Here is a 144,179-nt window from a genome sequence, read left to right as displayed (position 1 = left end):
CAGACAACAGAGTATGCATACATATTTCCTTTTGAATGTGCCTTTTATACATTAAAGGTGATTATATTTTATATTGCCTGCTCTTATGGTTTATTTCAAAGTAATTTAAGGTGAGACTTATAATGAGCATAGATTCTGGTAAGAGGATACTGAGGAGTGTTTTGGTCTTTTTTGTTACGTGCAAAATTATTTGAGAAGCACCTTTGTTATCTTAGAGACATGCCATTGTAGAAATGATCATTGTACAAGTCATACAGGATATTTTATAATGTGGCAGAAATTATAAACACTATAAACTATATATGAGAAAAATATAAGCACTATGCATTTTTTAAAAATGTTTAAAAATTTTACTGTTTTTAAATAAAAATTGAATACATTTAATGAAAATGTATTACTCAATTATCTTGCTGAAAATGTCCTTTTTTATGTGCTGTGAGTCTTTAAAGATTTTGACATTTCATTAAACTCTATCCATTTAACCTAGAAAAACTGCAAATACTAACCCTGAATCACAGCAAATAGGAAGAGAATTTGATTTATTCTACTTATAAGAAGATAGAAGTAATGTTTCATTCTTATTGTTTTCATGGTCATTGTATGTATAATAAGCAGTTATACTCTGGTATAAGGATATATATGGACATATATAGAATTTGTACTTAAAATACCAAGTAACCCAATTAAGTGCAAATTATAAAAAGTACAAGAGTAGATCTGTTGATGAGTTTTATAAATATTTGTTTTCTATAATGTGAAATGCGTTACTAAGGCAGAAAAGAAATTTTTTCCCACCCTATTCCTAAAGATAAAAAAGATGGAGGTGAGTCATTACTTTCTGCTGTACTTTATAATCATCATAATATACATGAAAACTATCAGTGACTCACACGCAATTCTTTTCCGGCAGCACTGTGTGTGCTTGTTCACATGAACTGACCCTCATAACTGACAACTAACAGTAAAACATATGTCATCATGCTTTAAACAAATATGCTTTGAGGAGATAGCCTTCTCTATTCCACCCCCCACCCCGCCCCGAGTAACAAAGTGAGTGTGCATTTAGAGCAATGCACTAGTGAATTAAAATGTGGGCCACATAAATAAATCTGAATTGTTTAGTAGCTGCACTAAAATATGTAAAAAACAGGTGAAGTTAATTTTAACAATTTTATTCAGCCCACTATGTGTTATATAATTTCAACATGTAATGAATATAAAAAATTATTGATATTTTATATTTTTTAATAGAAATCAGGTATTTTTTTATGCTTACCGTATATCTCAGTTTGGGTTACCCACATTGCATGTGCTCAATAGCCACAAATTGCTAGTGGCTAACATACCCCACAGTGCAGGTATAGAGTTTATACAAGAAAGAAAGGGAGGAAGGAAGAAAGAAAAGGAGGAGGGAAGAAATTAGGCTTGATTCTTTCAAGACAGTAGCAATATTTTTTTAAGTGAAAAGTATACATTAATTGTAGAATTAAGGGCTGAAGGTAAACAAGAAACTGTGTAGCTTTGGTTTCCTACGAATGTGCTGAGTGTCTTCCATGGAATATGGAGTACTTAAGGGCAGGGACTCTTCTTATTCATCTCATTACTGTCAGAGCCTAGCACATTGTCTGGCATATATTAAACACACATATTTGTTGAGCATGTGAATAAGTGAATCAATGGCACTATGATACCCTAAATATGCTTATTTTAAAGATTAAGGATACCCAGCTAGTTATTTCCATATTAGCAAGGAATTTAGGCAGAGTATGGAGGATGTCAATTTCAGAGATAGGAAGAGAAGTTATGGTTGATACTTTCATCATCAATATTTGTGAAATTCACTGAGACAAACCAACAAGTATAAAAGTGAGACCATCATAATACAGCCTGCTTTTAGAAAGCAATCTTTTAAAAAGATGGCTCTTAGGTAGAATTTCATCATTTTACCTAATTCTAAAAGATTTTAGCCAAGTCTCATAACTAGATAACTAGATTAAATCTGTCATAATAAAATTTTATATTAAAAGACTTTAAGAAATATGCTGCTGTGTCTCTAGTTCATATATTACTTATTTCTTTCTCATTCTCTTTTTCCTTTAACCTAATGTATTTTGTAAGGTGTGTGCTTAAATTCTGAAAGGATTGAGTTCCTCAAGGAGAAATCAAATTCCTGTTAAACTTCGTGTCTAAAAGAAAAAAAATTGCTTGGGTTTAAAGAACAAGTGAAGTATGTATTTCACATTTAAAGGAAGACTTGCAATGCCCTCATTTGCTTTCTGTCAAACTAACCAGATATCACTTTATTATCAAAACAATTTTGCTGAGTGTGACCTAAGACATCTTTAAAAATAGCACTTGTATTTTTCTTTCTGATGTAAAAAACAACTCTTCTGCATGGTAAAACATTTGCAGAAGATTCTAAAGAAAGAAATAATAATTACCCACAATCTCATCATTCAGAGATATTTTAATATTTTAGTATATTTTCCCAAAATCATTTTAAAGAATATAAATTATTAATTTTATAAAATTTGGCATATTACATCAGCTTATATCTTGTCATATAAGAATTTTCAAAATATTCTTTGAAACTAAGAATTTATTGACTGCATAAGATACCTATGAAATTTGATACATGTAATGAAGTAAAAACATGATACTCACATATTATACTTTGGAAGAAAGCATTGACAATTACTGGTAAAAAGCTGCTTCTAAAACTATCCTCTTCTTCCTTCAACTTGTCAATACTTCACTTAACCTTTCTATTCACACTTAAGCTTCAAAATTCAGAGGCATAAATGTTAATGGTATAAAGGTTTCAGTGGTGTTGATAAGTTGTTCTGAGTAAGATAAGAAAGTGTGTTTTGTTGTTTTGCTCCTGAAAGGGAGGAGAAGATAGGAAGGTAAGAGGAAGCCAGTCAAATGGCAAAATGCAGTGTGGTGTGGATTTCTATCTTTTCATCTCTTCTTCTGTCAGCTCTGATGATTACTAGATTTCTACTAAACTCAGAAATGTTTTAGTGAGTGTGATTTTTATGAAAACTGGTGATAATGCTTGATGCCAAGTGTTCCTGTTTAGGTTGACATGGAGTGAAATAAACACTGTAAAGTAGATGCCTGGACAACGGATAAAAGGTTTTGAAAGGATAAGCCCTCAGGAACTACAAAATATGATGGGAGGGCTTTGGGCCACTACCAGCCATGTTGTAGTTACATTCCTTGTCTTGAGTCCCATGGATTTCTCTTTGAAATGGACAGATTTATGTTTAATTTTCCTCTATTTTCCTACAGTAAGCTATCTCTTTCTCTTTCACACTCCTCACATTCCCATCTCTGAGATCTATCACCTTTGATCTTTCTATCTCAGTAATTTTTGAGTCCTTTTCTTCTTGCACCAGCATTTTCTCTGCTTGGAAAAGCCTTCCTGTTGGTGGTTCCTGTCTCTACCTATCTGGCAAAGGCTCCTGGCTTTTCCGGGTTCTGATTGTAACTGGATCATGATCACATTTCTTACTGTGTTCCTTCCTGGGTTCACAACATACAATTCATCCACTTAAACAAATGGAGAGAAAACAGCAATGCTTTCCAGACCTTGTGTTTGTATTTTAGTCTTAATTCAAATTTATCATTTGTCTCTACCACACCCCCTTAACTTATTTTGTTCAAGTTGAAAATTACGGTTTATCACATTTTGGGGGGAGAAGGGAAGAAAAAGAATTTACAAAGTGTCACTAGATGAATTAGTCCTACAGTTTAGTTTGAATTCCCGGTCTCAATTTTATATTTTGTCTAGAAAACGAAGCATTTAAGAGTTCATTTTTTAAGTGTTTATGGTGAAGAGTTAAAGAGTTTTATAAAGTGTGTATGCTACAAATACTATCAGAAGAAGAACTTATACAAAAATGGTTGCATGTTTATTCTTCCTTGGAGAATTGTTCTTCACCAAAAACCCTGTTGCAAGAAGCAGTTAGGTACAGTTAAGAGCTTGTTGTGCAGAACTCAGGTTACTTCATATCCCTTTCAAGAAGCTGTGGTCTGCCTCATCAAAATGCTTTCTAACGACTGTGAACAGTAGATTTCTCCACACAACATCTTAAGAAAACTTATACTTACTTGGAAATTTGCTGTAAGAGGATTGCTGGTGTGGATTTGCTGAACAGAAACCATTTCTGCCTTCTAGAAAAGAAAAGAAAATAATGAAGAAAATTTGCCTTAACCACGCTCAAGCCTAGCTATTTTCTCTGAATGTTTCTATTCACTTTACCAGAATATGTTAAACAAATATTTATTGAGTGGCTACCATTTTCAGACACTGTGCTAGAAGCTGAAAGAAAATAAGACAAATAGATTCTTTAGGGCAAGATCATGGGATTTGTATTTATGTATATTTGCTTAGTATCTTGGTGCTATCAGCTAAGCCTCTAATTTTTTTTTTATAGTGCATTTTCATTGCTCTACATGCTGGCTTTCACTAATAAAATAACTTGTGACTTGGCAGATTACTTGTAAATTTTCTTAGCCAGTCTGCAAAGATAATAAAAAAGAAAAATTCCATCTTAGGAAACTCATTTACCTTGTACTTCTAGGATAAACTGGTCTTCCATGCTTAGACAAAAACCAAACAAACAAAAATAACAAAATGAAAAAAATAAACAGTGTAAGACTTTTTACTTTTTCTTTCTGTGAAAATTAGTTACAGTAGGTAGTACTAAGAAAATAAGCACCACATAAGAAATAATGATTATGTAGAACAAAAGAAAATATATGGTGATTTTCTAATAATGGATTTTAGGATTACTTTATAAAAGAAAACGTTACATTAAATGTAAGGCTTAGGTGGTTATGGTATGCTACAGGAACGAAGTTCTGTATTCTTGGGTAAGAACTTTATTCTCTTGTGAATTAGTTGATTGGCTTGAAAGACTGAGCTGTATGAACTAAGCTCTATGCACAAAAAATAGAAAATAGAGTTCACTTCCTCCTATTTGCCTTTAGCTGAAATTTTATAGTTAGGCTCTCAACATTCATGATGTTAGTCCTTCAGTCAGCCAATCAGTTAGTCTTTTGGTTACATTAGATCTTATACCTAAATCGTTTTTTAAAAAATGATAAACTTATTCAAAGAATAGTTTAAATTTCGATTTGTAGTTTGAACATTTATGCCAATTAATCAAACATACAATCTAGCACCTATTGGGTTAGGTTGATTTATAGTTATAATCCAGATGTCAGATAGGAGAAGAAACTTTCCTGCTTTTAAAAAGAAAAATGTAAGATTCAGAGACTTTCCCATTGCAAAGGTCTTTTGTAGTATTTAAAGAAAATAGGTAACTCTAAGCACAAAGCAATCTTGTGTTCTTTTTCACAGGCTTTGTGTTTTTATTTTAGTAAGTTCTTGAAATATAACATCCTATCTTTATATTGCATATCACATTTTTTTCAAACTTTTACATATCATCTATTATGCTCCTCATGAGAACCCTATCAGGGAGACAAGCCAATGTTCCCCCAAATTTGCCTGGCAAGTAGTACAGTAAGTAGTAGAGCTCATGGACCTGGGCTTTAAGTTTAGGGTTCCTTAAATAGTGTTATACAGATTGATCCTCTACATTGTTTTAATGCTGGAAATTTCTTCTAGTGGGACACAAGAAATAAAGAATTGATAAGCTTTGTGAGATGTACCACCAAAACACAGACCTACAGAAGATTTTCTTTTCTTACAAGCCAAACTCTTTAAGTGCCTTAAAATAGCTCAAGACATCTGAGTCAAGGTCTTAAAATAGCTGAAGAGAGGTTCCACTGGATTACAGGAATCTCCTGCCTCTAAAAACTATGTATAAGCCTCACCCAGGAATACCTGAAGTGACATCCAGAAAGTTCTGAAGAATGCAAAAATAATTACTCGATCAGTCCCTTCTTAGCCTGTTTCTTTGGAAATGACTCCAGAATATTTATGCACTCTTCCTTACTGGTGCCCTTCTGGGAACAGGATGTTCTTGCACTGGTATATGCTCATGTGGAGATCTGAGGATGATGCTAGTGGAACCCAAGAGAGAGAGTTACACTTGTGACTCATCACAGTTTGATATCACATGAGTGTTCCCAGTTTTTGCCCTCTTCCTGACCTACTCTCTGTCTCTGTCTCTCTCCTTGCGTTTATCTAGAGAGTGTTCTTTTACCTTTTGTGATGGGAGAGGAGAAGAGTGAGAAGGACTCAGAGGGTTCAGTAGTTTTGGAAAGCCTTAGGAATAGTGCTTGGGTTTGGTGAACATGGATGGATGGAGAAAAGGAGATTGCAGATGAGTTCGAAAGGATGCTTGGTCATCCCATCTTACTCCTCCTTAGTCCCAGTAGAGAGCCTATACACCTGGGCTGAGCTGCAGCTGAGGATGGGGCAGGTGGGCAGGTGGCTGGGTGTCAGGGGTTCTAGGCTCTGCAGTTGGCTGGACAGGAAATGCCAAGTAATCTCCTCTTTGCACTGGACCACAGCTTGGAAGCTAGCACTGGAGAGTGCTGGGGTAAGGAATTAAATGCAGAGGATATTAAGAAGATTCTAATGCAGTCTGTATATCCTCAGGCAGAAGATCAGTATCAGCCCAAGTTGAGTTAGCCTGCTCTTTCTGGCACTGCAGGAGCTGAAAAGGGCCTTAATGGTTTGCCTGATGCCTCTCTACTCCTGATACCATGAGGGCAGACAGAGAACAGGAAGCAGAGAGGCTTTTGTCTGCTCTCTGAGAGCAAAAGATGAAGACATCAGCTGGGGTTAGGAGTGGCAAAGCCATGGTGAAAGAGAAAGGCCTTTATCATTCCCCTCCTCTTCCCTTTCCTGTGCCATTTATTCCCTTCTACCTTCCCAATGCATTCCTAGACCTGACCTGTGCTGAGAGAAGCAGAGAAGAGAGCTGGGAGCAGTCTCTGAGTGTGGGTGCCTCAAATGCATTATTACATTAAGTCCATCTCCAACCTTGGTGGTAGGTTTGTTTGTTCCAGACTTATATGTGTGGAAATAGATTCAGGGACGCAAGGAAACCTGCAATCACCACAAAGTAGAGATACCGGATCTCCAGTACATTGATTTTGCTGTGCTTGTGGATTGAGGTTGCTGGGGGAGAATGAGAAGAGATTCCGGTCCAAGCCAGTGGAGAAGGAAGGAGAGAGACGGGAAATTCCAAATATTGTACTGGGAGAGAGAGGAAAGTTTATTCTTATCTTTAGCCATAGACAAATTGTTTTTTGCATGTTTTGTATGTATGTATTTGGGAGTTTACCTGTGTTTATTATCTCCCTCCATTAGCCTATCAGCATCTTGAGGAACTGTATTCCTTTTACCCTCTAGCATTACACCCTCTGTAGTGATAGAAGAATGAATATTGAACTTGAAAACTGTCCATAAATTTATTATCCCAGTGCTATCAGTACATATGGAATGAGCCACAAAGAAAGTAGCAGGCATTAGGATTCCCAAATTGCTGCACCAGGCAGTTTGTAGTTGCTGATTTTTGGAATACAATGAGCAGGAAATACTTCTTAATGGAGGGGTTGGGAGGACAGCAGTGACAGTACTTGTTACCTCATTTAAAAATTAGCCCTACTTGAAATTTATTAATTTGGGTTATACTGACACATAATGAACTGTCTCAGAGATGAATTAAGTAGAGATGATGTCCTAAGGTGGCAAGGCATTTATCTTTTAACATAAAATTGTAATGAATTCAAAACTAATATTAGAAAAATGTTACTCCTGCTCCATTAAGTATGTCCATTCAGTAGAGGAGAAAGGAATGAAATTACACCTGGCTCACAGTGACTTGAGTCTAACCCTTGAGTCCAACTATTTAAGAGTAAGTGTTAAGGTCAGTGCCATTGATGGAGAAAATACTGAGAACTACAGTTTCTTGTCTTGTATTTGGTCCTTACAACATTGTGCATTGTATTTTTCATCATGTTTTACATGCACCTGATAGCTTTCCTGTTACACGGTAAGCAACCTGGGGTAATTCTTGCGCTGTTTTTCTGTACCCCACAGTCTTTTTATATGGCATGTGCCCAATATAACTACAATACAACCATCAAAATAAGGATGTTAACGATGACACATTATTGCCCTCTAATCTTCAACCCTCATTTAAATTTTGCTAATTTCTCAATAATGTCCTTTATATTAAAAATGCATGACACTTAAGGACATGCCTGATGTGACACCTGTTTACCTGATTTAACAGCTTCTTTCTCAATTTCTATTCTATGTGAAAACTAAACACTCCACACAAAATAAATTGCAGCTTCTAGCCAGGTGTTAGTCTTAATACAGAGGCCATATACAAGATGTTTAACCAGGCACACCCTTAAAATTCAACCCTGTTTGTGTTTGCAATGAACACACAGGGTTGAGTCATCATGCATTAAAAAAATTTAGTAATACAGTTCAAACAATCTTCAGGATGTTCTCTTCCCAGGAAGCTTCAATTTTGAGGCTACGTGTCTACTCATGACAGTATCACTGTGCTGACTGGAGAAAATTCATCAGGCTGAAGAATAGATGGCTCCAGCTGGCTGTCAGACAACTGCACACTGATTGTCCAGGGCAGCCACTGCCTGGAGAGAAAATAAGAGTGAGTGAGGGCAGGCAGCCCTGGGGTCTGTTTTTTACCTTGCCCCTTCCCTCTGCTACATGGTATAAGGGGGATCGTGTCCTTGTCCCTAGAAAACACTGAATTGTGTTAAGATGCCTGCTTGTGTATAAAATGAGAGGTTGAACACTGGCTGCCCCAGAGTGACAAAATTGACGGAACCATTATGGAGTGCCGCTATGGGCTAAGAAGGGCCAGGCACGGTAGCAGGGTGAAATCTGGATGGAATATGGGGCAGGGTGACAGTTTATGTAACACTCTCTGTTTTAGAACCCTGGAGATGACAGAATAGAGTACAACTTACCTTTCCATTGTAGTTCTGAAATGCTAATAGCATCTAGTCAGACTGATTCAAGTCCAATTTTTAAATTATTCAGCCAGATATCTTTTTAAACTATCTTGCTAAAAAAGAAAAACTTTTGATGGAAATGTATGTTTTTTCTTCATTGGGTAATATGTACAACTGCCCTCATTTCTTTTTCTTTTTTTTTAAGCACCTCGGTTATGTCAGGACCATGTTCCATGCTAGGCACCCAAGGGTGAAAACAGTCCTTGTGCTCAGGAGTTCAAAGAACTTGTCATGTGTCATGGAGAGAAGGAAGTAATTCATGCAGCAGTAGAGGAATGTACATGTGTCCAGGGTGGCCTTGAGGTGGGATTTATAATTTACCAACAGTGGCAATTTTAGTTTTACATTTCAGAATAATTTTTCTTTTTTCTGCTTGCTTGTTTAGCTTATTGATCTTAAGGAGGACTTTTACCTTTATTTCTACTCTTAGAACCTAGTGTTTTCTAAATTTGGTTGGTGGCATACCTATAAATACTTGGAAGGGACCCTTCTCTTTGTAATGTGTGTGTGTTCTTACCTGTATAGTGAGAAAGCAGGATCACAGCACAGGCATTAGCCAGAGCATGGTGAGGGGGATGCCTGGCTGGTCTGGGAATCGGATCAACAACAGGCTTTGTACCTCTCTGGCAAGCTGCAATTAAGCCTTTGCCCACAGGCCTCTGAATGCGTGGACATGAGGTTATTGGAGCTGGGGTGATATGAGGTGTGAAAACAGGAAAGGGAAGGTGAGAACGGGTGGAGGGGGTAGTAGTTTTAATAGAGGAAAATCAGGTGCTTTTACACTGTTTTTGGGAGAAGGAGGAAATGGAAAGTGAACTCCAGAGTTAGATACCCTTGGTTCAAATCCCACTTTCTCCTTGGGCTGACCTTCTTGGACAAATTACTTGATCCCTCTGAACCTCAATTTACTTATATGTAAAATGTGGTAGTTAGAATGTCAAATAAAATATTCATGTAAGCTCCTTAGTGGTTGTTTGCTAAATGAGGAGAAGGATGGGACGGATGATGATGAAAAAGATGGTAACAAAAATGTGGGATTCTCATGGTGGATGAGGTGGATATGGTCTCTGCTCTCCCAAGATGTATAGACAAGCAGAAAGGTAATTACAGTGCAATAAGATAAATGCTGTTGTAGGGGAAATAAATAATGTTCTTGGAGCTCATAGGAGGGGTCTCAGGTCAACACTTGGGAGATCAGGGAAAACTTCCCTGAGGAAGAGATATCCAAACAAAAAATTCAATTCCAGATAAGTAAGTGTAATCCAAACAAAGGAGAAGAGGGCAGGTTAGGGAAGAACAAAAGAGCATATGAGAAGACACAGAGGAGTGGAGAACAAAGTGATCTCAGGTGTCAACAAACTAGAGGACAGCTAGAAGGCTGGAGTAGGCAAGTGCAAGATGGGGAGTGACAAGGAATGAGCCTGAAGCATGTGTAGCAAAGTACAGACTTGGTACTATATTCTTGCAGGCTTGGGGAGCCCTTGTGAAGTTTTAAGCAAATAATAAATGACCAAATTTAGATTTTTGAAAGCTTCCTTTGATGGCAATGTGGAGAACATCCAGAGGAAATGAACCTGAGAGTAGAAATCAATTTGGATTGTTGCAGTAATCCAAGGGAGGGATGATAGTGGCTTGAACTAGAAACTGATATTCACTATAGAAAAGGCAGACAAATAAGGAATATATTTAGAAGGTAGAATGAATGACACTTCACAATAGACTTGTGTGGGGCAAAGAAGAGAGAGCTTAGGGTGAAACAAGGTTAAGATGAAATTCTGGTTTTGACAATGGGGTCCACTAAAATGCTTTTGGCTGCAAGTAGTAAGGACATTGTAGGTCAATTATTTACACCAGTGGTTCTCAAAGTGTGTCCCATAGTTAAGCAGCACAGCATCACCTGGGAGTAAGTTTTTTTAGAGTAAGCTCTAATCTAGAGCTACTGAATGAAAACCTTTAGGGGTAGAACTGAGAAAGTTCTAAGAGGCCTTTTAAAGTGAGTGAGTCTGATGCATGCTAAGTTCGAGAGCCACTGATTTGGGACATCATTCGAAAGAAGAGTGGCCTGAGGAACAGGACTTGAGTTCTGCTTCTCCACCATTGTTTGGATTCCAGTTTACGTCATATCGTGTGTTTTTTTATTAGGCAAACTCCTGCTGAAAACACAAGAAGCCTGCAGCAGTTTCAGGTATCAATCCAAGCCCAACAACATTGAAGGAGAACCAAGGAGCAAATTCTTCCTGTATCTTTTATTTAGAGCAAGACCTTTCACCAGAGCCCTCCATCAGGCTTCTGCACACGTCTCATTCACCAGAATTGTATCACATGCACATGAAAACCCACTTACTGGCAAGGGAAATGACTCTGACATTATTGGTTTAAAGTACTTTCAACCAAGCAAGACACATCAGGGCAAAAGTTTGTAGATCTTATACAGGAGGGTAGAAATCTATACCAAACTGAGTTTTCTTCTGGGTGTGGTGGGAGAAGGAAAAAAGATCAAGGATGGGTTTTGGATAGGTATCCAACTACATTTGCTAGTGCTGTGGCACCAGTTCCTGGGATATAGAAGCAGAAGTTATGGGAATAATGACTTCAATTTTAGATGTATTGCATTTTGGACTCTATCAGACATACAAGTGAAGATGTTCAGAAAGCAGTTGATTATAGAGATGTGAAGCTCTGGAGGAAATTCTTTGCTGAAAACTACTTGAGAATCATAAATTTAGAGATAGGATTTGCAGCCAAGGGAGCAAATGAATTTACCTATGGAAAGTGTATATACAGTAAAAAGTGGAGAGTCACCAGGACATCTAGTGAGGAAAATCAGCATTTGAGGGGAGGAATATGAGGTGAGTTTGATGAGGGGGCTCAAAACATGGTCCAGAGAAGCAGGGAAAAAACTGAGTGAACAGTATTAAGGAAACCAAAGAAAGAGTATTTTATAAGGCAAGAGCGGCCAACTATTTCAAATGCTACAAAAATTTCCAGTAAGATAAGGACTGAAAAGTTTGAATTGATTCAGTGGAATAGGTGGATAGAATTCATATTTCGGTGACTAGATAATGACAAATGGAGACACCAAGACAGTCCTTTACTGACATACAACCCAATGGACAATGAGTTTTTACGGATGAGAAATGAGATAGGAAGAAGTCTCAAAATTATATTTAGACAGTTCAAAACCAGTGTAAAGTTAAAAAACTTTCAGTTAGGAAGGTTTTATGGTTGCAACATCATTTAGATGAATAGGGAGAAGAGTTGAGGCATTTGTTCCCTGGGAGAGAGCTAGAATGAAATGGAATGAGGCCAAGCATACTCCATGAATAAACGGAAATGAGTGAAGAGAAGAGGAGAGGGTGATACTGAAATTTAAGAACTCTAGGAGCATATTATTAAAACATGCAATACTAATAGAAGACAATAAGATGTTTATTTGTGTAGAAATTATTGTAATTGCAATTGGAAGTTGGTGAGATTAATGATTAATCCACTGTCTTAATAGACAACTTTTGAAAACCATGTGGTACGGTTTAGAGGACAATGGTAGTCCTCTCAGTATAATCTAGGGATGACTAGATTTTACTATGACAACTTTGTAGGAAGGGCTTGGCTCTGCATATACTTCTAAATTGCCCTCTATAATGATGCACAATCATTAACTAGATGTCCTTGTTGTCTGTGCCTCCGTTACCAAATGAAAGTAGCCTTTAAGTACTGAATGATCCAACTGAAGGAACACTTAGTCCATGTCATTTTATGACATACTGTATCATTTAATGTAGAATTATGTTTTTTTCCCAGAATAGTTCTATTTAAGTAATCTAACTCATCAATTGCTGTGAAGACAAATATGAAAAATAAGAGTTTTTTAAACCTCATTTCAGCCACAGAAGACTGAAATTAAAAATAAAACTACTTGATAGATGAAAAAATGCAAAGATCACAATACAATAATTAGCAAATGAACTTGCTTTTCACCCTAGCATTTTCTGAGTTTGTTTTTCTCTCGGTGTAGTATACTCTGAAATTTAGATGCTTCTGTGTTTTTCCATTATGAATTCATTCTCTGTAGAGTAGAGAATTATTTTTTTGTAGTGTCAGCAAGTAAAAGTACAGTCACAAAATGTTTCTTCTATCATCAATCATCCTGGATGAGAATTTAAGTCCAAAGTGAATACTCTTTGTATTTAAGTACAAAGTACATTTTTGTACTTAAAATTTACAAAGTACGCTCTTTGTATTTAAGTACAAAGTGAATACTCTTATGCAGCCTGTTTTTAATAAAGACCCTTGGCTTGCATTTCGATATATCAATTTTACAAGTAAAATTTAATATTAATTTATTAGCTGTATCTTACAATTTGTTGTCCTAATTTTAAAAATTTTGATTTTTTTTAATTTAGATCTTGGAGCTACCATTTAATAGTGTTTCTCTCGAGTAGTCACCCAAGTACATGTATGCTCATATTCAATTGTTCTTCATATTTGCAGAAGATTTTCCTGTAACATTACCTGCAGTCATGTTTCATAGTTGAAATGCTGAAACGCCCAATTTCCTTTAGTAGTTTTTTCCTCAGTTAGCACGCAAAATTGAGTTTTCATAAAATTAGTGTCAATATTGGTGAACTGACTGTACTTTGTGAGTTCAATTTTGGTAAGATTAATTTGGTACTAGTAGCGATGTGTATTAAAAATAGCATCCAAAAATATATCCCTCCATAAAAACAACAACAACAACAAAACCTGGCAAATAGAATAAACTTTTTCAGATCTTTGGAAATTAGCCAAAGGCTTGTAGCAAACCAGGAAGCATTTATTTAAGAAAAGCTGATGAATGTTGGTAAGAACAGCAAGGTTTGTGGTGTTTAAACTTACCTTAGTCTCATTTACCACTTATTAACTTAGAAACAGCTTTAGAAAAAAAAAAAAATCCGTATTCTCAGTACCAAAAGGAGCAGACTAGAGCTGGAGCTCTTTCAAAACTTCATTTCCAAAGAATTAACGTTATTTGATCTTTCGATCTGTCTGCTCATTCCCTAGAAGACCCAACTGGAAAGGCATGTCCTTAATTGACCCGATTCGAGCTTGCTTAGTGCTAAAATCTTCTCCCCAGAGAGACCATTTGATGAAAACATTTATAGGCAAGTGTTTTGACATCATGATGCCAGAGGTGATGGCTAATACTTGGGGCAAACAATAGACTACTCAAAAGGCTTGAAAGACAAAATCGAGGAATGGGGTATCCATAGGGGCTTTGAAAATCTCTGATGTATTCTTGGGAATCTAAAAAGTCATACACATGTTTAAGGCTGAGTGCATACCCAGGAAGGATCTGAGAAAGCCCTCAGCAATGAACTCTGGCTCACCTTGAAGCTCTGCACAAGCAGGAAGTGGAAGTTAAGGCAGACTTGTAAACTAAATGTAGGAGACATGCCCCAAAATGCATACAAAGCTCCTCTCTATAAAGACTGGGGGATTTACTGATTCCAGGTACTTAAGAAATTACTGTTTACTCATTAGCTGATCACTAAGCTAACTGAGTAGAGATTGCAGTGGCTACATGTGACAAAGAATAAAGACTACTGAATTAGTCCAGAAATATCACTAAACAAACAACAGTAATAACTGGTGAATTCTACCAAATATTTAAAGAATTGGTAACACATATCCTTCATAAACATCTCCACTTCTCGAGAAAAGAGGAGAAAACACTTCTGAACTCATTATGAGACTGTTCTTACTCGGACACCAAAACCAGACAGAAAAGCAAACTATAGACCAATATCTTTTATAATGTTGATGCTAATATCCTTAACAATATACTAGAAAACTGAATCTAAGACATATAAAAAGAAATATACACCTCAACCAAGTGAGATTTTTATTCCAGAAATAAAAATGCAAGGGAGTTTCAACATATGAAAATCAATCAATGTAATACACTATATTAAGATAGCAAAAAACCATGATTATCTCAATAGACAAAAACCAAACCAAAGCAAAATAAACATTTGACAGCATCCATTTCAGGATAAAATACTCAACAATCTAGGAACTGAAGGGAACTTTCTCAATTAAGGGCATCTACCAAAAACCTACATCTAATATCATAGTCAAGGTAAAAGACTACACGAATTCCCTCTAAGACCAAGAACAAGACAAGAATGCACTGTAATGGTTAACTTTATGTATCAACTTGACTGGATGTCAGGCTGCCCAGATATTTGGTTAAACATTATTCTAGATGTGTCTGCGAGGGTGGTTCCAGATGAGATTAACATTTGAATAGGTAGACTGAGTAAAGCAGATTGCCATCCCTGTTGTGGATGGGCCTCACCCAATCAGTTGGAACCCTGAATAGAACAAAAGATGGGGTATGGGAGAATTTAATGTCTCTACCTGTTTTTGGCTGGGACATTGGTCTTCTCCTGCATCTGGACAGGAACGTATACCATTTGCTCTTTTGGTTCTCACACCCTTGTACTAGGATTGGAACAATACCACTGGCTGTCCTGGGTCTCCAGCTTGAAAGACAGCAGATCATGGGACTTCTCAGCCTCTATAATCACATGAAGCTCTTCCTTTAATAAATCAGTATCTCTTTCTCTCTCCCTCTGCCTGTCTTAGAGATGAATAGAAGGTATAGATTCTTTTTCTCTGGAGAACCCTGACTAATACAAGGCGCTTTCCCTCCTCTGCTTGCATCACATTTTCTCTTATCCCACTGACCAAAGCAAGGTACACAGTAGGACCGGAGTCATCACAGGTAGGGACTCTTGAGTGCAGAGAGGAATATTAAGGCATTCATTTTGCAAAAATTTACCAAACTGGGCAAACTTCTCCTTATGTATTCTACGTGGTAAATCCCATAGTTTCTGAGCAACCGTCCATGGATGGTAGTAGTCTCTCACCGTTGGGTGTTTCCCTGAAAACTAGGAGCAAAACTTGAGTCGATCTTCTATATTCCTTAAATCATTTTAAAGCATGGGTGCTCCAAACATGTTAGATACCAGACTTATAAACCTTTTTCTCTGGGGAATTAGAAATGGATGAAGATGTGTTTAATTATGAAATGTGTCTGACAATGATCTGAGTTACTAAGATGGCAAACCTGGATGTTTCTAGCATCTAAGTTGCTTATGGGTTTCAGATTTAGGTTCTGAGCTACATTAGGTACCACAACTACGCAAGCTGTACCATAACAACAATAACAATATTAGCAGTAGCAGCAGCAGCAACAGCAGCTATCACCAATTGAATTATTGCTGTGTTTCAGGTACTATTCTAGGTGTTTGAATTGATCAGTTCAGTCTACACACAACTTTATTAGATTGGTCTTATTTTCATTTTTGAGCTGAGGAAATGGAGGCAAAGAGAAGTTATGCCAGAAGTGTGAAGTGGAAAGGACTTAATAGCATTTTTCTTCAAGACATGGTGAAATAACATTTTTTGCTTAGTACTTTAGTCTGTCCTAAAATCATCCCAGTTTTAATAAAAGTTCTATTAAGACTTTAATAAAAAAAGTAGATAATTGCATACTATTATTGTAGAGAAAATAATTGAAATACATCAATTAGATTGCAGTTAAAAGCATAAAATGGAAAAAGTTCATTTCTGTTTCACATAACTTCTGAAACACTGCTTCTGAAAAGATCAAAGTCAAGATTCACCTATAAATAGAGCTCATGCTTCTTCCAAATATAAAATATAGCATTGTGTTATGAAGTTCACATGAATTCAGGAGAATTAAAATGATTAAAACATTTTAAATATTTATATATTATTTACTTGGTATAACACTGCATACCTGAATTTCTTTTTCCCTGGTAAGAGAACTCAAAGGCCAGAGTAAGTGAAGAGAGATATAACTACTTTATAATATCAAATATACAACTATGTTTGTTAAATTCCACAAGTGATAAAAAAGTTTTGCTTCAGTTTGCTTTAAGGTAGGTCAAGAAAGAGGGAAAGTGACAGAGACTCAGGTGGTATAGGTGCCAGGGCAGCACTTTTTCTAAGAAGTCAGAGAAAACATTGCAGAGAGGAAGCACTAGGCCTGAGAGGAAGAGGTAGAAAGTGAGGAAAATGGAAAATATGAAACAAAAAAGGAACAAGAAGAGAGACCCATAAACAGAGAGGTGGAAAGGGAAGAAGATTAGATGGAAAGACAGAGGAGAAAAAAGAGAAATGATATTTGGATAGATGTATGGCAGTAAGGCCCAGATCCAGAAATGAACATGGCAACTTTGCCCTGTGGGAAAGCTGATCTCAAATTACTTTTCGTGAATGGTCAAATATGTATATGATTTTATGAGTGGTCAAATACAACCTAACAAAAGAAACTGAGGCGAATTAATAGAGAGGATTTATTTGGGCCAAGGTTGGGGACCGCAGCCTGGGAAACACCAGCAAGTGCGCTATTCAGCCTTTGTCACAAAAAGGTTTTTAAAGGCAAAAGGGGACAAGAAGTGTATGATATAAAGGTGTTAGAAATTCTCATTGCTTTACAGAAGTAACATTGATTAGTGATTGTCTACATTGTTGAACCATAAGGTATGCATTATGGTGTCCAGTGTAGGGCATTTTATGGCTAATTGGCATCAGCCTAGAGCTCACATAGCAAATGAAGAGGAAATTATTTTGCTTAAGGGTGGAGAGATGTTAACTGCTATCACATTTTAATGCCTCTCTGGACCTGACAGTTGAAATGGGCTCATATTCCTCAGATAAAAAGTTTCTTTCTCAATTTTAATGTCTCAAGTCAAATATCTCCTCAGAGACCGTTCCATACCACCCAATTAAACCTACCCTGCCAGTCACGCTTACTTATCTTCTTCATGGCACTCATTATTTCCTGAAGTGATCTCATTTACCCATCCACATGTTTATCCCATATCTCTTTTCTCCATAACATAAGGGCTTATATTGAGGTCAGGGCCATTCCTTGTTTTCCAGTACATTTCCAATGCCTAGAAAATCAAATGTTTGTTGAGCACCTATGCTATGCTGAGAAAAGTTCCTGCCATATAGTAGGTGCTCAGTAAACATTTGATGACTGTTGAGTAGGAGAAATATATATATATATATATATATATATATTTACTTTTTTTCATGAGCTCAAGACCATATACCTTAAAAACAATTATATGTACAATATCTGGAAAAATGATTCTACCTTTTACTATTCTAGAGAAGTTTCACTTGTCTAAAATTTTATAAAAACACAAAGGATTGGGAAGATGATTAATTCCCTAAAGAGCCAGGATATTTATAATAAGTAAAAATGCAGTAACTAGGATTTATTTAGGGGAATATGGAGTGAGTAGGAAAAGTTGCAAGGTGTCATTTTAGGGAAAGAATTAATAGAGCATTATTCACTATGAATTCTTTTCTTTTTTTAGAGATAGGGTCTTGGCTCTGTCACCTAGGCTGGAGTGCAGTGGCACAATCATAGCTCACTGTAACCTCAAATTACAGGGCTCCAATGTTCCTTCCACCTCAGCCTCCCAAGTAGCTGGGCACCGCTACACCTGGCTAATATTTTATGTTTTGTAGAAATGAGCTCTCACCATGTTGCCCAGGCTGGCTTTGAAATCCTGGCCTCCTTCCTCAGCCTCCCAAAGTCACTACTAAATCTTAAAAGGGGTTCCTTATTCCTACTGTTTCCCCAAGCCAGACACCCCTTGCCTATCGTCCATCATGCTACCTTCCAGCCAATGAATGAACTCACAGCAATCCTGGACTTGACAGTCTACAGATTTCTTCTCATAACAAAACAGGGACTCTCAGGCTGTATAAAAACAACAGCTGTTTTTCTCTAAACTTATTACGTGTTAGATAATTTTTAAAAAACAGAAACTTCAGTTTGCTTAGCATTCCTCCACAGTGGAATGAGTATTTTTCTGTATACATCTGCATGAGATTGGGGCTTAAAGAAAATCTCCTACTCCTCAATATCACCTTTACTTTTACCCTTTTTGGAGAGGCTTGCTCCTTTCTATCATCACTTTTTCATTCCTAACACCACTTTGCTGAACAATAACATGACATAAAAACAATGTGTCAGGAAGATAAAAATTTTAAATGTTTAAAGGGTTTAAACAGAAAGACATGGGTAATTTTGTGAATCCTCGAGAGTCAAGTAGCTTACTTGTATTAGTAACTGTGTTAGAATCAAATCTGTGACATGGAGAGGAAATAAGTAGAGGATTGCCTCACCTACCAAAAATACAGCCAACTGAAGAGCAAAACCTAGAGGCTATATAGAGTTTTTTGGTTGTAGTATTTAAAAATGAAAATAAAGGAGTTCAATTAGAACTATGAAGGGATACTTTGGTGAACTGAATTCAGTTACATAGAGAACCAAACAAATTACCACAAGTAATAGTGTTTATTTTTATTTTTTATTTTGAGATAGAGTCTTACTCCGTCACTCAGGCTGGAGTGCAGTGGTGTGATCTCAGCTCACTGCAACCTCCGCCTCCCGGGTTCAATTGATTCTCCTGCCTCAGCCTCCTGAGTAGCTGGGATTACAGGTGCCCATCACCATGCCTGGCTAAGTTTTGTATTTTTAGTAGAGATGGGGTTTCGCCATATTGGCCAGGCTGGTCTTGAACTCCTGACCTAAGTGATCTGCCTGCCTCAGCCTTCCAAAATGCTGGGATTACAGGCATGAGCTTCCATGCCTGGCCAATAGCGTTATTTTAATCTAAAGTTGCAAAAAAATTTTTGGAAAATGTTGCTGAGCCTCTATTTTGAATCTTGCACTCAGTAGGCCCGTCAAGAACCATCATGGAGTTGAATATGGACCAAGGATTGGGAAGGTAGAGGAAAGAAGGATTCCAGAGTAGTCCAGTCCTTGAATTTTCTACAAACTTCCCTAGTAAAAGTCTTTTAAAGGATCTGTATTCAGACAGCAGAATTTGATCACTTTGTATGTAAGGGTTCCTGTTAGGATAGGTCTGGTACGGTTGTGAAAATTAAGGCATTAAATGGATTGCTTGGTTTATCCCAGGGCAGACACATTCCTGAGGTTAGAATGTAAAACAATCTGGCCTATCCCTTGGGCACTCAGAATGAAGGTAACCAAGGTCAAGTCAGATTTAGAGGGCTTCTAAGGGATAGAACAAAATGCCTAAGGCCAGACCCAATCTAGAGTCTCTGGATTGGCTATAGAATCAAGCCAGCTGCCAGAACTGGAGGTGAGGCAATGTATAAGCAAGTATTATGAAACTATAAACTATGTTGTCTTCTATACCATGTTGTCACCTCATTCCGTGGTGACCTAGCATCTCAAATATATATAATATTGTTTTTACATTTATTATTTATTACATTTATGGACTCAAAAAGACCCAGCAGCTTAACAGTATATAACCTCAGTTTATCAAGTCCATATGTCATTTGGTAAAACCTGCAATAGCAATTGACACAAATGCTATGGTTCAAAGAGTTTGAGTGCCACAAAAATATTTATCCTCCTTCTGCAAGTAACTTTTAGAACCTATAAGGAGGCAACTCAACCCAATCCAAAACAAACCAACCATAGATCTCAAACTTTCAGGTACATAAAGGTTTTGTAAAATGTGTGAACTATCAAATAGATTAAATAACTATAAGGGACATAAATTGGGTCCACTTGCTTCTTCCATTGCTCTCAGAATACACATTCTAGGAATTTTGGCAGGGTGGAATTTTGGTTGGAAGGAATTTTCAAATCAGAGTTTCAGTCTGGACACAAGGCTAGTGCTTTTTACCAGTCACCAAAGGAAGTCTTTTCCTACCAGTGAACAGGGCAGGAGCACTGAGCCAATCACCAAGTTACGACACTATATACTTTACTAAGAAGGGAAAAGGGGATACTCACACTGAATACAATAATAGCACATAACCTCCAAACGTAGGTTAAAGCTGGCTCAGGATGGTATGTATGCAGAGGCATTTGGTATTGGGGGAAGGCCCACTGGGCTTTGGGATAGATGAGTTGGCTTTGAACCTTAGTTCTGCAACTTAATGGCTTTGAGCTCTTGAGAAGTGGTAACATTTCTGTCTCTCTCCTTTCATCTGTATTTCCATCTGCCCCATTTAAGTCAAGGATTATGTCACTATGTGTTTTAGGGCACTGTGAAGAAGCATAAAATTTCTAAGTTATATTATATGCATATCAGATTCTAGATATGCAAGGCCTGAGAAGACTGAGAGGGAGATTTATGGTGTGTGACTCAGAGCGTGCAGAGGAAAGATGGATGAGACACTCATGTGCAAACAGCTCCCTCAAGTACAATGTTACAGAGGGAGCTCAGCCACCTGGCTCTATTGTTTCTTCTCATCTCCTTGCTTCATCTTCACCTTCTTGCCCCTAAAGCATAGCCTTCACAAAAGCCTTCAACTCAGCAAGGTGCATTTATCTTACAGGGTTTAGTGAAGGGTAACTTTGTGGAAGCATATAAAAAACTATTATATAACTCTTAAAACCTGCATTTATTTACGTGTGTCTTTCAGTTTTCCCTGTTCTAGCTTAGATTTATACCTTCACACTTTTAAAAGAAAATAGTAACATATAAAATCTATGTATGATGAACTTTACTAGCAGATTTACTTGAAAAAAAAATAAAATATGTAAATTTTAACTTCAGAAGGGAAAGAACTAACGACAGGAGGCATTAGGTAATGTAATATCTTATTTTCATTGAAAAATCATATATGGATTTCTGTTATTAGGAAGTCAGTGTAATTTGTGACTGACCTCTTACTTTTGGTAGCTTTTCATGGGTTAAAAGGGAAAGTAGTGGAGTATTTAGGGTGTTAGGAACTGCTCTTTGAATATAAAAGCACTGACATCCACAAGATTTCTTTGTAGACAAAATGAAGTGGGCAGTGAAGATCAAGTTCTAGGAGGGTCTAACTTTATTCATGTTGAATATCATTATGGACTCATAGATTTATTTTTTACCTTGGATTATAAGCCAATACTACTTTATTTTGTTGTTCAAATATTCCAGCTTTGACCATTGGTAGGTCTTTTAGTTGGCTACTCTGTTCCTTCCATAACCCAGAGTTGTTGTTTCTTTCTTTCCTTTTTTTGAGCACTTCCTTACTTTCTAGCACTATAAGATGCTGTAGGCCCATATTAAATATTTTCTGCACCAATCCTAGGATCAGCCTATTCTCCAAAGAGCCCTGATTCTTTTGATTGGAAAATGGTATTAGAAAACAAGATCTGGGTGTCAGGTGTGTGCTGTTGGTAATGGGATGTTGTTGCTTCTAGGACCTCTCCACTGACAGAGGAAGGAAATACATTTGTGGATACTAACCCATGTATATATACATATCTATAATTGCTCCCATGTATAACCATCTGTATCTGCATTAAGCTAAATATGAGTTCATATTGATGTCTTCAACTCTAATCCATGACCACATAGATCATTTGGTTCTTTCCCTTTCTTATCTGAAGATCTCACGCCAGCAGTGAGAAACCTGACTGTATCATCCAGTTCTTATTTACTTAATTGTTCAATTTTAGTGTGTGTGTGTATATATATATAGTGTGTGTATATATATAGTGTGTGTGTGTATATATATATAGTGTGTATATATATAGTGTGTGTATATATATAGTGTGTATATATATATAGTGTGTGTATATATACAGTGTGTATATATATCTAGTGTGTGTGTATATATATGTGTGTGTGTATATATATATATCAGTATCAGAATTGCCTATATTCCTATGAGGAACAATATTATTCACTAGATTACACTGCTCATGTACAATTTATTTTTCCTTTAGCCTTACACATTTCTCTCATTTCCAAAGTTACTTAGATCACCTTTCCTTCCCACCCCATTCAGTGAGTTTGTTTCATACATTTTTGTTTGTTTGGTTTTTTTTTAGATGGAGTCTCATTCTGTTCCCTAGTCTGGAGTGCAGTGGTACGATCTCAGCTCACTACAGCCTCCATCTCCCAGGTTCAAGCGATTCTCATGCCTCAGCCTCCCAAGCAGCTGGGATTACAGGGCGTGCACCACTACTCCTGGTTAGTTTTTGTATTTTTAGTAGAGACGGGGTTTCATCATGTTGGCCAGGCTGGTCTTGAACTCCTGACCTCAGGCAATCCACCTACCTTGGCCTCCCAAAGTGCTGGGACTACAGGTGCGAGCTACCACACCTGGCCGTGTTTCATACATTTTTAATACCATTAGATTTATTTTATACATTGGTAATACAGTCAGCCTTGTCACATTCTGTGTTCCATCCTGAGGTATTCGAATCTCCAAAATGGTTTTGATTTTTAAAATTTGCATACAGTAAGTTTCACTCTTTATGCTGAAAAGTTCTATGAGTTTTGACAAAAGCATAGTGTCATGTATTTATCATTGCAATATCATACAGGATGGTTTCACCACTCGAATAAATCCCTGTGCTTCATGAATTCAACCGTCACCTAATACCTCCCAAACACCTAGAAACCACTGATGATTTGCCCATTGCTATAGCTTTGACTTTTCTAAAATGTCAGATAATTGGTGTCTTCTTCTTTATCAGCATAGTTACTAGCCTACATTTATTAAGTATTCACCATGTGGCTTTTTCTATGCTACGTGTTCTTCAGGTACTATCTTATTTTAATTCTCAGACCAACTGTTTACAGGAGGTACAATTATCATCCTTAATTTACAGAAGAGGAAACATAGAATGGCTATGTATCACTCCTAAAGTTGCATACAGCTTAGAAAAGGACTTGTCAGTTTAAAACAAGGGCCATTTGGCTTTGAAATTTGTGTCCAACCTAGTATATTATACTGCAAAATTCATATTCAGAATAGAGAAATAGTGCCTGCTTCAGAATGCTCCTTCACTGTGTTATATTTTGATAGTTCTGTACATAAAACTAGGGGACTTTTTACAACTCCAAAGATGTATTACTTTCATAGGAAAATATGTTAATACTACAAAGGAAGGAAGGAAGGAGTAAGGAAGGAGAAAGCATGTCAGGTGCAGGAACAGGTTCTGTCGCTCTGTTAGGTTCTGCTTAAGGTCATGCATTATCTTGAGAGGGTGCACTGCAGCGAACATTCTGCTGAATCAGAGCAGCCCTTGAGTTCCACCAGCCCTGGAAAAGGTAAGTCCAGAGGGGCACATTTCATAACTTTTGCCCTAAAGAGGGTGTGATATTCAGCATATTATATTTTATTCACATTGCCAATTGACTCGAGAGCATAGTAAATTTTGAAAGTTCTAGTTCTTTATCTTCTTTGGTAATGTGGCTATTAATACAGATTGCAACTATGATTCATGCCATGTTTTTAATCTTTTCACAAAACCTCAAAGAAGGCTTTTCCACCATGCTTCCCATAAAACCCTTAAAAGTTAGCCAGTAGATGAATTATTGATTGTTGTTAAAACACTTTCTTGATATTTGAGAATGTTTTAATGTGAATTTAACCTATGAACCAATGGGTAAACAATTCGTTCTGAGTATATAGATGTGTTTTGGAAGCCCAGAATAAAAAATTTAAATGATCACTTATGAATCTGGTATCAGATTTCTGATAGAAAAGCATTCTCTCCAGAAAAAAAAATTAGCCTTCTTTTAGCAAATGATGGCAACATATTAGGAAACACAAAAGGTAATATTTATGTAAAATCATTTGCAAGTGTTCCCTGTGAGGCCATAAAATCACATCTGGAATTTCAATCATCTAGATATTCTGTTGTGAACTGGCATGACCATGGCTTTACACACATGGCATCCTGAAAGAGGGAATTACCTTGTTCATTAGCAAGAGGCTTAGATTGGTCATAACGTTTCTCAAAGGTACTTGCATTGGTTGGCTGGGGCCGCTGCAACAAAGTACCATAAACTGGGTGGCATAAACAACAGGAATTTGTTATCTCACAGTTCCAGAGGGTAGAAGGTTGACATTAAGGTGTGGGTATGGTTGCTTCCTTCTGAGGGCTGGGAGGGAGAATCTGTTCCAGGCGTCTCACCTAGCTTCTGGTGCTTTGATGGCAGTCTTTGGTGTTTTTGCCTTGAAGATACATCACCCTGATTTCTGCCTTCATATTTACATGGCCTTCTCTTTGTGTCTCCTTCATGATTTTCCCTCTGTGCATGTTTGTGTCTACATTAAAATTTTCCCTTTTTATAAGGACATCAGTCATACTGGATTAGGATCCATCCTTGTGACCTTGTTTTAACTTGATTATCTCTATAATGACCCTCTTTCTAAGTAAGGTCATATTCTGGGGTATTAGAGCCTAGGACTTCAATATGTCTTATTTGGGGGACACAAATTAACCCATAACTCTACCACTGAGGTTTATTCTGCTAACACAGAGCCAATAGCCTGTACCATGCCCTACTTAAGGTCCTTTTCCTCGTTCTTTCCATTTACTCTCTGTTCAAACAGCAAATTTCCTGGATGAATTTGGCCTGCAGAATGAATTGGGGGAGAATGAGGATGGAATTTACATTAGGCAAGAGGCTGAGATGGTGTGAGTGAACTAAAAACTCAAAAAACACGTGATTCTGGGCAACTTATACTGAAGCTGTTCTTTGACTCTCATGAAAAGATGGAACCTCTGAAAGTTTTCACTAGAGCATATTGATAAAGAGGTCACACTCCGAATTTGGGCCAGCTTGGTAATAACCCAAATCCACCATTTCCTTTGGCAGATTATTTAACATTTCTGCGTCTCAGTGCCCTAATTTTAAAATGGAAATATTAATATTAATATCCATTTCATAAGATTGTTTTGAGTATTAAATGGGATAATCTGTTGAAAGAGCTTAGTACAATGCCTATCACATAATTAGCACTCAATAAATGTTATTCAGTGTTATTACTGTTATTTTATTTTTCTAGTCTTGTTTTTGTTGCCCAAAAGTAGACATGAGTTCTGCTCTTAAGGAGTTTGTATTTTATGAACTACAACTTGAATATGGATGTAAGAGTCTAAGTTCTCTTTCCTATTCTCAGTCTTCATTTCTCTCTTCTCTTTATTTTCTCTACCTTGAAAATTTCAGTTTCATCTATTTCTACCACTTACATTTTCACCTCTTGATATGTTATTCCTAAATCCTTATCTTTGATTCCAAGCACTTTTGTGACATATTTCATATCCTATTTTGGATTGGAATTCTCTATCTTTATGTATTTCTAATTATTAGGAGTCAAATGAAATAATCTTTGTATCACTCACAGTGCCTAACAGAGTGCCTGACACTTAGTAGGTGCCAAACAAATATTTGGGGATAAATGTATGAGCTAATATTTCAGAATTTAAAGTGAATCTAGATGATTCAGGACCCAAAGAGTTTTCCAGACTTAAAGGGAGAAATGATTATTTTTTTCTCATTTCTTCTATTTTGTTTTGAAAAAACAACTGGTCCTTTTCTCACTTTCATGTGGATCTAGAGGCACAGTCAATTAAGGTGTCCGGTTATCACTCTGGCCATAGGCATGGGTCCACGCCCAGGCTGAGTTATTCACAGATGCCCTTATTTCTGGCACAGTGACTTTTTCTCAGATAGGTGTATGATCTGTTTAGGATTCAATCGTCTTCCCTGAGATTTTTCCATGGATAGGAAGGGAGAGAGACAATGAAAGAGAGATTTTTATTTAATTGGTGTTGCCAATCTGGTATAATATGAAGTTGAAATTATCACCAGCTTTGTCTTTATCATACACAAATGGCTTGTCTGTAGCTATAAAGAATAAGGTAAACTCTCAAAAAAAAAAAAAAGGGAGAGTGAGACTTCCATTGAATCCAGCTGTGATTGAAACCAGATCTACCCACGGACTTCCCAATTACATGAGCCAATGAATTGCCTTTCATTTTTGCCTAAGCTAATTGTAAGTTAGATTGCTCTCGTTTGCAACAGAGTCTCAACTAATACAAATAATTAGTTTCATTTCTTACTGTCTTTGCTTGAAAGTTCTCATTGAAAGTCATACAAACATAAAGTTAATTATTTTCTCTATGTAGACAGGTAGCAAAATCTTATTCTATGTTTTCTTGTTCCATGGATTTTTAGTGAAACAGAAGGATCTGAATCTGTAATTTCAAAGGAAGCCATAATTACACAATCAGCGATGCAAATATTTGTCTTATAAGCTACCTGATTAAGCTTTCATTGTCCTGGGATAGGACATCAGTAGGTATTACTAAATACCACGTATGTATATTGTACTGCAGCAGATTCAGAAGACAGTCTCTTCCCTTAAGGAGCTCACAATCTAGCAGAGGAGATAAAGCATACGCACACAAACAAAAAAAAATAGAACAGTACAACTATCCAATCACTAATTCATGTTGGACTTAGAGGCGTGTTTAGAATTCTAAAAGGGAAGGGAAGGAGAGGTGTGGAAAAGGGATGAGGAATTTCAGTGGTGACATGGAGTAAATAAAAGCAGAGATGGAAAAGTGAAATGCTCACTTACAGGCCAGTGATTCATCCATTTGGCTTGGGAAGGGATACCTGCAGAGGAGTGATGGATCCTAAGACTGAACAGTTAGACTGTGGTTGGATTTTTAAAAGCTTGGAATGCCAGTCTAAGGAGTTAGATTTCAGGTTTAAAGGAAGGAGAGTGGCTACAGGTATTTGGGTGGAGTGAGCTGCAATGTGATCAAGCTCTCTTGTCTTAGGTGTTTCAGGATATAGGGCTATAGTGATCTGCCCTAGGAACTCTTAAGGCAGAAGCTAAAGCAGGGAGTCATGCCAGGAGCTATTGAGACACCTAAGGCATGACACGATGAGAGCTCAAATGTGGTTAGGGCCAAAGAGGAGGGCAGGGTAAAGACACATGAGAGAGGAAGCACATCTGGAAGAATGGACAGAAGCCAAGTCTAGACTGGAGGAGGAAGATGAGGCAATGGATTTTGAGCTGGGATGAAAGGTTGAATTTTGTGGGGCAGAATTAGGAAATTTAGGAATTTTACTGTTTGAACACTGCAGTAATTTTATATTTATTTATGTTATCATTTGAATAATGTTCTTCTCTCATTATAGACTATACGCTCCTTTAATTTGTGGACCATTTCACTATTTGCTATAGTTTCACATCCAACATTTAGCGTGGTACCTGAAACCTAATAGTTGCTCAATAAATATTTGCTGAATGAATGAATATTTAGTATGGTATGTAAACTGCCATTCAGTATACACATTAAATTATTAATATATTTATTTGAGCTGAAATTGATATAATGTTTGAATCATTTTAGAATGTTAAAGCAACTCTGTAAGAAAAGTTGTAGAACCAATATTTTCCCCAGTTTTATTGAGGTATGATTGACAAAAATTGCATTTATTAGGGTATATATTGTGATGTTTTGGTATATGCATACACTAAAAAATGATCACCACAATCAACCCATGTAACATATCCATCACTGCACATTGTTAACATTTTCTTTCTGTGGCAAGAACTTTTGAGTCTACTCTCTTAGCAAATTTCAAGTTTACACTACGTTATTAACTATACTAATTGTGTTGTACAGTAGATCCCTGGTACTTATTCATCTTATAGTTAAAAGTTGGCATCCTTTGACCAATATCTCCTCTTTTCCCCACCCCCAAACTCTCTGGTAACCATCATTCTACTTTTTGTTACTGTGGTTTGACTTTTCAGATTCCACATGTAAATGAGAACATGCAGTATTTGTCTTTCTGTGTCTAGCTTATCTCACCTAGCATAACACCCTCAAGGTTCATCCCCATTGTTGCAAATGACATTCTATAAAATTACACTTTTTTAGGCTAAATAATCTTCCATTGTATATATGTACCACATTTTCTTTATTCAAATGTTGACAGACACTAAGGTTGTTTTCATTATTCACTGTTGCAAATAATGCTGCAATGGATATGGGGGGGTGCAGATATCTCTAAGATACCGATTTCATTTCCTTTGGATATATACTCAGAAGTAGGATTGCTGGTTCATAGGGTAGTTCTGTTTTTAATTTTTAAGGGAAACTCCCATACTGTTTTCCATAATGGTGGTTTTCCATAACATTCATACCAATTTACCATCTCCACAGACATCACACAAGTGTTCCCATTTCTCTACATCCTTGACAACACACTTTTTCTTTTGACTTTTTGATAACAGCCACCCTAACAAGTGTGAGATAATATCTCATTGTGGTTTTGATTTGCATTTCTCCGATGATGAGTGATGTCAAGCTTCTTTCCATATACATGTCGGTCATTTGTATGTCTTTGGAGAAATGTCAATTCAGTTACTTTGCCCATTTTTTAATTGGGTTATTTGACTTTTGGCTATTAAATTATATGAGTTTCTTACATGTTTGGATATGAGTCGTATGAGCTGTACGGTTTGCAGATTATTTTCTCCTATTCTGTAGGTTACCATTTTATTCTGTTAACTGTTTGCTATGCAGAAACTTGTTTATTTTTGCTTTTATAGCCTGTGCTTTTGGTGTCAAATCCAAATAATCATTGCTGAGACCAAAGTCAAGGAAAATTTCCCCTATGTTTGTCTTCTAGGAATTTTACTGTTTCACATCTTATGTTTAGGTCTTTAAATCATTTGGTGTTGATTTTTGTGTATGGTGTAAGAATAATGGGTCTAATTTCGTTATTTTGTTTGTGGATATCCAGTGAGGTAAACATCATTTATTGAAGAGTCTATCATCTTCCTATTGTACATTGTCATTTGTAACCAATAAAGAAGGAAATGTTTTCAGGTAAATATTTTCTGAATTGCTAAATGTTACACTAACAGCAAAGTTAGTCATCAAAAGTGTTCATGGAGTCAGCCACAGGATTATCTGCTTTCTGCTTCAATGAATTCTACATAAAGGAATTCTTGCTCAGTAGAATGATGATGCAATTTTCAATTTTGGTCACAATGAGCAACAGGGAATTATCTTTAATTTCTGTTTAAACATCATAAACATTTGGAGTTAGCCCTGACTTAAAATGCCAGCTGTGTTCTGAACTAGCCATGTGACTTCAGGCAAGTCACTTTATCCCTCTGAGCTTCAGTTTTCTTACCTGCAAAATGGGAATCATAGTACCCACTTTCCTGCTTGTATTGTTGTGAGGATTACATCATCTAGATAATTTATGTGAAGTCTTTAGCATGGTGTCTGGCTCATGGCAGATACTCAGTAAATATTTTTAAATTGTTGTTTGCACTTTTATTGCTGTAATTATTAACTCGACCTGTGAGTTTTTCATAGAAGGGATTATGTCTTAGGCATCTTGTACCTAATGTCCAACATGTTGTTGTAACCCCAACACCTAGCTCAAGCATGTTTACAGAATTGAGCTAAGATCCTCTTGAGAATGCTAAATGAGAAGAACAAAGGGGCTGTGTAATAAAGAAGTTCAGCCTTTGTAATTATTCAGCCATGTGCTTCTAATTCAGGTTAAAAAAATTTGAAGGCCAAAGAATCTTTTTAAACATATCTTACAAAGGAAGGTAGATTTAACTATTTAAATGGAGTCACTGGCAAACATGTTCTAGGAAAATAATAATGAACTTGTGCGATCAAAAGGTGATCTTTACTATTGCTTTGTTAAAAATAGTCTTCTCATCTAAAACCATTTTTATATATGCAACTTTGTGAGATCTTTTTATAATTCTTGTAATGGAAAAGCTACAATGATATGTTATTAGGAATTTATCATAATATATAATATATAACATTACCTGACTTAAGGAATGACTAAATATGTGGAATAATTAGCTATGTTATAGTGAGATTCTCTTCTTTGTGGATTACATGAATGCTTTAGAAGGTCAGTAGCATTACTATTTCTACTGGAGAACTTTCATTTTTAAATATATTATAAAAATGACTCAATAATGACATAAAATATAAAACTTTTTTTATTACAGGAATTATAAAACATTTTTGCACCAACTATGATTGTAATTTAGGCTGAAATAATGCCAGTTATTTTGCTACTTTGCTGAAGTCCCCTTTTTTGAGCCTACACTGAACCTGTAATACTTATGGAAAGAGTTACCATAGCAACCTATATTGATGTCACAAGCTCAGGCTTCTGACTTCATTGCATAATGCAGTAGCCACTGGATTTGCAGCAGAAACACTCTGCTACAGAACAAGTGTCTTGGTTCACAGCAAAGAGGACAAAGAAAACAGCAAATTTTAGGGGGTTGAATCCTGGATTGTGAGTCAGATTGCCTGAGTTCTTATTTTAACCCTCCCTCTCACTTGTTGCCTTGTTTTGAGTAATTGTGTTTACATGTGTGCACTGAGGTTTGAAGCAAGAAAGCTTCCATCTCTAGGATGGACAGAGCAGAGAAAAATTCAGGATATCTAATGTTTTGCATTTGGTAGAGAGCTCAGTAAAGCTAGAACACCCTAAAAATAACTTGGCAGGAAAGGAATTACTAATGCTTTGTAGTAGGTATCTAGCTAGCTCACAAAGATATTAAGGACACTTTGAAATTAAAAAGCATCTGGCTGGGTTTTTTATTTTTACTTTTTGAAATAGTAATGGGTAAAGGACAAGATTAATGTCCTAATCTTAATTTTAGTAAGAATATGGAGAACTTGTACATAAATATGTCACTATATCTACATAACTATATTAACATAATGGTCTATTTAATGGGTATGATGCTTCTTATGTTTATACTGTATACATTCAAAAATAAATGTGTTCTAATTGTGTCATATAAATGTTGATTCTCATTAGAAAACAACTGAATAAGTGAAATGGGCTTGCTAATTTAAGATGACATTTTAAACAAATCCTGATGATACAGTTGTTAAAAAGATCTAACCTTTTCATTGGAGCCTGTTCATTATTTCCATTGGTCTGGCTTCTTGTTAAAGACTAGATTTTAGAAATGAGATATGAATATTTTGGGATTTGAAAAGGCACTTAAACAAATCAATTTCCACACCAGAAACTACGGTGAAAACATGATATGTCTTTTTATTTTTATTTTCTCTAAGGTAATAAGGCTAGACATTTTGATAAGGAGAACTATGACCCTTTATAACCTTTCTATTCATAAGCTTCAATCATTCCAAGTTATCAGCCAAAATATCACAAGCTGTAAACCTCATTATCTCAATTCAATGTTGAATAGCCCCAGTGAAGACACAGTTTGTTATGTCTTAGAAAATTTTTAAGTTACTGTTGAAAAATGTAGAGTGAGGTAGAAGTTGGGGGCATATTTTTGAATAAGCACTTAAATACAATTAAGCTCCATATTATAATGCAACACAAGCATTTGTATGAGGTGCAAAACCATCTTTTCAGAGCCAGAATTTAGTGTACAGTGTTTTATAGAATATCTAAGAATGCAAATTGATTCTTTCATCGTAGGCATCATGCCTATCAAATTAGCTAATGTAACCTTTGTTTTTCCTAGCAAAAACATGTGTGTTTGTGTGAATTTAATTCAACAGATTTTTATTCACTTTATTGACATGAAAAGGTCCTAAATGTATATAGTAACGTTTTGTAAAAGAACAGGTTGGCCCCCATTTTTTTTTTCATCTTAAGCAAGAGAGCAATATTGGTAACTTTCTGGACTCTATGTAGTCCATCTGCTAAATTCTACCATTTCCTAAATACAACTTCTATGAATAGCAGAGACTCAGCACCCACTGCAAAATCATGAATATCAAGGAATCATACGTATAGAAGGAGCTTTACTTTATTGACCAAACTGAGATCTGATAGATTTAAGTAACTTTCCCAAAGTTAATTGGTAGAAGAATCCATACCTCAGCCAAGTACTTGTTCTATCGCATTGGACTGTATGGATCCTGCTGGACAGCTTCTATCCAGAATCACCTCCTTGACTAATCTTGAAAATTCTGTACTGTCCATTTCTTGAGATCTGTTCTTTTAGCTAAGTTTGTGACTATAAGCTAAATTTGGCTATTGATAGTTATTCAGTTAAATTTATTCAACATTTTGAAATGTCTATGTGTGCAGAGTTTTATAGTATATAAAAACAGCATAAGAGTATTTATAAAACTCTGGAGGGGTGATATTACTTTGAAGAGTAAATCAACCAGAAAACAAAATCAGATGCACAGTAATGCTGTCAAAATCATATGCATAAGAGTTAAGGAAATTCCGGGAAAGGGAATAATCAGAGGCAATGAAACCATGGACTTAGCCAAAGAACGTTTCTTAGTGGTGTAGTATTTCTTACCCTTTAAACCTTCTTCTGTCCTGTCTCTCTATTGCTCCCCCCTCACCCTCACTGTTTTTTTTTTCATCATAGAAGTAATCCATGTTTATTGTTAAAACATTAGGTAGGAGAGTTGAGCAAAAATGAAAGGATAATTCTATGATCAAAAGATTATCTACAGCATCTTCTGCATGTCTTTTCTCAAAACATTTTAATCTCACCTGTAGGCTCAAACTTTTTTTTTAAATGGGAGCATATTCTGCATATTACTTTGTAACTTTTTCTTCTTACATAACAATATCGTGTAACAATCTTTCTGTGATTATAATTAGAGATTTATCTGAATTTCAGTTACATAAAATTCTATATATGGCTGTACCATAATTCATTTAATCATTTTGCTATTTTTAGATTGTAGTCAATTCCCAGTTTCTTGCTGACATAATTTATATATAAATTAAAACCTATATGTGGCCAGGCACACTGGCTGTAATCCCAGCACTTTGGGAGGCCAAGGCGGATCACTTGAGGCCAGGAGTTCGAGACCAGCCTGGCCAACCAATCTCTACTAAAAAAAACAAAAAATTAGCTGGGTGGGGTGACATGCACTTGTAGTCTCAGCTAGTCCGGAGGCTGAGGCAGGAGAATCGTTTGAACTTGGGAGGCAGAGGTTGCAGTGAGCCGAGATCATACCACTGCACTCCAGCCTGGGTGACAGAGCAAGACTCCATCTCAAGAAAAACAAACAAACAAAAAACCCCACGTTTATATGACCTTGAACACTTATTCAGTTTTTTATTTAATTGAAAATAATTTTGTTCAAAATTTTTGAGATATAATTGACATACACTCATATGTTTTCTGATTGTAAAACCCTAGAAGGGGAATAGCTGAGTCAAAGGGTATAAGTTATTTTAAGCATTTTGATACATTTTGAAAAACTGATTCCTAGAAATACATCAATTGATAATGTCGTAAGAATGAGATGTATTTCCCTGCTCCTATGCTACTACTGGATATTAGCATAATTTTTAATCATAACAAACTGCTAGAGAAAAAAATAGTACTTTAATAAAATTTGTGTTGTTTTTGTGAGATCTTCTGATGTTGAACAGCTTTTCATATTTGAATTTAATTCAATTAGAATTCAAATTTCTTCTTTTAATTGACTATGTATATCCTCTAGTTAGTTACCTGTTGGGTGCTGGTCTTTTTTTTTATTAATTTAGATGGGTTACTTTTATAGTAAGGTATAATTGATTGCCACATACCATGCTAATTAGTGTTCTAGTTGGCCATTTATCTTTTAACTATGGCTTTCATTTATTTGTTTCATGTTATTTCATATTTTTTACATATACAATGTATTAGTGTTCTCTTTTATGGTTTATTCTTTTGGCATCAGCCTCCAAAAGATCATATAAATATTTGCCTATTTTTTTCACAGCATTGATTTTCTTTTCATTTATTTCTTCTACAATTTATTTTGACTTAAGAAGTGAGATATATTCAAATATTTATTTGAATATTTTTCCAAGTGTTTTTCCCCACCCTTCTGAAATCCAAAGTTTATATGTAATTTAAAAAATTCTGTTGCGTGATCTAATGTCAGTATCACAGTTTTATTTAATTAATTATTGTTTAATAATTAAATAATTGCTTATTTGCTTAAATAAAACAATTGTTTTATTGTTTAAAGCTTTTGGTATCATACTTATAATAATGTTGTGAAAAGAATTATAAAACCTGTGCTTTCTCCAATGGGTATACCAAAAGGGAATATTGCACTAGACTGTTCATTTGCTCTTTTAATCCAAGACTCACAATTTTATGTTTGTTGTATCTAGTTGAAATTAATTAATTTTAACTGCTATATTATATTTTTATTGACTATATAATAATGTGTTACCTTATCTTTTCAGGAGGCGTTTGATTAGTTTATTTGTATTCAGTGCTTTACACGAATCTAGTAAGATGATTTTATGGTTTTTATTCTTAAGCTGTTAGTGAAGTGAATCACACTGGTAGATTTTTCTAATGATAAACGACTTGCAGTTTTGGCATCAACTCAACATAGTCATGATAGTATCATTTTATAGACTATAGGGGTTCAACTTAGTGATATTTTTATTTAGGATTTTCACATATATGGTCTCCAAGGAGATTTTCCTTTCTCATACTATCCCTAGTTTTGATATGAGGATCATACTTGCCTTAAAGGATGGGATTGGAGCATTCCTTCTTTTTCTTTTTTCCTGGAAAGGAAATTTTGTCTGTTCCTCTATTTATGGTAGAATTTTTTGTAAAACTGTTGGATTTTGCAGTTGTTCTTGTTGTTTTTATTGTTTGTTTTGGAGAAGTGTGACTCCTTGAATTATGGTGGAATTGCCTGTAAAGCTATGTGAACTTTTGTTGTTCTTATTCTTGTTTGTTTGGGGGAGGGATGGAAGACTATATCTTCTGCAGGCAAGGATAATTTGACTTCTTCCTTTCCAATTTGGATGTCCTTTATTTCTTTCTCTTGTCTTAGACTCTCTAGATTTTCAGTACTGTGTTGAATAACTGTGGTGAGAATGGACATATATTTAAATCATTTTCTGTCTTATTTTATGTATGTCCCTTAAATAGAGCATATAGTTGAATTTGTTTGGTTAGCTTTAATTTTTTTTTGTTTTTTAAGTGACAAGCTTGGTCTATACATATAAATATTGTGATTAGTGACATGTTTTTCTTTATTTCTGAAATCTTTCTCTTTGTCCTCTGCTTGTTAATTTTTGTTTCACTTACCCTTTTCCTTTCCATAAGTCTCTCAGATTTTATGTGAAAATACTAGAAATATCTTTAATTTACTCTGAATCTTGAAGAAATTTTTATATATAAAATAGTAGATTAAGAATCATTTAAAAAATAATTTCCTGAAGAAATTATTCCACTTCTAGCTTCCATGATTTCTACTGAGAAGTCTGCTTTTATTTTAATTGTCATTCCTTTATAGATGGTCTCTTCTGTCTCATTAGGTTTAAGACTTTCCTTTAAGTTGTGGGATTCTGCATTTTTCTACAGTATGTGTAGGCATAGATATCCTTCATGTATCTCTCCAGAAACTTTCATCAATTCTAGAAAAATTTCCAGTATAATGTCTTTGAATATTCTTCTCACTCATCCTTTATAGTATTCCTGTCTGAGCTCTTCTCATTCAAGTATTCATGTACACTTATCTTTCTTCCACATGTTTCATTTTCTTTTTTCTGTCTTTAAATTCTTCAGAGAATTTCTTCAGAATTAATTTCTTCAGAGAAATCTGCCAAATTCCTAATTCTCTCTTGAGTTATACCTAAACTGCTAGTTACTTCATCTAGAACATTTTATTACATTTATTTTCATTATGTTTTTCATTAGGTCCTTTAACCTTTTTTAGGTCATTTTAATATTTTTTAGGAATACAGATTTGTTGAAGACATGGAATCAAATACTGCTTTTTAGATTGGAAGTCCATAAATTGTGTTCTGAAAAGGAAGAATTCAGGGTGAATTTCTATTTAAAAAGAATTAAATGTATTTAATATTATTAGCTTGATGGGGAGGGAAAACATTTAATGTTACATTTATCCAAAAAGTTAAAATTATCACTTTTTTCATAGAAAAGTAAATGATTTGATGAAAACTATTAGAGAAGAATGGCAATTATGAATAATATGAATGCAGTTAGGAAGAGACTAAGATTAGAGAAACCAGGTTAGAAGCTCTTTCTCAATTAACTAGGTATGACAAAAGGGCTGAATTGATCTGGAAAGGAAAGCTACTCTCTAAGGGACTTAAGTGTTGGTAGCATTTAAGGAGTTAAAGGTGAGAGAAGGAATCAACATGCCAGTAATAATAATGCTGATGATGTCATTAGTACTACTGGAATATTTTATTTAATATTCTTTTTATGCACTGAGAATAAATATGAAGTTGCTAAGCTTTACAGCCTAAACAAGCTATGTCTATCATTGCATTCTGTATCCAACACCTCTTATATCCCAATTCACAATCTTTCAGCTTCATGTCTCTTTTGTTTCAACTGCTGCTGCAGTAACCAGCTGTGCGTGGGTTTAGAATGATTTCACTTGGAACTTGACAGTGCCTTACTTTAAGGCCATACCATGTGCTTCTTACCTCTCAATCCAGGACTCCCCTGTTGAAAATGAAGTTTGAGTAATCTTACTTAGTACCCACAAATGCACGGTCTGGAATTTCAAGGGAATTAAGTCCTAGGGAACAAACTTTGGACTAATGGCTAATAAGATAAATGATAAATACTTTCCCTTTCTTCTCAGCTATCTATGGCCTTGAGGTACAGTTGATGTGGCTTTCCATAGGAAAGTTCTATGACATGAAGAAGGCTAAATTAGTGCTAACTAGTTTAGCAACACACTCTCCAATCAGCTTCTCTTTCTTCCCTACCTTGTTTTCTTTTACACTCACTCTTTAATAAAAAATAGTAGCACATAAATCTTTATGCTGTGCTTACTGAGGTGCTGAGGCTAAAACACCTGCCCATATCTCAGCCTGTACTGAGGGGCATGGCTATTTCGTTCACATTTTTCAGAAGAGGGTTGAATAGGGATGGACATCTAACACAAAGGCAGACATACATTTCAGCATCTAAGCTAATTATTTTACTCGATGTATACAAGGAGATGGGAGTCTGCTTCTTTAGTTGGGCTCAGTTCCACTTAACTCATGGATTATGAGCATCTAGCTAAATGGAATGTGAATCTATTATATATAATAGATTATATACATAGAGATTTTATATATAATATAATATGATTTTTTGAGACAATACAGATCTTAAACTCAAGCCAGCTGGTTCACCTAGGACTCAACCAAAGAATCAGCAATCTGTTCCAATAATGGATGGGAAATGGCCTATGGTGGCGTTACTGAGAGACTGTTCCAGTGTTATACCTTTCAAAGGGGTTTTTAAGGGTAAATTTGTTATGGGAATTTCACTTTTAATTATGACTTTAGAACCAAGATGTTACCTCTATAGAGTACAGAATTTTGGGATGTGAGGAGATCTCTGCCAAAAAGAATAAATGTTAGAATGGCTTAAGAAGAAAGAGATGTGGTATTGAAGCCAATGTTATCATGGATTGCCTTAGTCCTGCTTTTCTAACATTAGGGAAGATAAATAGAGCTACTAAGATGGAAGACACAAAGTTGCTTGAGGACCCCACATTTTTAAGTAGAGAAGTTTCTTTCCCTCCCACTTAGCTCCTCATTTCTGTAGCCCACATCTTGTTCAGGCTTCTTCACCTTGTGGTCCAGGTAAAGGCATTTGAATGCCAACCATGTTCCAGGCCCCTGACTAAATACTTTATGTAGTTTTCCTTATTAAAAATCTATAACACTGTCAAGAAGTAGTATTATCCCCAATTTACAAATGAAACTGAGGCCACTCAGCTAATAAGTGAAGGAGTTAGAGTTGAAATGTAGGCAAGTCTAACAATAAAGCTTGTCCTCTTTCTAGCACACAAGACCCTATCCTTTATGTTGCAGACTCTCTGGTCTTATCAGAGTTTCTTGGGGTTGACTTGGAATGCCCTTTGTAGGAAGTAGGAGTGGTCATTTCTTTCCACCCTTACATGATAAAATTTTCCTAGGAGTCCTTAAATTATATCACTGCCATCTTTTCTTTATGGCATTGCCAAAAGTGGAATGAGGTAGTGGGACCAGAAAGGAGGCTAGAGGCCATGCCCTGCAACAGTGGCTCAGTTACACTTCCCTTGATACCTGTTTTGACTTCATAATCCTTTGTCTTACAATTTTGGTAGCATTTATGTAAAGCCTAAATGTGAAAGTGGATGGTTTAGTTTTCCTGATGGAAAATTTAATTTAGCTCTTCAGTATGTTGCTTGTAGCCTGTTTGTAGATATAATTGTTTACTTAATGAGGATGCATCCTTTCAAAGCACTGCCTTTAAAATGAATTTCCATAGATTTACATAAATTCCCTGGGGATCACTATAATGTGAGCAAAGAAAGAATTGCCCAGCTGTGCACTGATTTAATGGAATTATGACGCTTTAGGGCATGGGCTCTGAAAAATATATCTGGGGGAAATAGTCACTCAAACTGTTGGAGAAATAATCCCTTAAGTGAATTTTCTCTCATTCCAAAACAAGATTTTAGAAGCCAGCATCAACCCAAGGCTTAAAACAAAAATTTGTCTTAAGAAAAGCTTGTGAAAATGCTGTTCATTTAAGAAATAATTGGTTTTATTTGAGAATGGATGTTAATAATTTATTATAGCAATTTTTGGGTAGAGGCATTGATTTAAAAATAGTTTGGTTTAAAATGAAGAGAATTAGCTAATGCCCAATATTTCATGCTGTCAAAACTTGAAACTAGCAGCATCCTCAATACATTTACCCTTAAATGTAATGAGGGTTCCACACCTCATCAGGGCCAGAGTTTATTAGTGATGCTTTCTATGTTCTTCACACCTTAATCCTTGTTGGTGATGTTTAAAAATCCAAGAGGTTATCTGTTTAATGGGCTCAAGGGTTTTATCTATTCAACTTACTTTGCATCTTTCTTTAGATGGTGGTGTCTCAATTATGTGGTTTTATACTCTGTGGCTGGTTCTATAGGTCAGTTACAATAATAATAAGGGTAAGATCTTATGATTCCCTTGGCATTGGAACCTAGTACTGTGAATTACATCCTTTTCAAGATAATATCTCATCCTTAGCCAGCTGTCTATAAATGCATATCTTTGGTTTAAGGGGACTTATTCAAGAATATGAATTGATCAATATTAATTTATATTATGTGTTGGAAAAACAACCACTGATATTGAGTCAATAGGTTCGCCTTTGTGTATGAATACATAAATCCGTCAATAAATATTTAGCAATATGTAGAAAATTCTCTCTGGGAGAAGCAGAAAAGGAACAGATATTGTTTTCATGGCATCAAGGAGTGTTTAGCATCCATACAAAAAACAACAACAATAATAATTCACACATATTGTACATTCATTATGAACAAGGATTTTTCTTTCATTATTTCATATAAACTTCAAAGCAACCTTATGATACAGGCACACTGATTATCCCATTTTACAGAAGAAAACAGAGGCACAAAGAGGTTAAATTACTTGCTTCACAATTAGTGTGTAGGGTAGCTGGGCTACCAACCTTGAAACTTTGACTCCATACCTTATGTTCTTTTTAAAATTCAATTCTTACTTTTTTATAATAAAATATGCATATCATACCGTTTTAACTATTTTTAGTGTGGATTTCAATGGCATTAAGTACATTCACACTGTTTTGTAAGCATCATCACCATTATCTCCAGAACTTTGCTCATCTTTCCAAATTGAAATACTGTGTCTATTATGCAATAACTCCTAATTTCCCTCTTCCCTCCAGCCCCTGGCAAACACCATTCTACTTTCTGTCTCTACGAATTTGACTACTCGAAGTACCTCATGTAAGTGGAATCATATACTATTTGTCCTTTTGCATCTGTCTGATTTCACTTAGCATGTCTCCGGAGTTCATCCATGTTATAGCATTTATCAGAGCTTCATTCCTTTTTAAGGCATAGATAGGTGGCTTCCACCTTTTGGCTGTTATGAATAATATGCCTCTATGAACATGAGTGTTTCAATGTCTGTTTGAGTCCCTACTTTCAATTCTCTTAGATGTGTCTGTTCTCTGTTGCTGTAAAAGAATACTATAGACTGGGTAATTTATAAAGAAAAGAAACTTATTTATTACAGTTATGGAGGCTGGGAAGTCCAAGGGCATGGCACAAGCATCTGCTTGGCTTCTGGTGAGGGCCTTTTTACTCAGTCATAACATGGTAGAGGCAAAAGGACTAGAGAGGATGCAAGAAAGGCAAAAGCCGAGAAAGCTGAGGAAGCCGAGCTTGCTTTTGTAACAATCCACTCTGTGACAATTAATTCACTTCCTCAAAAACTAAACAAGTCTTTCAAGAAAGACATCAATCTACGTTAAAGACCTGATCACCTCTTAAAGGCTCCATCCCCCATCACTGTTACACTGGCAATTAAATTGCAACGTGAGTTTTGGCAGAAATGAACCACATCCAAAACACAGCAGGATATATACCCCGAAGTGGAATTGCTATACCCTATGGTTATTCTGTTTAATTTTTTAAGGAACTGCCCTACTGTTTTTTACGGTGGCTGGAGCATTTTATATTCTCACTAGTAATGTGCAAGGATTCCAAGTAACTTCTCCACATTCTGGCCAAGACTTTTTTGTTTTTATTTATAGTTTTCACCCTAATTTGTATCTCATTGTGGTTTTGATTTGTATTTCATTAAGGATTATTGACTATTTGTAAATCTTCTTTAGAGAAAGTTCTGTTTAAGTCATTTGCTTTTTTTTTTTTAATGGGAGAGTTGTTTTATTGTTGCTGAGTTGTAAAAATTATTTATATATTGTGGTTATTAATCCCTTATCAGATACATGATTTATAAATATCTTCTCCTATCCCATGGGTTGTGTCTTCACTCTGTTGATAGTGTTCTTTGATGCACAAAATTTTTAATTTTATCAAGTTCAATTTATCTATTTTCTTTTTTATTTTCTTGCCTGTGTTCAAACCCTATGCTCTTAATGAAGCATACAATCAAGATTGTAATGTGTGAAATTATTTGGTACCAACCATATCTCCTGATGATGAAATGAGAATGAGGGTCTGCGTTGTCGAGGAATGCAATGAAGAAAGCAATGAAGCCTAGTACATTATAGATGTGTTTAGGGCATGTTTCTTGGTGTGAGTTTATTTTTCCACAAGAACTGAAAAAAAAAAAAAACGTTGATTGAACAGTGTGGCATCTCCCTGTCCTTTCTTATGTATTTCTTGGGCATTTAATAAAGGACAGAAGGGTTGGAGAAGGGGTGGGTTGCCTGGTGGTGAATAGGTAGAGTTGCCCATCTCTTAGCTGAAGATACATCGTCAGGATGTTTTCTGGTAGAGATTTTATTAAACTGAATTTAAAGCAGTAAAACAAAACCTCTCTGCAGTCTCATTCACTCCCTGCCACTGGAAGCTCACTTTTCCTTGGAGCTTAACCAAGACAGAAAGTGAAAGAGAAAAAAGCAATCCTTTCTCTTGCCTTTTCTTCTCTGCCTAGAACAGCACTAAACTCTGTCCCCTGGGTATTATTGGAGCAGAGGGGATAGACAGAGAACTGATCCCGTATTGTGCTCCTTCGCCTGAAGAAGGTGTTGTGTGACTTCAGAGTTCTTTGCTTCTAACTACATACCCCGACTTTTGTGTGTTTTTTCCCTCTGCTTTATAATTTAGCCCTCTTGCTCTTTTTTTTTTTTATATGTGAACTTGGGATACATGGAAATTAAACTTTTTTTTCCTTTTTCTCCCTATGTGGTTTGTGGATTATTAATTTCATGCCTCAGACTCAGAGGTTAGGCACAGATGCTGTAACAATAACAATTGGCAAAGTAAATAATAAAAAACATCATCCTTCCCATGCAAGTATAGGGATACGCCTCAAGTACTCACATTGTAGGCACATGCTTTCTCTAGGCTCTTAACATTCTCTACATTTAAGGTAACCATAAAAGGGGTTTGCAAATGTAATGGTGACGGCTTCCAAGCTGTCAGGAAGTTTGCAATACGAAGAGCTCTTTTGTAAGTCTCCTGCTAAGCCTCCATAGCCACAATATTAGATGTAATAGTTTCCTCTTCTTGCAATGGCTTGGGTAAGAGGGGTGAAGATTGTGATGCTGCTTGATTAAGCAGCAGAGGAGATGAAGATAGGAGAGCATAAGGAGGGTCTTCTAAGCTGACCTGACTGAATTTCATATGATGATCTCCCTGCCAATATAGAGACTCAGTGGTCCAGTAAACCCAGAGTTTACTCCCTGTAAACTCAGGGTTGCAGTGTCCTGGTCATCTATGGACTCCAAACGACTTCATTTTACCTTCCAAGGTCTACTCTAGCTTGACTTCAATTATCTTACACAAGGGAACAATGAGGTCTCTGTTCCATAGCAAAGGCCAAGAAGAAGATTCATTTTGAAAGTTAATTTTAATAATACTATTATTCATTGTGCTAGGTGGTTAATATTTCATTAAATTCTGAGAACAACTGTAGAAAGATTTTATCATTCCCTTTTCCTAAGGAAATTGAGGCTGGGGAGGGGAAGGGAATTTGCTCACTGTAATTCCATCTGTGACGTGCAAAGCTTGTAGTCTGAGCAGGTCTCCCGGGTTCCACAGCACCTCCTCCTTCCCTTCTTTGCCTCTATCTCTTCCTAGTCTTCTCTCTCTGGCCTTTGACTCTTATTCCTTTCAAACTGTTGTTATAGATTCCAGAAAACAAAGGAGAAACAGGGATGCTTTATATGAGACTTGTTAACTTAAATTGTAAACAATTACTGCCTTTCGGAGGAGAGAGCTGCTGTTCCTTCAGCATTTTAGAACATAAGGTCAGATATAATCCAGACATTAGTTGATGGTCCTGTCCACATGATAAATGAATCTAGTACACACTCCGTTTGATGTCATTGTTGTTTCATCCACTAGCACAGTTGACTAAGGAGATGTGAGATGCAGTTTTCACACTGCTTATGGAAACCACTGGGTGAAAGAATTGCTGCACAGGTGGAGATGTGATCATTCAGCTGCAATGAGGGCAATTTGCAAGAGAGAATTGCTCTTGCTCATGCTGAGGCCAATGACAGCCTTGGATTCTCATTTCATGGCAGAAACTACTTCCTGACACATTTTTTCTTTCTGCAGCTCAGTCGTTGGCTTATTCTTACCTGTTTTTATCAGAATAATGATGTTTTGTAGTGTCAGTTTCTTGGCACAATTATTATTCTGCCAAATCCAGTACTCAAGGCAAATTAACAGCATTATATATTGATTTTTAGAGAGAATAGGTTTATTGTGCTCTATTTATTCTTGAATAAGCTAATTTGATAGCCTCCAAAGCCCCAGTAGGGTTAGACAATACTGCTAGTATATATAGTTATCCCAATAATTTAGAAAATGTTGTATTTTCTTAAATATAGCATAAATATCAGAGTTCTAATCATTTTTCAAATGATGCTTACAAAATAATAAGAAAAAAACTCAATTTTTCCTGTTGAGAATTATAGCAGAGGTGCTTGACAACTTTCTTGGCATCTTGAAAAAAAATTGTTGTAAAAAATTTTTTTCTTGAAAAAAAAATTACAACCAGGTAGAAAGGGTTTCACTTAGTAGCTATTATCATGTGCTATTAACAGATATAAAAAGAACAACCATATTTATTTCTCAGATGGTCACTAAGTACCAGAAAAGGAGGCAGAGGGTGTGTCCTTAAGCTGTAAGGTATTTCTAAAGTTAGTGCTTTGGGTGGGGAGTGGGCATCATCTTCTTCGTCATCATAACAATAATAGCAAACAGATAGCATACCAAGGTAGTAGGCAGTATTATGAACAATCTACATGTCCTAATTCATTTATTCCTCATGGCAAACCAAGGAGGTAGAAACTATTCATGTCCTTACCTCACAGTTGAGGATACTGAACCACGAAGAGGTTAGGTCACTTGTCCATGATGACAGCTATGCAGACAGCTTGGCTCCAGGGTTTATGCTCTTACCCACTACCCTAGATGGCAACATTTATTAGGTCATATTATATGTCATGTCACGCATTATGCTGGGCATTGTGAGGGGGGAGATAAAACTCATTCAAGGGATTTACAGTTGAACACACATGTATATAATCTGTTTCCTTCCTACCTTGAGAGGTCATTTTCAAAGTTTCTGATGGTAAGGAAAAATTTCCCCAACTGCCCATGATTTATGTGGATTTATGTTAACAAAGAAACACTGCTCTCCATGAATGAAGTGTCATGAGGATGCTCTGAAAGTTAGAATGAAGCCTTAACAACCACTGTGCCAATGACTGTGTATTGAGCACTTCCACAAAGCAGGCATTGCACTAAATACTCGTATGTAGTCTCACAGAATACCCACAACTACATGAGCCAGGACTTTAATCAGAAAGAATCACCATCTCCAGCCCCACCCCTGCATTTGTGCTTTTGGGTCAGTTTTGTTGGATGTACTTCTACGCAGCATTCTTGCAATGTGCCTTGAGTCACAGGGAGGTGAAAGATATTCTCTTGTTGGTTTCATGGTTTCAGCTGTAAGACATCTCTTCTTACATAAATCCCAGAAATCATACCCCACACTTAAGATAGTCTGTTTTTATGAATTTTGTAGGGGAAAAAAGCCAGCTAATTTCTACACTCCTCTGATCCTGTTATTTTCATGATCACACTTCCCTGCATTTCCTAGTTTCAGTTAGGGCTGAAAACAATGTGCCAAATTGCAGGAGTGTCTATTCTCAGAGTGTTTCCCTCTCCGCAGACAGATAGGAGGTGGCTCTTCATCTCACCCAGATCCAGAGGCTCATTGGACTTCTTTGCCATCCATTAGATGTAGTAGACTCTTAGAAAATGAGCAAGCTTTAGAAACCTACGTAGAATTTGAGGGGAGTACTTAAAATGAACTTCAAAGACATTTAAAGGTTTGCCTTCTGATGCCTTTTTCCGGCTTCGGCAGCTAGAACCATGAAATGTTAAATTGGACAACACTGGGTTATAAATATCCATGATTCATATTTGAATAGCTAAAGATTTCATCGTAATACAAACAGTTCAGTTAAACTCTATGTGAAATGGTGAAAAGACCCCAATTATGAAGACTGTCTCATCTGCAAAGACCCATCTTTAGCTGTTATAAAACCCCAGTGTCAGTATTTGATAACCTTGACCATAAAGTTTGAAGAACATTTCTTTCTCTCTGCGTTGCCTCCTTATATATAAAATGTCTGCACAGGTGCAAAGAATATTAGACAAACAATTGAGAGAGAGGAGCTAAGGTGAGGACACTCTTATACTTTTGTGTACTGGAATTTTTTTTTCTTTTTTTTTTTAAATTTTTTTTTTATTGATAATTCTTGGGTGTTTCTCACAGAGGGGGATTTGGCAGGGTCATGGGACAACAGTGGAGGGAAGGTCAGCAGATAAACAAGTGAACAAAGGTCTCTGGTTTTCCTAGACAGAGGACCCTGCGGCCTTCCGCAGTGTTTGTGTCCCTGGTTACTTGAGATTAGGGAGTGGTGATGACTCTTAACGAGCATGCTGCCTTCAAGCATCTGTTTAACAAAGCACATCTTGCACCGCCCTTAATCCATTTAACCCTGAGTGGACACAGCACATGTTTCAGAGAGCACAGGGTTGGGGGTAAGGTCACAGATCAACAGGATCCCAAGGCAGAAGAATTTTTCTTAGTACAGAACAAAATGAAAAGTCTCCTATGTCTACTTCTTTCTACACAGACACGGCAACCATCCGATTTCTCAATCTTTTCCCCACCTTTCCCGCCTTTCTATTCCACAAAGCCGCCATTGTCATCCTGGCCCATTCTCAATGAGCTGTTGGGCACACCTCCCAGACAGGGTGGTGGCCGGGCAGAGAGGCTCCTTACTTCCCAGTAGGGGCGGCCGGGCAGAGGCGCCCCTCACCTCCCGGACGGGGCGGCTGGCCGGGCAGGGGGCTGACCCCCCAACCTCCCTCCCGGACGGGGCGGCTGGCCGGGCAGAGGGGCTCTTCACTTCCCAGTAGGGGCGGCCGGGCAGAGGTGCCCCTCACCTCCCGGACGGGACGGCTGGCCGGGCGGGGGGCTGACCCCCCCACCTCCCTCCCGGACGGGGCGGCTGGCCGGGCGGGGGGCTGACCCCCCCCACCTCCCTCCCGGACGGGTTGGCTGGCTGGGCAGAGGGGCTCCTCACTTCCCATTAGGGGTGGCCGGGCAGAGGCGCCCCTCACCTCCCAGACGGGGCGGCTGGCCGGGCGGGGGGGCTGACCCCCCCCCACCTCCCTCCCGGATGGGGCGGCTGGCCGGGCGGGGGGCTGACCCCCCCACCTCCCTCCCGGACGGGGTGGCTGGCCGGGCAGAGGGGCTCCTCACTTCCCAGTAGGGGCGGCTGGGCAGAGGCGCCCCTCACCTCCTGATGGGGCGGCTGGCCGGGCGGGGGGCTGACCCCCCCACCTCCCTCCCAGATGGGGCAGCTGGCCAGGTAGGGGGCTGACCCCCCGACCTCCCTCCCGGACAGGGCGGCTGGCCGGGCGGGGGGGCTGACCCCCCCACCTCCCTCCCGAACGGGGTGGCTGGCCAGGCAGAGGGGCTCCTCACTACCCAGTAGGGGTGGCCGGGCAGAGGCGCCCCTCACCTCCCGGATGGGGCGGCTGGCCGGGCGGGGGGCTGACCCCCCCCACCTCCCTCCCGGACAGGGCGGCTGGCCGGGCGGGGGGCTGACCCCCCCACCTCCCTCCCGGACGGGGTGGCTGCCGGGCAGAGACGCTCCTCACTTCCCAGATGGGGTGGCTGCCGGGCGGAGAGGCTCCTCACTTCTGAGACGGGGCGGCTGCCGGGCGGAGGGGCTCCTCACTTCTCAGACGGGGTGGTTGCCAGGCAGAGGGTCTCCTCACTTCTCAGACGGGGCGGCCGGGCAGAGATGCTCCTCACTTCCTAGATGGGATGGCGGCCAGGCAGAGACGCTCCTCACTTTCCAGACTGGGCAGCCAGGCAGAGGGGCTCCTCACATCCCAGACGATGGGCGGCCAGGCAGAGATGCTCCTCACTTCCCAGACGGGGTGGCGGCCGGGCAGAGGCGGCAATCTCGGCACTTTGGGAGGCCAAGGCAGGCGGCTGGGAGGTGGAGGTTGTAGCGAGCCGAGATCACGCCACTGCACTCCAGCCTGGGCACCATTGAGCACTGAGTGAACGAGACTCCGTCTGCAATCCCGGCACCTCGGGAGGCCGAGGCTGGCAGATCACTCGCGGTTAGGGGCTGGAGACCGGCCTGGCCAACACAGCGAAACCCCGTCTCCACCAAAACCAGTCAGGCGTGGCGGCGCGTGCCTGCAATCGCAGGCACTCGGCAGGCTGAGGCAGGAGAATCAGGCAGGGAGGTTGCAGTGAGCCGAGATGGCAGCAGTACAGTCCAGCTTCGGGTCCGCATGAGAGGGAGACCGTGGAAAGAGAGGGAGACCGTGGAAAGAGAGGGAGACCGTGGGGAGAGGGAGAGGGAGAGGGAGAGGGAGAACTGGAATTTTTAAAAAACAAATACGTTTTACTTTTGAAATTTTAAAAGTACTTTTAAAATAAAGAGGTTGCCAGGCAAGGTGGCTCACACCTATAATGCCAGCACTTTGGGAGGCCAAGGCGGGTGGATGACTTGAGGTTGGGAGTTCGAGACCAGCCTGGCTAACATGAAAAAACCCTGTCTCTACTGAAAATGCAAACATTAGCCAGGGGTGATGGCAGATGCCTGTAGTCCCAGCTACTCTGGAGGCTGAGGCAGGAGAATCACTTGAACCCAGGAGGTGGAGGTTGAAGTGAGCTGAGATTGCACCACTGCATAATCCAGCCTGGACAACAGAGTGAGACTCCATCTCAAAAAAAAACACCAAAACCAAAAACAAAAACAAGTAAATTGTTTTAGATTACTCAAAAGAAAAGAAACATATGCCTCCTTTGTTCTTTGTTGAGAATAAAAAACAATATTCTCAGGGGGTGTTAGCTGTTCCCTCTCACAGTCTTAACCTTCACTTGAACAAATGCCTAAATTTGCATAACCAGTTACTAAAATAATTTTCACATTAAAGCAACCATTTTTAAAGTGTCCTTTATACCTCTAGTTTCAGTCCAAGATCACTTATTGTCTTTAGTTGTCATTTCTGTCTTAGACTCATTTAATTACGAATAGTCTCTCATTCTTTTTCTCTTTCTCACTAAAGCAACCATTATTTACCTGACATACTACATGACAAAATAGTTTAAGAGTGATTTTATAATTATACTTTTCTGAAGCTGTGCTTTTGGTTGCCAAAAGTCAGACCTGCCAATCTAACATGTATTTTTATATGTAAGAAAAGACTAAAAATAGGTGATTTTTAAAAAGTTTGTCATTTTATTGTGTCACCCTTAGTAAAATTATAGCTCCACAGCAGATACTATAAAAACATTTTGATAGGGCAGTTTTCTATTAGCAGTATCATGTTCTTTTAATGTAAATATCAGAAATATCTGGATTACCGACACAATATAAAAGAAAAAAGTAGGCTAAAGCCTTTGGCATCTTTAAATTAAATTTGTTTCTCGTGATTACAGAAATGCAAGAACACATATGATTTAAAAAAGAAAAAGCAGTTGTTATCTATAAAAAGTTCCTGGTCTTCTCTGCCAATGTTTGGAGACAGTTTTAGCTGGGAAAAAAGTGAAGTTTATCTTCACAGCATCTGTTCACCTTTCTTTTCCCTTTCGTAAGTTGCTATTTCTGTTTCTGGAATATTTATGCATCCATGCTCTCTTTTGGAATGCTTCTGATAACCTCATTTCCACTTAGATGTTCACATCTGATAGCCTGTTGTTTTCTTTCCAGGGAATATATTTTTAAGTAAAAGGATTAAATCTCTGTAGTGGTTGACTACTGAGTACAAGGGAACAGGGGATAATCTGGGAGAAGGTCATTTCCCAATGCCTCAGAAGTGATAAAATGAATATATATATATGAATATAAAATAACTTATATATATATAAATTAGAGTGTGCTTTACCTATCTTGGTATTCCAATAAAACACACTTTGAGAGAAAGCATATGAGTTGAATGCATCTTCTATGTATTAAATCCTGGTGATAAAATTGTCTTTTCTTACATTTTATTTTTGCTAATACCATTATTATCATTTTAAAGTTCAGGTTTTAGCTTACAATAACTTAGAATTACTCTGAATTTAATTTTTAAAAAAGTAGCCCAAAAAATATTTTATTTCAATATCTTTGTATTTAAAACATCCAAAAACTTGGAATGGTTAAAGCATCTATTCTGAAACATTAAATAACATTAATAATAACCAGAAAAATATTAAGAATGTACAGTGTGCCAAACACTATGCTAAATTATTCTTATGGATTATGGTTTTTAATATTTGCAGAGAACTGTAGGTTGTGGGAATTATTTCCTCTTTTCCACAGAGGAGAAACCTAAGCTTAGAGAGTCCAAGCAATTCGTTCAACTGTCAAACCAGAAAGTGGCAGAATCAGAATTTGAACCTCGTTCTGTTTCCCTCCACAGCCCTTCACTCCTAATCGTTACACTGTAGATCTAACTACATGTCTTGCCCATCCTTATTAAATGCCGCCTGTGTACCAGGCACTGACCTCAGATACTTATATACATTTTCTTTCTCTTTTAATCATGCTTAAGTGGGCTGTCCAGTTTTACACAGCTTAGGAGTAGCAGAGCCAGGGCTCAGATCCATGTCTTATGATTTAAAGTTGAGTAGTGTTTCTAGCACAGGAAGCCAATCTCTCAATCAAGCCAAGTCTGATATAAAACATGGAGAAAGTTAGAGGTGGGATCTTCAGTGACAATCCACTCCAAAAACTTTTGGCCTACCTTTACAACAAAGGGAAGTATGTAGTTCTCAATTGTGCACTTACTGAGCAAGGCATTAATGTAAAGTCATAACTAAACTTTATAGTTGCCATGCATAATTTCTAAGTTAAATATTATCCATTCTATATTTGAAACAATTTAGGTGAGGATATTTTGTTTTTAGCTGCTGGAAACTGATTTACTCAATGTTAAAGTTTAACTGTTTAGGGTACTGTATTTCCAATAATGAATGAGGAGCAGGAATGTTTTTGTGTAATGATACAATTGATGCAGGGCAGGCAAGCCCCAAAGTGCAGCTTAGCCTGCTGAGTTCTTGGCTTTGCCCAGGACAGAATTCAAGAGCAAGCCAAAGGTAGAAGAACAGGCATTACTGAAGAGGCAGTGATCCGCCTGCTTCAGCCTCCCAAAGTGCTAGGATTACAGGTGTGAGCCACCAAGCCCGGCACACAGTGATTTTTAAACAATCACACTTTCCAGGCTGGGTGTGATGGCTCACGCCTGTAATCCCAGCACTTTGGGAGGCCGAGACGGGTGGATCACGAGGTCAGGAGATCGAGACCATCCTGGCTAACACGGTGAAATCCCGTCTCTACTAAAAATACAAAAGATTAGCCAGGCGTGGTGGCGGGCGCCTGTAGTCCCAGCTACTCGGGAGGCTGAGGCAGGAGAATGGCGTGAACCCGGGAGGCAGAGCTTGCAGTGAGTTGAGATTGCGCCACTGCACTCCAGCCTGGTCGACAGAGTGAGACTCCATCTTAAAAAAAAAAAAAAAAATCACACTTTCCAACGCAGTTTAAAATGTAATCTAATCGTCACTGTATTACATTCCTAGGGCTCCCATAACAAAGTACCAGAAATTGGATGACTTAAAACAACACAAATTCATTGTCTCACAGCTCTGGAAAACTAGAAGTTTGAGATCAATGTATTAGCAAGGCCTTGTCCTTTCTGAAGGCTCTAGGAACAAACCCTTCCTTGCCTTTTGCAGCTTCTTATGGTTCCCGGCAATCCCTGGCATTCCTTGGTTAGAGCTGCACAACTCCAATCTCTGCCTCCATTTCCACACGGCCTTATTCCCCTTGTCTGTGTGTGTCCTCTCCTTTTCTTATGAGAATATCATCATTGGATTTTGTACCCATCTTAATCTAGTGTGACCTCGTTTTAACTAAGTACGTTCTGGGGTTCCAGACATGAGTTTTGGGGTACACTAATCAACCATCTACAAAATGTTGGTGTGTGTTTAGGCACTTGTGTGGCACTCAGATCACAATGGTGAGCAAAAATCAATGTGGTTCTCGTCCTCGTGGATATTACAGTCTAGCACAGAAATTAAGTATACATCAAATAATTGTGATATCAAGAATATTGAGTTTATTAAACGATTGGTATTTCTCACAGTTTATAGCATTAATAATCAGATTACACCCAAACTCTCATCTCCAAATACCATATACCACTAAAAGAAGCCAGGGGATTTTGGTGAAAGGTCTGATTCTGAGTTTGGAGTAGGAAATAGACTAGATATCTATCTTGTTACAGAAAGGAGTAAGGAAATCAACAAAGACGACTGGATTTGTATCAAAAAGTCTTGGGAGCCAACTTGAAGAAGCTTCCTACCGGCCAAAGATGGGACAATTTGAGCATCAACAGGAAACCATTAAAACCACATCAAAACACATCACGTGTTAAAATTCATGAGTACAAAATGATATTTAAACTTTGGAGGATGCTAGGGAACCCACTTATTATTCTAAAAACTTATACTTTGTGAAAGAATCAAGCATTTAACTTGCTTTTCCTAAGTAACATCTTCAGAATAACCGGAGCTGGTGAAGATAGATTTCTATCCATAGGTGTATGTGAGCTAACATATGATGAAGGGATGACAAAGTAGTACCATATTTTAAACCTCTCAAGAGATAATAGATCTAGGCACTGATCACTGATGGCTAGCATTATCATCGAGAGAGAGACAACTGGATATGATGTGCCTCTACAAAATATTCTGTCCCAAATTTGAACTTGAATTAAGTCATGCTTCTTAGGTCTAACTACCAATTTACAGGAACACATTAAATGACATGATAGAGAGGCAGTAACAAAATCTTAGAATATAATGAACCCTGCAGAAATCAATGATCTGGTTTCCTTAACAAGTGAAATGCCAGGAAAAAAGGGAATGAGGGCCTTTTAATGGAAAGGGATAAAAAACTGTCAAACAAATGCAATATGTGGTTGGTTTGGATTCAATTTCAAACCAGCTCAAACAAACAAACATGTATTAGACAGTAAGAGAAATTTGAACACAGTATGAATAGTTGATGATATTAGAAAATATTACTTTCTCTTGGAGTAGCAAGGATGATGATATTTTAACTATGTTTATTTCAATTTATTTTATTTTTTTAATTTTGAGACAGGATGTTGCTCTGTTTCCCAGGCTGGAGTTCAGTGGTGTGATCACAGTTCACTGCAGCCTCGACCTCCCAGGCTCAAGCAGTCTCTCACTTCAGACTTCCAAGTAGCAGTGACCACAGACATACACCACTATGCCCAGCTTTTTTTTTAATTTTTTAACGTTTTATTCTTTGTAGAGACAGGGTCTCACTGTGTTGCCCAGGCTGGTCTCAAACTCCTGGGCTCAAGCAATCTTCCCACACTGTTGGGATTACAAGGGTGAGCCACTGTGCCTGGCCTGATATTTTGACTGTGTTTCAAAACAGATTTCTTATCTTTTTGAGGTGCATACTGAAATATTTATGAATGAAATAGTATAACAGTGGAGATTTGCCTCAAAATATTCCACTTGTGGAAAAAGGAAGAAGCAGATGGGAGAAAAGATGAAATAAGCAGGAGCCAAGAGCTGGGTTTTGTAGCTGGGTGACAGGTGCATGGAGACATCATAATTTACTTTTTTTTTTTTGGTATTCTCTCCTTTGTCAATGAGAAGTAAAAGAAGAGAAAAAACATCAATTAGAAAATAGAAAAGAGCCCTCCCTGGTGAATTCCTGCTTCTCCTCCATGTCATCATAGGTGTTGATGGTGCTTGCCTCTGGATAATGCTGACTTCCTCTAGAGTGGTCACCAAGGTAACACACTATTCTGTTGCGTCTCCAGGCAGGGAACACGGCAGAGTTATGAGGTCGGGCTCCCTTGAGGTCTTTTAAGTATTGAACTATCAAGTACCATAGGAAACTGTGAAAGATGATGAAGACCACAGGAAACTGTGAATAAAGCTGTCTACCTTTGATTTTTTTATTTTTATTTTTTTGTTTGTTCTTTTTTTGTTTTTTCACTTACATGCTTCTTAAAGGAAATGGAATAGAGAAATCCCAGGAAAGAAAGTATATGGTACATGTGAAAACGGACACCATGTTTCTCTTTTTCCTGGGCATGAAAAATTTAGGCTAAAAAATAAGTCAACAGTTTAAACAATAGCTACTTGATGTTTTTTAAAAAACTCATTGTGTAAATACTATCTTCGAGTGAACAATGTTTGCTTATAACGCTACCTATATCATTGTGAATATTCCTCCTTTTCCTGAAATTAATTGCTGCTTGAAACTTAAGTCAAATTAAAGTTGAATATTAGTTTTTAAATTACTTAAGTTATTTCTACGTTGTTTGATGACTCTATAAGAAATTAAATTTATTATCGTAGAGTCTGTCAGAAATATCTTCTGGTGAAAAAGATTTTATTATGGGTTATATATACTGCTGTAGGCACAGGAGAAAAGATGATGAAAATATCAGTATCTACTTATTGCAATTTATTAAATACATGTGGCAATCATAAAAACAAAATCATAAACTTATTAAGATATACTATCAATAAGTATGCCTTAATAAAATATAAATTGTGTCAATCAGGCAAGAAAGTAAATATGCTGATAACACCTACATATATTCCAGCTTTAACCTTTCTCTTGTGCTCTAAAATGACAAATTGACTTTTGGACATTTCCACCTGGATGACCTTCCCACAAACAATGACAAATCGATACACTTAATTGAGTTCAATTCTGCTTTTATTTATTGAACCCCTTTCAGGAGATGTGTTAGGAGCTGAAGACATAGAGATAACTAAGATCTAGCCTCTGATCTGGAGAGGTCACAAATAAAACACAATTGGTTTTTCACCAAAACTTCCACTTTCTTTTGAGCTTCCTGTCTTAATTGATGGCAGCACACAATCCCCAAAGCTAGAAACGTTTGAATCATCTTTGACACACTTTGCCTCACAAACAGCATTCAACCCATTTCCAATTCTTTCTGATTTTGCTTCTAAAAATTATCTGATTCTATATCCTCTCTTTCAGTTCTGTTAGTGACTCACTTTGCACTTGATTATTTTTCTCCCAGACTATTGCAACAGCCTCCCAGCTGATTCCTCTGCTTTCAAACTGTTCCCTTTCCCCGTACCCACCCACTGCCCCACCGGAGTTGCTTCGTGCAAACAAAGATCATACTCTATCATTCTTCCGCGATATAACCTTTCCTAAATACATTCGGTGCATCTTTGAAATCTGCAGGAATTTCTGCAAGGGGTCACACGAAGGCCCGCAGAGGACATGCAGGTGACCCTAGGGAGAGAAGAGCCGGTACTCTATTGAAAGGGACAGAACTACTCCACTCCAGCCCTGTGGCAGTGCAAGTCCAGTTTTGTCTAAACTTTTTTTTTTTCCATCAGAAGCTAGAAATTCTGATTTCTTACTGATATCTCTTTGTTTTAAAATGTTGGCATGTATTTTAAAACCACTCTGTGGGCCAGTTTGTGACCCCCTGCTTTTGTGCCTGGAACCTCACCTCATTTTGTAGTGTTGCAAACTTCTATTCATCTGTTCTCAGGACACAAATCAAATGTCCCTTCTCTAATCCTCATCTAAATTAATAGCTCACTAGTTTAAACTTCTGTAAATTAAGAGAGTTTATGCTGCCAATGACTCAACAAAGAACTAGCAAAAATGGTATGTTAAATGGTATGTTATGGATAAGCCAACCCAGGCATTGGATGGAGAAAACGAGCACAGAAATGGATAAAAATATATTAATTGTCTTAATTATTTAATATAAAAGTAACTATTTTAAAAAATGCTAAAACCAAAATGTTCAAAGACAAGATGTCCAGGACTGCTTTGGTTTTCTTCAGGTAACTAAGGTAGTCATGAGAATGGAAACAGAATAATTGTTGATTTTGTTCAAAAGATATAGATAAGTAAAAGTAAGCAACTAAAAAGACAAAATCTATAACTTCAAAACTAATGGAAGAAAAATGAAGAAAATAAATTATATATGCAGTGGAAGATGAAAAAGAAGATGGAAAAATCAAGAAAAAAGGGTGAACAGAAAACAAAATAAAATAGTACACATAAGTTCAAATACATTAGTATTTATAATAGATGCAAATAGATCAGAGTCTTCTATTAAAATATAGAGTTTATCAAAGTGGGTTTTAAAAAATTCAGCTATAATTTATGAGATAAACTTAATACAAACTATATTAAAAAGGTGAAAATACAAGGATCAAAAGAGACGCATCATGAATATACTAACCTAAAAAAGTTGATACAGCAATATTAGTATCAGTCAAAAACAGAAATTTAAGGCAAGGACATAAATAGTGAAACAGAATGATTTTAAATGATGATAAAATGAACATTCCATCAAGAAGGTAGAATAATAGGCCGGGCACGTGGCTCATGTTTGTAAGGACTCCCAGCACTTTGGGAGGCTGAGGGGGGACGATAGCTTGAGGTCAAGAGTTTGAGACCAGCCTGGTCAATATAGTGAGACTCTCATCTCTACAAAAAATTCTTAAAAAAGGTAGAATCATGAACTTATACACTTCTAATAACATAGCCTTGAGCAACCAAGTACAAATTGATTTAGAGGAGAAATGGACAAATCTGCAATCACACTGGATTATATATATCTGTATCTATATCTACATCCATCTATCTGTCTTCTATCTATCAATCAGAAACAGAACTAAATGTGCCAAAGGTTAATGAGGATTAGCAAATCTGAACACAATTGACAAGGTTGATCTGTATAGATTATTATACACATATGTACATAAAATCTCCTATGCAATATTAAAGAATATGCATTCTTTTTAAGTTTACATTGAATGTTTATAAAAACTGACCATGAAAAAAGTCATAGCACAAGGGAATATCTACAATTTAAAAAAATTGAATTCAAAGAAGGTAGAATCTCTAAACAATGCAGTTAGATTAAAAACAAAACAGTTTTTAAAATCTATTTTTTAAAAAAGTGCTTTGATATATTTGGAAGTAACAGCATAAAAATTGAGGTCCAGCTTTTAATTCTTTCCCAATGTGTACCAATACCATTTATGGATTAAAAATGTTACCTTTTTATGTGAACTATTTCCACGTGTATTTGGGTATTGTATTGAACTCTGTGTTAGACCCTATCAGGAAAACAGTACCAAATTAGCCTTGAAGCTCTGTGATATGTTTTAATGGGCTAATTTCACCATATTATTCTTTGTAAGAATTTTCTGGAATGTGTATTTTTCCTGATTACTTTAAATATTATCTTGTAAAGTTTCAGAAAAAAATTAATTGAATTTTAAAGTTGACTGCGTGAGATTTTTCTATCAGTTTAGGAATAATTGCTATTTTTACAATGCTGAACCTAACCTTCCTATTCAAGAACAAGACTTGTCTTTCAATGCGTTTAAGTCATTTTTGTTCCTTAGTGGCATGTAAATGGTTTTCTTATATAGGTCTTGTGTATTTCTTGTTAACTTATTTTTAGATATTTTAATTTTTTGGTTGCTGTTATTACTGGCCTCTTCCCTTTTATTGCATTTTTCTTCTTCTTCTTCTTCTTTTTTTTTTTTTTTGCATTTAGACAAACAGGAACTAATGTCTGTTGTTTTTAACTAGGTACATTATTGAATTCTCTAATTGTTTATGGTCTCTTTCAGTTGGTTCTCTTAGATGTTCCTGTCTTAACTCTTATTTCTTGCTCTTCCCTCACTGCATTAACTCATTGCCTCCAGGAAACAATGGTTAAAGAAGTCAAATAGTAGTGGTGCTGGCAGGATCTTTCTTTTGCTCCTTATTTTAGTGAGAATGCTTCTACCCTTTCACCACTAAACACTCCCCTTCCCAGTTAATCAATAACAAACAAACAAAAAAAGGCAGCATTAAAAATCAGACAATATAATTTTGACCAATTAAGACTAAATTATCTGTTATATCCATACATATAAATACTATAAATTCATCTGATAAACTTAATTTTCAGATTAGATCAAAAAACCAAACTAAATACTTAATACAAAAGACATATTCAAAAAAAGTAATTCAAAGAGGTTAAAAAGGCAGACAAGAAAATAGAAAGTAAATGCTAAGCAATAAAAGATGGAGTTATGATATTAATATCAGACCCTCAAGGCAAAAGTATTAATGAGACGCTGAAGTGTATTTTAAGAATAATAAAAGGGAAAATCCACAAATGGATGTGACTGTTTTAAAATGTATGCAATAAATACCAAAATGAGAAGCCAAAGCTGGCATCAGGCTCTACCATCTTTGTGAGGTGTGTATACCCTATACCATGATCAGAGAAAACAAAACCAAACCACAAAGCTTCGTCTTAGATAAACCACAAAATATAAGAACAATGAGTTTCCTCAAGAAATAAAGCCATGAGGCCCTTTCCTGTAAGTTTCTGACCCCATGGGAGACCAGCTTTATCTCTGACATCTAAAGATATACAGTAATTCCTGCAGATATGATAATCATGCGAGGGAGAACATCCTTTCACCACCAAGGAGAAAAATGAACACACTGTAACTTCCTGAGCATTTTTTATTGCTTTGAATATTGGCTCCTTCCTCTATTCAGGAAACTCATTTTTTCTGAAGGCTGAGCTCCCCTGAAAACATTACAAATAAAAATATTGTTCTTAATGATCAAATTTTTCTTTGAATTTTAACTTTTTTCTAAGAAATAGGATTTTGCTCTATTGTCCAGGCTGGAGTATAGTTGCAGGATCATGGTTCTCTGCAGCCCTGACCTCTTGGGCTCAAGCAATCCTTCCTCCTCAGCCTCCCTAGTAGTTGGAGACCACAAGTACATGCCACCGTGCCCAACTAATTTTTTAAAAATTATTTTTTGTAGACATGGGGTCCTACTACATTGCCCAGGTTGGTCTTGGACTTTTAGCCTCAAGCAATCCTCCCACCTAGGCCTCCCAAAGTGCTGGGATTGCAGGCATGCGCCACCACACTCAGCCCAATTTTTTTTTATTGTAACATCAAAGTATATAAAGCATGAAAAGTAGAAAATGTAAGGAGAAATGGACAAAAACAGGATGATGATGCAATACGAACTCACCTTTTTTGACCCATGACAAATTAGGGAGATAAAAATAAATAAAGATGCATACCATTGGAAAAAGAGCATTATAGTGATATTCAAAAATATACTTTTGTTACTTCTCAACTTCATCATTGTTGATTGCCCATAAGAAAGATGAAGATATTGAAGGACTTCAACTGCTTTCTCCCACTAACTCCACATTTTTAGTTGTTTGTATTGCTATTGTTGAATAAGTTAAATATTGCTAAATTATTTAAATTTGGCATTGCCTTTATAACCCTATTTTGCACACATCTATTTACTGCTCATCGCTAATCCCTTGGCATGGACTCTCCAGTCATTTCTTACCTGGTTATCAAGCAGCATCCTTTTTTGCAAGAAGCACTTGTAGGTCCTCTCTCCTCTAAGTTCTCAACAGTTTGTAGGTCCTCTCTCCTCTAAGTTCTCAACAGTTTGACAGTCTCCATCTAAGGATACTGTAGTTGTTGAGAGTGTAGGGTTGGTAGAGAGGCTGCTTAGGTTTGAATCTAGCTTTGCCACTCACTATGTGACCTTGAGCAAGTAACTTTGCTTGAATTTCTTTATTCTTAAAACAGGGCAGTCTATATGTGCTCTTGTTTGTTGGCCCAGTCTATTTCAGCCCCAGATTCACTCTCAGCCCTGCCCTACCCCATTCTATACCCCAGAGGGAAGGCTGACCTCTGCTCTTGGCATCATCTGGACTGGTTGACCCACTGGCTTCCAACTGGGTTTGCCCAATGGGAAGCACCTGCAGCAAATCAGAGGGTGGGAGGAGAGAAGTGGGCAATATTTCCCTGATTTCTCCCCACTTCAGGTGCCTGTCTTGGGGAGTAACCGTACCCCTTGTGAGGATGGTTCTTGGAGGTGACCACTTCTTCAAGGATCCAGTGCTCCTTGGATGCTGATAACACATTAATGGTATTCCACTGCTCCTCTTCCCTGGATACCTCACCAGGCCTTCTTCCTTGAACCCTGACTAACTTTCTAAGCATTGCCTTTATTAAAGTTTCTTCATTTGAAGTATTTGGGGCAAACTGTGTTACCTGTTAGAATCCTTATTGACACAGTACTCAGGGTCAGGAATGACCTTAAAAATAGAATTCTGATAAACCCTGATTTCTCAAGGTTGCTTAATACCCTAGGCAAATTCATGGATGACCTCTATTCTTGAGAACACACAACACTTAGCAGTAGGTATGTGATGTGGCATCATTGTCTCTTGAATGGTCATCCTAGTGGTGTGAGATGGAGAGCCAGCAGAGGACAAGGCTTTGGAAAGTCACCAGACTGTTGTACCCCTGATATTGTCACAATGATGACGACACATGTTTCAGGTGGTATAAGTTACTTGACTGTGCCACAGAGCTTGTGTAAAGAAAAATATTAATATATTGCTTTATCTTCAATTCAAGACAAAAGTAGAGAACCAGAAAGGTTCTATGGAGGCCTTAAGAGAATCCCTTATTGCCTATAGCTGCAGCACAGACATGAATAAGGATTAGACCTAAAATTGAATTACATGGTTGCAGAATTACAACTCTAGTTAAACGCACAACTTTCAGAAATCTCTTGTGTTAAAGTTAGAACCTAGGATGAGAACAAATGAGATTCTGAGACTTAAGATAGAGACATTTGTGCAGACACAATTGTGTACAGTAGTTGCTTACCATTTGCTGAGCAGGTAAATGCCCACTGATGACTATTAACTGAGAGATACTCGAGTCTGAGTTCACCAGGTCCCATTTCTTTCTACCTATTTGACCTGGGAGAATCGTATCCTGAATCTTTCTCTGCTCTAGCCTCCCCACTTGTGCCTGGGTGACTATAGGTCCAAGTTTCATATCCATAAGTCTCAAATTCAGAAGGCTCCAAAAACCTTATCATTTTTGTAAATTCGGCACAGACACATTTGGTGGCAAAAACTGACCTGATCTCAATTGATATGAGTTATGTATAGAATTAATTTTTCCAACATAGTGTGAATATTCATAGACTTCACTGCAAAAATTAACATATTTGAATATAGGGGGCTTCTTCAGGACTTGTGAATTTTATGTCTTATATAGCACATCTATCTCATTCCCTTTCTAAAAGCTGGAAAAAAAATGAATTTCGAGAAACATTTGGCTCCAAGGTTTTTGAATATGGAATTGTTTACCAATAATAGTACCTAACTTATTGGGTGGTTGTGTGGACTCAATGAATTAATACATGTAAGGCTCTAGTGACAGGCACACAGTAAATAATAAATGTTCACTTTTTAAGTGAATACTTTTTAAGTATTATAAAACCTTTCCCCCGCTGATATTGTGGGAGTGAGAACTGTTTAACTCCTTTACCATCTTATTTGAGACTGCTTATATCATTGAGAACTTGGCATGAAGGCTGGGTAAAGTGGGTTGTGCCTGTTTTCTGTTGCTAGAGGGGCAGGGAAGAAAAGGAGAATTGATCAGGACTTGGTTTGTGAATCTGATCTTTGCTTTCACTATTCCAAGTTGGAGTAAAGCCCTGGCCAGAGTTTACTACAACTATCTTGAGGTCTTGTCCAAGGCTGAGGGAGATACCCAGCTTGGGGTGGAGCCTGGAAACTGGTTTGCACAGAGACAAGATGCACTTCTGCCTCTTCACGTGTGTCTCCTCAACTGCTGTTCCTACTTCCAAAAAATAGGTGAAACTTGTGGGCCGAACCCACAACATTATCATTTGCTGGGAGAGAGTAGCACTGCAACTGGGGTCGTTTGTGTTGCTTCTCACCCTGGGCCTCTCACACCATCAGTGGAGCTTATTCTATTTCTCTTCTGTTCATATTTTTTTGTTTTTGATCTTCTGTTTTGCAAGATACATATATTTTGTTGGCTATAATTAGCTCTAGGTGATTGTGAATAGACTGCGTTTTGTCTGCAGCTTCGTTCTCAGCTAGGAAAAACAACAACAAAAGACACAAATAGTGAGCTCTGGATATTTTTTTTTTACTGATTCTGGAGAGACACTGGTGGGTTTTTATGTTTGTTTTCTTTGGCTTTGGATGCTTTTAGTCTTATTCCTGCTTTGGAAGTATTACACATATCTATGTTATGCATAGGCCCAGCAGCATGGACTTCCCCTTCCCAAGGCTAATCTGGCTGCCACTATTGCTGAGTGTCAAACCTATCTACAGCACAGGACAATACTAAGCTCCTAGTATGGCTCCATTCTTTAGGGGAATGAGCGAGACACACTGGTAAATTGAACATGTTGGCTTCTTACCATTATGGAGGGGGAAGCTATCCTTACAAGAGTCACATTCTGGATAGAGATCATGCTTCTCATAATGTGAGCAGAAGCTGTGTCTCTTCGTTTGTTTGATGAATACTGATTTTTTTTTTTTTTTTTGAGGTGGAGTCTTGCTCTGTCACTCAGGCTGGAGTGCAGTGGCACAATCTCGGCTCACTGAAACCTCTGCCTCCCGAGTTCAAACGATTCTCTTGCCTTAGCCTCCTGAGTAGCTGGGATTACAGGCGTGCGCCACCATGTCCAGCTAATTTTTGTATTTTTACTAGATATGGGGTTTCACCATGTTGGTCAGGCTGGTCTCAGACTCCTGACCTTGTGATCTGCCTGTCTCAGCCTCCCAAAATGCTAGGATTACAGGCGTAAGCCACCGCGCCTGGCCCTGATTTATTTTTTATGTCTTGTTTTACCTAAAATTTATGTTTCTTTAGTTGTGCTGGGAGAGAATCTGTGATGGTTTCACTCTGCCAACTTACTCTGAAAATCTCATCTACTGCATTATCTGTTACAGTAAGAAGGCACGTTGCCCTAGAGGGCAGTTCATAGGAATTCGTGGATAAGTGTAATTAGACACAGGGTAGTTAAATTTGTGTGTGTGTGTGTGTGTGTGTGTGTGTGCGTGCAGAAGGAAGATGGAAGAAGTCCACTGATTTGAGCCCTGCTAAGTGGCACAGCAACTTTACCCAACTAAGATGCACCGATCATTCCCATTTATACTACTCATTTTTCTTGAGCACCTACTATGAGCTGGGGATCTGCAGATAGAGCAGAAGGATGAAAGAAACATAAATTCCTAGTTTTATTTCTATTGGAAAAAATAAACAGGCAATAAACAAATATATACATCATGTAGCTTATTAGAAAATGTAAGAGCTATGGAGAGAAATAAATCAGGGAAGGCTGAGAAGCTTCCTCATGGACAGGGGGAGGTTGCAATTTGCCCTACTTGGGAAAGTCCTCACTGAGAAGCTGATAGTTGAGAAGATTTAAGAAATAGAAGGAAGCAAATCATGCACATTTCTGGGGAGAAGAACATTCCAGGCAGAGAGAATAACAAGGTAACATTTTCTTTCTCCTCCTTTCTTCTGGATATAGCAGAAAAAAAATCCCTTTAATGATCTGAGCTGTTCAGAAAATTGTTTCAATTCTTCACTTTACTATCCATGTATTATATAGCCTGAAGGGGCTGCATACTTTAGAGCAATTATTTATAATAAAAATTTTAGTATGTCTTTTGGCTATACAAGAATGAGTATGCATAAATCAGTAACTGTCAATACATGTTCTGATAGCTTTAACTTGGTACTTATTTTTGAGTTACCACCTGCAGGTGGTTGGTTTGAAGCCCAGGCAGAGGAGCAGAGCGGTCCTCTGCAGAGACATGCTTTGTGAGCTTGCAGAAGATCTGCCAGATTCTTTCAAGCAAAAGTGTGTTGCTCTTTTCTGTTTGTATCTTGGTCCCTCTTTTAATGGCCAAATGGTGGTCCAGATTTGAATTGTGATTTCTTCTCTAGTCTTTGCAATGATCTACTTTAGAAAGCAGAGGAAGATAATCTAAAAAGAAATATAAACTTTTGCTCCAGTGGTTTGGATGGTTTTACCAGCTGATATCAATCTGAAAGTAAATTATTCTCTGGAGAATATATGCATGTTGCTTTTTTTGAGAAAGGATTTAATAAATAACTTTCAACCTATGCCTGGTTCTTCTTGAAAAAGACATCAATAATATAGTACTTAGAATTTAAAATAATGACCTAAAAATAGCTGAGAGACTGTACTCCCATTTGGGAAAAAATCACTATAATATTATTTTTTTTCGAATCTCATTCTGAGCATTACATAAAGCAAAACCAATTCACAATAACTCAGTATATTCTGAAGCGAAATCTCTAGTCATTTCCAGCTCCAGACCCTGGAGATCTCATTATATTGACATCCAAAACAGACCTGCCCCAAGCTGTTTGCAAGTGAGTTAAACAAGCAGCACAGAGATAGCCATGCAGATATATTCACTAGTTGCTGGTACATATATTCACATGTACAAATACATCCCATGCACCTCACTTTATGGAATACATATATTTTTGAAAAATTGTATTCTAATTTGATTGTATCGTAAAGGTTTTACACCATTGATTCTCACAGGGCACACTCCTCGACCAAGTTTCTCAGAATCATTGGTCTTTGTGGAAATTCTAGGTTACACTCCAGCCCTATTCTATTATATCCTTTGAGGAAGAATGTGTCTTCTCCTTCCAAACCCCTGGTTTCCACTGAGGATAAGAATCTCCACTCTAAGGAATTACTGTTCTTGTTTGGAGAATGTGACGGATCACAGAAATGTTGGCATGAACACAAGGTTGAAAACTATAGTGAGGCTTCCTTCTCTGTAGTTTTACAGAATCTGGTCTGAACTTCAATCTTAAGGCACTTACCACAAGACAGTGTAATTTTTTGTTCCACATGTATAGACCCTACCTACTAGGAGCATCTTGAAGACAGAGTGGCAATTGCTCACTTTGTAATACCATTTACATAGCAACTGCTTAACAAATATTTATCAAGTAGATGAATGAATAATTTTGAAGGTATTACATTTTGGCTGGGCGTGGTGGCTCATGCCTGTAATCTGAGCACTTTGGGAGGCTGAGGCAGGTGGATCACCTGAGATCAGGAGTTCGAGACCAGCCTGGCCAACAGAGTGAAACGCCATTTCTACCAAAAATACAAAAATTAGCCGGACATGGTGGCACACGCCTGTAGTCCCAGCTACTCGGGAGGCTAAGGCAGGAGAATCACTTGAATCCAGGAGGAGGAGGTTGCAGTGAGCAGAGGTCATGCCACTGCACTCCAGCCTGGGTGACAGAGTGAAACTCCATCTCAAAAAAACAAAACAAAACAAAACAAAACAAAAAAAACACTGCATTTTGAGAAACCAAAGATTAGCTTGAGCCTTAAGGGATTTAAAATTAATTAGCAGAATTAAGCATACTTATGTACAGAGGAAAAACAAATCTTGGGTTAAAACACATCAGTTTTCTAAGGAGAATAAATCCTACTACATGAGACACCATTTTAATTTGCTGAGCACCTTGATGTATTTGCATATGCAAATATAAGGCTGATGCTGATTTTGAGATTAAAACCTGGAAGGAATTGAATTGCTCCACCAAATAGAATTTTTAAAAAATGGGAGTTTCTAGTAGGTGTTCCAGAAGGGAAGGGGGAGGAATTGAGGATGACAGATGGGGATGGGTGAGAGCAGAAAGAGAGAAACCAACGAAGTAAAGATGGGAGCTGCAAAGTGTGAAATGGCCTGTGACACCCCCGATATAAATCCCTAGATTTTAATATTATGTTACTCTTTTTGAATTGCTATGAAGTAGACCCTTGCTGTGTCTTCTCAGTTATTTAGTAATGACTGTTCAATCCAGATCTGTGACTACAAGGTATACACACTCATTTGATATACAATATATGTACATATTTCTGAATCAATATGGTACAAAATAGCAAATGACTAGGCATTTTTATAACTGTGATATAAATCTCTTCTGTTTTTGAAACTTTTGGTAAAGTTTGTCATTTACACAAAAGCTTATGTGAGTGGGGTTTATTTGCTTATTTGGTTGGTTTTGTTTTGTAGACATCAGGAAAGGGGCTGAATTCCACTTCTGGATTGACCAGAGGCAGAATTAGAATAGCAGCGTAATAGAAACAGCATGCATAGGAGAGGAAGATGACCCACATCTGAATTAAGTCCACAGAAGAAGGGTTTCAGAACCACAGATGTCTGTGAGCACAGAATTCCCCCAGGAATTGATTGGAATCTTGTGGTATGTCAAGGACTGGCAGGAGTGGGGTTTGAGACACACTCGGATAGATCTTAATGGGTAGATAGGATCTAGCTGACATCTGAGTTACGATATATGAAAAGAAGAAATTGAAATTACAATACAATATATTATAAGTGGCAGATAAATGGCAGATAGATAAATAGTAGAGAAGTTCAAAGTCAGGGAAGCCATTTGAGCTGAGGCAGATGGAAAGGTTGCTTGAAGGAGTTAGGACTCAATGTGAATCTTGTGAAAGAAAAGATTTCTGATAAGGGATTCTTATTCGTAATTTTTATTATGCTAACCCTCTTTTATTTTCTCATAAATATTTATTTGGCTTCTAGACTATGTCAGGCAGTATGCTAGACTGTCCAGATATAGAGATCATTAAGACGTAATCTTTGTCCCCAAGGAACACAAAACCTAAGGGCAAAAGTGATTGCATAAGCAAGTAATGATACTATCTTACAATAGGATGAGTCCCATACCGATATATGAGCAAAATCCTATGAAAGAACACACATGGGGATAATGCTTTCTGCTTGGGTTATTTTAGGGAGGATTTCACCAAGAACTTGATCTATGAACTGGGTCTTGGGTGATGCATGGACTATGACTCATTAGAGAATAAGAAAGGGTATTTTAATCAAAAGGAATCACGTGAGCAAATCTAGGAGACTTGAAGCATGTGGGTTGGTAAAATATGGCAAAGTCCAATGTGGCTGAAGAACAGGGAGAGTGTTAGGAGAAGACAAGGAGCTGAAAAGTTTGGCATTATTTATAGGTAGCAAGGAGTCATCACAGGTTTCTTAGTTGGAAAGCATAGTTGAATTCATTTTGGAGAAATGATTGAATGGGGACAATGGCAACAAAAGAAGATAATTTAATGGCTACCATTTGCCTGTATTTACTTGCTAAGTACATTCTAAATATTTGACACATATTAACTACTCACAGCAATGCTAAGAGGTAGATCCTATTTTTTTTTAACTTTTATTTTAAGTTCAGGGGTACGTGTACAGGTTCGTTATATAGGTAAACTCCTGTCATGGAGGTTTGTTGTACAGATTATTTTGGCATCCAGGTACTAAGCCTAGTACCCAGTAGTTATTTTTTCTGCTCCTTTCCTTCCTCTCACCCTCCACCTTCAAGTAGGCCCCAGTGTCTGTTGTTCCCCACTTTGTGTCCATGAGTTGTCATCATTTAGCTTCTACTTATAAGTGAGAACACGCACTATTAGGTTTTCTTTTCCTGCATTAGTTTGCTAAGGATAATGGCCTCCTGCTTCATCCATGTTCCTGCAAAGGACATGATCTCATTCTGTTTGTATGGCTGCATAGTATTCTATGGTGTAAATGTACCACCTTTTCTTTATCCAAGATATATATTTTTATTAATCTCATTTTATAGATGAGAGAACTGCTATACTGGTTCTGTAGCAAATAAGTGGTGGACTCAGGTTGGATTTCATCCTGTCTGATCACAGAATATGTACTCTTAAATGCTACAGTGAACTGCTTCTTAAAATTATGAAACCAAGGCAAAAGTTTAAGATGGAGATTATGAGATTTTAAACTAGAAAATTATATACAAGAATGGTAAAATGGGGATGGAGCCCAAAACCACTGCAGGGAGTGTGGGGGGAAGAGGTGACAAAGATGAATCAGTTTTCTTGTTTGGGTTGCCAGAATATCAGGAATATATTAACCCAAAGAGACACACCACTTTACTAAGAAAGATGAAAAATACAGCCTTTCAATATGTCATGGTCTTTATGCCCTCAACAAGTATCTAACCAAATGGTGGCATTGATACTACTATTTTAGTATGTATGGATAACCTCAAATTTGTGGAAAGAATACAAGGCTGATGTTACAAACTGTTGAATTAAATTTAAGTATGTGGTACATGATGCCAAAAATTCAAGTAGAAAGGAAAGATTCAGTTAATCAATCAATCACTCCATGGTTTGGTGTCACCTAATGAGAACATCTGGAAGATCGAACGAATTTCACTTTTAATATAGTTTCTCTGCCATTATGTAGCTGCCATATTTAAGAAATGAGGCCAACCTCAGAGATATGTATGCAAAGAAGCAGGCAATAATAGCATCTGTGTCTGTTTCTGGAATGTAAAAACTTTCTTAGCCCCTGGCATGTGCATATAGATTGCTGAATTTCATGAAATAAGAAAAATAATAATGCTTCATATTGGTATAATGCTTTACATAGTTTCAACACTTTCCCAGAAAAAAAAAATACAAAAGCCAATATGCACACGTATTCCAAGATGATTAGTGTGATAGCAGCATGTCTATTTAATTATTCTTCATGTGTTTCTTGAATGTCCACAGTGTATTTGGAACTGAAATAGAGGGATTAAAGGGAGTTCAGTAGAGTCAAATCACACGTGTTTTGCTCCTTGCATATTTTCTAAACCAGCTGGGAGAATGTTAAGATGTTTTTATTTCCTACAGGCTGACCTATTTAGAAGATAACCTCCCTTTGCTGAGTCCTATGCTTATACATGCTAATGTGCTTTCTACTTGTTTAGTTTTTAAATTTGCTTATTCACTTAGTGTTTGTTGAAATATTGCTTTTTTTTTTTTTTATTTGAGACAAAGTCTCGCTCTGTCACCCAGGCTGGAGTGCAGTGGTGCGATCTCGGCTCACTGCACGCTCCGCCTCCCGAGTTCACGCCATTCTCCTGCCTCAGCCTCCCGAGTAGCTGGGACTACAGACGCCCGCCACCATGCCTGGCTAATTTTTTGTACTTTTAGTAGGGACGGGGTTTCACCGTGTTAGCCAGGATGGTCTCGATCTCCTGACCTCGTGATCCACCCGCCTTGGCCTCCCAAAGTGCTGGGATTACAGGCGTGAGCCACCGCGCTCGGCCTATTGAAATATTTCTGTGTTCACTAGTATGATCATTTGTTTGAAGCCACTAGACAGCAGGGCTTCTCTCTGCTTACCCATGACGCATAGCAGAGAGATGGACAAAGGTGTGCTGTCCACAGAGAGATGGACAAAAGTGTGCTGAATTAATGACTCTCCTTGATGACAATATGGTGCATAATGATAAGCGAATAGCTTTAGGGACACTTAGATAATTATTTGGAACATAAAACCCATCAATTTTAGATATAGGATATGTGTAGATGTATATCATATGATAAAATATATGACAACTGAAGGACAAAATGCCTTTGTTTCACATCTACCCAGGAAAGGTGGACAAGTAAAATCTTCATCTCTGAGACATTTAAAGAATAGCAACTGATCATTTTATTTTTGCATCATAATACTGTCAATAGCTACCAGCTCTTGAATGCTTGTCCTGCCATGTACTTTACAGATTAAAATGCTAAGCACTTGAAAAAATTTTGAATTTAATCGAGTGTGGACAGCAACCTAATGAAGTAGTAATATTATTTTTATTTTAAAGATAAAAAACTTAAAGCTCAAAGAGATTGAGTAACTTTCTCAAGGTCAGATTCTTAGGAAAGCAGACCTTGAACGCAGGTGCCCTAAAGGCTGTGTGCGCTCTTTTTACCTAATACAACATCCACAACATCACAGGAGACTCAGCAAGATTTAAGAGATCAAGGACTAAAAGAACTTCAAGGAACCAATTCTATGGCTAGAATATAGAAGCCACTTGCAGATTAAGAGTCTAGCAAAGTCACTGAAAACACTGTATTTATATTCAATATTTAAGCTTGATGCCCGACATACCTGGACCTAGCCATTTACCCATTTGGTGAGCTTGGAGAAGGTAAATCATTCACACACACTATTTGAGTGACAAAGTACAAAAAGCAGTGAAACCAAGTCATACTTGTCCCAATTTATTTGAATAATTCAATTACTTTCACACAAATTCTACATTTAATTTTTTGTTTGTTTGTTTTTTTGAGATGGAGTCTTGCTCTGTCACCCAGGCTGGAGTGCAGTGGCACGATCTTGGCTCATTGCAACCTCCACCTCCTGGGTTCCAGTGATTCTCCTGTCTCAGCCTCCTCAGTAGCTGCGACTACAGGAACTCACCACCACACCCTGCCATTTTTTGTATTTTTGGTAGAGACGGGGTTCTGCCATGTTGACCAGGCTGGTCTTGAACTCCTGACCTCAAATGATCCACCCTCCTTGGCCTCCCAAAGTGTTGGGATTACAGGCGTGAGCCACCACGCCCAGCCTACATTTAACTATTAATTGAGCATCTATAATATGTAATTTATTGTTATAGGCACTACTGCAAGGCTTAAAAACAAAAAGAAAAAACAAATATGGTAGCTTCTCTCCTTAAACTTAAGGCTAGTCATGCAGGCAGAAGAGTAGATCAGGGAGGAGCTCTCTGTCCCCTGGGTTTTGCTTATCCACAAGGCGTCTTTGTTCAGCTATTTTCCAGCATCTTCACTCAAAAAATCCTAAACAAAAATTGCAAACAATGGATAACTCTTATAGTTTGGGCAACACTTTATAAAACTGAATTAGTGAAATCAATGTATAATAGATATGATTAACTGTTAGGGGAAGTAAACCAAGAGATTGCAAGTACAATTACAAAAGGCAGACCAAAATAATCTGAGATGTAATCCCAGGGCTGAGATAATAATTAGGATTAGAAAGTACATATAGGCTGGGCATGGTGGCTCACACCTGCAATCCCAGCACTTGGGAGGCTGAGGTGGGAGGATCACTTGAGCCCAGGAGTTTGAGAACAGCCTGGGCAACATAGGGAGACCGTGTCTCTTAAATAAATAAATAAATAAATAAATACAAGAAAAAAATGTACATGTAATTGGTGGAAATTTCAAAGGTAAAAACTTGAATTTCTAAAGCCCATACTTAATTTTAATTTTTCTATGAAATCTGAGGGTTTCTTTCATGAGTTACCATTTTCATCAGATAGCAGAAAACTAAATTTGCTCTCATCCAGGTGAACTTGGTCAAAGTCATGACCGAGTATCTGTCAATATACTCTGTCAACTCAAGGTTTGTTTTGCTTCCCCTTATTGGGTCTTTATTGAGTTGTGTTGTGTTTGAGTTCCAGGAGGTTTATATGAGGACCACTGCATTAATGAAGTGGGAAGATCTGCTCTGTGAGCATTCCCTGTCCCCTTTGTATGTCGTCTGGTTCTTGTGGTTGGTTGATCTGTTTCTGATTTCCCATGTTCCTGGTTGCTAGGTCCAAGTGCTCTGAAGTTTCCTCCCTTGAAATGCAAGACCCACTCTCAACCTGACGGACTTCCTCTTAGAGGACTAGCGAACTGTTTTCCTTAAAATGCTCTAGTGGTGCCCATGACTTTGCTAGTCAGCTTGTAGCTTGTAGGCTCATCGTCTAGTTTGCTGAGTCAACAATGGACATTTTAATGTTCCTGTGCCACTGATGATGGAAAAACCAAATTCTGCCAATATATATTTAAAGAGGTTTATTCTGAGACACTGTGAGTGACCGTGGGCCAGGGATACACAATCTCAAGAGATCCTGAGAAAGTGTGCTCGTGGTGATCAGATTACGGTTTGGTTTAATATGTTTCAGGGAGACAGGAATTGCAGGTAATATCATAAATAAATACATGGAAGATATACATTGGTTCAGCCCAAAAACGCAGGACATCTCAAAGTGGGGCGAGGTGTGCTTGTAAGTCATAGGTTGGCTTTAGGGATTAGTCAGTTGATGGTTGACAGAGTTAAGCTATTGTCTAAAGATTTGAAATCAGTAGAAAAGAATGCCTGATTTAAGATAATGGGGTTCTGGAGACCAGGGTTCTTATTGTGTAGATAAAGCTTCATAAGAGGCAACCCTCAGAGAATAGATGGTAAATGTTTCTTTTCAAACTTTTGAAGGCATCAGATGCTCAGTCTCTCCTAGACCTGGGAAAGTCATAGAACAGAGACTTTGGAGATTCTTTACAGATGCAAATTTCCCCTACCTTAATCTGCTGGCCTTGCAACAGCCATTTCAAAATATGTCAAGAAATACATTTTGGGGTAAAATATTTTCATTTCCTTCAGGGTCTGCTATCTGTGATGTGATGCTATACTAGAGTCAGGGTGGAAAGTAAGCCACATTATATATGGCTCACAAAAATCCATCTAATGAGATTTTTTGATTTGTAGGACATGACTCCCCAGACCCCTTAGATAGGAATTTGGGTAAGAGAAAAGAAAAAGGTCAGAGTTTAGTCCTCACCATGCTGGATGGAGGGCCTCCTTCATGAATTCTGAAGCCTCTCCAGGCTATATTTTGGGAAGGGAGGCACACATCTTCTCTGTTCTGAGATACTCACAAACTTACCTGGCTTTTCTATGTTTCCATACTCTAGGCTCAGCTCTTTTTAGGGGGCCAGAGCAGGACCCTCTTTCTTGGAGAACCATGGAGCTAACTAAATTAATTTCTTTTTTCCATGTCCAAAGATTTTTCTTCAGTAGCCCAGAAATCTTTTCTCTCTGACAGGTTGGAAGCAATGAAGAGACAACCATCTTTCCAACTCCACTTACAAGTCTGTCAGGGTTTTGGCTCTTCATGTTTAAAGCCAAACTTCTGGCACTTAAAAAACTTTATTCTATTTTTAAAAAGCTTGATTCTTGCAAATCAAAACCACCTTAGCTTTCAAAACTATTGTTTTTGTTCTAAGTTTCAATATCTATTTATAGACTAAATTGGCTCATATTCTCAGATACATCTATTTTTCCACTAAGGAGACAAATGCCAAGTGATTCAGTATGTAAAAGGTTGTAGGACAATGAGCAAAATGCTGAAAAGAAAATGCCTGGTTTTCACAGAATTTTATTTCTGCACACTTAACTCCATGCTAAATGTCTTTCTCCCTGTGAAAAACATGGGTGAGTACTCCCTTCCGCCCAATTCAGGCATTATTCACTCAAGAAAATGGAATTGAAGTATCTGTCCAGCATCTCTTTTCTCCAGATGTGTCCTCCCACATATGAGGGAGGGTAACTGCCCAGTGGGTTCGTTTTGCCCACTGCCCAGAAAAAGCTGATTTATGAGACAGGAGAATTGCAATAGAGAAAGAATTTAATTCACTCAGAGCCCACTGAACCAGAGATTGGATTTTTATTGTTCCTCAAATCAACCTCCCTGAAAATTCCCAAGGCTACAGTTTTTCAAGGATAGCTTACGAGGAGGGGATGTTGCTAGGGAGTGAGTGCTGCTGATTGGTTGGTGGTGCAATCATAAGGATATGGAAAATGGGTCCTTGTCTGGGCTGAGTTCACTTCTGGGTGGGGCCACAGAACCAACTGGCAGGTTCAGGTGGAGCCATTGGTAGTGAGAAATGCAAAAATCTGAAAAGACATCTCAAAAGGCCAATCTTAGTTTCTTCATATGTGATGTTATCTGCAGGAGTAATTGGGGAAGTTGTAAATCTTGCGATTTTTGGAATAATGACTGGTAATCATTTAAGGTGACACCTTAGCAGGATACAAGCTCCCCTCATCCTCCTAACCTGGTGGTCTTTCTTTAGTTTTACAAAGGTGGTTTAGTTTTTGAGAAGGGCTGTTATTTAAACTATAAACAATTTCTCCCAAAGTTCACTTGGCCCATGCCCAGGAATGACTGACTGCAGTTTGGAAGTTAAAGGCAAGTTGGAGGTGGGTTGGATCAGATCTCTTTCACCATCATAATTTTCTCACTGCCATAATTTTTGCAAAGGCGGTTTCAGCAGTACATGAATGTGGGATCATGTCATCTTCTGCTCCTGACATTAAAGTGTTAGGTAGGAAACTTGGTTTTTGGGTAAAGTTCTCTCTTTTCTTAGCTAGGAGCACTATTTTTCTGAAGGGTCTCCTTTGATTCAAGGTTTCCTAGGTGACTCAGACATGAAGGTAAGAACAGCTTTCTTAACAGGGAAAAAGAAAAGAGGAACAGCAGCTTTTACAGAAAAGTAGCAAATGACTCTCTTGGTCCTCCCTGCAAAGCCTTCCTTTCTGCAGGGTCATGGCCCCACCTTTGAGCCCCAGATTGTCAAGGTCAAGTTGACAATGAGACATAGTCAAGTCTTGGCTCTTGAAGGAACAATTTGACCCCCTCCCTGTCCTTTTCTGATTTCTTAAAACCTCACAGGCCTACTAAGATGTGTATTATTATTCACAATATTCCTATACACAAAGCAAAAAGTGAGGATCTTGCCTTTTAAAAAATCTTAGCAGCTCTTTTACAACATTCTTCTGCCAGACTAGGCTTTGCTCAATGCTTATTGCATAAACTAGGCATGCTGGAATGGTTCAGTACTTTCCAGGGAGGAGATTTAGATTTTTTTTCTTTTTGCATTTTTAGCATTTCTGAGTATTTTTGATGCTCAGTTAAATTTAGGTTTTGCCTCACCCACTCCTTTCTATCCTCTCCTAAAGTAGAAGAGAAAGGATTATGTATTGTCAGAACATCAGGGGAGAGGGACTTGGCATCAGGGAGAGGAGTCTGGTCCACTGTGTAGGCATTCATGTACTTTGGCTTCCAGGGAGAGTTGCAGTCTCCATTGGCCTTTGGTCATTCATATCCATCCAGGCTGGCATCTGAGAGATGATGGATAAGTAGTCAGACTGTATGTCTTCTATGTCACAACCACACTGCCATCAACACTATTGTATAACATGATATTTGCCATTTTAACAATTTTCTAGTGTTCAATTCAGTGGCATTAATTATATTCACACTATTGTGGAAGCATCACCACAATCTGCTTCTTAAACCTTGTCATCCCTCCGAAAAGAAACTCTGCTGGCATCAAGCAATAACTCCCCATTACTTCCTACCCTAGGACCCAACAGCATCTGATATCCTTTCTGTATCTATACATTTGCCTATTTTAGATATTTCATATGAATGGAATCATAATATTTGTCCTTTTTTATCTGGCTTCTTTCACCTAGCTTAATGTTCTCAAGGTTTATCCATGTTGTAGCATGTATCAGAACTTCATTCCTTTTTATACCTGAAAAATATTTCATATATATATATCCCATATATATATACACACACATACACACACTCAGATATATAACCCATACACACACACACACACACACACACACACACACATTCATCTGTTGATGGCCATTGGGTTGTTTCTACCTTTGGGCTATTGTAAATAATGCTGCAATGAATATCAACATACAAGTATCTGTTTGAGTTTCTGTTTGCAGTTTTCAGGGGTATTGTACCTAAAACTGAATTGCTGAGTCTTATGGTAACTCTATGTTTAACTTTTTGAGGAACTGCCAAACTACTTTCCATAGCAGCTGCACTATTTTACATTCCCACCAGCAATGTATGAGAGTTTTTATCCCTCTATATCCTCACTAACACTTGTTTTCTGTTTTTTAAACTATTGCCATGCTAGTAAATGTGAAATAGTATCTTATTGTGATTTCAATTTTCCTTTCCCTAATGACAGAGGATGTTGAACATCTTTTCATATATTTATTGGCCTTTTGTATATCTTCTTTGGAGAAATATCTATTCAAGTCCTTTTCCCATTTTAAAATTGGGTTCTTTTTCTTTCTCTTTCTTTCCTTTTTTTTTTTTTTTGGTTGTGTTTTAGGAGTTTAATAAATATTCTGGATATTAACTCATTGGACCTAAGATTTGAAAATATTTCCCCCATTCTGTGGGTTGTATACATTTTCTTGATAATTTTCTTTGTTGCACAAAAGTATTTTAATTTTGAGGAAGTCCAATTTACCTATTTCTGTTGTTTTTGCTTATGCTTTTGATGTCATATCAAAGAATATTTTGCCAAATTCAGGTCATGAACATTTATCCTTATGTTTTCTTCTAAAATTTTTATGATTTTAGCTCTTATATTTAGTTGATCCATTTTGAGTATTGTATAATTTTTGAGTATTGTATGAGGTAGAACTTCATCCTTTTGCATGTAGAAAGTCAGTTGCCCCAGCATCATTTGTTGAAGAGATTACTTTTTCCCATTGAATAGACTTGACACTCTTATCAAACATCAATTGGACATGAGTACATGTTTATTTCTGTACACTCCATTCTGTTCCACTGATCTATATGTCTATTCTTAAGCCATATCCTCCCAATTTAATCTCATTTTGGACAGGCAAACTGCCCTTTAATCTTTCTGCTTTGTTTTCAACTCTATTGCTTATGTATAAATCTTTGCCTGCTAATTTAGATTTCGTTCTTGAATTGTCAAAGCCAAACATATAAATAAATATAAATTCAATAAACTTTCCTCTCTCTTTCTCAAAAATATCTGGCTCTTTTAAATGGCAACCCCTTAAACTATACTCTCTACTGGGATTGTTTCAAAATCTATCTAGAATCTCATTTAATTTTTAAAACACCTCTGAATTAAAAATTCCTGGGTTGTCTTTTATCTATCCTTTGAGGTAATGGCAGGCAATGGAGACAGTTTCAAGGGGAAGAAGAGGCCGTAAGTAACTGATTGGCAGTCAGGGAAAATCTGGTAGTTATAGTGAATCTTGTACTACCACACTATTATTTGTATTGTCTTGCTGAAATGTAATATGAACAAAAAGATCATCTGCTCCGAAGAATAATTTACAAAAAAGAATGGGAACGAGGAGAGAGAAGGAACACCAGTAGAAGGGAAAGAAAAATAAGGAAGATAGAATATTATCTAGGACATCCCATGAATAACAGTGTCAAGATTTTTAACATGAACCTATAGCTTAGTATTGCATCCTATGTGAAATTTAATAGGGATGAAACTTAATAGATCACTATGACAAAAAAAAATACTAGTAATAAGGAAGAGCACCCATATTTACTTTTTCCTTTTTGGCAGAGTTTACATTCTAACCATATGACAATATGACATCTGCTTGTCTATAGAGCCTCAGCTTGCTTGTTAGCCTATAAATTATCAGTGGATTAATTAGCACCTACAAGTCAAGGAAATGGTCCAAGGTCATATGAAAGTCTCAAGATGAAAACAGTTGAATTTTCTTGGTGCACTTGTGATACTTTTTTTTTTTTTTTTTTTTTGAGATGGAGTTTCACTCTTTTTACGAAGGCTTTAGTGCAATGGCGCAATCTCAGCTCACTGCAACCTCTGCCTCCCGGGTTCAAGCAATTCTCCTGCCTCAGCCTCCCAAGTAGCTGAGATTACACACGCCTGCCACCACGCCCCACTAATTTTTTGTATTTTTAGTAGAGACGGGGTTTCACCATGTTGACCAGGATGATCTCGATCTCTTGACCTCGTGATCCGCCTGCCTCGACCTCCCAGAGTGCTGGGATTACAGGTGTGAGCCACTGTGCCAGGCCATGATACTTTTAAACGATAAATTGGCTGGGCGCAGTGGCTCATGCCTGTAATCCCAACACTTTGGGAGACCGAGGTGGGTAGATCACCTGAGATCAGGAGTTCAAGACCAGCCTGACCAACATGGAGAAACCCCGTCTCTATTAAAAATACAAAGTTAGCCAGGTGTGGTGGCGCATGCCTGTAATCCCAGTTACTTGGGAGGCTGAGGCAGGAGAATTGCTTGAACCCAGGAGGCAGAGTTTGCAGTGAGCTGAGATCACGCCATTGCACTCCAGTCTGGGCACCAAGAGCGAAACTCCATCTCAAAAAGAAAAAAAAAAAGATAAATCTGGATCCAGGGTAACACTTACTTTGCATTTTAAAAATATTTTAAGATAGCATTTAAACAACAACAAAAAAGATCTTTGTTATCCATGAATGATATTTACCAGGTCATTCACAATTGCCATTGTAACATCACAAACATGTTGTGTTGTCCACCCACATGGTTTCCTTCACCTCTGATGAGACTGTGAGAGACGCCTTGGAGAATATCAATGGTAAGCAACTCTCACCCACTTTTGGAGAGTTTGACTTGTTCTTTGACTGGTCACCACTTAGAAAGAAATTGCTATATATCTTAGACGTTTATGCTGATATCTCTGTGGATATGTATATAGGTATATTTTCAGGGGGAAGGGAATGAGAGGGGAAATTTGAGAAAGAAAGTAAGAAATCAAGTAGTTGTCTTGATTTAAACTTTCCCGAATTTTGTGGTTTTTCTTAGAAACACATGGTCTAGCGCAGAGGTTTTTCTCATGAGTTGACGAATTTAAAGATTAATCGACAAGCTTCAGAATTGCCAAAAAACTACCTAAAATAGTATAAAAATTTTTAGTATGAGAATAGTTTTTCACATATGTGAATTTTTCTGGATACAAGGTTCATAGACTGCACAGGTGTTCCTGATTCAAAAAAAAAAAGCTAAGATCAAATCTAGAGCAAAGGCAGCAGAGAGGTTTTATCTTAATCGTCAAGGTAAATTTTTAAATAGTGGATTCTTGGAGCACTATGTTGAGAACAATTTTGAGATTCAGCAGAAAAGGTTGATAAGCAATATCTGTGTTTACTATCCTTAACTTAAAGTGAATTTTTTGCTATCCTTGACTTAAAGTGAGTTTTTCCAGAACACTCAGCAATTGTCTTTGTTCTTAATTCCCAGGATCTAAGGAAAGTGCAATACAAAAGGGATATTTCAGCTTCATCTGTGGATGAATTGTAAATTTGTTTTTAAAATAATTGAGCATGGATTTAGGTTTCTAGTTTTTTTTCTTTCTTGATATTTTCTGTACTGGAACCATTTGTCCTGCTTCAGCGGTATTTAAGACAGGTGCCACTGTAGCGTCAAGTTAAGAAATATTCCATGGCAGTAAATTCAGTAGCTAAATGCATGAACACAGTGCTTGATTAATATAATAGCAACTGCGAGTATGCATTAAAGACCAGAATTTGGCCATGTGTGTCTACAATTTTGAGAAAACGACATGGATAAACTATGAAACTCTAAAACTTGTATACAGGAGGATTCGTAATAGAAATGAAATGAGCCCTACACTTAATATTGCCTGAGTCACTCTGCTAATCATTTAGAGACCTGGGAACCATAGAAACATCCTTCTTTGTTCACTCAGTGCTTCTGGCTTCCTTGATGTCCACAGGAACCCAGATCTTGAGAAGAAGAGGACTTTTGCCCTCCATTCTGTCTTCATAAGGAAAAGGGAGAAGTGGAGAGTGAACAAATGGAGACACAGTTTAACGTTTATCTAACTGCGTGCTTCATTTAGAAAGATGCTTGCAATTTGTGTAGAACTACAGGGATTCTCTATTCTTCTCACTTCCAACTGGCAAAAGTGAGAACCTGGGAGAGGCTTTGGAAGAGGAGCCCCAAGCCCTTTATATGAGGCTTCAGATGGTCAACAAATATTCACTCATCACAAATTGGGGGCAAGATATTGGGCTTGGTGCTGGGGACATGGACATGAATTAAACATGGGTCCTGCCTCCAAGGCTCTTAAAATCCAGTACAAGACCTAAGATGTGTTTGCCAATCACTCCAATAGGAGGTGGAAAGCCAAAGTGCCATAGGAGAGGTGAATTGTTTCCAGAGTTCAGAGGGAGGATGACCTTAGTACATATAGGTGCCAGCCAGTCCTTCTGGTTTGCTGGCTGGCTTTTTAAGTCTGTGCATGTGTGATTATGGGGCAACTCCTGGTTGGTGTTCTTTGCTTAGCTGCATGAGTAGCCAGAGTATGCATACTCACCTTCCTGGCCTTGTAAGAGAAACTGAACTCATATTTTTAGGTATTTATAAGTATCTTATATGATTTGGCTCTTTATTTAATATGAGCACTGTTGAATTTTTCTTTATGGCAGAACATTTTTTTTTTAGATGGATTTTCGCTCTTTCACCCAGGCTGGAGAGAAGTGGTGCGATCTTGGCTCACTGCAACCTCCACCCCTCAGGTTCAAGTGATTCTCCTGCTCAGCCTCCCAAGTAGCTGGGGTTATAAGCATCCGCCACCATGCCCAGCTAATTTTTATATTTTTAGTAGAGATGGGGTTTCGCCATGTTGGCCAGGCTGGTTTCAAACACCTGACCTCAGGTGATCTGCTTGCCTCAGCCTCCCAAAGTGCTACAATTACAGGTGTGAGCCACCTCGCCCAGCACAATGCAGAACATTTTCATGATTCGTTGTCTTAGTAAAGTGTCATGTTCATTTTATTTTCAGTAGAGCCAGGAGTTTATGGGCTGCATTGACAATAAATTATCCTCTCTCAGCATAAGTCAAAGGGTAGAAAACAAAGAAAAATATTGTGGTACTGTGGTGCCTGCTATTTATAGTTAAAGGCACAGTTTTTAAAGTTTTTGAATATATTATATATCTTATAGATTCAAACTCTACCAATTGGAAGAAGGCAAATCAGAGGAAAATCAATTATTTTGTAGCTTTCTCCAAATAAAAATGTTTCCTTTAGTATGTATAAATTACTAATTAATATCAAACAGTGATCTCTAGGAGAATTTGATAATTACTGTTTTCAATAGAAATCTTGTAACTCATAACTTAAAAATAGTTCTTTAAACCTATAACAATTTATTATTGAATTCAGCCAAAGCCCACTGAAGGAATTCTAGAATTCTTGAGCTTTTGAGAGGATCATACAAGGAAAAAAATTACCTACTGTGTATCTGGGATGAACTAACAGCCATCCTCCTTAAGTTATAGGACACTAAGAGAAGACCAGGATGTGAGGAGTTAATATCCACTCCAACCTCATCTGTTCCTTCATGTCATTCTTTTTCTCCTTGTCCTTCTTTTGGAAGCAATCTCCACCCATAGACTGACAACTTTCATGTAGCTGTCATTTTTGAGGAATGCAGGCAAACCAGTTTTTAGAGATTGCTAAGTATGACTCCTATCCACAATGACCTTTATGCTGTACATTTATGTTGGAAAATAATTAAAATGAACAGAGTCGACAGTGTGCAAATAATGCAGCATAATTTGGTTTGGCTACATTTGACCTTCTTTGTATGCCATGTTTCATTATTTAGCTTCTTTTGCACACAGAATCTAGTCAAGCATTCATGCATGTGCATGGCAAGAAATAGGTTTGCAGGATGTTTGACAGCTCAGGGAAAGTGATAAAGCAATGTTGTCAAACAGCAGCACAAAAGGCCTAAGAAGCACTAAGTGAGTCGTCAGTAAGTGGTAACGTCACTATAAATTATCAAATCAAAACATCTTCAATGTGAAAACAATAAAGTCGTGAATTCCTAGAATTCTCAGAACTCAATCACTTAAAATCTTAAGGATTTTAACACTTCAGAGACAAAACGGAAAGTGAGATTTGGATTCTCTTTCTTTTCTTTCTTTTTTTGAGATGGAGTTTCGCTCTTGTTGCCCAGGCTGGAGTGCAATGGTGGGATCTCAGCTCACTGCAACCTCCGCTTTCCAGGTTCAAGCGATTCTCCTGCCTCAGCCTCCTGAGTAGCTGCAATCACAGGTGTGCGCCACAGTGCCCAGCCAATTTTTGTATTTTTAGTAGAGATGGGGGTTTCACCATGTTGGCCAGGCTGGTCTCGAACTTCTGACCTTAAGTGATCTGCACACCTCGGCCTCCCAGAGTGCTGGGATTCCAAGCGTGAGCCACTGCACCTGGCCTAGATTGTCTTTCTATTGTTAGTAGATCCTGTGACATTGGCCAAGTTATTGAATCTCTTTTTTATTTTCCTACTCTGTAAAATGTCACTGATGATAACTGCTCTACCTACCTTTCAAAGTGGCCATGAGGGTCAAAGGAGAGGGTGTCTGGGGAAGCGCGCTAAAGTGCTGTGCAAATACTAGTCATTCTATCCAGCCTCCTGCACAGAGAATGAAGGCTCAATAAATGCTTGAGATGTCAATGAGCCAGGTGTGATGGCTCCTGCCTGTAATCCTAGGACTTTGGGAGGCCGAGGTCGAAGGATTGCTTGAGCCTAGGGGTCTGAATCCAGCTGGGCAAAAAGTGAGATCCTGTCTCTACAAAAATAAAAATAAGAAAATTAGCCAGGCACCGCTATTCAGGAGGCTGAGATGGGAGGATCCTTTGAACTCAGTTCACAGCTGGAGTTAGCTATGATCCTGTCACTGCACTCCAGCCTGGGTGACAGAGTGAGACCCTGTCACACACAACAAAAGTGAATGGACTGTGACTCTAACACACCTGAAGTTTTTGAAACCACTAAAAATCATGATCTCAATGATCAACATGCTAAATTTGAAAGTCAGTTTAGTATATTTTAGGGAATAAAATGAACAAGAATGGCAAAGGAATCATAACGTAGTTTGGTTTCTCCAAACAACTGTAATTATAGATCATAGATGAGAATGTCATTGTGACATGCAGACTTTGGATAAAAAGCATCATTTTGACTTAGCAATGTTTCAACCTAAATCCAAAAGCTTCTGGTTCCTCTGTAATCTTTATTTCATTTCCTTACGGTTAAAAATAAAAGCAGTTTGATCTACAGTCCACACATTTCAAACACTAAACCACATGTAAGTTATTTTGCCAGGCCCTTAGAAAATATGGCTTCGGCCCATTAGAGACTGGGAGCGTCCTAAGCAAGGCATTATTATTTTTTAAAGAGTGACTCAAACAATCAGCTGAGTGAGGAGATAAGGGTTATAGGAGGTAATTCAGGGAAGAAGGAGCAGCAGCATAGGTAAGGTTTGAGCTAAATTTAAGGAGCTGGGTATGTAGAGGATTGAACAAGGGAGTATTGACTGTTTCATTTTTATAGTAGTTATTTTCCGATGAAAAATTTTCAAAAGTAGGGCCGGGCACAGTGGTTCACACCTGTAATCCCAGCACTCTGGGAGGCCAAGGCGGGTGGCTCATAAGGTCAGGAGATTGAGACCAGCCTGGCCACCAAAAATACAAAAATTAGCCGGGTGTGGTGGTGTGCACCTTAGTCCCAGCTACTCAGGAGGCTGAGGCAGGAGAATTGCTTGAACCCAGGAGGCAGAGGTTGCAGTGAGCCGAGATCCCGCCATTGCACTCCAGCCTGGGGGACAGAGCTAGACTCCAACTCAAAAAAAAAAAAAAAAAAAAAATTCAAAAGCACTGGGAACCTTGCCTTTTGAGAAGAGAACTATATTATGTTTCTATCAACATTTCTGTTATTTTTGTTGCCATGGCTGGTTTTCACATTAGATAACTCCCCTTTGAAACAGTAGAAATCTTAAGTCCTTGCTGAATTTCAGAACTGACTTAAGTATTGCATTGTGATTTTTAAATCTTACTGATATTAGCATTGACCCTCTAATTGATGGCAATATTGATATGCCTATCCAACTTTTCAAAAAGCCCCCAATTTCATCTGTCCACTGCTAACTTTTACCAAGTTTTTCTGTGAACATGACTTCATTGTTTACAGCTCAGCATGACCTCAGGTAGAATTCCAGAATGAGCTGTGGTGGCCCTTTCACCCCATCCTGTGCCAGATGTTCCTCTGAGATTCACTAGATGTTTTGCTACTGTTTTAAAAGCACTGGTGAAATTTTACACCATGAAAGTCCAGTTGTGTATTCATTAGCGCTCTCTGGGCAAGCAAATGCAGTATGCTCTGATTCAGTTTCATGGATTTAGCTTTGACTTTGTGTAGGTTTATTCCAATTTTGAGTTGCTTTATTGAGGTAATACTCACTCCCCTCCCCAAATTATGCTTCATTGGCCTGGATGGTTGCAAATGGCAGCTCCCTACAGGGAATTCACACCTTACTGCTCTAGAAATCAGGACTCTCTTAGTAATTCTAATAACTGACTGTTCTTTATATACTAAATGATATGGCACATAAACACCTTTTATTGCCAGTTTTAGGTAAATCACTACAATCAAACACCAGGGACTCATTTGGATGGAGAAGTAGTGAGCAGGAAGTAAAATGGAAAAATACAAAGAGAACCTTCAGACCTTCAGAGATTGAATCTGAAAGGGTCAGAGGCCCTGTGCCAAATCAAATTCATGTTGAGGAGGTTTGTTCCAGTTTCTCGTGGTTCACAATTTGTCTCTGTTTTCTGCTGTGGTTCTTAGGGGTTGTCAAGCTTTACCTCAAATCTTTCTCTTCTCTCCTTCATGATTGCTCCTCTGAGGTTCCTGCACAGTCTAGCCTAACTTGTGGATAGGAAAAGTAGTCAGCTGATTTTCCTATAGTGACAATAAAACTGGTTTGAATTCTTAAATTATTACAATTTTTAATCAACATGGCCATGAGGATTATCTTTGGCAAGAGGAAGGGTTGATACCGATCTGAGTTCTGGTCCATGTTAGCTCATTTTGGGGCCTCAGTTTCTTTATAAAGTGGAGCTAGAAATAACTTCATGGGGTTATCAGAAAGATGAAACATCCTAATGTAGGTGAAAGTGCTGTATATACTATAACATGCCGAATGAAACTTACTTTATAGTCCAAAGGAGGCAGCCTTACTGTTACAAGTAGCCATTGCTTGGAAGAGGAAGCCAGGCAGCTCCCCTGGGTTTTATTATTTACATGAGAAGAAACACAAAGGGATTTGCTGGAAACATCTTTTAATTAGGACAGAACATACTAGTTCAAATGGAACATTTCCCTGAGATGTCTCCCTGGGGCAGGCTGGTTGTGTTGTTAAGAAAGCATTGCCTATACCAATTTCTCTTACCACAGATGGTCAAGAGACTGCAGGAGACCTTACTGATAATCTCCCATCAATCTGGTTTCCTGGATACACTTGTTCAGTTCCCGTTTATGGGCATTCTCCTCTGAAGTTTGGAGGCAACTGGAGTCTGTGCAGCGTGGTTGCCCTGTTTCTCTCTTCTTGGATTTGTACCTGCCTGTTAGTGACACAGTGTTCCTTTACAAGGTGTGTGCCGGGCATGTTGATGGCTCCAACAATGGGGCACAAGGCCAGCCCCACCAGCACTTGACCTACTTTGAATTGGCTTTGATGCCAGTGTTTACCCATCATGCCAGCGGCTTCTCAAGTATTAATGCTGTCTTTGATTCTGCTGCAGGCCCTGTTAACTTTTAAAGTTATTTTTTCTTCTCAGCTAAGCAAGCTTCTTATGGCTACACAGTATCATTTAGTTTAGGGTGTAGAGAGTATTTATAGCTACTTAATAAATATACCTATATTTTACTTACGGCTGCAAAATCATTATGTCCAAGGGCATAGCATTTCAAGGAGTTGATTGATTTATTGGGGCTAAATATTTATTTTTTTAGGCACAAGATTCCCTCAAATACCTTCTTTACTACTAATGTTGTTTTTCAGTCATGCTTTTGGAATCTGACTCCCTGGATTGAAATCTCAGTTCCATTTCTTACTAAGAAAACCCAAGACACAGAATACAGTGAATATACCAGTGAGGTAGACAGCTTTTTCTCTCTCATGAGAAAGAGAAAGCTTAGGTATCTCAACTTTTAGTAGTCAAAACTTTTGCATATTTTTTTTTGGTGGGGGGCCGTAATTTGGGATGCCCAAATGGTGTTCCAGCTGCCATTCATTAAAAATGTATTCAATCCTTTTAAGTGTTTGGTGGGCAGGAAGATCTTGAAGAAGCTTATGATTTAGATTGGGTTTATGAAATGGATTCATCCAATAAGCATGGATTGAGGGCTGCTTTGTGCCTGACCAGGCACTTTGGCTCAGACATAAAGATTATAGGTGTATTAGTCCGTTCTCACGCTGCTATGAAGAAATACCCAAGACTGGGTAATTTATAAAGAAAAGAGGTTTAATTGACTCAGGGTTCCACATGGCTGGGGCAGCCTCAGGAAACTTACAATAATGACAGAAGGCACCTCTTCACAGGGTGGCAGGAGAGAGAATGAGTACAAGCAGGGGAAATGCCCGATGCTTATAAAACCATCAGATCTTGTGAGACTCAGTATCACAAGAACAGCATCGGGGGAAACCACCCTGACGATCAGATTACCTCCACCTGGTCCCACCCTTGACATGTGGGGACTATAGTTCAAGATGAGATTTTGTGGGGATGCAGCTAAACCATATCAATAGGACTATCCCTATTCAAAAAGCTGCTTGCTCACATTTGAGACACATTCTCTGCTGATTTCCCTCCTTCTTCAGTGGCACCCTTTCTTTGCTGTATTTGTATGAACTTACTAGGTGGTCTCAGCTCTAAACCCTGACTACTGAAGCTACACTATTTTCACATTATGTCTTCCCTTAGTCTTCAGAATGACACAACCGACCACCATGTGCTGTGATGCTATATTATACATTTACTTAGTAGCCTAGTTTCTTCCCTCATCTGGAATCTAAGGGCCGTGATGGCAGAGATTGCCTGTTCACCTCTGCATGCTACCTAGGATATGCTATGCATCAAAGATGAACTCTCAGTAAAAAGTTTATTAATGAAAGAATCCCTTTGTCTAGAGCTTTCCAGTGTACAGTGAGATACTGTGCTGTAACCTTTCCATATTTACTCCCCATTTCCTGGCTAACTTCTCTTACTGTGGAAACTGTCATGCCCAGTGCTTCTCCAGGGTGTTCTGGGAATGAGACCAAATGTGCAGTATGTGCACCAAGATAGCAGATTTTTAGAGACTTTCTTTGACCTGTGGGTCAGAAACTTGGGTGTGTGAAATTCTGTAGGGAGTTGTGCTTCCTCAGAAGGTTTCACTGTTCGACGTACAAAATTCTTTGCACTCAGAAATGGAGTCTTTGTGTCATGCCATCTGGTGTCAGTGCTGGATTGTGAAGTGTGGGCTTCCAGATGGATGCTCTGTGCCTGGATGCTGACCTGAGAGTGCAGCAGGGAGGGCTCCGGGGAGGAGAGGTGGACCTTGATGGATTTTTTTCTTCTATGCTCTGCCCTAAGCAGATCTTCTTTTTGATTTTGGTTGTGTTTTGCTTTCCCATCATTTTCTTCTTTATAAATGTTTAGGAATAATTTTTTGTCGGGATTTCATGAAATAAAATCTTCCATTCCAATTTTTATTCTCAAGTTTTCCTGGTTCATAGATAAGACAGCCTTGCAGAGTACAGGAAGTGAGAAATAAGCATTTGGGGAAAAATAACAGTGAACCTCCTATGATAAAATCCTCTTTTCCTCTGAATTTAATCTTCTATTAGATACAAAAATAGTTTTCAAATGGCATGTCCCTTCTATGATATTGATTACTAACATCTACGTGTGCATATTATGGGCTAGTTACTTCTAAATGTGTTAAAACATATTATCCCAGTTAATTTTCACAATAATTCTAGGAGGCAGGTTTTATTATCCCCATTTTAGAGGTGGGGAAACTATAGAGACACCAAGAGATTAAGTGCCTTCCCAAGGTTAGCTAGGTAGTAAATGGGTTTGGTGGTTCTAGATCTGTGTTCTCAGAAAGTAAAGTGTACTATGATTTCTATAGAGCTAACTGATGTTTTTATGGATTTTAGGTGAAATGTTGGTGCCAAATGAACTTTTCTGGCTCTTCTGAATGTAAGTACATATTTTGTGCAAAACCTTATTTAAAAGCCTCTTAAAAATTGCTCCCCTGCTTCCAGTTAAGACAAAATTTCCTAACCTGACAGTTGAAGTGTTGCTCATTAAAAGCCATTTTGCCTTTTTTAAAAATTGTATTACTTTTCCAGTCAATTTTGTCTCCTTTATTTAAAAAAGTTAATGGAAGAATGTTAAATAATACAATGTATTGGAAACAATTAAAAATTTCATAATACTGGTACTTATACTTTCTAAATGTGGCATTATTTGTAATGATCAAAATAGCAAGTATGATTTGAAGATATAATTTATGCAAAATACTCTTTATATGTGAAGCTATTCAATGTCATTTTTAAAAATGAATTAATATTTATTTCAATGTAATTCTGCCTTAGTGAATTTCTTAAGCACCTGCTCTGTACTAAGTGTTAGGTTTAGAACTCTCAGGATATTAAATAATCTATGACATGGTCCAAGCTCTGAATGAGCTCAAAGTCTTTTTAGACAAAAATATTATGGGAAATTATAAATTACAAGTTTGTAATGAAAAACAACAAAGCAATTAAACTACAAAAATGAAGTAAAGAAGTTTTCCTTGTTTATACTCATTTATACTCTCGAATTCTTTCAGAAAAGGATTTCAAACACTTTGGATCAATTATGCTATTTTTCATATCTCCTTCTATATTTTTTACTCATTCATCTGTTTGTTCATTCAATATTTATTGAACAAATATGTGTAGAAGATGGCCATATATTCTTTCAAGGAATCTTGACATTCTGTGGAATAGAGTTTGATAGCCATTTTGATAGATAATAAAGATATTTAGCATTTAGAATATCAAACAAAATGATGGCTTCTGCTTTCATTAAATAATTTTAGGCTGGTGTCATAGATAAAATTGTTTTAAATCAATCTGTTTTGTAGAGGACCTCTTAGTTTAGAAACTAAATTAGGCATTTGGCCTTTAAAAATACTAAGGTGATTTTCTTGAAATCAGTGAAGGGGAAAAAGGAACAATCCACAGTTGATTATAATGCAACGATGAGTGCAAAAAATAGAAGTGAGCAAAAGGTGCCATGGGGGACAGGGAGCACAGAGAGCGTGTAAAACAGTCCAGAGAGGTCAGGAGAGGTTTCTGGGCAGATGAAACCTTAAAGAAGAGTGAGAATAGAAAGAGACAGAATTCCAAGTTCCTGAACTGAAGGGGAGTGTGCCTTATTTAGGCTCTTTGTGTGTGTGTGTGTGTGTGTGTGTGTGTGTGTGTGTGTGTTTGAGAGAGAGAGAGAGAGACAGACACCCCCCACACACAGGGGGGTGGTGGAGGAGAGAGAGAAAGAGAATGTGTTTTGAGGGAGTTGTTACAAGAAATTATTTATATTGAAGATTTAGATTGAGTTCCTCATTTTACAAAAACCGAAAATTGTTTAAGTCACTCTTTCTTAGTTCTTCCAAGGATGGTGCATACCTGAATATTCTAGATGCCAAGGAGAGAACTTAATTAATATGCAATGGATGCCCTAGAGTAGTATGAGGACTTAATTCTCTGAGGAACTCCAGGTGAGAAAGGGCCTAAGATGAATGAAGGTGATTGTTAAATGTGACTCTTTGGTATAAAGTTGTTGAATTAAAATTACTTTTACTTTTGTTTTTATTTTTATATTTTTTTCTTATTAATGTTTATTCTGAGGATTTCGGAATATTGTTTTTGAGTTGATTGCACCCCCCGTCTCCGTCTCTTTTTTCCCTCTTTCCCTCTTTTTACTTTAGAAGAGTCCTCCAAAGAATTGGCCAATTAGAACTTTCTTCCCTTGCATGGGCCCAGAGTTTTTGTCCGAGGCCTTAATTAGTATAAAATTCTATACTGTTGTGCCAATTTCTATTCTCTGCATTAGATTTAAGAAAAATTTTCATAGCCAGAATCAAAGTTCTGGTCTCTGTCATGGTAAAGATGAAGTATAAATTTGCCCCAGAGAGGTGATTTTTAAGCTCATTTGAGAAAGGAGACTTTCTTTTCAAAGTGACTGATTGTCCAAGGTACACTTCTGTAACAATTTTTTAGGCCTGCAGAGTAAAGGAAGCTTTTTCTTTCTCCCTTCTTTTCTTTTTATTTTTCTTTTTGTGAAGGTTAATGTCTTCAAATGTCTTCCAAACAATGTGCTTTGTGTCTCTTTTTACATTTTTGCAGTTCTGGTTCACTTCTTACTTTGTTGGAGAGGGAGTTAGTGAGTGTCTCGCATAAATAAGTCACTTCTTTTGAGGGCAGTTGAGATGCAGCTTCTGCCCTTCAACTCTGCTATCATGCTTTCTGTCAATCAGAAGTCTTCCTTAGAGAAAGCTTCCAGCTCTTTGTTTCAGGGGCTTCCTGGCACAGGTTAGGAGTAAGTAGTGCTGGTCCACAAAGTTTGGCCTACACGTTGGCATCGTTTTCCTTACAGTTCTCTGCACAGGCCAAGAAATAAAGCTCTTGTGACCTCATTTTAATTGTGCCATACTGATATAAAGAGAAAAGATTCACTCTTTTAGAGAGATGCCTGTTTCTTCATCTAAGCCTTGAATATAAATTTTCCACAAAACATGCCACTATCTAGGGAATTAGAGCCCTATGATTTGTTTGAAATTTGGTTAAAGATACCAAATTTCAGACCCTGAAGAGACAGCATGGTCATCCAAGCAGGATGGTCAGTTTGATCAAAATCAGGAACAATCATGACATATTTCCAGGACTCTTGTTACATGGATCAGACCACATATCCCTCTAATACCATTCAACTGCACATGTTTGTTTAAGAAAAGAAGCAAAAAAGAGGAAGACTTTTGCCAGTTGAGTAAAGCCACTGTTAGAATAGTGACTACAGTTTTCTTAATGATAGAGAAGCAAATGACTTGCTCACATGAAGAAACCGTTGGTCCATTATTAGATGGGGAAGGCTGAGTTCAATGGATTCATCATAGAAATGCTTACACTCCTATGTACAAGCAGTCTGGTTTTATGGGCCTCCTACATGGGTTGTAGGCCTGGCTAAATACAAAATGAAATCCCCTTGTGTTTATCCCCTTGTGTTTATCTCAACAGTTTCTGTGGCCACCATTGCTTTTAGATAAATCTCATTATGTGCTCCGAGCTTCTAAATGAAAAGTTCCTTTCTGCCAGCATACTGAATAAACAGTACTCCTGCTTCTGGAATCCTTGTGAGTTATTCTGTGCATCAAACAGCTGCATCAACTTTATCAGAAATGAGTTTGTTCCCGGGCTGGTATTTCTCAGTGAAGGCCATGTTTAGCATGGCCTTCGTTTTGATAAGCAATGCAGAAAGCTTCATAAAAGCACAACTTCCCAAAGTCTTCTTTCTTTCTAAAGCATGTAAGTTAGATGCTGATTTTCCAAATATTTATAATAGTAAATTATATGCATTTCCCTTTTTGAAATTTTATGCTGCATAACTGTTACCATTAGAAGGACCAATCCTTATTTTGGATCTCACTTTCTTTCAAGTCATCAGGAGTTCCATATAGAAATTGAAATGAGAATCAAGGCTCTTGCTATTAGATTAATTATTCTGAGACCCTACCTGATATATAGATATGAAGTAAATTTTAAATGGAAGACTATATTCAAACATCTCAGTGAAAATGATATTGCCACTATTTTTAATTATTAATGCATAAAAATTTCATCTTATGTCTTTCTTTAATGCATTGGCTTAAAATACTGAAATTACAAACTAAGGGTAATGATATGTTTTGGCTGTGACTCCACTCAAATCTCATCTTGAATTGTAGTTCCCATAATCCCCGTGTGTCATGGGAGGGACCCTGTGGGAGGTAGTTGAATCATGGGGGCAGTTTCCCCCATGCTGTTCTCGTGATAGTGAGTGAGTTCTCAGGAGATCTGATTTTTATTTATTTTATTTTATTTCAAACACAGTCTCACTCTGTCGCCCAGGCTGGAGTGCTCCACCTCCCAGGTTCACGCCATTCTCCCGCCTCAACTCCCGAGTAGCTGGGACTACAGGCGCCCGCCACCACACCCTGATAATTTTTTTTTGTGTGTGTGTTTTTGTTTGTTTTTTGTTTTTTTAGTAGAAATGGGGTTTCACCGTGTTAGCCAGGATGGTCTCGATCTCCTGACCTTGTGATGCACCTACCTTGGCCTCCCAAAGTGCTGGGATTACAGGCTTAGCCATCGCGCCTGGCCAATCTGATGGTTTTATAAGGGACTTTTCCCCCTTTGCTCGGCACTTCTCCTTCCATGTGAAGAAGGACGTATTTGCTTCTCCTTCTGCCATGATTGTAAGTTTCCTGAGGCCTCCCCAGCCCTGCAGAACTGTAAATCAATTGAACCTCTTTTCTTTGTAAATTACCCCATCTCAGGTATGTCTTTATTAGCAATGTGAAAATGGACTAATACAGGTAAATTATTGTGATTTTATTTATAATAACTAGAAGCTATATATTTTTCTTTTTGTGGTTTAAAAAAATATATACAGCCCTGTGGTTCAATCAGAAGCCTGTTACTTTTACATTTCCAAATTTATAATTTACTACACTTATGTGACTCCAGCGAGCATTTATAAGCAGCAAAGATCTTGTACTTAAAAGCACTGAATCATTTTTATCCACAAAAGAACCCTATTAGGGATGTAATGAGATTTTGAAAATAAAAAAAAAAAAAGCTCAAGCCATTGACTTATAATGGTTCGCAAAACAGATCACATTAGATGAAAGATGCTTGAATCTTACTTTTCAGTTTCTAGGTTATTATTTGTTCTTCCAGATTTCAGGAGGCAAAGCGAGTGAGAAGACAGGCAGGAAAGGGACACAGGGAGCTTCTGCAGAGATGACAACTCCTCTCCTCTAAAGGGCACTATCATTCCCAAGGGCACCACCAATCCCAAGGCTTCAGTCCCTATGAGACTATGGCTGCTTTTGTGGCATCCATGGGTGAAAACCTGGCCTCAGCTGGCATGGAGGCTCTCAGTCAACAGCTGCTATACCTCCTCTTTTTAGCCGTGCAGCCCAAACTCACCAGGCAATTTTCATGCTTTGGTTCAAGTGCACAAATCAGTGTTTGAAAACATATCAGAACCTTGACCTCTTGCACTCTCATTCGGGTCACTCATGATTTTCAGTGGCTGAAATGATGCAGGATATTTCTCGGCTACTGTGCCAACTGGGGACCTTCATGGCCAGTGATGCATGCCTGCCTGGGCCTCACTTGGCCCTGGGCCTGCCACTGGAGGCACCCCACCCACTTGGCCCACCTATGTTACAGATTGTACCCGTGTTTGGTGGTTCCTGAGCTCTTGTCCCACATCCAAGAAGACTGAGGTTATGCAGACAATTAGAAGGATGAGAATGAGTGGAGAAGAATTTTATTGAGCAACAGAATAGCTCTCAGCAGAGAGGGGATGCAGGGTGGTTTTTCTCTCTGTGTGGCTGGGTCCAGGGCTTTTTATGGATTCAGAATGGAGAGTATGTGCTGATTGGCTTGTGAGTATGCAAAGAAAGGCTAAAGCAAAGGCACCACTCAAAGATGGGCATGGCAGTGTAGAAAATCAATTAGAAAAGGGTAGGTATATGTAAAATAGCTGAAGAGTGGGGTTCAATCAGAGGAAAGTGTGCCAAACGGGAAGACAATTTTTTAATCTGGTCCGTGGATTTGACTTGTAGCTTGCCTTTCAGGCTTTACACTGTCTTCAGCTTGGAGGTGGAGTTTCACTAGGGACCTGCCCCTATATGCCTAGGCATTTGTCTGCCTCCTGCTGCTATCTATACTTGATGGATGGCTATTGATGAAAAAAAGATCAAGAGTTTGGTGGAGGTATTGACGAAAAAAAAAACTATTGATTAAAAAATGATCAAGAGTTTGGTGGCTAAGCATTTTCACATTCAAAGAGTGATTGAGAAGTCTATCCTGATTTTCTTTTCTTCCTTTCTTATATTCTCACTCAGTTCAGAGAATCTGTGAGTACTGTATAATTCTCTTTAGGATTTGTTTTAGGAAAAAGACCAAAAATATTGGGATTGAGGTGAGCTTGTAATTGGCGCAAAATATTCTATGCCCATGCAATCTGCCCTCTGCTTTTGTAGTAGAGAAGTTAGTAAATAAAAATGATGACTTCCTGAATACTGATATCATGCATTATCCTATATATTTGCTCTGCATTATCTCTTAGTTCTTGCAAGACTCCTATGATAGCAGCTGCTATTATTATCCCCATTTTAGAGATGAGAAGATGAAGCTTAAGAGAGGTTAAGTAACTTGCTTAGTATCACAGAGCTAGCACATAGTTCTCTTAGGGAAGAAAAAAAGCCTATTTTGTTTGGGAAGTTTCACATTAGTATATTTTCTGATTTCATTTTTATTTTGATACTTTCATGAATGTAAACTAGACCATCAATGAATATCGGTCTAGAAGAATCTGAAACTGGACAACAGCATTTGGTCAGTGGACAACTAAATACACCTGCTTGAGATATGATGTTACAAAAACACATCTGTGTCCAGGAAAGCCCAATTAATTAGTCAATAATGATGGAGACACTGGGCATTTCCTAAGGGAGTATTAACCAGCTGGGAGGAGTTAATGGACCAAACCATGCTACAGGTCATTAACTACAGCAGTAATTATTCCTGGAAAATATCTTATTTTGAAGTTAATTCTCTGGCTTGAATATGCATATTTAAAACAGTTTGATTCTTCTTATACTGCATGGACTGAAGAGGCTATAATAAGGGAAAGTCTATTAGTGGCACTGATTGTAGTTTTGTAAAGCAAAATATGAAAAAATTATGTATGCGTAAAAAGGGAAACGTAGATGAGTACTTCAGATTCCATTTTATTTTTATATAAACTGGAATTTATGTATCCTCTCTTTTTTTCCCCACCACTTTGGGAAACATAATACCCTAGAAATAAGATCAAATAAGTCTGATTTACCTGTGGAGTGGCAAAGCAGTGCTACCCAAAAAGTATACAATCAGGAGAATAAGGACCAAGGGTGAGGTGGGGCAGGGGAGAGGGGAAATAAAGAGGGAATTGAAAATGTCAGAGTTTCAAAGTAAGTCAGCGAAGGAATTGGCAAAAGGGAAGAAGTTAAGGGAAAAGAAGGAGAAGTATAGGTGACCTCACAGAGTGTTCTAGTCACTTGATATTTTTTCTCCTTTCTCATTTGTAAGCCCCTTACACAGTTTCTATCTTCAATACCTGTTGGTTTCAGGTTTCTCACAGAATCTGTCATCATCCCTTCCACTCTCTTCAAATACCCTGACCCACTCCCCATCACCAGGAACTTCATTTCCATTTCCAATGGAGCCAAGGTTTGAGCACCCCAGGCAGGCTGCTGGTTTGGAACATTTCAAACCAGTGTTGTTTAGATTGAGGGTCCCCAAGCCCTGGGCCATGGACTGGTACTGGTCTGCGGCCTGTTAGGAACCAGACCACACAGCAGGAGGTGAGTGGAGGTTGAGCAAACATTACCGCTTGCGCTCTGCCTCCTATCAGATCAGCTGCGGCATTAGATTCTCATAGCAGCACAAACTCTATTGTCAAATGCACATGGAGGGATCTAGGTTGCACAATCCTTATGAGAATCTAATGCTTGATGATCTAAGGTGGAATAGTTTCATCCCAAAACCATCCCCCTACGCAGTCCGTGGGAAAATTGTCTTCCACGAAACAGGTCCCTGGTGCCAAAAAGGTTGGGGACTACTGGCTTGGATAATTATTAAAGGGAAAGGAGGGACGGATCAACCTTTCTTCCATTATTTTAAGCAATTCAGCTATGGCCCCAGACATGCACACTGCATTCTGCAAAGCAACAGCTCTGCAGATCAGCAGAGCCTCCCCTCCCCTTGTACAAAGAGGTGTAGTAACCGTTTTTTGTTATTACTGTACTAATGCCTCTTATCCCTACCACTCATCAAAAACTCATCTTTGAAACAGTTACCAGAGTTAATTTTCTAAAATAAGAATTTGATCATGTTATGGTAGGCAAAAGAAATAGCATGTTTAAAGCTGTGGGTATATTAAAATAAAAACACATTTTTGGGTAACCTCAAGTAGTTGTCCATGGCTGGATATTGGGTTCGCAGATGAGACCAGAAAGGCACTGGGGGAACTATGGGCCTTCTTGGCAGAGGGAAGAGTGTTTCACTTTTCTCCACCTCAAGAAGGAATTGAATTTGCCTTCCTACCATGTAGAATACTGCAGTTTCCCTGTGAGAAGTTCTAGTAAAACTAATTTTCTCTAGTGACATGCTAATACCTCGTAGAGATTGGTCCCCTGAGAAGCTTTAAGCTGGCTTTCTTTATAATTTTACTAACCAGGAGGGAACTCCCTCATCTTCCATTGTCTCTTTTTTTTGTTTTCAACTCTATTTCCAACTCATCTCTCTTTTTCTCTCTCTTACACAAAAAGTCGATTCTAATTTGTCACCTATGCTCTTAATTTCATCCTTTTCTATATCCTCCAGAACTGTGAGTGATCAATTATAACCTCTCTTTATACAAACACTGTTTATAGTCTGTAAACAGGCTCATTTTTCAAAATGAAAAACAATGTTATTCTTTTGAGCTTGTGCCCCCATAGCCATAATCTTATCTATCTTCTTGTAAAGCCACAGTTTTGGTAACAATAATAATTCATAATGATTATTAAATATTGGCTATGTATCAAGCACTTTAACCTCTATCATTTTATTTTATAGTCATTTGTCATAATAGTCATTTGTAATTAGTGTAGTTTCTATTTTACCCATGGAGAAACTGCCACCTGGAAAGGTTAATTAGGCTTCACAGAAAAGAGGTGTCTGAACTAGGATTTAAAGCCAGATTTGTCTGAATCTAAAGCCTTTTAAACAATAGCAGTATAGTTTCCCGACAAGCCTATGTTTGTTCTTTGCACTTCTGTATTTTTCAGAACCTGAGAGGAGAGTGACATCATCTAGTCACCAATCCCATGGCCACTCTCCAGTCTTTATTGGTCTTAATTATTCTGCAGCACATGGCATCCTGAAGCACTGTTTTCTCGTGGTTTCCACAACACCATTGTGTTCTGGTTATTTCTTATTTTAACCAGTTCTTCTGTCTTCTTTGCTGGCAAGTTTTACTTCTCCTGTCCCATGCATGGTAGCGTTCCTTGGGTTCCAGCTTTGACAAGGATTTCATCTGCTCTCACAGTGCCAACTCCAGCATCCAGAACTGTGGCACCAACTTAGACCTTTCACCTGAATTTCAGCATATTCTTTCTAGCTGCCTACAAGATTCTTGGCTGGGCACAGTGGCTCACGCCTCTAATCCCAGCACTTTGGGAGGCTGAGGCGGGCATATCATGAGGTCAAGAGATTGAGACAATCCTGGCCAACATGGTGAAACCTGTCTCTATTAAAAATACAAAAACTAGCTGGCCGTGGTGGCACGTGCCTGTGGTCCCAGCTACTTGGGAGGCTGAGGCAGGAGAATCGCTTGAACCTGGGAGGTGGAGGTTGCAGTGAGCCGAGATAGAGATTGTACCACTGCACTCCAGCCGGGCGATGGAGGGAGACTCCATCTCAAAAAAAAAAAAAAAAAAAAAAAAGAGAAAGAAAAGAAAAAAGATTCTTACACATGGACATTTCACACAGAAACTGAAACTGAAAATGCAACAGCTAGGAGGTTGAACCCATTATCTTCTTCCCAGAACTGCCTTTTTCTTTTTTTTGGTGAATGGAAATAGCATCCTCCTCTTACTACATTTCGAGCTCTGTTGGCTTCCTAGACTCCTTCTTGGTCTCCGCAACTAACAAATATGTTCCATATCTTTGCTATTTTTTTTCTGTATCCATTTCCTTACTATATGTTTTATATCTACGAATTTTACACCCTCCTCTGTACTTTTTCAGACTTCTGTCATCTTTCTCCTGATCCATTGTTGTGGTCTTCCTCCAGAATCCTGTACCCCTTATCCCTACCACCCATCAAAAACTCACCTTTGAATCAGTTACAGAATTAATCTTCAAAAATAAGAATTTGATCATATTATGGTAGGGAAAATAAATAGCATGTTTAAAGCTGTGGGTGTATTATAATCAAGACACATTTTGGGGTAACCTCAGGGAGTTGTCTATGGCTGGATATTGGGTTCTGCAGATGAGGCCAGAAAGGCACTAGGGGAATGAATCAAGACGTCTCCGACACCACTCTCTAAATAGGGGGTCAGCAAATGTTTCCTTTTTTTTTTTTTTTTTTCTGAGACAGAGTCTCGTGCTGTCACCAGGCTAGAATGCAGTGGTGCGATCTCAGCTCACTGCAACCTCCGCCTCCCAGGTTCAAGTGATTCTCCTGCCTCAGCCTCCCGAGTAGCTGGGACTACAGGCACTTGCCACCATGCCCAGGTAATTTTTGTATTTTTAGTAGAGATGGAGTTTCACCATGTTGGCCAGGATGGTCTCAATCTCTTAACCTCGTGATCCGCCTGCCTAGGCCTCCCAAAGTGTTGGGATTATAGGCAAGAGCCACCACGCCCAGCCAGCAAATGTTTCCTTTTAAGTGGGGCTTTGTGGGCCACGTACAATTTCTGTCCCATCTCATCTTATTTTCTCCATCCTTTAAGATGTGAGGAGCATTCTTAGCTGCACACCTTGCACAAACAGGTCATGGGCTAGATTTGGCCAGTAGGCCTTAGTTTACTAACTCCTGCTCTAGAGATTGGATATCATCTGTGGTGGTTAGTAGGCAATGAATGGTTTTCGGCAGGGAGTGCACCAATCAGAAGGGAACTGAACTTTCAGGTGAGACAGAGTGACACAAGGCCCTGCTCTATTTGGAACACTTTACTTTTCCTCTAAAGTGGTGATAGTGGAAGCCATGGGGTGGTGACCCCTCTGGCATCTTCAGCTCCCAGCACTTTCTCCAGCCAACCCAACCCACAAGGGAAGGGAACTGGACACTGTCTTAGTATAGATGAAGAAGTTGTTGATGCTGGGAAGTTCAGGGAATGCTTCCCAGTGGCAATGAGTCATTTAGTAGAAACTTATGAGAACAAGAGTTAAGAAGTTATACAAAAGGCAGAAGTAATGGTAGTTGTAAAGGTTCACAGGCACTAATGACCATGACTTGTCACTTTGGACTGATTTATTTTTAGCCACTTGAAACACCTAAGGAGATACTTAGTAGAATGCACCATACTGGGATATTTTCCTGTTGGCACTGAGAGAGATCAATGAGGAATCTGTCCTCACTGTCTTTGGGTGAGCATGCTATTACCCACTTCATTGGAATGCACTTGCTTTTTCCTAGAGTGTGGAACTCTCAATGTTAGTATTGTAAAAGGCAAAGTAATATCCTTGAGCTATAACAATGAATACCTTGAGCTGTAACAATGAATGAAAGCAGAGGTTCTCACACTCTGCTTTCATTGAATGGGGTCTCGGTAGATGTATGTTGAGTGAATAACACATAAATTCTGGAGTGGATGCTCATGGTGGATCTTGGTGTTCAGAATGCCTTGGCAGTTTGTCGCTGGGCTATATGGATTTATTCTTCTCTAAGTTGATTCTAGTGAGTTTGAAACGTCTTGTGATGCCACTAGGGAACCATATTTACAAAACTCATATTCAGTGTAGCCTTCTACCACTTTTGGTGGTTACCTTAATGAACGTTTCTAATATACATATGTTATATATAGAAACTCATGCTCTATTGCTCTTATTTATATACTATCATAAAAAGATGAACTTTAAATTCTATACTGAGAATTTCTCTAAATTTTATGTGTATTTCCTTAGGGGATGCAAAGTAAAATTCTGTTTTGGGGTGTTCTGAATATGCTGGATTATCTCTATTATTTTTTATTTATTTAAATTTTTTAGAGGTAGAGTTTTGCTGTGTTGCCCAGGCTGGTCTTAAACTCTTGGCCTCAAGTGATCCTCCTGCCTCAGCCTCCTGAGTAGTTGAGACTATTAGCACATGCTACCATGCCTGGCTTATTATTTTTTATTGAGTCATAATTTATAAACCACAAAATACGTTTATGGAGTGGTTTTCCTTCAACTGATTCCTGGCAGAGTATTATTATTATCATATTTTTCATTTGTACTGACTTTTGTCGTTTATAAACCATTTTACCCACATGGTCTCATCTGACCTTGCCGCAGGTACTGTTTCATGAATCTTACATGCCATAGCTTATAAATGCACCTTTAAAAATGGTGCAATTTTTAAAGCAAAAAATAATTCTACTTAACCATGACAAAATACTTTGAGTCACTTATAAAATTTATTTTATGCCTCTTATAAATGTGCTTTGAATCTTCCCTTCAGCCATAGATGAATACCCTAATTATTCCATGTGACTTATGACTTGAAGTGCCTCAAATAGGTGCATTATTATAGCAAATAGGTAAAAGAACTAGGTAATAGATCAAGGAAATTTACCTTGTTGCTACATCCCACATTAAATTCCTGAGTTCTCAGTCTGGAGGCTTCCATACCCAGGTTCAGCAGAGAGACGGCTTGAAACAAAGAGACTATGCATATAGCTAGGAAGAACTCTGGAGGTGGTGACAGAGACATTACCAAGTTCTCACCTTAGCAATTCCTTAGCTTTATACTTCTGGAATACCAGGGCAGCCCTAAGCAGCAGCTTGGTTCCAAACACTGATGTGGAGTATTGAAAGCAACCATGCATGGTGATATGCACCTCAATTTCAGTTGCTAATATGGAAAGAGATGTGCATCTAATAACCACCAGGGGTATTTTATTACCATTATGTAAATGAGGAAATCTAGTTGCAGGGGTTTACTAGTAGCTGGAAGAGGCAGTACCAGGAATTACGGTTGGTCTTTCCAAGGTAAATTCTATGCTCATTAGTCTCTGCCATAACTTCCTCATATGTTCAGGCTATTGATCTGAAAGGTAAATTCAGTTTTCAAAGAGAAGACCAATAAAATTTGCTTGGATCTTTTGGAAATTCCTTGCTTTTTTTTTTCCCCCGTAAATCACTCCTCAAGAAATTCTAACCTGTAAGACTCAACTTAAAACACTCAAATGGATGAGGACATGGAAAGTCATTTTCTTTGAGCCTTTTCACATCTTTCAAAACTTACTTGAACCAATGCTGTGTGCATGTGATGATACCATCCCACAGCTAAAAACAGTCTATTTCAGTGCTGCCTGAAATTGACAGAAAATGAAAAAAATCCCATATAATGACAACCACTTAAAAGTCTCTGTCCTCTAGGAATCAAAGGACTCAGCAGCATGTCACAGAGGAGGATTGAATCACAAATGAAGTCGATTTAGAGGTACCTCTTTAAAGTAATGATGAAGCACTGATTTTTCTAATGTGTCCCCCAGCACCGGTGATAGTAAGTCACTTCTAATTACCTTTTCCTTTCTGGGCTATATATAGATAAATGCTTGGGATATTAAAATGCCTTGTGGGCTGGTTATTTAATTGCTACAGAATTGATTTCATGAAGGAAAGAAAAACAGATTAGATCCTAAGATGTAAATGTGAGACTTGACAGACTGCAGTGTGTGCTCAAGTCTATCAATAGAACTGCCAGCCCCCAGTCTCTAGCTGGCTATGATGGATCCTTGCAGCACAAGAAGAACACATTTGACAATTACAAGAGCAAATGCAACTGTCCTCCCCTCCAAAATAACAAGCAATGGTGCATTTTTGTGTTCTCATTTCTCATGCCATCTAGTGTATTATATACATTATCAAAATAATTTTAAATTAGAATGGCTTCCCTGTTTGCTTATGAAGCCTTCATGCTTCCCTTTTGCTCTTTTTTCTTTGTTTATTCTTTACTTCAATATCACAGGTGGTGGTGGTATGCTCTATTTTGGACACTAGAGAAGTAGGTTTCGTATTTTTTCTGTGTCTCATGACTACAAACTAGGAAACATAAAATACATTTTCTCTGATCTTGCTTCAGAGAAATCTTGCCATTTCAGATGAGATACCCACATAACAGAAAACATCAGGCTTAATATGACTTTAAAATTCATTTACCTAACATTTATTTGTTTAGCAAATGTCAGCTTAGTATTTACATTGTGTCAGGCACTGCTGTGTGTGCTGTGGATTCAGTGATGCATAAGACAAAGTCCTTGCTCTCACTTTCCCTCCTCTCTAGATGGGAAACACACCAAGAGCAGAAATGTAACAGATTCCCCCCAACTTATGATGGGGCAATGTCCCAATAACCCACTGTAAGTTGAAATGTAAGTAAAAATGCATTTAATGCTTGGGCAAAATCATCTAACACAAAATCTATTTTATTATAAAATATTGAATATCTCATGTGATTTATTGAATACTCTACTGAAAGTGAAAAACAGTATGGCTGCATGAGTACCTGATGCACAATTTCTACTGAATGTGTATGGCTTTCAACTCCATTGTAAAGTCGAAAAATCTGAAGTCAAGCCGTAGTAAGTCGGAGGCAGTCTGCATTAGGTCATGACAAGTGCAATTAAGGTATATTTTATTAATATATTTTCAGGTATATTTTTCTTTATTGCAATTATGAAGGTAGGGTAGCATATTAATCTTCTTGAACTGCCATAACAAAATATCATAAACCGAGTGGCTGAAACAACAGAAATTTATTTATCCCCATTCTGCAGGCTAAGAATTCCAAGATCAAGGTGCTAGCAAGGTGGGTTTCATTCTAAGGTTTCTTCTTTTGGCTTGTTGTTGGCTGCCTTTTCTCAGCATTTTCTGAGAAACCGTTTTTTTGTTTGCTTCCAGAGAGACAGAGAAAGAGGGAGAGAACTCTCTAGTGTCTCTGCTTATAAGGACATTAATTCTGGCCGGGCGCGATGGCTCATGCCTGTAATCCCAGCACTTTGGGAGGCCGAGGCGGGTGGATCACTAGGTCAGGAGATCGAGACCATCCTGGCTAACACGGTGAAACCCCGTCTGTATTAAAAGCACAAAAAAATTAGCTGGACGTGGTGGCGGGCGCCTGTAGTCCCAGCTACTTGGGAGGCTGAGGCAGTAGAATGGCGTGAACCTGGGAGGCGGAGCTTGCAGTGAGCCGAGACCGCACCACTGCACTCCAGCCTGGGTGACAGAGCGAAACTCCATCTCAAAAAAAAAAAAAACACAAAACAAAATTTAAAAAAAACCTGCATATGCTCATATTGTTATGGAGACAGGGTCTTGCTATGTTGCCCAGGCCAGTTTTGAACTCCTGGTTTCAAATGATCCTCTTGCTTCAGCCTCTCAAAGTGTTGGGATTATAGGCTTGAGCCACTGTGTTCTGCCTATCAACATGTGGAAAGCATGTGTGTAAATAGATAGCATAAAGGTAAACTTAGGCTATAAACCCTTTAACATTTCTAACAAAGTAAGGTCTGAATTAACGGCATTTTCCTTAATCAATTTCTTTGCAAAGTGTTGAGATATATGCTAGTCAACCAGCTATGTTCTTTACATCTGTGCAACACCTCATAACCACATACTTCCAAAAGAATGAGGGAGACTTTGTTTTTCCCTTTCTTTTTTAAGCTATAGTAAAGTTCCACATTTTCTGCCTAAATGGAGGAAATTAGATGAGACTCTAAAGTGGAATTCACAGAGATGTGGGAAAGGTTTCTTACAATGCCTAAAAGATGGTTAAAGATTAGGGAGAATGACCTTGTAGGGAAAAGTTCAATGAGCACAGAAAAGTTCAATGATTCAGGAAGGGCAGTGTGGACAGAGCCCAGTGGCCTCCGAGGTCCTGCAGACAGCTTGGCAGAAGCTGATTAGATGATCTGGATTTAGGGTGATTTTCCAGGTCTAGGAAGGGAAATGTTCACCAGCCACCCATGAAAAACAGCTAGTGCCTAAACATATGGGAACATTTCTGGCCTAGTTTTTTTCATTGCCAAATGTGCTGGGCTTACAGTAATGTATTTCATAATACCCATGCGCCTGGGATATTTTGGGTATTAGGCATGAGGGGGATGAAAAGGTTTCTAAAGTGACTCACTTCTTTTGCTTTGTAAATATTTCTTTGGAAGTTTAACCTTAATATTCATTCAAAAATTTGTAAATGATTACCAATAAACTGTATTTCTTACAGTTGATATTTAAATGCTCTCACTCTGTATTTAATTAACATCAGCTGGGCAGTTAGAATTGAAACAAAAAATCTGACTTCTTGATTTGTAGAAATTCAAATCCCATAGACAAAATTTCCATCTATCTCTATATAATGATGAGTGAAATATAAATATATTTACCAAGGACAGCTATATTGTGAATGTGTTTTAAAAATTAAAAATGTTCTAATTGGTGGCCTTTTCCCTATCAGGACTTTCTATTTTGGAGTTGAAATAGTAGGTGTTATTCAATGAAATAAATATGTAAGAAGATATATTAAATATTGAGTACTTTTCTCCCCTTCAAAAATTAGATACTGCTAATACTACAGCTATAAAGCTCATGGTAACCTTTGGATAAAATATTGGAATTACATGGTTAAATGCCAGTTCTTGTGCCCCTGTAGTCTAGGGCTGCCAAAGTCTAGGCTATGGAGTGAGATGGCCAGTTCTTGAAGAGAAAATGGGAGTAGTGGGGCTGGACTATGCTTTCAAAATTTCTCCTAAAAAACAATGGGATTGATATTTTTCTCCCTTGAGGGAGTGAAGAGGAGAAGAGAGGCCAGGAGTGCCCCATGAGGGCAGCACCCTCCATATGGAAAGAAATACTAAGGGTGGGCAGAAGCAACCTCTCCCAAGAGGAGGAAATCTTTCTGCCCGCAGTTTATGAATTGCACTTGGGCTGTGCTGAAGAGTAATGAAATTATGAGGTCATTCAGCCTTGGTGGTATTCAAAGAAAGACACAATCTAACAAATGGATTCGTAACATCAGGGATGCAGTGACTTCTCCTTCACAGAAGAATTACCTATGGAAGGCATCAAATTTTATTTCACAGAGGTTGAATCCTGATGAACAGGAAGGATACTCCAAGTACTGACGGTTTTGCCTGGAGGCCGTCATTCCAGCTTGCACAGACTTTGAATGCATCAGCTGTACCAGATGCATTTGTTTTTCGCTTGGTCATTAGATTTTATATTACTGCAGAGAAAAATAAAATAAAAATCATTTCAGAAGAAGCTTATTAGGCTGACATTTTTGTTATGAGTAGCCTACTTTTTACTAAATATGAATTTAAATCATTGTAAAAAAGAAGAAATATTCTGGTGACTTCCCGTACAGGGCTAAAAGCCCTCTACTCTCCCTCTTTTATTTTTTTTTAAAGGAAAGTGAACATATTTAGTTTAGGAGATAACAGCTGCAATACATTAAAGATTCATATGTACCCTCCGTTTTTCACATTCATGACAGTGTTGATCAGGCCAGTTAGCTCAATTCTGAAGAATAGTTTTCCCCCTTATATTTACTATTCACATGCTTGTGTTCTCACCATAGGTTTTATTCTCATCTCATACAGCTGTCTTAGAATGTGTCTCACTGGTCATAGGAGGATAAAAAAGGAGGAACAAGAAGGCATTATTGTGTAATAGAAAAGCATGAGACTTGGAGTTAGTTGAGAAAGGAAAGAGAAATGGACAGGTGCCCCCACACTATGCCAAGCATCTTCCTATCATTTATCTTATTTAAAAGCATGTGAGTCTTATAGGCAGGGGTTGCTACCATTGAGGCTAAGAGGTCTCCACTGATTTGCTCTGGGCCACAGTAGGTATCAGGATCCAAATCCACCTTAATCAGCTTCTAGAGTCAGGGCTTGTTCCACCTGCTACACTGCATCTCAGGGGCTGAGTTCTGTTTAGCAAGCCTATGAGCATTTCTATAAAGTAGGAATAAGTACTAACATCAGATTACTATTGTTAAAATAGTATATCACGATATATGTGTTGTGCTTTGTAAACTCTAAAATGCCAAACAATGGAGATGAGGTATTGTGGATGTATTATTGAAAATTTAGCATGCATGACTTTTTTTTTTTTTTTTTTTTGAGACAGAGTCTTGCTCTGTCACCCAGGCTGGAGTGCAGTGGTGCAATCTCGGCTCACCGCAACCTCTGCCTCCCGGGTTCAAGTGATTCTCCTGCCTCAGCCTCCTGACTATCTGGGACTACAGACACATGCCACCACACCCAGCTATTTTTTTTTTTTTTTTAGTAGAGACGGGGTTTCACCATGTTGGTCAGGCTGGTCTTAAACTGGGGAAGGTAACTTAAAATACTTATGCCTCCAATGTGGTATAGTTCACTACAGCCATCTTCATAACAAAAACAGAAAATCATAATTAAGACGCATATTATTGCCGATAGCAATTTGTGCATAGAAAGCTAGAATCACTAAGAGGAGAACCTCTGAAGCAACCATGATGCTTCCAATTGACTTGAAAACCATTGTGTACACAAGTATGGTTTTCATAGGTGGAACACGTGGCCACAGCATAGGAAAATATTAGTATGATTAAAATGTAGCAAGAGCAGAGAAATGTCAGTGGGTGGTGTTAAATATAAGATTTTTTTCTAGGTACTGTCAGGGAAAATCTTGTGCTTACTACTTTCCTAAAAAGAAAGAGGAGAGTAAGTGGGGGAAAACACACACATACTTTTACCCTTCAAAGATGTATCCCTTCATTCATACATAGTAATCAGACACCACCGACTATTTCTGGCTCACAATCATTTGCAAATTGCCTGGCTACCACTCACCTTGTTTCATCCTTGCCTACACATTCGTCAGCCATCAGAACCACCTACAACGGCTTCCACTCAGAATAGCATGGTTACTAACAAATCCCCTCAAAGGGAAAATGAATGTGTGCAGTCGGGTGACACCCTTCCTTTTTCCTTCTTCTTCCCCATGGCTGGGGCCCACTTGGCACTAAGCGTCCTTCTGTCCAGATGGTGCACTCTTTTCTGCTCCTGCTTTATCACATTCTCTGCCAAAGCACCGAGTGCCAGTTTTCCGGTGAGAATCTGCTTGCAGAAAGTTAGCTGCCTAGGTTATGTCACCGCCTTTGTAGTTTACTGGGGTTACAGTGAGACAATGGCTAGGAACAGAGAAGAGAAAGGAGGTAGGCAGAGATGGAGTTTGTACAAAAAAGAAAATTACTAGAGAAATAGAATGCATTCACTCACTTGTGTGAACTTTATTAAGTTATTTTGACTCTCTGGACTTCAGTTGTCTCATCTCTAAAATGAAGGAGTTGAACTGGATGATATCTATTGCCTCTCACCTCTTAACATTCTACAGGCTTGTGGCTATTTAGCTTATATCGCTTCAGATGATGCATAGGAGGGAGCTCCATTGTGCTGAAAACCTTTTACATGAAAGTGATGACTATATTATGGCCAGCCGGCAATTTGGGGGAGGAATAAATAAGTTTCAGATAAGTGTGGGTGGTAGCTTCTTTATAGCAAAACTAGGTCTGCCTGATGAAACATTTCAGTGAGGTCCTAATTTCAGACTGTCGTGTTCTTCAATGTGGAGAAGGGTTTTCTACGCAGGTGCAGGTTTCTTGTGATGTAGATAATTAGTCTGGTGTTGCTGATGCAGGAAAGGATGATTTACTGGGTTTTTACTGTAATTTTGGTTTCAGGGACATAGTGGTAAACAATTTTGAGCCTAATAGCCATACAGCAGGCTGTGCAATGGCTCACACCAGCAGACTACAGGCAATCTTTCCACTAGAGTGCCAGATTATGGCTACCTGCCTTTCAAATATTTTTGCTGACGTGGAGACCATTCTGAAAGGCTTTCAGAGGGGTCTGACTTCACCCTGTTTCCTACTGTGGCCATCAGAGAGCTGTGAGATCACTACTCAGGAGCTCTGGACAGTTTCTGGAGCTGTCCAGGATTCCAAGATTCCAGGGAAAAGTCTCCAGCATTTTTACAGGACTCCGGGCTCTCACTCAACTCCATGCTCTGCTGTGTGGCTATAAATGTTTCTTTGTAGATTCTGTTATATACTATGTAGAAATAAAGAAGAATGCTTGAGGTAAAAAAGAATACTGCTGTTTCGATATTGAGCTTTCACACATCTGAATTATGAGTCATTCCTACATCAATATGTTCTAATAACTAATTTGAATATGTAAAAACTACATATTATGTGATGTCCCCACCTTTGTTTCCTATTAAAGTTTCTGCTTGGGGGGTATGGGTAGAACTTGACAGAAAAACAGGGTGTTTTTTTCTTTTTAAGTATGCTGGGGTTCTGCATACAATTTTGTATTAAAATGGGTGGTGGTCTTTTGTTTCCTATACTTTTCATTTGATACATATTTATTTTTCCTTGTGGCACATACCCTGGCGTGCACAAGAACAACTCAGATCACAAGAATTATATATAACCCAGAGCTGGGGAAATTTTAGTATTAAAAGTATATTAGTCTGCTCAGACTGCCACAACAAAATGCCATAGACTAGGTGGCTTAAATAACAGAAATTTGTTTTCTCACAGTTCTGGAGGCTCAAAGTCCAAGATCAGGGTTCTAGCCAATTCCGTTTCTGGTGAGGGCTCTCTTCCTGGCTTACATACAACTACCGCCTTCCTACGTCCTCATATGGCCTTTTCTCAGTGTATGCTTGTTGGGAGAGAGTGCACGCTCTGGTGTCTCTTCTTATAATGATGCTAATCCTATTACATCAGGGCCCTACCCTTATGGCCTCATTTAACCTTGATGACTTCCTTTGAGGCCCCATCTTCAAATACAGTCATGCTGGGGGTTAAGGCTTGAATATATGAATTTTGGTGGGATGCAGACATTCAGTTCATAACAAGAAGTACACTTCTCAGGGGAAGTAGCGTAGGGTTGAAGATGGCACAGTTTAGTGGCTAAAGAGTATGGTCTTTGGAGTCAGTTACATCCTAGTTTGATTTCTTGTTTTACCACTTACTGTGTGATCTTGGGTGAATTCATTCACCAAATATTGTTTTAGTATCTACTGGGTGTTATTTGAGGAGTTGGTATAGAGTTGTAAATATGACAAAAGTAACAATACTGTTCATGGAAATCCTTAGAAGAGTAGATGGAGCATGGGAAGTATTCAGCAAATGCTAGTTTCCAAAATTTTTTGGTTAGTTCAGGCCTAGTAGAAATAGGTTCTATTTTGTTTACAATCCCTTGGATTTCCCAGGAATTGAGTCAACTCCCAGTGGGACTATGCTTTAGCAAACATTGTACAGTTTCTACAAGGAGAGTGGTTATCCCTGAGGTGTATGCCTGTACTTGTGTATATGAGAAGGCATGTGTTCAGGTGGGGAGAAGGAAGGCTGGTCACAGATGGCAGGGACAATAGAGCTGGATGTAAGCAGAGACTAAAAAGTCCCATTGTGCACTGACTGATGGGGCTTAGTCATTACAGATTGTGCTATAGGAGAATTTGTTCCCTGATGGTCTCTTGAAGTCACCCATTGTCTCTGAAATTCTTTCAGGTGAAAGGTGAGCCACAGGAGGTTCTTCTATTGGAGATTCTGCCTGGATTTTCCCAGTCTATCTTAGGGAGTCTCTCCAATTCTGAGGTCATGTAGATTTCTTTTCCCGCCTCAATCAACAGATGCATATGCTCATGTGCACACACTTGTGTGGACTTATTCGAATATGTACACATACACACACATACTTTTAAAAACTTACGATAGAGGTTTTTTAGGTGTAAGAGCATTGAGGGTATAAATATTACAATCAACTCTGTTTCCTGCTAAGGGAAAGAAATGATTCAGCAGCATCCTCTTGCTGTTTAGAATCACAGATAACATCTTTTAATTCTTTATTGATTTTAAAATTAATTTGTTATCATAACAATCTAAAGGTGTCTTAAAAGCTGTCCTCTAGAATCTAATCATACTTCAAGTACAACCACTGACTTAGAGTTTTCTCAATCACTTGAAGGTTTTCTAACCTCCAAAATTAATTCTGGTGGCATCAGAATGCTGTAGAAAGGGCATTGGGCTGAGGGAGACCGGAGGAATTGGAGGGACTCTAGTCCTCCATCTGCCCCAAGCCAGGAAGGACCTTGAGAAAGTCACCAACAGATTCCCTTAGAAGCAGACTCTAGTCTTCCAGTTTAATTAATCTCCCTGGGACTTAATATTCCTATTTGCAAAATGAAGGTGTTAGAGTAGATGAGCTCAAATGCTCTTTCCAGTTGATCCTTAAAAGTGGCCAGACTGAAATGTCACAGACATTATGCTTTATGTGCATTATCACATTTGATTTCCTCATGACACTTGTCACTCACATTATCCTCATTTTGCAGACAAGGAAACCAAAGCCTAGAGAAGTTAAGAAATTTGCCCTGAGATCCTACGGCAAGTAAGTGATAGTCATCCTCAGACTGCATTCATAAGCATTACATGATCTTGTTCAATAAACTAAAATAGCCCTTGTTTGTCCAGACCTGAGCTTGGCTGTAAGAGGACGCGATTAAACATAAGACAATTTTCTGCATTCTTGTGTGTCCAAGTCAGATTTGGGAAACAGAAAAGAAACAAACATACAAAAAGCATACTTGAAAGTGATTAGGTTTTTAACTGCTGTCTAAACAATAATTTGGCAAAGGAAGAGAGAAATTTGGGCTTGAAGTCTTCAACATGGGTATGGGATTAGGGGGTGGTCTTCAACCATGGGTAGGATTTGAATAAACAAGGGATTTACAGGAGAGCGCTACAGAATGTGAACATAACAACAGAAAAGGTGAGACAGAAGTTGTGTCTAGTACAGATAGTAGCTGGGCTTTCTGTGAGTTGTGGAGGTCTGTGTTATGAAATTAACTTGGAAAGATATAGGGCTGGTCTAGGGATGAGATGGTGGGAATCTAGGGAGATCATTCCAAGTGACAACTAAAGGACAAAAGTAGATTTAGGGACAGTTAAGTTATAGGGGATGCAAGAAAAGGAAATGTCAAAGATGACTCAAGATTTTTTCCCTGGATTTCTAAGAAATGTTAATATTGCCATACTGCTGTGTGTAAGACATAAGAAAGGATTTTTGGGTGAAGAAAAAGCAGGAAGATAGATAGAACTTTCTGGGAGCTGGAACTTACAGTGGAAAGAGACATATGAAGAATGGGAATATTTTATATTCTTATTTAGAGGAGTGTGTGTGTGTTGTGTGTGTGTGTGTGTTGTTTGTGTGTATGTTGCTTCTGTCTTTCCAAAACTTTTGTAAAGTCTGCTTTACATACAAAGGATTTTGGAATGCTCCTTTTTGTTTCTTTTATTTTTGTTTTTGGTGGAAATCAAGGAAAGGGGCTATATTACTCATATGGTAGATTGATATTGTGCAGAACAGGAACAGTTTGTGGAGATACTGAGTTAATTTAGCTAGGTTTTGGAGCCAGATGGAGCATGAGAACCTACCCTTCCCAAACCAAATACACATCCCTACCTCACCCCTGCCCCTCTTAACGTTTGCATTAGACTCTCAATAGGGTATGGAATGGGAATTAGTTCAATTTTACCAAGACCTAAGGAAAAGGATGAAGCACTCAGCTGATGAATGTGTTAGATATGGAACTGTAATCAAGAAAAGTAGACAGCAAAGCCATATCTATGAAAAGCAATCTAAATGAAGTAAAACAGTTCTAATCCTATGAGATCCATTCATAGCATGATTATTAATAAGTTGGTTTACTTAAATGATCTTTTATGTCCCTTTAAACAAAGCCTTTGGAACTTTAAAAAGTAAAGAAGCTAGGATAAGCTCAAGGTTTTCTAATGCATATTCTGCCAGGTTTTCAGGGAAGTATATATTTGGCAGTTGACATTTATTGAGTACCAGTTACAATTAAGGCATTACACTTTGTCTTGTGGGAATATACAAAAGAATCATGTCTCTGCCTTTGCAATCTAGGGTTTACTTCACACGTGGTGATCCTTTTCTATTGACAGAGAAGGTATTAACTTGGAATTTTATGTTTTGAAAGGAAGTTAGATGACTATACTACTCTTTCCAAGTCTGCAATGCTTTTTTTTTTTTAAACAAGGGATATTCCAGTATTCCAGCAGCATCCTTTGTCCTCTGTTTCTAACTTGAATCTCAGCAAATGTTGAGAACATTCTAGAAAAATCAGAGCTAGTAGTGCTTATAGTGATTAGAACTTGAGTGTGTGTGTGTGTGTGTGTGTGTGTGTGTATTGGGGAGAAAGAAGGAGAGGAAGGAGGGGCATAAAAAATTAGTATAGAAAATTGAGAGATGACAATTGGAATTTTCAAATAGAATGAAATATTTATAGGTCTTAAACATTTTAAACTGATTTAGAAAACTGGAAACATTACTAAATCAAATTTAGGTTTGCAAGCTATTGAGTTGTGTCCCATACTTAATTTTAAAACATTTTCTTGGCCGGGGGCGGTGGCTCACACCTGTAATCCCGGCACTTTGAGAGGCCGAGGCAGGCAGATCACCTGAGGTCAGGAGTTTGAGACCAGCCTGGCCAACATGGTGAAACCCCATCTCTACTAAAAATACAAAAATTAGCCAGGTGTGGTGGCATGCACCTGTAATCCCAGCTACTCGGGAGGCTGAGGCAGGAGAATCATTTGAACCCTGGAGGCGGAGGTTACAGTGAACTGAAATTGCACCATTGCACTCCAGCCTGGGCAAAAAGAGTGAGACTCCATCTCAAAAAAAAAAATTATTTTCTCCATTTCCATTTGTCCAAATGATACATTCAGTATAAGTCAGCTGTATAATTTCATTCACAGAATAAAAGTATCATAGACCGGCATAAAATTGTGTATCTAGTGTGACCATCATCTCTATGACTTTTTCACTCATTCTAAACCTTCAAGAAGGAGAAACTTCTCCTTCAGTGGATCCCAGGATATCATTGGAAAGCTTGGACTATGTAAAAGATCCTGAATTGAGTTGAAATTTGTCTTCCTGGAGTTTCCATTTATTTATGCCAATTGGTAACTTAGAAACACAAACAAAATAGGATAAGCTCGTTCATAATACAGCTATGAAAAGTTTGAAGCTTTCTACCATGTCAAACCCATCTCCATTCACCTCTTCTGCATGTTTCCTCTTCTCCAGGCTGAGCATCTGCATTTCATTCTTCCTTCCTTTGTCCGGTATGACTTGAAGTTCTGTCATTGACTAAAAAATATCCAATATGCCCATATTCTTGTTGGTGATCACTTAAATGATGTTTTTTGTCCCTTTAAACAAATCCTAAGGTGACCTAGGAATGCCTCACTGAGGAGATAAGTCTTAAGTAAAGACTTAGGAACATGAAGGAATGAGTTTGTGGATATTTGGAGAAAGAGAGTTCCAGACAGACGAAAGAGCAAGTTCAAAGGCCTTGAGGTGGGGCAAGGCTGGTATGTTAAGAAAATGAAAACAAAATAGCAAGGAGGCTAGTGTGGTGGAAAAGGAAAAGCTAGAGCAGAATTAGGAGATGAAGTCACAGTGGGGTTAGATCATTAAGAACTTTGGCTATGAACCTGAGAGCAATGAGGAACTGTTGGAACATTTGGAGCAGAGGAGTGACTTGATATTGCTTTTAGCAGAAACACTCCGGTTGCTAGTGCTGGTGTTGATTAGATAGAAAGTGAAGCAGGAGGACCAGTTAGGAGACTACCACAACAATGTAGGCAAGACATGATGGTGGCATGTGGACTGGCATAGCAGTGGAATCTGTGAGAAACAGTTGAATTCTGGATATAATTTGAAGCTAGAGCTGATAAGATTTGCTAGTGAATCAGAAGTGGGTTGTGAAGGAAAAAAATGGTGTCAAGGATAACTGCAAGACTTTCAGCCTGAGTCGCCATTTACTGAGCTGAGAAGGGTGGGTATAGGGAGTGAGGAGCAGGTTGATGGGGGATGATAAGGAGTTCAGCTTTGGATCTATCAAGTTCGAGCTGCCCATCGCCACATGAGTGGAGGTCTGGGTTGGAGATAAACTTGTGAGAATTATCTGCACGGAGATGGGATTTAAATAGAGGTGCTTGAAGGTTATCACCAAAAGGGAGAGAGTAATGTAAGAGTAGAGAAGATAGTCGTGAGGGCTCCTAGGTAGTTGACCCACACAGAACTGGGCAGACTGCTTCCTCTCCTCCTACGTATCCACTTGGACTAAAGCCCCTTAAGATCACTTTAGTCTTCTGGCAGCTCTACCATAGTGTGGACTTGTACTGAGCTTTCTGTTTCTGACTTTCCCAGCCTACTCTCTGAGTCTTTTTCCTGTGTGCTACTCCTAACCTGCATCCTCCTCCATCCCTCCACCTCCGGGTTATATCCACTGTGCAGAGGCTGGTGGACCCCCACTAAAATTCAGTTTGGATGTCAAGACTGATAATGCTACACTCCAACCCCAAGGGTATGAAAAGATTTATTACTTACAAAATAGAAGTCTCAGAAATCAGGATGGGCTTCTCAAGGAAAGGATACTGGCTCCATATTTATATTGTGGAAGGAGGTCGGAGCTGGGTCAAAGTACCCACGTGTGGGGAAGGGCTTGTGTGGTTTGTATCTCCTGCAGGAGCCAAAGAAGGAAACACCCAGGCTGTTGTAAAAGCTTTCCCAGAGGTGGGGCAAAAGGGAAAGAATGAGGGGTGAGGATTAAAGTATGGCAGTAGTCAAATATCAAAAAATGGTGTTAGATACATTATTATATCGTGCTTTTGTGTCATTAATATTCTGGACTTGAGTTCAGGGATCACCCATTTATCCTTATTCAACTCACTCTTGTCAAATGTAGCCCATTAACTGAAGCTCCTAACATCCCCTTGGATCCAATTCTGTGAAAGAGTATTTTTGCAATACTACCAAGCCATTTATCATTGGAAAATGTAATGATGACAACCTCAACATTTTTAATGATTGATTTTAAAATGTTGAATATGACAAAGCTAAGAAGAAAGCACTGCGGCACCCCACTCAACTATTTCCTCCAGGTTGACATAATCCAGTAGCTACCCTTTGAATGTAGCCAATCACTAATTTGCTACATTAAACTGGCATCCAAACCTTATTATTCCAGAGTGTCTCAAAGAAGGTTATTGTATTAGTCTATTCTTGTGTAGCTATAAAGAAATACTTGAGGTTGGGTAACCTATAAAGAAAAGAGTTCTAATTGGCCCATGGTTCTGCAAACTGTATGGGAAGCATGGTACTAGCCATGGCTTGGCTTCTGGGAGCACTTGGGGAGCTCTTACTCATGGCGGAAGGTGACAGGGAGCCAGCATGTCACATGGCGAGAGCTGGAGCAAGGGGGAGGGAGGTGCCACACATTTTTAAACAACCAGATCTCACATGAACTCACTCATCACCAAGGGGATGGTGCTGAGCCATTCAAGAGGGGTCCGCCCCCATGATGCAAACACCTCCCACTAGGCCTCACTTCCAACACTGGGAATTACAGTTTAGCATGAGATTTTGAGGGGACAAATACCCACACCAGATCAGTCATAAAAAACAATGTTAATTCTCTTGCATAAATCTAGATGATTTACCAGATTAATAATAGTATCAAAAGAAGAAACTTGGATATGTTTGCTTTGTGATTAGCTACTTGGAATGCTGTTGGGAATCCATCACAAATATACCTCCCTGAAGCTTTTTGAATTCAGTTTCATCTATTTTTGGTCTCCTAATACTGCTCTTAGTACCCAGAGATCTCAATGGCAAACTATTTTATACTGTGTTTATAATTCATCATTATAAGGAGATATGAGTTCATTTAGAACTTATAGGTGCTGTCCAATAGTCTTTACCCTCATTGGGGTTCAATTTCTTCCTAATAATGTTCAGCTGGGGTTTTGGAGGTTGAACACCATTATCTTTATATCACCATTATGTCATGAATTCAAAGTCACAGGCCTTCTTTTGCTCCATAAGTTATTTTGGTATTTTTAATCCTCCCTCCTCCTAATCTCATCTCATTTGGGACTCTAGTGACTCTGACGTGAATCTAACTTGCCCTACCGTTTTCATCCTCATCATTCATTTTTTCCTTCACTCACTTAACAATACTTTCTATTTGCTATGTTCCTAGCACTGTATTACCAAGATGATGAATACAAAATACATGAATACTTTTCAATTGTATTTTTCTTTAAAAAATATCTGAAGCTACATTTTTGTTTAGTTTTCTTTCCCCTTTCCTCCTCATTTTATCATTTAGCAATTGCTCTCAAAATTGTATTTTTGAGAACATCATAACACTTTTGAGTCATAATCTCCTTAGGAGTCTCATGCCATGAATAATGCATATCTTTTCTCTAAACATTTTGCAGACATTCATCTAGTCTAGGGTGTACAACTCGTGATGTCCAGTTTTCTTTTCCTTGGAAAAGTCAAAATTCAAGATAGCATGGTCACTTTCTTTTAGATTTCACATTACTTTCACTTCATCAATAAGTTCCCTTTGTTGTCAGAGCTAGGTCCAAAGTGGTTGTTTCCTCTGGCTATTTCCTTGTTGTTTTAGAGATTAAATTGTCATTAATGATATTCAAGAACCTTTTACATAGTTGGCTTTTAGCTAGATAAGTTTTTTTGTCTATTCATGGCTGGTTGATATCTTGGCTCACTGCTGATGAGAACAGGAACCTTGCCTGTCTTGTTCACCACTAATTCCTGCATCGTGGTGGGGCCATATGGCCAGTGATGTTATTACTTAGTGCTTTCTAGTGTGCTCTGCCTTTGGGAAATGGAGATGTCTATGCAGCATTAATCTTTTTAACCTTTAACACTAGTCTGCTTCTCCACTTAAAAATCTGTTTCTTTTGAGTAAGACAAATCCTTCCCTTACCGTGTTCTAATGTAGAGGGCAATCACATCACATTTCAGAGATTCATTGTTTCATATTTTTATTGATTTAACAAATATTTATTGAGTGCCTACATAAGAATAACAGTTACATTAAAAGCTATTGTGATTGAACATCAACTGTGTGTCAGGCACTTTCTAGGGCATTTTACATAAAGTAACTAACTTGATCTTTACAATCCAACTGGGATGCAGAGATATTGAGAGAATTTTCCAAGGTTAACATTTTAAGTGGAGGAATGCGACAGTATTCTCGGCACTGGTGATCGAGCAATTGACAACATGGGCAAGATTCCTCTTCTAAGGGAGTTTACATTTCAGTGAGGAAAGTAAATGGTAAATGAATTTTAAAAAGATACTTTGACAGAATATGTGCTATGAAAAGAAAACCATGAGGATTTGCTAGAGAGAAAGTGCAGAAGAAAATACCTTTTATCAGATGGCCAGGGAAGGCCTCTCTGCAGAAGCAACAGTTTAGCTATGGTTCCACCAGAATGTTTTCGGTGGCATGTAACAGAAAACTGAACACACGATAGTTTAAATAATAGGGGAATTGTTATCTTACATAAAAAATGCCTTAAGCCAGGCATGGTGGTGCGTGCCTGTAGTCCCATCTACTTTAGAGGCTGAGGTGGGAGGATGGCTTGAGCCTAGGAGTTTGAGGCCAGTCTGGGCAACAAAGACAGACCCCATTTCTTAAGAAAACAAAAGATGTCTTAAGGTAGAAGGGCTCTGGGAATAGTTCATAGGGTAAAGGTGTAAGGAAATATTTGTTCTTACATGCCTATCTCAGCATGTGGACTGGCTACCACCTTGCTCAAAAGATGGAATGACACTTCTAGACATTCTGTCCTCATCCACCTTAGGCAAAGTTCATTGGCAAAAAGAAACAGTTTCTTCCACAGGTCTCTTTTTTTATCAGCAAAAAAAATTGTATTAGTCTGTTTTTCATGCTGCTGATAAAGACATACCTGAGACTGGGTAATTTATAAAGAAAAAGAGGTTTAATGGATTCAGAGCTCCATGTGGCTGGGGAGGCCTCACAATCATGGTGGAAGGTGAAAAGCATGACTTACATGGCAGCAAGCAAAGAGAGAATAAGAGCCAAGCAAAAGGGGTTTCCCCTTATAAAACAATCAGCTATCTTGAGACTTACTCTCTACCATGAGAACAGTATGGAGGAAACCATCCCCATGATTCAATTATCTCCCACGGAGTCCCTCCCACAACATGTGGAGTTATGGGAGCTACAATTCAAGATGAAATTCGGGTAGAGACACAGACAAACCATATCAGAAATCTTTGTTCCCAGCAGACTTCATATTATACCATATTGGCCAAAATTCTATTACTTGCATGGGGAATGACGTTACCATGACTGGTGCAGAGTCTAAGTTTTAGTTAGCCTGATTGAGAGTCAGTCACTGGAGCTTGGGTTTGCATCACTTTTCCTAAGTACAAGAACAAACAGAGAAGGGTAAACAATTAAAAAATTAGGTACAAAAAAGGGGATAGATTGGTGTACAAAATGAAGTAGAGGTTCATTCCTCTTCTAAGGAACTTATTGAGAATAGATAGTAACCTCTCTTAGAAGCAAAATTTACTCAAAGATCTGTGCTAATATTCTTAAATATCTGCTAGCCATAATTAAGAAATCAATATACTCCGTGCTCTTAGCTCCCACATTTTAGCCTAGATATTTGTCCCAGCATGCCTGAACATGTCCAAGCAAGCATTAGGTCATAGCTTATTCCTCTTTCCTTATTTGGAAGTGTTTTTGACTCTCTCACCATTCCACAAGTTACTTCCACTTTTCCTTTGTTCTCCTCTGCCTTTGCCTCTTTTAGGAAGTTTTACATTGCTAGCCAATCAGGACAAGTACAGAATGTGAGGTCTTGTTCCAGCCAATGGAAACCGGACACAGCAGTAGGGTGGATGCGTCAGGTTATAAATGACCCTGTCTCCTTTGTTCGTGTGTGCTCTTGTGACAAGATTGCTAGTGAGTGACGCCCTTTCTGCAGAAAGTAAACTAGCCTTGCTGAGAGATCCTTTGTTTCAGTGTTGATTTTTCTGAGAACCTGTCCCCAGTAATTGGGATAGGCAATTGCTAGTGCCTGTAGTAAGCCTCATCCTGAGAAATGAGAAGGTATCCACCATATGAGGATCTGGGGGAAGAATTTTAAGAGAAGTAAACAACAGGTACAAGTCCTTGAGAGCAGGAATTCGCTTAATACATTCAAGGAACAGAAAGAGGAGTGTTTGTCACATAGTCACCTGGGATCACAGGAAGCAGGAAACGGGAAGAGGTGAGAAGTGAAATGGTGTAGTGTTTGAATGTGGGCTTAGGAGCTATAGTTTCTGGGTTCAAATAACAGACCTGCAGACCTGTGTTTATTATTTATTTGTCATTGCACAAATTATCTAAGTTAGCTGTGTCTCAGTTTCCTCATCATTAAAACACGTATAAATAATTATAAACTCATGAAATTGTTGAAAGATAAGAAAATAAACAATTAGAACAGGGCATAGAATATTGTAGGTGCTCAATAAATGTTAGCTATCATTATTGTATCACTGGTTCAGGGTTCAGATCACATAGGATCTTGGAGGCCATAGGACAAGGGTGTCAATTTTATTTAAATTAAATCATAAAGCCATTGAAGTGTTTTATGCAGGCAGTGATCTAATATGATTTAGAATTTTACAGAATAGTTTTCTTTTTCCTGCTATGTATAGATTAGAGTATAGGGAAGTGGGTAAAGAATAGATGCAGGATAGTTAGTAGGATTTTACAGTAAACTAGGTCAGGGGGGTTTGACTAGGGTGAAAGCACTGGGGAGGGCCAACAGAACTTAACAGCTTACACTTGAGCTTGTGGTTTAGGGAAATAAGGAATTCTGAATGTTTGACATGAAGAACTGGAAAAATCATGATGCCCTTTATAGAGATAGGGAAGGGCCCCATAGGATTCATAAAGCTGCCAAAGGGGTCTACGGAACAAAAATGTTAAGAGCCCTGCTTTAAAATCCTTTGTCCATGAATCCACTCTTCCACATTTCTTTAGAGTTTTTCTTTCATCCTTCCTGTCTTCTTGATAACTCACTTTCTCCCAATGTACACACTTGATCTGATGATACATAAAACAATCTGTGAAGATGATTTAGGTCAAGCTGGTTTACCATACAGCCGAAGTGAGAACACAATGAATTTCGCACTAGCTTGTTGAATATGTCCCAGAGCTTTCAAAGCCCAGCTGTTCAAGTTCAGTAAATGACTCTCATGAAAAGTGATTGGTAGTTATGTTCATTTTTATTTCTCCTACCCTTTCCTTCCAGCTGCTAAAGCCTAATTTTTACTGTAGGTCAAAATAATTTTAATTTCTTTCATTCTCAAAGTCAAGTTAAAAGCAGATAGAATAGCCATCTCGGTTTAGCCTGATTGCATTCCATTGACATAGTCCAGATGGCCTTCAGTGATGGGTAGATATATGCCTCTCTCCTACCTGTCTCTCAAAGTATTCTGTGAGGATACAGTCTATGTAGACATCCATCTTTGCATACCACATGGACTTTTTTTTCCACATGTTTTACTGAATATCAACATTTAATAAGGGAGTTCATAAAGTTCCTGCAAATAACTCAAACCTTATTGCATTTTGATGGCAACAACAAAAACAAAACCTTATAAACTGTACTTTTTTACTGGCAAGGTCCACTCTCATGTTTGTGTGGTTCTGCAAGTACTACAACTCAGAGGATAAGTTTTTTGCTATACCTAAAGATGATATCATTGACATGCCACTAGTATTTGGGCACATAAATTATCTTTCCAGTAGTGATGATGAAGTGAGCTTTGAACTACCTCTTTCCACTTTTCTTCCTTATGGTAAAAATCACTATATCGTTCAGGACACTTTTTGTTGCAAATTATAGAAACCCAACTTGAGCTAGTTTTGGCAGAAAATCTAGGCATAAAGATCAAAGTAAGAGTTAAAGACATTTTTACAAGGCAAGGAACAGAGCGGTTTTGGGAGTCTCGGGAGCGAACAGGCACTGATGTTTGAACACTGCCTAGGTTCCTTTTCTTTCCATCTCTATCTCTCATCTTTTTTTTCTCTCTCTCTCTGAGCAGAACACCTTCTTCCACTGACAGCTTTGAGGCTGTATCTTTCCAGCTTTAGTATCAGAAAGGAAAGGAGTCTATGTCTCAGCTCCAAATGGAAAAATCCTAAAAAAGAACACTGATTGGTGATGTTAGGACAGAAGCCCAACAGCCATCAAATCATTGCAACAAGAAAATGAAGGGTACATCGTAAGATAGCAGCCCTCAGATCATGACTTTAGATGAGTAAAGGGGTAGTTCCCCAAGAGAGTGGGGGATGCTGTTCTCAGAAGAGAACCCTACTCAACAAAAACAAAACAATTTTTAAAATGGCAAGTGTTTACTAAAAGAACCCATTTGCAAGATGGCTGGAAGGAATTGGCGTTCAACTCAGCAACTAGGGAATAGATTTACTGGTTCGGGAGAGGTACATGCCTCTCCTTAGTTTTCAGTCTCAACAGTTAAACTCATTGGATAATTTTCTTAATATACTTAGATATCTAATTCAAGATCAGCACTTTTCCAGCAATCATATCTTATTGAATTGTTTTGCTTTCTTTATGTCTCTATTTTAATTTAAAGATTTTTTTGGTGTTTTTTTCTTTTATTCATTACCTGTCATGTGGTCCAGGGAATTTCCTCTTCAAGAAGCCGTCTGGTATATGATGAACCTGAACTGCTTTGGGGATTAATCAGTATTTTCTATATATACCAATAACTGGTTTATAGATGAGCAGAATTATTTGGCCTAGATAATAACACATATCTGGAAGAAATTTTATTTATAGCTGGCATAATCCCTACATTTTACCAACCAAGTCAGATTCAGAAAAGGTAAATGATTTGCCCAAGGTCACACCTCTCATTATGAAAAAAGCCAGCACTAAAACCCCAGGATGGCCTGACTTCTCTAGTTTTTTATCTTTTCCATTACATCAGGCTTAGTGAAGAAAAGTGAATATAAATTCGACAAGAATGCACATGAATATAAGGTTGGGTCATCCCAGTTCATGTTGATGAATACCTGCTGCCATTAGGACTTCAAACATCAAGGGCAAACAGGAGGTACCTTGTACAGAGAGAAGCTTTCCTCTCTCGTGTGTGCAGGACCTTCAGTGTTGGGAATATTATGGGCAGCATAAAAGAACTTGCAGAGGAGATAGATTCCGTCTCTCTTCTTTTGACCCATGTCCAGCCAGGTTCTACTCACCATGTATCTCTCCAAGCAACCTCTCCTTTGCTTTGCCACTGATGCAGCAGCTCCTTATTTTCCCTGCTTCCCAAACAGCCTCCTTCCAACCCATCATCACCATAGTGATCTGTCTAAAATGCAAATTGGATCGCATCAGGCTCCAGCTTAAAATAGTTCAATGCCTACCCCTTCCTTCAACCAGACAGGATAAAATTCATTCTCTTTGCACCATCATTCCTCTCTGCCTCTATTCTCAATTCCTGCCAAACCTGGTGTCTGATTTGTTAAGATTCTGTACGGACCTACTAATTAGAACTCCTAGAAATTAGGGCCATGGAACCTTATTCATCTTGACGTATCTAGTAATGCACAAGTATTTATTGAACTGGATTTCTTTTGAACCAGACTAGGTCTGAAAATCAAACAAAACTATTTGCTGAATAAGTTAATGTTTTTCTGAAAAAACCACAACTATAAATAATTGCTCTTATATATTACTTTTTGGTCTTCTGAAACTAAATTCATTGCTATTGTAATACTATAAGCAGCTGATGAAATAAATGGAATTTGAATTTTGCAATCTGATTTGCAGCTTGAGGGAATATTATGAAACTTAATGCAAGGCTAAATCCTGACTAAATGTGGGGAAGGAATTTTTCTTTCTTATGTGGTTTTTGATACTCTGGGACTATTTAAGTTTTTTGCTCTTTTGAATCTCTTTTCATGCACTTCTGCTGCAATTTTATTTTTGAAAAAGAGTGAATGGAATTTTAAAAAGAGCAGTTGCTACTAAGAGCAGAAGACTGTAAGCCCTGATATACACAGAAATCAAACCATGCTGGAAGAAAGATGTAATTCTGTGAGGGCTATCTGGATTGCAATTCACTGATTCCAGTGTCTGTGGACCTCCCTCAAGGTGGGAAGACCTGCTACCCTGGTCAGCTGTCAATAAGAAAGTTAAAGCTGAGGATGCGCTTTCCATTGAAAGAGTGAAGATTATTTCTGAGATTGTTAGCGAATATGTTTCTTAAGATATATGTGAAATAGGAGAAATATTTGTATAACTTTACTACCCTCAGGTCTCCTTTAAAATAGTGTCATTAAAGATGACTGAGGCCGGGAGCAGTTGCTCACGCCTGTAATCCCAGCACTTTGGGAGACCAAAGAGGGCAGATCACTAGGTCAGGAGATCGAGACCATCCTGGCTAACACAGTGAAACCCCATCTCTACTACAAATACAAAAATTAGCCAGGCGTGGTGGCGGGCGCCTGTAGTCCCAGCTACGCTGGAGGCTGAGGCAGGAGAATGGGGTGAACCTGGGGGGCGGAGCTTGCAGTGAGCATAGATAGCGCCACTGCCCTCCAGCCTGGGAGACAGAGCGAGACTCCGTCTCAAAAAAAAAAAAAAAAAAGAAAGAAAGAAAAAAATGCCTCTGAATGGTATTATGCAGGGACATTAAGGAGCCTAGAGAAATGTGGGCCTGATTAAGTGGCGCTAACTCAGTTAGAGGAAGGTTGAATTCAGAGAAGTTCAGCAGTAGTCGAAATTGCTGTGTCTTCAGGGGTAATATTTTTGTATGATCAAAATAAAGAGTGGGGATAAACCTGGAAGATAGGGGGAACGTTTTGACTGTGGATATAACTGGGCATCAACTTCAAAACATCAGATATTAGCTTTTCCATAGCAAGACAGATTTTGTGTTCTGTCATTCTGATACTAATTGCATTGGTCTAGATTCTTTTTCGAACTGAGTGGGGCTGAGAGCTGTCATGGTCAAGCATCAGTGACTCTGGAGTAGGTAGGAAGCAGAGACCAATATCCTCATTTCCAATTCCTTGGCCTTCTCTCTGTCCCCATTCCCTGGACCACGTTTGGTACACAGAGGCATGTTATAGAAATTTATTACATAAATCGTATCTTACCCTTTTCATCATATATGTAGTTTAGAAAACAGATGGAGCTTGTTGTTTCAAAGAGATACTTTCTGAGACATTCTTTTTTTTAATTTTTTGAGACAGAGTCTTGCTCTGTCACCCATGCTGGAGTGCAGTGGCGCGATCTTGGCTCACTACAACCTCCGCCTCCCAGGTTCAAGCGATTCTCCCGCCTCAGCCTCCTGAGTAGCTGGAATTACAGGCATGCACCACCACGCCCAGCTAATTTTTTGTATTTGTAGTAGAGACGGGGTTTCACCATGTTAGCCAGGCTGCTCTTGAACTCCTGACCTCGTGATCAACCCACCTCAACCTCCCAAAGTGCTGGGATTACAGGCATGAGCCACTGTGCCAAAGACATCTTCTCTGCCTCACCACTGACCTGTGTGACTTTAATGTCTCCTGGTTATAAGCATTTATTTCCACAATCAACTTATTTTCCTTTGTCTAGATATCTTCTGTTCTGATGGCTTCCACACACATCAAGCCTGGTGGTATCCAGTCAACAGCTCCATCCCTAAATGTTCCCCACAGACACATGCCATATCTCAACCAGTCTGGTGTAATTTTCATTCGACTCTCCTCTTCTTGTCCCATTCTCTACATCCCTGGACCCTGTTTCTATTTGGCTTCATGATTCTTTTCAAGGATCCAGGCTTAAAAACCTTGGAATCTTTATTTTTATTTTTTAACTCAGCAGAGGCTTACATTTCCCCATATCCAGTGAGTTAATATGACCTGCCCATCTTCCTTCAGACTCTTTCTTATGATTACTTCTTCCTTTTTACTCCTCTGCAATCACCCCCGCCCAAACCCTCTTTGCCTCATATGTAGATTATCACAGCCTCCCACAAGCTTCTCCTGTCTGCAGTCTTTGCCATCCACAAATCACCTGGCATTTTGATGTAGACAAATTTTCCCTACAGAGATTTTTCTCAAGTTACCAGCTTGCTGACTTGTATGCAATTTTAGGTTGTGCTATTTTGCAAAGTGCTTTGCAAACCAGTGATCCATTGTTCCTGAAAATGTGTAAAGCTCGATCCTTTTCTCATGACTTGGTTTATGATGGAGCTCTTGCCTGGAAAGTCTTGCCTTTTTCTCTGCTACCTGTCAGGGCTTAGTTATAACATCTCTTACGACTTAGTTAACTTTTTCTTTTTTGGGGGTGTAAGGAGGTCTCACTATGGTACCCAGGCTAGAGTGCAGAGGCTATTCACTGGGACCATCATTGCGCAATGCAGCTCCAAACTCTTAAAAGGAGGCTTAAGCCTCCTCTTGCCTCAAACTCCTGAGTAGCTGGGACTCCAGGCATGCATCACCACCCCGGTTTCCTTTAGTGAACTTTTTTGATAACTCTTTCAGTCTTCACTGAACTCATCCTTGGCTAATCTTCAGCTTGTAGAAGCTGTGTTATTTTGTATGGTTTCCTTTTATTTCATCTATAATAATATTATGTTATGTTATAATAATATCAGATATGTTATAATAATATCAGATATGTTATAAGTTCATTGATGTTAGAGACCTTGCCTCACATGTCACTGGTGGTCACCTTGGTACAAGTCTAAGTATGCACAACATTCTGTGAGCTTAATAAATATACCTTTTCTTAAAAATATGCTGTTAGTACAATTTAGTCTCTTATTTCTAATTGCCAAACACCAGCTATTTTAAATCTCAAAAAGATAGTCAATGTTGTTTGCAGCTGTTTTGTGGTCTTTATGTTCTAGAATCTTTTGGTCAGGCTTCCCAAAGGATAATGGCTAAAGAAAGAAGAGGTTCCCCCTGTATTTTAATAAAGAATGCTGCAAGCATGCAGAGCTAATGTTAATTCCATCACGTACTTTATAGAGAAAATTTTAGTAGGAATGATTCAACATCCAGTGTTTTTATAGTCATCACTTTTATTCTTGTATTTCTGTAGTTGAAAATGAGTGAACTCTACTTACTACTCTCATATCCAGTGATTTCAATGCTCGTCTTTGATCACTTAGTAGTAGCAGTTAATAGTAAATAATAATAATAGTAAAAGTAGTAGATGTTAAGAGTATAAATAAAAATAGCAGTAATATCTGCCATTTATGACTGTGATCCAAGCAGTGTGCTAGCTATGATATGTAGATGATTTCATTTACCCTTATAGAACCCTATGAAGTGTTTTTGTTCACCACTATAACGCAGGAAACTTACTCAAAGAAGATAATAAATTGCCTGGAGACTACAGATATTTGTAGACCCGGACCCAGGCTCAAATCTGTCTAATTTCAAAGCCAGAGTTTAGAGTAATATTACTTAGCGAAATCAGTGGGAAAAATTTATTATAGACTTTAAAAAATAAACTATAGGCTTTTACTTACATTTTGTTGGTGCCTTCTTGTATGCTGTGATTATACCCTATTAGTTGTATCCTGAGTTTTTAAAGGTGCTAATGTGTGGTCTACACAATCTTGGAGACTGCATTTGAGCAATTCAGAGATCCTGTATAGGATAATCAACTCTTAAACCCCACTAACCTTTCATCAGACATTCAAGCTTGAGTTCTTCAGATATTTCTATTCATGTAAGCGGGAAATGTGATATTGCGGAATTCACCTTAATTTTGACTTTTCCAATTTTAAATAACAAGTTTATTTTAAAAAATTATATGAAATTCCTGGGCATTCATGATATAAATAATTTACTAGTTTTTTTTTGAGTCCATTAAAGACTGAGACTGTGGAACTCAAGCTATCTCCCTGAGTTAATCCTAGTAGGGATGTTATCATTCTTCATTTATTTAGGATTTCTGTCAGCACATGTTCTTCATGGTGCAGCTGCTGTGTATGTTGAAGATGTAATGTGTGAAGCTGGTCTGTAGTTGAACCAGTTGCTGTCTGGCAAGTCTTATTTGTGGTTCATTTCATAGTCCTATGTGATGTGTGCATGATTTGTTCTTGGCACTGACTCAGAAAATGAAAACCAGAAACATTTAACATATAAATAAAGAAGTGTTTTACACTGGTCTTTTGGAAGTGTTAAGATATTTAGCTATTTCAATAGTATATGCAGTTTATTTTTTTCATCAGATAACACTGGTTAAGAGTTAATAGGAGTGTAGAAATAGTGTTCTCTGACTTCACATTGTAAGCCAAAAATAAAATTCTAAGCCCCCCAACTGACTGAATAGACCCCTCTCTAGGCCAACAGGATTCCAAAGAAACCAGAAAAATGAGTCCAGGCCATGATAGGAAGGGGGTAGGTACATCAGACAGGCCTCATTATGCCCTCTCTCTCTTGGAGTTTAGACAGGACTGACCAGTATTAACATTAAAATAGAGATCCTAAGACTGACAGAACAGAGTCCTCTAGCAATAAGATAACAAATTCCAACTTGACTCTAGTATAACATCACATGACAGGTAAAGAAAGAAATAAAAATATTTTACCCCCAAATATGTTTCCCTGACATATTTTGAAATGGCCCTGCAAAGCTGTCTCTTGCAGTAGAAATCTGCATTCTCTGGAGCACCTCTTTCCCTTACTGGGTCTTTTCTGGAGGGTCTGGAGCCTCTTAAAAGTCTAAATAGAAAATATTTGCCATCTATTGTCTCTAAAGGCAGCCACATATGAGACTTAATCTATATAATAAGATCCTTGGTCTCCACAACACCTTATTTTAACTCATACACTCATGTTTACTGATTCCAAGTCTTTAGATAATAAGTTAACTCTTTCAACAGATTGCCAATCAGAAAAACTTGAAATCCACCTATGATCTGAAAGGCATCCCCTACCCACACCCTACTTAGAGATATCCTGCCTTTCTAGGACAAACCCATGTTTACTTCACATGTATTGATTGATGTCTTATGTCTCCCTAAAATGTATAAAACCAAGCTGTAACCCAACTACCTTGGGCACATGTTCTCAGGACCTCCTGAGGCTGTGTAATGGGTTATGGTGTTATCAGAAAGGGGTCCCGATCCAGACTCCAAGAGAAGGTTCTTGGATCTCATGCAAGAAAGAATTCAGGGAGAGTCTGTAAAGTAAAAGCAAGTTTATTAGTAAACTAAAGGAATGAAAGAATGGCGACTCCTTAGACAGAGCCGCGTCCAGGGCTGCTGGTTGCCCATTTTTATGGTTATTTCTTGGTTATATGCTAAACAAGAGGTGGATCATTCATGCCTCTCTTTTTTAGACCATATAGGGTAACTTCCTGATGTTGCCATGGCATTTGTAAACTGTCATGGCACTGGTGGGAGTACAGTAGTGAGGATGAGCAGAGGTCCCTATCGTCACCATCTTGGTTTTGGTAGGTTTTAGCCGGCTTTTTTACTGCAACTGGTTTTATTAGCAGTGTCTTTATGACCTGTGTCTTGTGCCGACCTCCTATCTCATCCTGTGCCTAAAAATGCCTTAACCATTTGAGAATGCAGCCCAGTAGGTCTCAGCCTTATTTTACCCAGCCCCTATTCAAGATGGAGTTGTTCTGGCTCAAACACCTCTGACGATGGTCCTCACATTTCACTCAGAATAAATCTCTTCAAATTTTTTTTACAAGGTTTGGCTTTTTTTGGTTAACAATATCTCCCTAGGATTACACAGCTCTCAGTCCTCCTTTGAAGGAGTCTCTAGTGGTGTCTCAGGATGCTGAGGAACAGTTGAGTTATGATGGTGAGAATGATTCTGGAAAACTTCTACAAATGTGTCCCTTGACATTGCCAAAACTCTACTTTGCAATATTTGTGGATGCCAAAGCCACAGCTGCAGGGAAGTCCAAAGCTGTTCTTGTCTTTGAAGGCAGACAATCTGCTGCCCAGTGTTGGGCCAGGTGTCCTACTAAATGGAAAAGCTTCCTCCTTTCTCTGGGGACACATACTTCCCAGATTCAATTCAGAACCATTTGTGCTCCTGATGGCTGTCAGACACTTCTCTTTTATCACAGTCATTTATCCTAGTTTTGAGCCAAGTTCACGGGCTCTGAGGCTGAAGACATATCTGTGTATCTGAGGAAAGGTAGAGCCTGCTTCCTTTAAGTAAATTATTTTATAGAGCTCAAGCAGCTTTTAACCAACAGGACTGTTGCTTATCCTCATGGGGATGTGTTTTTCTTGTGGGGCTGTGCTCACTAGAGGATGCAATACTTGAAAGTGCTTCCTCTGCTTCAGCCTGAGGGCAGATTCCTACCCAAGAGAGATTTGGGTTTGTCATGCAAATTAACCTCTGGAGGAGAGTTCCACAATCCAGATTTGTCCTGAGAGTTCCACAACTAAATCTTAATGCATTCCCAAGTTAGGTCTGAGCTAATTCTACAGGTTATTGTTGGCTAGGTATTCCTGAGCCCTGTATATGTTAGCTCAAAGTGCCTTCTTTTGTGAAATGCAGTAGCCATTATGTTCTAGTTAATGTAACAAGAAGCTAAAGTAGATTTGTATTAAGTGGCCTTGGCAATAACTTTCTCCTTTCTCCTGTGTCCTGTTTTCTTTATTCCTCTTTCCTCTTCTGCTTTCCTCCCTCTGTCTCTTCCTTACGCCCTCTCTCTTTTCCTCCCTGTCTCCCTCTCTATCAGCTCAATTTTCCTGTTTGTGAGTGGGGTGAGCTTTCTGTCAAAATTCACCTGCCTCAGTTGCAAACACAGCATTGCTGTTGTGCCCCTTCATTTTTGGATAACATCTAGTGATAACTGATATCGTTAGTGTTTCAAATCTGTAAAAACTCTACTTCTCCCAGAAATACTGCCTATGCCCTGCTAGTTATTGTAGGTAAATACTACTTTCTAGTTGAGGTGAATCTATCTTCATGTTCCATCATGGTCAGAATCACACAGCACATTATGCATTCAGGTTTTTCTCAAGTTATGATGTTTGGTATTGTGACATGCTGCATTACACCTAATCTTCATTTCTGTCATAAAATCAGCATTGGAAATTTGAAGAGTCGGACTTGTGGCATTTGTGAATATTTATATACAATTTTAGAATTTTTTTGACAGAGAATTAACTGTACATTCAATATTGAGTAAGGAGCAAACTTCATGCACAAAAAGAAACTGTTCGTGTATTAAATGTCAACCATGTGTCAGGTACTATTCCAGATGCAGGTGTACAGTGGGGAGCAGATCAGCCCTGGTACTCCTGGAGCTTACAGTACAGTAGGTACGGTAGGAAAGACATTCATTGAGCAGGTAACCATAAGTACAGCATGCCTTGTGAGCACAGAGTTGGAGGATATAAGGGAACCATTCCCGTTGCTGTGACATATTGAGATAAACAATGCAACAAATTAATCCAGTGGCAAATATAAATATTCAGTTACATGAAGAATATTTTAATAAAGAAAACCTTGAAATATGTTATTTTTATTCAAAATAAAATCTTCTCCTAAAAGTACCTTAAGTTTTTTGTAATAATTAATCTACCCTTCTTTTTTATATTTTTTAACATTTATTTTAAGTTCAGGGGTACATGTGCAGGTTTGTTATATAACTAAACTGGTGTCATGGAGAATTGTTGTATGGATTATTCTGTTAACAGGTATTGAGCCTAGTACCCATTAGTTATCCTTCCTAATCCTCTCCCTTCTCCCACCCTTCATCATCCAGTAGGCCTCAGTATTTGTTGCTCCCCTCTGGGTATCCATGTGTTCTCATCATTTAGCTCCCACTTATAAGTGTTTTCTGTTGTTGCATAGGTTTGCTAAGAATAATGGCCTCCAGCTCCATCCATGTTCCTGCAAGACATAAATCTTGTTCTTTTTTATGGTTGCATAGTATTCCATGGTGTATATATACCATATCTTTTTAATCCAGTCTAGCATTGGTAAGCATTTAGGTCGGTTCCATGTCTTTGCTATTGTGAATAGTGCTACAAAGAACATACATATGCATGTGTCTTTATGACAGAACCATTTTATATTCCTTTGGGTATGTACCCAATAATGGGATTGCCAGGTTGAATGGTAGTTCTGTTTTTAGATCTTTGAGATATCACCACACTGCTTTCTACAATGGTTGAACTAATTTACACTCACACAAACAGTGTAAAAGCACTCCTTTTTCTCTACAACCTTGCCAGCATCTGTTATTTTTTTGACTTTTTAGTAGTAGCCTTTCTGACTGGTGTGAGATGGTATCTCATCGTAGTTTTGATTTGTATTTTTCTTTTCTTTTTTTTTAAGTTCTGGGGTACCTGTGCAGAACGTGCAGTTTGTTACATAGGTATACATGTGCCATGGTGGTTTGTTGCACCCATCAACCCGTCATCTACATTAGGTATCTCTCCCAGTGCTATCTCTCCCCTAGGCCCCTACCCCCTGACAGGCCCCAGTGTGTGATGTTCCCCTCCCTGTGATTTATATTTTTCTAATGATCACTGATGTTGAGCTTTTTTTTATATAATTGTTGGCCAGATGTATGTCTTTTTTTGAAAAAGTGTCTGTTTATGTCCTTTGCTTACTTTTTAATGAGGTTGTTTGTTTTTCCCTTATAAATTTCTTTAAGTTCCTTATAGATGCTGGATATTAGACCTTTGTCAGATGCATAGTTTGCAAACATTTTCTCCCATTCTGTAGGTTGTCTGTTTACTCTATTGATAGTTTCTTTTGCTTTGCAGAAACTATTTAATTTAATTAGATCCCATTTGTCAATTTTTACTTTTGTTGCAATTGCTTTTGATATCTTTGTCATGCAATTTTTGCCCATTCCTATGTGTGGAATAGTTTGGCCTAGGTTGTCTTCCAGGGTTTTTGTAGTTTTCGGTATTACATTTCAGTCTTTAATCTATCTTGAGTTGATTTTTGTATATGGTGTAAGGGAGGGAGGACCTCAGTTTCAATTATCTGCATATGGCTAGCCAGTTATCCCAGCACCATTTATTGAATAGGGAGTCCCACAACATTGAAAACAGCAAAACATAAAAACATGAAAAAAGGAAAATAAAAGAACTAAACCATAGAATGAACTATGGAAAAATAGTGTTTGTAAAGTCTTGTTCCCCACCCCCACTTCCATCTTCACTGCCTACCCCAGTTCCTCTTCCAATTCCATGCTTTTTCGGTGAACTCCAAAATATACTTGAAAACTAAAACATAATTCTTAAGAGGACTGTGATATGCACCTTATTTATGGCTAGCAAAGGAGTGAGCTTAGGCATCTATGTGCGCACATGGCTGGCACAGCCTGGTCCAGCCTTGTTAATGTGTAGTATAGCTTGCCAGCCAGTTGTATTAGCCCTGTGAAACATGTAAAATGGGCCTGGCTCTTTGGAAGGTCATAGAAGACTTGGTGGTGGTTGAGGTTGAGTATGAGAATATGCAGGAATGAAGTACTGAAAAAAAGACATTATTCTTCAGCACATTCAATATCATCATCACCGCTCAGCTTTATACTCTTCTACTAGGAATACTTAAATTTAAGAAAATGTCCATGCAGGAAAAAGGAAATCTTTGTCTTTTTTTGGCCAAATGCCTGACTCAACAGATGGACTTTGCCTAATGCCCTAGACTTCTAGCTCATTTGTGTGCTTTGGACCAGAAGAGAAAATATTTCATAGCTCCATTACCCTTATAGAACAAACTCTGTGTTTCATAACTCACTACCTCTAATTCTAGAAATTTCTATCAGTGGAAAGGAAGAAAAACAACAGTAAAGTCAGCAGACTCCAGGCCTAGTAGAACCACACAGATTAAGGGCAAACACCTTGATGCTCACTTGGAGGAAAATCATTTTACAGGCTATGGGAGCCAGGTGTGAAGCTGATACACTAGTGGGAAATTTTCAAAGTGATTTTTGAGCAAGCTGTAAATATTTACCATGTCAATTTAATCCACTGCCATTTACATTAAATGAAAGAATAAAGATTTTGCAAGATTTTTCAAAGCAAACAGTACTAAACAAATGTCAGGTATTAGGCTTACATCCTTGTGTAGGTGGCTCACATGGTAATTGCAACTCTGTTTATGTCTGGGAAGAAACAACCATTTACCGGTCATGAGAACTTAATCGTCCCATAGTCCCACTGTGCACTTGCCTGAAAGTATCATTTCAATTAAGTTGACTCTCCTCTGCCCCTAGTTTTCTGATGCTGTGGACCATATCAATTGCAAATGACCCCAATGAGAAAGTTTTTGTATCCTAGGATGGACCACATGCTATTAATTTGGAGAACTAGGGAATCTCACACAATGTGCATGTCAAGTGAATGTTTTAGATGAGGCAACTGCGTCTAAGAAGCAATCTTTCTCTAATCTCCTTGTCCTTTCCCTTCCTCGGGGCACAGTCAAACAGAAAATAGCTGTTTCTGGGCCCTTCCCTATCCAATGTTCTATTAAAGTATTTAATATTATTAATATATGCACTGGCTTGGAAGTCAGGGAGAATGGAGCTTGGTTTCCAAATCTTCCAATTCTTAATCATGGTCTTTTGACAAGCTGTTAACCTCTTTGGGTGAATTGTCTGACATATTTAATGAATGGGACTAAGAAGGAGCTGCCAGATGGGTAAGAGGGAAGTGAGCTTGGCATGGTGTCCCAAAAGGCTTTCTTATGGACTGTGAACTCCCTGAGAGTTCTTGAATATTGAACCCTGACTTTTCCAAGATGCTAATGTCTGGTCTATACAAATTGTGTCAAATGCCACCCGCTAATTGAAGAAACATCAAGCAAATGCTCAATCACTGAAAAATGAGAGAAATGAGATGCATGCTGCAGGTGGAAAAGGAGTCACAAGAAGATTTTTTTCCTTTTATGATCAGAGAAATAAGAGCTTAATTATATTGTACTGGGAATCAATAAAGAGAGGAAATGATTGATAATGCTGCAGAGAAAGGAATAAAATACTAGGCAACATCCTTGAATACATTATTGGAGATGGGGTAGATTGGATATAAAGTTCAAGATAAAGTATAGGTCTTTGCCTATATCTTCTACAATTTTCCCTCAGATAAATTGATTTTTTAAAATATAAAGCATGCCTGGAACGTTTCCAATACTCATTATTCAAGGGTTACGAGTCCTTCAAAACCTTCATTAGTTTACCCTTTCTAATAAGGTTTACTCCAACCACACAGACAATCAAAAAAGAGCAGCAAGTGGATGCTACTGGGCACCCAAGATGATAACAAAAATTAGACAGAAATTTGAATTTGATTTCAGTTATTTGTCAGCTCAGGCAGATAGCATGTCGTATTAGTTTACATAATCTTCATTTTCTGTCATAAGAAAGCTTTCAAACTCCATTATCTTCATTTAAATTAGTTAGAAGAAAATAAAATTTAAAATTCCTCAGTCAAACCAGCCACATTCCAAGTGCTTATTAGCCAAATGTGGATAGTGGCTATAGTTTTGGAGAACACTGAATGTATAACATTTCCATTAATTGAAAATAATACTGTTAGACAGCACTGGGATCAACTTCAAAATATCACACAGATATAGTTAGAATATTTCCTATATACAATGCTTGATGCCCCACAGTGATGCACAAACAAATCATGTTCTTGCCCTCATGAAACATACAGTCCAATCCAATAGGGGAACTAGATGTGTAGACATGACATAGACATAAACATGAATACATAAGAACACAGAGCTGACTCAAACTAGGTAATATCTGGAAGTTACACAGAGGAGAATACTTTTGAACAGAATCTCTATAAGGAACAAACTTGACTGAGAAAGGAAGAACTTAATTTTGATCGAGGTAATAGCATGAACAAAATGAGAGTGCGCATGAGGAAGTTAATATGTATCAGCATTAGGTGTTATTTTGTTACTACTAAGCTATAGTGAGAAATAATAAGAAATGCCAAAATTTGTCTCAGTTAATTAACTTTCTCTCTTGAAATTCCAAAAGGGACAAATAAAAAGCCAGATATTGTTTATTAGCTGGGTTACTGCCAATGTGCTTTGTGTTGACTTCTGATGAGGCTTGTTTGAAATGTGCAGCTTATAGCAAAGGCAATGATAATCTGTCCTGTTTTCTAAGCACAAATCCAAATTTGGGAATGTTACTACACTCAGGCCAGCTGTTTTGTAAAGTGGGCTGAAATGATGCTGAAATAGTTAGGCACACAGGTGAGGGAGGCAGATGAGCTAGATGACCCATCTCAGCCTATGGGGAAATAGGAAGTAGATGAGTAAGTTGTACATTGGTGGATGATCTTTTATCTCTCACAGTGGCCTTATCCATGGGCAGTCCATAAGCAGTGTCTAGGTATATATGTATCTTTTATATATCCAGCAACCTAGTTGAATGTTCTTTTAAGTTCTATAACATCTAATCACATATACACACAGGTTTCTGGGAAGGTGATCATACAACCTGCAAACAACAACAGCAGAAGAACAGTTATGATCATCCTGTTACTTTTATTGTATCATTGTATTGACTTGTCTATCCAATAAAATACATGCATGACAGAAGTAATAGAATGCAGTTAAAATAATTCTTTTATAGCTGTCTTTAAAGGGAATGCTTCTAAAGTTCCATCCTTAATAATGATCCTTAAACAAATATAAAGATATTTGTAAATATATTTACTTAGGGTAAGACAGTTTCCTTCCAGTTGTAAGTTAACAGTTGTAAAAAAACATGAATGATTATTGAATCTTATTAAATGTTTGCACTTAAAAATATATTTAGGTATTGCTTAATGACCTCTTGTGAAAAAAAAAGTAGGTGGTAATATGACTTTTCTCCCTTAATCTATTAATACTGTGAATTTCATTGATAGAATTTTTTTCACAAGTAAAATTGACTGTTGCATTTATTTTCTTGTAGCCAGATAGTTTCAATATCAGAGTTTTATTGGCTTAATAAAGTAAGGTGAGTGGCTATTACTATTTTTATTTCTCTGGAACTGCTAGTATAATACTCTCTGTTCCTTGAAGGGACTCTCCGTTCTTTGAAAGTTTGTCCATAAAGTTTTTTGAGACAGATTCCTTGACAAGGGAATATGGGTTGTAGGGTGCTGGAAGAAAGGGAAAATTTTGGTCACTGCCTTAATTTATATATCTGGTTATTGGTATAGTTAGGTTTTCTCTATATTTTTGAGTCAGTCTTGGTAATTTGTTGACATAAATATCATTATCCGAACCTTTTTTTGGTTACTAATTTCCTGGTACATATTCTTTCTGACTCTTTAATTTTAAACATTCTGTGTCACTTTGTTTCAGTCCCAGCTCTTGCAAATAACATGTAACCAGATATGTAAAACACAATCTAAGAATATGTTTCTTTTTATCCGTGACTTTTAAGTTTCTTTTTTCTTCAAACATCTCATCCAAGATATTTGAGAGCTTCTGGAGTGTGATTTTTCCTCACTTTACCTCCTTTAGTGGCTTTTGCTAGCAAGATGTATATAGTGACATCATCTACTTGTTAGCAATATTTAACTGTAATAAAATTCCTAATGGACCAAGTGAAGCCCATTCCTTCAATTATTTTAGGTGTACTCATTTATTTGTTTGTTTATATGTTTGAATGTATATTTTGCCAATTTATTTTACACGTTTCTATTCTACCTTCTCTTTGTTTTTATCCTGCATTTCTTGCCTTTGAAATACTAAATTATTAAAAATTTAGAAAACTAAATTGCCCTTAATTTCCTATACCACTCTGAAAGTTAGAAATGTGACTTAAATACATTAACAAGAATGCCTATATTTTCCCAAGATATTGTAAAGTTAATATTTCTTCCTCTTCCCCCAAAATAATCTTCTTAGTTTTATCTAAATTCCCCTTCCAACCCCATGTATCAAGATGTGTGAAGGGCCTTGGATTTCGCTCTACTTGCAAACTAACAAGTTAGCTTGCTACAGTTCCATGGATGCTAGAATACACAACCTGGGGCAGAGATGAGGAAATTTTATTACTCAGAGTAATAGCAATAGCCAGAGTATTGGCATTGTCTTTCCCAGTTCCTAGAGCCCCAGTTCCCAAAGAGGGATATCAAGAGGGAGGGCCAGGTGATACTTGGAAACACAGTGGGTTTCATTACAGGGAGCAACACCCTGAACTTAGAAAGCTTGAATCTTTTATAAAGGGCAGTAAGCATGGATGTCCTTTTCTAGGGAGAAGATGCTCTCTCAGTCTTCCAAGGCTGTAAGGAAAACTGTCCTTTACTCTAAAGAGAGGTACTCCACGTACAAGGTAGTCAGTGTCTCTGCTTACGAGAACTGCAGAAACAAAAAGAGACAGAGAATTATCTCACAACACCATTTTTTTCTATAATAGTTGTTGTTTCAAAATACATCTGCAAATGCTAATTTCATAGTTGATTGTCAACATAGTAGGTTTATCACACATTAATTATCAATTAATTTGGTCACATCTGCTTCTAACATCTTGTCCTTTCCCATTGGGTTGATTGTTCTTGGTAAAGGATCTCCTTAGTGGTATTATCTATGGGAACCTGTAGATAATAAACTTTCTAGATGCTTCTTTTTTAAAAGAGGATTCTTGATTTGTCAGTAAAAATGGGTATAAAATTCTAGACTGATATTTATTTTCACTTAGCGCCTTGAGTATATGACATGGTCTCTTCTGGTATCCACTGTTGCTTATAGGAGTGTTCTCTCAGTGTTATTATTATTTCTTTTATAGGTTTGCTTTCTCTTCAGTAGCTTGTGGGAATTTTTCTTCCTCTTTGATAATCTGTAATTTTACTACAGCTTGTTCTGATGTCTATATTTTAAAACAAACTTCATTGAACCTTGGCATTCAGTGGATTTTTAAATCTGAGAAATCATCTTTTTTTCAGCTCTGTAACATTCTCAGCCAGTCTATTTTATTATCATCTGTTCTTTATTTCTTCTGCTCTTTACTTTACAAAGACCTATCAGAAAAATATGAGTGATAGTTTATCCTCCTCATTGTTTACATCTTTCTACATTTTTCATTTCTTTATCTTTGCAATGCTACAGGAGACATTCTCAATTTTCTCTTTTAACTTTATTTTAACCTGTGTTAAGTCCATCATTTAGCCCATTTGTTGAGATTTTCATTTTAAAGGACACTACTTTATTTTCATAATTTTCATATTTTACAACAATGTGCTTTTGTTCCATGATTATCTGATTTTATTTTATGTCTCTCTTTGAGCTCTTTGAAAATTTTAAAGATTTTACTGTCAAAGTTCTTTTTATATTATTCTCTAATTATATTTCTTCAGATTCAGAGTTTTCTACTTATTGACTTATTGTCATTTATAGCAATGGGCAACCTTTTATATTTTCTAAATCTTGCCCAGTTTTGTCTTCTGGCACTTAACTATGCATGCAGGTTTCAGCCTCCCCCTATTTGTGAGGTGCAAGACTTAGCTCCCGGGCCTTTTGCTTTTGTCAGTGCCCCCAAATTACAGCCCATGTGTGGTCTCAGCTTTCATGAGACTTTTTGTTTTATCTTTTGCTTACCTCTGTGGAATCTACCTTTGTTTATGGCACCTGGAGGCCTCTCTTTTTGGTTTTGGAACTCAATTAGGTGCATTTTATTTTAAAAAATTTCTCTATGTTTAAATATTTTGAGGAGAGTATCTTGTTTCCATGTGTGTATAATCAGCCATATGTCACTTAAATTACTCCTCAAAGAAGGTTTGCAATGAAGAAGCATGTATGATAAAAGAAAAGTAGTTTGAGGAGAAAACTAGTAAATAAAATAATTTATAGAAAAAGAGAGACAAATTTATTTGTGGGAAAGAGTGATGGAGGAATCAGAAAAGGACAATTTGACAAAAGAAAAGGGAGAGAGAGAATCACTGAAGGGCTAATGGGGATGGCATCGCAGGTCTAAGGGGACTTTTGTTGTACTTAGAAGACGATGTCACAGATCTGGCATCCCGTGAAGCTGGCTGGATGCTCAGATATCACTTCAGTGAGGTCAGGCTAAGCTGTGGCTGGATTATCAGCTCTTTGGAGGAAGAACTTTATGCCAATATGGCTGCAGATCCTGTTTCTCAGGGATGAACTCTACCAACTCAACTCACAAGAGAGTTGTAAACCAGAATATCTATTTTTAAAATGAGAAGTATACTTGGCAAGACGACTAGAATGTTTATGACTCTCTCTAGAGGCAAGTTACCTAAGAAGTCAAATTACCAAAAGCAGATTGGTTGATGAGCAAAGAATCAGAATAATGAGAGTTGATAGAATCATTTTAATGTATTGAGCTATGGTAGTCCACGGGAATCTAACTATCAAGAGACTGGCTAATTTAGATCCACTGGTCAGTAGACAGCTGTATAGTACACAGTCAAATCTGCCCCTTTGAATCATTTTTCTATGCTTCATAATTGTTCTTATTTACATAGTGAAACCAACAATGACCACAATCAGTACTATTTCTACAACTACAGATTCAGCCATCATTGTTTGTTGAGACTTACTGTGTATAGGCTATGTGTAAATTCTCTAATTTAAACTTCACAGTTATGTGAAGTATATACCACCAAACTTATTTTACAGATGAGAAAGCTGAGGCATGGAAAAGTTAGATAAATTAAACAAAATTATAAAAAAGTAGTTTCACTAGGATTACTTAAACTAATGTCTGCCTCCAAATTTTATGTCTTTATGATTCAGTTGATTACCTGTAGTCCTAAATAGGCTAATGATTCTCCAAGAGGACACTGAGGGCACCGAGGCTGATGATTCTGAAACACTTTGGCCTTTCATTACTGAGGGACATTTCTTGTACAGATGACTGATCTCATTAATTACATTTCTCTCAATTTCATTCTTAGCATGCAAACTTGAAGTTATAAGGAATACCTCGCTTACACCCCTATCTGCTTTACTAGAATATCTCTGTAAGAAAAAGAGACTCAACTTCTAAAACAGGAGTCAGGAAAAAAGGAAAGGAAATGGGTGAATAGTGAGGAATTTGGGAGAGAACAAGAGGGAAGCCAAGGAAGTTTCTATGTGGTCACTTCTGTGTTCTCTGTGAAGTAGTAACTGAGGTCATTCCCCTGCTCTGACAGTGAAAATTCTCTTTTTAAGGTCAATGCCTTTAGTGGTGTTAATGACTAGGTGATAATAGGGAAGGAATAGGAAAAAAATACAGGGGAGAATAAATTTGTAAAGATCCAAGAAGCAGAGCCACACAATCTACTTTAGTAATAATCAGAAGTTGAGGAAGTAGAGAGAATATCCCAGTAAGTTTATCATGTGCAATGGATTTCTCTTCTTGGGTTCCAAACATAGATCTGGGCTTGGAAGTATGATTTTGATAGTCATCGGTTTGACCAGTACTTGAGAACTGAAATAAATGTAATGAATGAGATGGCCCAGGCATGGAGTGTCGACCAAGAATGCAACAGAGCAGAATGGAATCTTGGAGATGATGTAAGGTTTGGGCAGGGAAAGAGTAGCCCACAATGGAGACCGGGAAGTAGCAGCAAGAAACAAGAAGAAAACCACAAATGGAGAGAAAAGGAATCATTTTTGAGTGTACACAGCCTCTGTGTCTGACTTATCACCACATACACCTTGTAGATGGTATACACACATAATAAATACTGGGTGAAACAGATACATTAATGATTATATTTTCTAACAAACTCTAAGATGCTTGAAAGGCAGCCTGGTAACATAAAGAACACTGATTTTCCACTTGGGAGGCTGAAGCAGGAGGATCTCTTGAGGCCAGGAGTTTGAGACCAGCCTGAGCAACACAGTTAGACCCTATATCTAAAAAAAAAATTAAAAAATTTACCTGGCATAGTGATGTGCCTGTAGTCCTAGCAACTCAGGAGGCTAAGGCAGGAGGATACTTTGAGCCCAAAAGTTTGAGGGTACACTCAGCTATGATCATTCTACTGCACGCCAGCCTGGGTGACAGAGTGAGACCTTGTCTCAAAACAACCAACAAAGACCCTCTGATTTTTATAGTTAGAAGGCATAAGCTTAGCCTTAGTTATTAAATATTCTGTGTGATTCCATCAATGTTTATGAAAATTCTTTATACATAGAAAGTCACTATACAAAAGAGAATTATTGCTTTTTTTAAAGGTTGTTTAAAGTTAGAAGCTTTACTATTTATACTTAAGCTTCCTTATTTAAAAATTTAGGCCAGGCACAGTGGCTCATGCCTGTAATCCCAGCACTTTGGGAGGCCGAGGTGGGCAGATCACCTGAGGTCAGGAGTTGGAGACCAGCCTGGCCAACATGCTGAAACCCTGTCTCTACTAAAAAAATACAAAAATTAGCCAGGCATGGTGGCGCATGCCTCTGGTCCCAGCTACTAGGGAGGCTTAGGCAGTAGAATCGCTTGAACCTGGGAGGCAGAGGTTGCAGTAAGTGGGAGATCACGCCACTGCACTCCAGCCTGGGCAGCAGAGCCAGACTCAATCTCAAAAAAATAAGTAAAATAAAATAAAAATTTATAATTTATGATGGGGAATGATTTTTTACACTCTGGTGTCAGAAGCTAATGTGTGGTGTAAATAAGATGACAGTGGATATAATTTGTCTTAAAACCATAACTAGGTTTCATGTCTGTAAAAGTTTAACTCATATATAAATTGCTTTTAAGAGAATATTTTATTCACTTTTATCTGGGATGTTTCTTTTTGCATTTCTGTCTATTTTTGTTCTATTTATTTTGAGGGTGATGCTATGTGGCGCATTCAGGGTCTTCCTCCTCAGGAATTGTCCTTTATGTTATTGAAAGTAATAGTTTTCTTTATTTCTAACATGGCTTTTGTTTAAAATCTCAATTGGCTGATATTAATGTTGCAAACAGCTTTTACAAATACCTTTTGTTTCTTTAGTATTATCTTGTTTTATTCTTTCCTATTTATTAAATGTCATACTTCTGTAATTTGAGTATTTTGTTTTATAAAACAGCTAAGAGCTGTGATTTAAAAAAAATTCCCATTTTAGAATCTCTGTGCTCTTAAGTTTAACCCTTTTATATTTCTTTTGTCTTTTTTTTTTTTTCCTGAGACAGAGTTTCACTCTTGTTGCACAGGCTGGAGTGCAATGGCGCAATCTCAGCTCACTGCAACCTCCACTTCCCGGGTTCAAGTGATTCTCCTGCCTAAGCCTCCTGAGTAGCTGGGATTACAGGTGCATACCACCATGCCCAGTTAATTTTTGTATTTTTAGTAGAGACAGGGTTTTGACATGTTGGCCAGGCTGGTCTCGAACTTCTGGCCTCAGATAATCTGCCTGCCTCGGCCTCCCAAAGTGCTGGGATTATAGGCATGAGCTACTGCACCCGGCCACCCATTTATATTTCTTTTAATTACAGATTTGGGATAATTTTTACCCTCTTAGTTTACCTATTTTGTTCACCATGGACTTTTGTTTTTGTTTGAAATCTTTTGAATAATTATTTAGCTTGTATAAAATGATAGACTGATGTATATTTTTCCATTGTCTTCTGGCCTCTATTTTTACTGATGTGAAATCTGCTATCCCTCTAATTGTCATTTCTTTATGGGTAATGTCCATTTCTCCTAGATGTGTTTAACATTTTCTTTTTGATTTGTTGTCTGAAGTTTCATTTAGATGTACCTTGGTACTAATTTATGCTTTAATTCTGCTCAGCATCTGCTATACTTGTTTAAATTGTGGAATGATCTACTGTTCTGAAAACTTATCAGCTATTATCTTTCCATTTATACATTGCCAGCATTTTCTCTGTTATTCTTTTGGAAATTCCTATTTGAAAATATGTTGGATTTTCTCTATTTTTTTTGTCTTTACCTTGTACTCATGTTTCCTATTTTGATGGCTCTGAGTGGTACTCTTGATAATTTTTTCCAAACTATTTTCCAGTACACTTGTCTGCTTTTTGGCTGAGTTTATGCACTATTTTATCGATTCTGTGCATTTTAGATTTTAGTGATAATTTTTTAAAAAATTCTGGAATTATGTTTAATCTTTTTCATAATCTGCTTTTTAAAATTGTATCATTAATTTTGTGAGTGCTTTATTTCACATTTTAATAATTTTAATGACTGAAATATACCCAATTTGGAATATTTTTAATATATACTATTTTAAAGTTTGAATTAACATGCTAATTACCCTGTTGTATCTACTGACCCATTCTCATAGTGATTCATTTCCTTATATGATTTATAATTTCACAGAGCTAGCTCACCTTCACAAGCATTTATCTGTGAGAGTCTTATATGATCTGGTTTCTTATAAATTAGTTGTGTATTTTATTGCTTGTTTACTTCTGCCACAAATATTAGTTTCCATTGATCTAGGATCAATTTTCTTTTCAAATCTCATTTTGCAGATTTGAGTCTCATGCACCAGTTGGATACTGCACATTTAGATCTCACACCTAGTTAGATATACTGTTTTAGTTTTTCTTTGGAAATTTAATTTTTCCCTACCCAGTGTTTTAAATCAGCTACAGGCTTCCTTGCCACTTCTAGTCCAATTTTCATGGAAAATATGGTTGTTATTAGGGTCCTGGCTTTATTTCAATGTCTTCTGTTCCTGGATAGCTATTGAAAGCCTAACCTTCTACTAACAAGATCTATATTGGAACCTGATGGGTTCTTTCCCTCTCAGAGATAAAGGCATCAAACCTGACATTTACTTCTTTATTTATAATTCTGTTATTTCCTTTAGGATTAGTTTTGTATTTTAAAAATGTTATATTTGTCAGGGGTTTCTATATATTTGAAGTGAAAGTAGAGTCTGCAACAACTCAACCAGTCATATTCCCAGAAGAGACAGTATATATCAGGCTAACTTTAATTAATATATATCTTCAAAAAAATAGATCTTTCAAATATTTTACAGTTTAATGCTTTTGTTTAGGTGATTTATCTTTCCTGGCCCAATTGCTCTAAAATATAACATACCTTAACATTTTTCAGAGTAGGTCTATAGAGTAATATATACAGAGCTTCATTTTGATGGAAACATTTGAACCTTGATAGGATGTGCTGTAAAACTTGCATTAAAACTGTAGATACTTTGGAACTGAAAGGGGGAGAAGGTAAAGTTATCACCCTGCTGCTGCTTTTCAAATCTTGCCACATTGGACCTTACTGGGAATTTGACACTGCTACTTACTCCCTTTCCTCTTTTGTTCTCTAGTAACACTCAACTGATATTTCTTGATCTCATTCTTTGTTTCTCACCTATCTGGCTTTTGCTGTCCCTTCTTTGTCCAGCCTTTCTGTCCTGAAAACAACTGTACCTGCCTTCCATCTCCCTGCTCCCCACTACGTGGTCCTCTTTCTGTAGGAAGCAGCAGACACAGCTCAGGTGCTTTCCCCTTGGAGGGTGAATGAATGAATGTAAGATGTGTGCGTGAGTGGCTGGGGTTCTCTTTGGCATTGAATTATGTTCCCCACAAAAGACGGGTTAAAGTTCTAACCCCGTAGTATCTGTAAATGTGACCTTATTTGGAAATAGGGTCTTCATAGATGTAATCAAGGTAAGATCAGGTCATTAGGGTAGGACCTAATCCAACATGACTGGTGTCCTTGTGACAAGGAGAAAACAACATGTGAAGACACAGGCAGAGACAGGAGAGATACAGCTGTGAGCCAAGGAACTCCAAGGACCAATGGCTTTTTCTGGAATCTTGGAAGAGGCAAGGAAGGATTCTCCCCTCCAGGTTTCAGAGGGAGCATGGCCCTGCCGCCACCTTGATTTTGAACTTGTGGTCTCCAGTACTGTGAGACAATACCTTTCTGTTGCTTTAAGCCACGCAGTTTGTGGTATTTTATTATAGTAGCCTTAGGAGACAGATACATGATTCTTCAGGGGGAGCCTTTGTTTTTCTCAGAA

This window comes from Pan paniscus, chromosome 5 (assembly GCF_029289425.2).
Source record: "Pan paniscus chromosome 5, NHGRI_mPanPan1-v2.0_pri, whole genome shotgun sequence".
Classification (NCBI taxonomy): Eukaryota; Metazoa; Chordata; class Mammalia; order Primates; family Hominidae; genus Pan; species Pan paniscus.
Note: the sequence above shows the minus strand (reverse complement) of the source record.